The sequence below is a fragment of the Cololabis saira genome, chromosome 8 (assembly GCF_033807715.1).
Source record: "Cololabis saira isolate AMF1-May2022 chromosome 8, fColSai1.1, whole genome shotgun sequence".
NCBI classification, from domain to species: Eukaryota; Metazoa; Chordata; class Actinopteri; order Beloniformes; family Belonidae; genus Cololabis; species Cololabis saira.
In genome coordinates this window covers 1,876,771-2,006,288 of record NC_084594.1, presented here as the reverse complement: position 1 = coordinate 2,006,288, position 129,518 = coordinate 1,876,771, and the positions used below count along the sequence as shown (strand labels likewise).

The 129,518-nt window shown below is 42.2% G+C and overlaps 4 protein-coding genes, 1 long non-coding RNA gene and 1 pseudogene across 10 annotated transcripts; 3 read left to right on the top strand and 3 right to left on the bottom strand.

The window, feature by feature from the left end:
- Window positions 1-8,599: 8,599 nt before the first annotated feature.
- smpd4 (sphingomyelin phosphodiesterase 4) lies at window positions 8,600-41,131 on the bottom strand. 5 transcript variants are annotated; one of them, XM_061726580.1, is made up of 20 exons: window positions 41,043-41,131; window positions 38,529-38,615; window positions 38,455-38,494; window positions 37,427-37,513; window positions 36,570-36,706; window positions 35,287-35,362; window positions 33,309-33,417; window positions 32,404-32,456; window positions 32,182-32,333; window positions 30,230-30,362; window positions 28,858-28,929; window positions 21,199-21,288; window positions 18,878-19,032; window positions 17,592-17,682; window positions 17,365-17,456; window positions 14,668-15,043; window positions 13,223-13,453; window positions 10,324-10,452; window positions 10,103-10,231; window positions 8,600-9,057 (listed from the first exon to the last, which is right to left on the bottom strand). In XM_061726580.1, the coding sequence occupies exons 3-20, from the start codon at window positions 38,491-38,493 to the stop codon at window positions 8,737-8,739; spliced, it is 2,472 nt and encodes an 823-aa protein (XP_061582564.1). In that variant the 5' UTR covers window position 38,494; window positions 38,529-38,615; window positions 41,043-41,131; the 3' UTR covers window positions 8,600-8,736. The 5 variants fall into 5 exon arrangements, with proteins under 5 accessions (XP_061582564.1, XP_061582565.1, XP_061582563.1 ...); XM_061726581.1 differs by having other exon boundaries at window positions 28,864-28,929; window positions 38,455-38,615; XM_061726579.1 differs by having other exon boundaries at window positions 38,455-38,583; window positions 41,043-41,129.
- Window positions 41,132-54,158: 13,027 nt separating this feature from the next.
- LOC133448236 (NLR family CARD domain-containing protein 3-like) lies at window positions 54,159-65,838 on the top strand. Its single transcript, XM_061726578.1, has 9 exons — window positions 54,159-54,357; window positions 54,487-54,603; window positions 55,118-55,196; window positions 55,421-55,628; window positions 55,825-57,616; window positions 60,080-60,253; window positions 61,148-61,321; window positions 61,922-61,968; window positions 63,543-65,838. Exons 1-9 carry the CDS (start codon window positions 54,308-54,310, stop codon window positions 64,067-64,069), a joined length of 3,168 nt encoding a protein of 1,055 aa, XP_061582562.1. The 5' UTR covers window positions 54,159-54,307; the 3' UTR covers window positions 64,070-65,838.
- A 14,228-nt stretch (window positions 65,839-80,066) lies between these two features.
- On the top strand, window positions 80,067-85,573 carry LOC133448234 (E3 ubiquitin-protein ligase TRIM35-like). The gene has a single exon (XM_061726574.1). It carries the CDS (start codon window positions 80,101-80,103, stop codon window positions 81,487-81,489), a length of 1,389 nt encoding a protein of 462 aa, XP_061582558.1. The 5' UTR covers window positions 80,067-80,100; the 3' UTR covers window positions 81,490-85,573.
- A 1,989-nt stretch (window positions 85,574-87,562) lies between these two features.
- LOC133449209 (uncharacterized) lies at window positions 87,563-88,447 on the bottom strand. Its single transcript, XR_009783011.1, has 3 exons — window positions 88,374-88,447; window positions 88,216-88,291; window positions 87,563-87,874 (listed from the first exon to the last, which is right to left on the bottom strand). It is a non-coding gene; the product is annotated as an uncharacterized LOC133449209 (long non-coding RNA).
- A 3,058-nt stretch (window positions 88,448-91,505) lies between these two features.
- On the top strand, window positions 91,506-112,643 carry LOC133448235 (NACHT, LRR and PYD domains-containing protein 14-like). 2 transcript variants are annotated; one of them, XM_061726577.1, is made up of 13 exons: window positions 91,506-91,705; window positions 93,229-93,361; window positions 93,439-93,618; window positions 93,741-93,857; window positions 94,371-94,449; window positions 99,943-100,153; window positions 100,758-102,549; window positions 102,832-103,005; window positions 109,918-110,091; window positions 110,287-110,457; window positions 110,835-110,881; window positions 111,014-111,222; window positions 111,374-111,512. In XM_061726577.1, the coding sequence occupies exons 2-13, from the start codon at window positions 93,273-93,275 to the stop codon at window positions 111,386-111,388; spliced, it is 3,258 nt and encodes a 1,085-aa protein (XP_061582561.1). In that variant the 5' UTR covers window positions 91,506-91,705; window positions 93,229-93,272; the 3' UTR covers window positions 111,389-111,512. The 2 variants fall into 2 exon arrangements, with proteins under 2 accessions (XP_061582561.1, XP_061582559.1); XM_061726575.1 differs by having other exon boundaries at window positions 111,014-112,643.
- Window positions 112,644-127,282: 14,639 nt separating this feature from the next.
- LOC133449208 (E3 ubiquitin-protein ligase TRIM35-like) overlaps window positions 127,283-129,518 on the bottom strand; it is a 2,645-nt pseudogene continuing 409 nt past the window's right edge.

Below are 129,518 nucleotides of genomic sequence, written 5' to 3'. Positions count from 1 at the left end.
CTTTTTCAACTTGTGCACGCCGAACTGGTTGGCCACAACCCTGTACTCAGAACAACAGCCAGCTTGTAAAGGACAATCGCAACCCTCATCTGAAGCGGTACCGGTGCCCGAACGGTCACGTCCTCGGGTCTCAAAACTCGTGACATCAAGCCACATAACTTGTTGAAGGTCCTGCGGGTCATTCGCAAGTTCTCATTCCACTCCTCGTCGCTAAATTCCTTTAACACCACTTGCTCCCACCAATCTTTGCTCCTGACCCGCATCCAGCATGAACGTTGAGACCTTTGAAGCAGAGAGGCTCCAGCGTTCATCAACTACTTGGCGCTCTCTATGGCCCCTTGACGTATTATTCGCCGCCGGTGTCGTTTTTCTAGTGGAAACATAAATTACTGCATTTAAATGCATTTATTTGCCCTCTAGTGGACACATAAAATACTGCATTTAAATGCATTTATTTGCCCTCTAGTGGACACATAAATTACTGCATTAAAATGCATTTATTTGCCCTCTAGTGGACACATAAATTACTGCATTTAAATGCATTTATTTGCCCTCTAGTGGACACATACAAGGAGCTGTGTCATCAACAGAACTGGCCTGGGCCTCGGACGGGTGGGTCGGGTTACCCGGGCCTGGCGGGGCCCGCCGTGCAGCCTGGGGTGCCTTCTGGCGGTGCTGGACCCCCCCGGGGAGGGGGAAACGGTGCGTGATTGTATGTCTGTGTCGGTGAGAATGCGGTATGGAAGGGTCCTGCCATGGAGGATTTGAGCCTCCATTGGCAGGACATCAAAAACTTAATAATTTATCAATATTATATTATACAAAGATGGTTATTATTATTATTATTATTATTATTATTATTATTATTATTATTAGTATTATTATTATTATTGTGTATAGTATATTATATTATTATTAGTATAGGTATCGGATAGGTGAATGGATGAATGAATGGGATGCCTGGGTCTGGGGCCCTCCGTTGTCGGGCCTGCGCGGGTGTCGCCTTGTTGGGGGGTTCCCTCTCTCCGGGCCCGTCTCCGGTCCCCCCCGCTGCCTCTACGGCGGGGCGCCCCTCTGGTCTTGGAGGGCCACTTTCGTGGGGGACGGGTGCGCCTGCCCGCGTCGGCGGCCGGGGCGGCTCTGTCTCTCCGGGCAGGCTGGCCCCCTGCCGGGTGGGGGTCGTTGGCCTGAAGGGTGAGGGCCTCCTGGCCGCGTGTCCGGCCCGGACCGGGTGGACGGGGATTGCCTGGGTCGCGGTCCGCCGCCGCGGGATCCCTGGCTGCTTCTTTCCGCGCCGTGGGGGCCCCCCCCTCGGCCCCCCCCTTCGGCCGCCGCCGGGTGGGGGGGGGCCTCGCAGGCGGTGGGTTGCCTCCCTCCTACTTCTCCCCTCTGTGGGGTTTGCCGGTGGCCTGGGTTCCGGGCTCTTCCTTGTCGGCCTCTGGTCTCGCGGGTGGCGGGGTCGCTCCCCCCCCTCCCCCACTATAGATACACTTCAGGTGGAGCTTTGTTTGGTTTATTACACACACACACACACACACACACACACACACACACACACACACACACACACACACACACACACACACACACACACATATAGTCATTTAGTCACATGCACACACACACACACACACACACACACACACACACACACACACACACACATGATCATATACATACACACACACACACATAGACATACACACTGGCTTGTTCACCTGCATGCTGGCTCTCTAGTTTTTGGGTTTAGGTAGCGGTAGCGATAGCTTAGCTCAGACTGCGATCAGATCTCAAGATTTAGGTCGATTGCTGTTCGTGTTTTGGTTGGCTCCGTGCCGGTTTCGTGCTTTGTTTGTGGTTTTTTGTTGCAGATTTCCAGTGCTTGACGTGTGTCTCCGTGTGTTCCTGCTTCCTGGATTGGCAGTGGATGTCGTCACCCCCCACCCCCACCCCCCCAAAAAAAAAAAAAAAAAAAAAAAAAAAAAAAAAAAAAAACACTGGGTTTGTATGTGTATATTTATGTATGTGTACGCATATGTGTGCGTATATATATGTATATATTACATATAGTAATAATGCACATATATACACTTTTGGTTTCTACCGTCATGGTATCAATCAATAATATGTGTGCAGACAAGGTAAAAAAAAAAAAAAAAAAAAAAAAAAAAAAAACAGAACTGTCCAGACTTTGATGACAAGCTGGTGACGACTGTTAATTAGAATCAGGTGTGTTGATGACACAGGTACTTTTATCACGGTGTGCTGAAGCAGGGAAACATCTAAGACATGCAGGGCAGTGGGTCCCGAGGACCGGAGTTGAGAACCACTGCTCTAGTGGACACATAAATTACTACATTTAAAGGCATTTCTTTGCCCTCTAGTGGACATATAAGTTACTATATTTAAAGGCATTTATTTGCCCTCTAGTGGACCCATAAATTACCGTTTTTAAATGCATGTATTTGCCTTCTAGTGGACGTATAAATTACTGCATTTAAATGCATTTATTTGCCCTCTAGTGGACACATAAATTACTGCATTTAAATACATGTATTTGCCCTCTAGTGGACATATAAATTACTGCATTTAAATGCATGTATTTGCCATCTAGTGGACATATAAGTTACTGCATTAAAAGTTCTTATTAGCCCTCTAATGAACACAATAATTACTGCATTTAAATGCATTTATTTGCCCTCTAGTGGACAAATAAAATACCGTTTTTAAATGCATTTATTTGCCCCCTAGTGGACATATACATTACTGTATTAAAATGAATTATTTGCCCTCCAGTGGACACATAAATTACTGCATTTCAATGCATTTATATGCCCTCTAGTGGACACATAAATTACTGCATTTAAATACATTTATTTGCCCTCTAGTGGACATATAAGTTACTGCATTTAAATGCATGTATTTGCCATCTAGTGGACATATAAGTTACTGCATCAAAATTACTTATTGGCCCTCTAGTGGACATAATATTTACTGCATTTAAATGCATGTATTTGTCATCTAGTGGACATATAAGTTACTGCATTAAAGGTTCTTATTTGCCCTCTAATGGACACAATAATTACTGCATTTAAATGCATTTATTTGCCCTCTAGTGGACAAATAAAATACCGTTTTTAAATGCATTTATTTGCCCTCTAGTGGACATATAAATTACTGCATTAAAATTACTTATTTGCCCTCTAGTGGACATAATAGTTACTGCATTTAAATGCATTTATTTGCCCTCTAGTGGACATAAAAACTACTGCATTAAAATTACTTATTTGCCCTCTAGTGGACACATAAATTACTGCATTTAAATACATTTATTTGCCCTCTAGTGGACATATAAATTACTGCATTTAAATGCATGTATTTGCCCTCTAGTGGACATATAAGTTACTGCATTAAAAGTTCTTATTTGCCCTCTAATGGACACAATAATTACTGCATTTCAATGCATTTATTTGACCTCTAGTGGACACATAAATTACTGCATTTTAATGCATTCATTTGCCCTCTAATGGACACAATAATTACTGCATTTAAATGCATTTATTTGCCCTCTAGTGGACAAATAAAATACCGTTTTTAAATGCATTTATTTGCCCTCTAGTGGACACATAAAATACCGTTTTTAAATGCATTTATTTTGCCCATAGTGGACATATAAGTTATTGCATTAAAATGACTTATTTGCCCTCTTGTGGACATAATAGTTACTGCATTTAAATGCATTTATTTGCCCTCTAGTGGACATAAAAACTACTGCATTAAAATTACTTATTTGCCCCCTAGTGGACACATAAATTACTGCACTTAAATACATTTATTTGCCCTCTAGTGGACATATAGATTACTGCATTTTAATGCATGTATTTGCCCTCTAGTGGACATATAAGTTACTGCATTCAAAGTTCCTATTTGCCCTCTAATAGACACAATAATTACTGCATTTAAATGCATTTATTTGCCCTCTAGAGAACACGTAAAATACGGTTTTTAAATGCATTTATTTGCCCTCTAGTGGACATATACGTTACTGCATTAAAATTACTTATTTGCCGTCTAGTGGACACATAAATTACTGCATTTAAATGCATTTATTTGCCTTCTAGTGGACACATAAATTACTGCATTTAAATGCATTATTTGCCCTCTAGTGGACACATAAATTACTGCATTTAAATGCATTTATTTGCCCTCTAGTGGACACATAAGTTACTGCATTAAAATTACTTATTTGCATTCTAGTGGACATATAAATAAATGCATTAAAAAAACGTATTTGCCCTCTAATGGACATAATAGTTACTACATTTGAATGCATTTATTTGCCTTCTAGTGGATATAAAAATTACTGCATTTAAATACATTTATTTTCCCTCTAGTGGACACATCAGTTACTACATTTGAATGCATTTATTTGCCTTCTAGTGGACATATAAATTACTGCATTTTAATGCATTTATTTGCCTTCTAGTGGACACATCAGTAACTGCATTTAAATGCATTTATTTAGCGTCTAGTGGACATATAATTTACTTCATTTAAAGGCATTTATTTGCCCTCTAATGGACACAATAATTACTGCATTTAAATGCATTTATTTGCCCTCTAGTGGACACATAAAATGCCGTTTTTAAATGCATTTATTTGCCCTCAAGTAGACATATAATTTACTGTATTAAAATGACTTATTTGCCCTCTAGTGGACAAATAAATCACTGCATTAAAATTACTTATTTGCCGTCTAATGGACATAAAAATTACTGCATAAAAATTACTTATTCGCCCTCTAGTGGACACATAAATTACTGCATTTAAATACATTTATTTGCCCTCTAGTGGACATATAAATGACTGCATTTTATTGCATGTATTTGCCCTCTAGTGGACATAATAGTTACTGCATTTAAAATAATGTATTTGCCCTCTAGTGGAAATATAAGTTACTTCATTTAAATACATTTATTTGCCCTCTAGTGGACATAATAATTACTGAATTTAAATGCATTTATTTGCCCTCTAGTGGACATAATAATTACTGAATTTAAATGCATTTATTTGCCCTCTAGTGGACATAATAGTTACTGCATTTAAATGCATGCATTTGTCATCTAGTGGACATATAGGTTACTGCATTAAAAGTTCTTATTTGCCCTCTAGTGGACACATAAATTACTGCATTTAAATGCATTCATTTGCCCTCTAATAGACACAATAATTACTGCATTTAAATGCATTTATTGGCCCTCTAGTGGACACATAACATACCGTTCTTAAAAGCATATACTTGCCCTCTGGTGGACACATAAAATACCGTTTTTAAATGCATTTATTTGCCCTCTAGTAGACATATAAATTACTGCATTAAAAGTTCTTATTTGCCCTCTAATAGACACAATAATTACTGCATTTAAATGCATTTATTTGCCCTCTAGTGAACACATAAAATACCGTTTTTAAATACATTACTTGCCCTCTAGTAGACATATAAATTACTGTATTAAAATGACTTATTTGCCCTCTAGTGGACATAATAGTTACTACATTTGAATGCATTTATTTGCCCTCTAGTGGACACATAAATTACTGCATTTAAATACATTTATTTGCCCTCTAGTGGACATAATAATTACTGCATTTAAATAAATTTATTTGCCCTCTAGTGGACATATAAATTACTGCATTTAAATGCATTATTTGCCCTTTAGTGGACATAATAATTACTGCATTTAAATAAATTTATTTGCCCTCTAATGGACATAATGATTACTGCATTTAAATGCATTTATTTGCCCTCTAGTGGACACATAAAATACCGTTTTTAAATGCATATATTGATACAGTTCCTCTTTAGCTGTACACAAGACTTGTCAGATGTTATTCCTGCGGTTCCATTAACAATATATAATTATGCATCCAAAACAAACGCAATGTTCAAAACCAGGATACAAAACAAAACAAACAACTTTATACAAATGAATAACTTGTCAGCCGCCAAGCCATGACAGGGCTGCCACTCAAAGAAACACATTTCGATTTATACAAGTTTTGGATGAAATTATGAGACAAAGAAAATGCAAAAATTGTTTTCTTAAATTTAGTATGAGGTTGCTTTAATTATGTGGCAAATGATCATAAACACGAGAAAGATGAGTACTTCAATGAAAAATAGATATTGTATTCAACTTTGCTGCTGTTCATACAAAAATTAAATAAAAAACCAAGGACAGGCAGTGATCAGTCAGTATAGACATAAATCCATAAATAAATAAACCTCTGTCCATTATTTTTCATTTTTTAAGGACAGGCAATTGTGTTATATAAAAAATAAATGATAAAATAAAATAAAACGTCTGGTATTTTTTCGCCATCAAGTGGGTAAATGGGTTCTGGATGGCAGGACGTTTTCTGGGTTGAACTGGTGTATCATTTGTTGAAACTCGTCACCGTCAACCATGGAGAGCTGCTCATATCACAGATCAGCTGCAGTATTGATCAGTGAGGGCAGTCGCCTGTTGCAGGAACACGTTTCCTTCTTTTGCAGAAAAGGGTCCATGGTGGCTCTTCATCAGTCTGCATGCATTTAATTTAAAATACTTTTGTCAGGCACAGTCAGGCATAACGTTAAAGCTCTCTTTTAAAGCCAAAATACGCTTAATATCTTACCAAGGCGAGTCCGTTTCGTTCAACTGCCCGAGGTGCTTTTTCTCTTCAAATGCTCGTGCATTACAAACATGCTCCCATGATAAGCAAGGTCTCCTTTGCAAACCTTGCAAGTTTTCTTTTTATTTGCCGTATCCAGGCTAAAATGCTCCCGAACTTTTGAAGTTTTGTTACCCGCAGCTGCGCTAAGACGCAAAAAAAAAAAGAAAAAAAAAACTGCGCTGAGACGCTGTCGTGCAGCGCGGCTCTCGGCAGAGATTGTATGAGTTAAAGTGAAGTGAGATGCCTCACTCCATTGGGAAAAAAACGTCTGGTGACAATTGCCGACAATTTTGATTATCGCTTTTTGTCGACAACGTCGACGAATCGTTGCAGCCCTAATTATGATCGGAACACAAGCCATTTCACGGCCCAGTAGTAACGGCTCTACGGTCCGGTACCGGTCCGGGGACCGGGGGTTGGGAATCACGGCTCTAGTGGACATAATAAGTACTGCATAAACATTACTTATTTGCCCTCTAGTGGACACATAAGTTACTGCATTAAAATTACTTATTTGCATTCTAGTGGACACATAAATTACCGTTTTTAAATGAATTTATTTGCACTCTAGTGGACATATAAATTACTGCATTTAAATGCATTTATTTGCCCTCTAGTGGACATATAGGTTACTGCATTAAAAGTTCTTATTTGCCCTCTAATAGACACAATAATTACTGCATTCAAATACATTTATTTGCCCTCTAGTGGACACATAAAATACCGTTTTTAAATGCATTAATTTGCCCTCTAGTGGACACATACACTACTGCATTTAAATACATTTATTTGCCTTTTAGTGGACATATAAGTTACTGCATTTAAATACATGTATTTGCCCTCTAGTGGACATATAAATTACTGCATTTAAATACATTTATTTGCCTTCTAGTGGAAATAATAATTACTGCATTTAAATGCATGCATTTGCCCTCTAGTCGACATATAAGTTACTGCATTAAAATTACTTATTTGCCCTCTAGTGGACACAATAATTACGACATTTAAATTCATTTATTTGCCCTATAGTGGACACATAAAATACCGTTTTTAAATGCATGTATTTTCCCTCTAGTTGACATATAAATTACTGCATTAAAATTACTACAGCTCTTCCTCCAGCTCTTCCAGGGGAGTCCCAGACATTCCCAGGCCTTTAGAGAGACAGAGGTTCTCCAGCGTGTCCTGGTTCTTTCTCCGGGGTCTCCTCCCGGTCGGGAAATGGAACAACTCCCTAGAGAGGATCCATCCATCCATCCATCCATCCATCCATCCATCCATCCATCCATCCATCCGATACAGATGTCCAAGCCACCTCAGCTGACTCCTCTCAATGTGAAGGAGCATCGGCTCGACTCCTCCCTCCTCACCCTCTCATCTCTAAGGGAGTGTCCAGCCACCCTGCGGAAGAAACTCATCTCGGCTGCTTGTATCCGCGACCTTGCACGCACGCACGCACGCACGCACGCACGCACGCACGCACGCACGCACGCACGCACGCACGCACGCACGCACGCACTTCTGTCTTAAACTGGAGCTTGTTTATAACAAGCATAAGTTAGAATCGAAGAAAGAAACTGATCCAGTGTTTAGAAGCAAAAATACTTTATTCCCTCCGTCTGTAAACAGGTTCCTCCTGGAGGGAGAGTAGGTTAAAAAACTTTATTTACAAGACAAACGTTAGCAGACGGGGACGTTAGCGGTCCAGACGGACTGTGGCAGGGTGGAGGAGCAGCCACTCAGCTGATTGGGCACACCTGTGCCCAATCAGCCTCTCCACCCTGCCTGCCTTCATAAAGAGCGGCTACACGGACCAATCACAGCTCTCCCATCCAACCATGTTCAAGTCCTGGACCTGGAGGAATAAATAAACCCGGTCTGGGGTCCAGGTACCGGTTCTGGACCCCTGGTACCCCGGTCTCAGCGGGTCCAGGTCTGGTAGGTCCGGCGCCGGTCTCAGCGGGCCTTGAGCTGGGCCTCGTCCTGGTCCTGGTCCTGGTCCAGGTCCAGGTCCAGGTCTCAGCGGGCCCTGAGCGTGTCCCCCAGCAGCACCACCAGCCCCAGAACCAGCGCCCCCCCCAGCAGCAGCAGCAGGGAGCTGGACCCGGGCCCCCGGGCCAGAACCGCCCCCCCCAGGTAGACCAGCAGCAGAACCAGCAGGACCCGGTAACTGGCCAGCGGCCGCAGGCTGAGCCGCGGCCGGCGCCGCCACTCCTGGGTCTGCCGGGTCGCAGGGCTCCGGCCCGGCCCGGCCGGCCCCTCCTGGTCCAGCAGGTACCGGCGGGCCAGCCGGCCCAGCAGGTCCGGACGGGAACACAGGGCGGAGAAGTGGGGCCCGAACTGGGGAGGAGAGAGAGGTTAGTGGTTCTGATCAACCTTCATGGTTCTGCGGAATGATCTGCTGTGATGAGACTTTGGAATAGAAGGCGTGGTATAAACTTATTATACCACAGTTAACAAACATACAGATTGCAGGATTGGATGTGTGTGTGTGTATATATATATATATATATATATATATATATATATACATACATATATACACATATACATACACACTCACAGTGCCTTGCAACAGTATTTGTCCCCCTTGAACTTTGTGACCTTTTGCCACATTTTAGGCTTCAAAACATAAATATATAAAACTGCATTTTTTTGTGAAGAATCAACAACAAGTGGGACACAATCATGAAGTGGAACCAAATTTATTGGATATTTCAAACTTTTTTAACAAATAAAAAACTGAAAAATTGGGCGTGCACAATGATTCAGCCCCCTTAAGTTAATACTTTGTAGCGCCACCTTTTGTTGCGATGACAGCTGTAAGTCACTTGGGGTTTGTCTCTATAAGTTTTGCACATCGAGAGACTGAAATTTTTACCCATTCCTCCTTGCAAACCAGCTGGAGCTCAGTGAGGTTGGATGGAGAGCGGTTGTGAACAGCAGTTTTCAGTTCTTTCCACAAATTCTCCATTAGATTCAGGTCTGGACTTTGACTTGGCCATTCTAACACCTGGAGATTTCTTTGTGAACCATTCCATTGGAGATTTGGCTTTATGTTTTGGATCAGTCTTGTCTTAAGGGGCTGAATAACTTTGCACGCCCACTTTTTCAGTTTTTTATTTGTTAAAAAAGTTGGAAATATCCAATAAATTCCATTCCACTTCATGATTGTTGTTGATTCTTCACAAAAAAATGCAGTTTTATATCTTTATGTTTGAAGCCTGAAATGTGGCAAAAGGTCAAAGTTCAAGGGGCCAAATACTTTCGTAAGGCTATGTATGTATGTATACAAAGATGTTTGCTCAGCCCGGTTCTAATCAATGGTTCTGGTTGTGATCAATGGTTCTGGTTCTAATCAATAGTTCTGGTTCTGATCACCCACCCTGTGGTTGACGGCGGTGGAGGCCCGGTACAGCAGCCGGACCAGAACCGCACACTCGTAGCTCCTGATGGGCTGCAGCTCCGGGTCGCCCTGGTACTGGATGTGGAACCGGCGGAGCCCGTTTACGATCTGGAACACAGAGACGGGTCAGAACCGGGTCAGAACCGGGTCAGAGACGGGTCAGAAACCCCCCACCCCCCCCCAGCAGAACCGGGCCCTACCTGCCTCCGGCCCAGGTCCGTCAGAACCGGGCCGTCCTCCCCCTGGGTGCAGTCGGGCAGCAGGTCCTGGTCGTCGTCCTGAACCGGGCCCAGACACGACACCAGCTGGGCCAGCTGGCCCTGGTTGAGCTGCAACAGAACCACAACCGGGTCAGAGACTTCAGGACCACAACCACAACCGGGTCAGAGACTTCAGGACCAGAGTTCAGAAGTTATTAAAGTTTAGCCCATTGAGACGTAACATCTCATTTTCAAGGGAGTCCCAAGAAAACACATTACAATAAATCACATTACAGTCTAGACATAAAACACAAACAACCCCTACCACATAATCTAGTTACTAAATAGACTAATTGAATAACCGGAACAATGAAATGAAAATATAATAATATAACAGAGAAAAAATCAATTAATTTAAAAAAAATAGAAAAGGACAAAAAATACACAAATAAATTAAAAATATAGGCAATTTAAAAGGCAACTCAGCTAAATGTGTTTATAAATGGCAGTCCTTCATAGATTACTTTAACTCGTTGAAGACTCTACACACTGACTGACCCCCCCTTACCTTAATTTTCTTTTCATTTATTTTATTTATTTGTTTTTATTATTGTTATTTTTGTTGCCTTTTATGTTTTATTTATTATTTCCATTTAATGGGAATCAGTGATGGGCATTTGTATTTACCACTGTTTTTGTTTTCTGCCACATTTGCTCAGCCATTACTTTCCTCCATTGATCATTTGTTGCTCATCTTTTTATTTATGATTTAACTCTACAGAGACTCTGTTCCTTAGTTAGGTTTTGTGTGTTAAAAAAGGGGGACAATGTATAATGTATAATGTATATATTTGATTATATGTATCCATGGTATAATGTTGTTTTTTCTAAAGATAAAAAAAAAGAAAACTATCTAAGATGAGTCTGTTATCTTGAACACAACAGTTGGTTTTTACTTCACTCCTAAATTGCTGTAATAACCTGTCCTGCTTGTTTTTAGTCATTAAAGAGTCTGAAGATAACTTAAAAAAAAAAAAAAACAGGCAATTTGTTTTAAGATGGGAGTATAATAACAACTTAAAACAATGAAAAGAGGTTATAGAACACAAAAAGAGAGGAAGATTATTCGAATCTGATGGAGCTTTAAAATTTTGAAATTCTAGGAACAAAGAAAAAAGGTAAATTCCTATGTCTGAGTGAATATGGAGAGTTATATAGAATCATGAGTTCTTTTAAATATGGAGGACAGTGAAAATAAACACATTTAAAAAGGAACTGAAGCCAGTGAAATTGGCGTCTAGATTTGGGTTGAAACCAGTTCAATGAATCAAACATGAAACAATGATGTTCTGAAAGGACAACGTAACACAAATCTACATAATGAATTCAATAATACAGTCAGAGGTTTAAGATGGGAATCTGGAGTATTTTGATAAACAATATCTGCATAATCAACAAGTGCTAGAATGAGTTGAGAAATGAACCTTTTTCTGACAGGAAGTGAAACAGTTGATTGAACGGTAAAGTGAAGCTTTTTTAACAGTATAATCAATGTGAGGTTTAAAGGTTAAAGTTCCGGGTCAATCCAAAGTCCAAGATATTTGAATGTGCCAACTTTATCAACAAGAGATTCATTGGAAAAATAAATATGAAAATTAGATGAACGGAATCGGAGGTGACGTGAACTGAAAACCTGCTAAAGGACTTGTTTTGGTTCAATTTGTTTTTACTGAACCATCTGGAACCAGATTAAAATCAAGCGGTAAAGAGTTCTGGATGTGTGATATATCAAGGTTTGAGGTGTATATAAGAGTGTCGTCAACATATAAGTGGGTATGACAATTAGAACAGATACTCGGCAAATCATTAACAAAAATAGAAAAAAGAAGCGGACCCAATGTGGAGCCTTGAGGAACTCCTTTGTCAATAATTAAAAAGTCAGACGGATGACCCTGAACAACAACATTGATGATGATTATGGAGATAAACATTAACCCAGAGAAGAGCTTTTTCATAAAGACCAACAGCAAAAAGTTTGACTAGAAGTAAATAGTGATCAACCAGGTCTAGCGCTGCAGCTATCGAATATTTTAGTAATCCAGTATTCTACTGAAAATTACATTGATTATTCAAGTAATCAGATAAAACATATTTTTGTTGAGTTAAAGAGCAATTATAAATATACATAAAAGGTTAGATGTTAATTGACATTACTAAGACTAAATTATATAATACAGTAGGTTTAAAAACCCTGAACTTACACCAGTCGACCAAATTCACTGCCTTCACTCAGAAAACTAAGGATCTTACCAAGAAATGTTCTTATTTCTAACCTAAAAATGCCATTACACCTGATAACACACATCACTTAAAAGGTTAGGTGTTTTTCCCACGTGTTTCAATTGAACTTTCATTTGTGTCAAACACATTTTAAGTTCTAGTTAAGTTTTAAGTTAGAGTTTTGGCAGTGTTCAAAATAAAATTATGAGACCTGCTGTATTGGAGCACATTTTCTTTTAGTTAAAACTGTAGCGGGAACAGATGTTTAGAGGAACCTATGTATGTACCGGGTTAGAGGGGGAACATACAGGAGAACGGACCAGAAGAATATAGAGTGGATTGAAAATAAAAGTTAAGCACTGAGCTACATGTGTCTCTGCCTGAGCCTGATGTTACAAAAACCAAACATTTCCTCCTCTTTCTTCTTCCTTTACGTGCGGGTGAAACACCTGCTTTGAGCTGCAAAATGAAACGATTCCTCGAGGCAGAGAAAATTCCTCCATCATTTTTTGTAACGAATTACTCGAATTAATGGAGGAATGGTTTCAGCCCTAACCGGGTCAAAAGCTTAAGACGTCAATAAAAGGGTCAATAGAAATTGCCGGCGGCGGGTCCCCACCTTGAAGATCTGGCAGAGGTTCTCCAGGGCCCGGTCCAGGAACTCGTGGGTTTTCTTCAGAACCTCCCCCGTGTCCTCCGGCTCGGCGCCGGAGAAGCCGTTGCCGAGGTCCGGCGGGCCGAACCAGAACCGGGTCAGGAAGGAGCCGCCGGCCGCCGCCTCGCTGGACTGGTCTGAGATTCTCTTGGCCGTCTGCCGGGCCTGAGCGATGATCTGGACCAGACGCATCACCTGGGGAGGGGAGGAGGAATGTAAATATATTTAAATCTGTGATATTAAATATTAAAAATGAAGTTTGTCTTACATGAATACATCTAGTTTTTAACTTAATCTGCATTTGTTCTAAAAACAAGACATTGTGCATTTTTTCCTTAACAAGCAGTATTTATGTTCATTTACACACAAACAACAAGCAATGATCTTGTTGTATTTACTTTAACCTTTAACAATTTTAATCTATTGAACAGATTGACCAGCGTTTAGATGAAACATGTTTTATTTGTTTAAGTAGAAACCAAGTAAAAAATATCTTTCTTGATCTACTTTTAACTTTTTCGCAGGAGATTTTTATGTAGATCAAGAAAGACTAGTCTTTGTATAAACTACTTCATTTTTAGTATGTACAAAATTCATTTGCAAGTAAAGTCAACTTAATTTTGATAAATAAAGTAAACTGAACACAATTAAGTTGACTGTACTTGCAAAATAGTTTATACGAAGACTAGTCTTTCGTGATCTACATAATAATCTCATGCAAAAAGTTGACTTATTTTATTTTTAAGTGTGTGTATATGTATATACAGGACTGTCTCAGAAAATTAGAATATTGTGATAAAGTTCTTTATTTTCTGTAATGCAAAAATGTCATACATTCTGGATTCATTACAAATCAACTGAAATATTGCAAGCCTTTTATTATTTTAATATTGCTGATCATGGTTTACAGCTTAAGAAAACTCAAATATCCTATCTCAAAAAATTAGAATATTCTGGGAATCTTAATCTTAAACTGTAAGCCATAATTATTTAGCAATATTAAAATAATAAAAGGCTTGCAATATTTCAGTTGATTTGTAATGAATCCAGAATGTATGACATTTTTTTTTTTTTTTTTTTTTTTAATTGCATTACAGAAAATAAATAACTTTATCACAATATTCTAATTATCTGGGACAGCCATGTATGTATGTATGTATGTATGTATGTATGTATGTATATATATATATATATATATATATATATATACATATATACATATACATATACATATACACACACATATACACACATACACACATTTATGTGTGTGTATATATATTTGTATGTATATATATATATACATATATTTATATATGTGTATATATATATATACACACACACACACATCAGAGCAGAGACCCGGTTCCCTCCCCCCCAGAACCCGGTTCAGAACCCCCAGAACTCACGGCTCCCCTCAGCTCGCTGCCGAACATCTGTCTGTAGCTGCAGTCCGTCCCCTCCAGAACCAGCACGTGGCTCTTCACCCTGAAGGCCGTGTCCGTCACGGCGCGTTGCCGCGGCGACAGGTATCCGGTGCCGGCCGGGCCCGGCGTCAGGTAGGCCCGGTGGTGCTGGCGGTGGTGCAGCACGTGGTCCGGCTCCAGGAACAGCTGCTCCCCCCTCTGGACCAGCTCGGCCAGGCCCGGCTGGGCGAACACCTTGGCCACCCGGAACACCATCAGGGCGTTCTTGGCGTTGACCAGGTCCGTCCTCACGGCCCGGTTCAGGAAGCCCTGGAACAGCTTGGTGTAGACCAGCAGGTTCTCCTGGACGAAGGTCTCCCTGTGGACGGGAACGGGTCAGGGACGGGTCAGGGAACGGGTCAGGGACGGGTCAGGGAACGGGTCAGGGAACGGGTCAGGGTCAGGGAACGGGTCAGGGAACGGGTCAGGGAACGGGTCAGGGAATGGGTCAGGGAACGGGGGGCGGAACGTAAGGGATAATACCCGACGAGGTGGATGTTAGAGGGCTGCATTGGGATTGGGTACCGCGTAGGGTCGCCACCTTTCAGAAACAGAAATAATGGACGCTCCGATTTCAGCAGCGCAGGCGCCAAAACAAGGGGCATCCCCAAAACTTCTAAACTGCATAGACATGTATTTGTTTTATATGAAAAAACTAAATGCTTTGATTTAAAGTTTAAAGTAGCATTGAATTTGCATTAGTGATGCACCGATTGTTCGGTAACCGAAATTGTTCGGCCGAAAATGAAAAAAAAAACACTTTCGGTGTTCGGTGGAATAAGTGGGGAAAAAACCGAACAATTAATAACGGCGTTGTAATATAAATACACTGGCCGCTCCGTAACTGTTGCGCACCACATAAATAGTTGGCCAACCAAAAACTAACCATGTAACGCTCCCGTAATGGTTGCGCACCACATAAAAAGTTGGCCAACCAAAAACTAACCACATAAGAATTTTACCTAACATTCACCAGGAGGTGGAACCAAAACAACATAAATCAATCTATTACAGGTGCGTTTAGAAGAGGAAATCAAACAGCAAAGAGCGTGGAGTGAAGTGGTGCAAACATGTCAGCAGTGTGGAAGTATTTTAGAGTAGCAAAGAATAAAACAAGAATGGCTGTTTGGAATGAATGTTCTGCTCAAATATCTAGAGGGGAAACATCTGCAAAGTCTTTCAGCTACAAGTTTGATTTATCATTTGAAATGATAAAAAACCCTGAGCGCTTTAATGCATTTTTATTGTTTTAAGGCCTATGTTACAATGTTCAGTCAGTTAAGCCTAACGTAAGCTCAAAGATGGCCAAAAAATTTATTTTGCTAATTTATTTATTTTAAGTTATTGTTCTTTGCTGGTATAATGTCTGCTGGAATATTTAAGAAATACTGGGAAATTAAAAAATGTTCAGTTTTTTATGTTCAACAAATGTTTTCTACCTTGTAATTTTGTAAAAGATTTTTTTTTTGAAAAGCATGCCTAAATCAAATTTATTTGATTTATGCAATGGTGAAAAAATTGGCAAAATAAATGAAAAACTGCGAAGAACCATGTTCGGTATTGTTCGGTATTCGGCCAAGTGTTTATTATTATTTTCGGTTTCGGTTTCGGCCACAAATTTTCATCTCGGTGCATCACTAATTTGCATAACTGTACAGACAGCCAACCGTACTAGCAACTGAAATAGCCTCCTATGGTATGTATGTCCACATCAGCCCAGATGTAGAATATAGATTATCATAAATATATGGACGACACGGGGGCGTGAACTATCCGACGAGAAGCGGAGGACAGTTTGCTTCTGAGAAGTTCATATATTTCTGTTAATGTCCATCTGGAAGGGCATTATGCCACGGTCACTTACCGAAAAACAATCAGTTATTCATGCTTTAATGTGTTGGAATCATTAGTTTTATAACAAGCCACAGCTGAGTGGCTGAGCGGAGCGGAGATAAGATTATCCTTTATTCCTTCCTCAATGGGGAAACTCACTTGTTAGCAGCAGTAACTTAACACACACTTGCAGGGGAAGCGTAAAAAAAAAAGTTAAAAAGTAGAAAATATACGAGATATAAATATATACAGTACATTGCAATGGAAGTAGAGGTAGTGCGAGAGAGAAAAAAAAACAGTGCAAAAAAGCAGGTAAAATGTGTGTGAGGTAGACAGATATTGCACATATGCTACTTAATCTCTCGTCTGCAGCCGTTGGAACCTGGTAAGTTCCAAAGTTTTTTAACAAGCCATAACTCTGTTTCCTTGGTAACGGGAGATTTTCTAGTCCTAGCTCCGCTCAGCTAGTTTCTTTTCTCTCCTCTTCTGCATCTCAGTCATCAAAATTGTTAAATTCACCAAATAAATTAAAAGAAATGACAAAATCCCTCATGTGTCCGTCCTGCGGTAGCCGGCTCTTCTTCTCTGAATCTCTGTTGCCGTGGTTACCACCTGAATCTCCGTTGCCGTGGTTACCACCTGGCAGTTGATCCAGTAATGATATTAAAGTTATCAGGCGATTTGACCAAACTTGTTATCACTTATAACCTCCACCTGCCAATCAGAATCCAGTATTCACACAGACCGTGGTATGACGGTTGGTACCGGTTGTTACCGGGCGGTACCGGTCGGTACTGCGGGACTCACCAGCTCTCAGGACCGGTTCTAGCCGGGTCCGGCTGGGTCTTCTCAGCCGTGTATCTCCAGGGCTGGATGTAGCTGAGCCACGTCTCCAGAACCTGCAGGGGGAGCAGAGGTCAGCTCAGGTACCGGGTCGGTACCGGTGGTACCGGGTCAGTACCGGGTCAGCTCTGGTACCGGGTCAGTACCGGGTCGGTACTGGGGCAGTACTGGGTCGTTACCGGGTCACGTACCGCTCTGAAGGAAGCGTCCAGCGGCCAGTGACCGAAGCAGTGCTGCAGGAACAGGAAGAGTTTCTGCTGCACGAAGCGCTGGACCACCACCCTGAGGAGAGAGAGAGGACTAGTTAAACACTAGTTAGAGACTAGTTAACCACTAGTTAACCACCACCCTGAGGAGAGAGAGGACTAGTTAAACACTAGTTAGAGACTAGTTAACCTCTACTTAACCACCAACCTGAGGAGAGAGAGGACTAGTTAAGAGACCAGTTAACCTCTAGTTAGAGACTAGTTAACCTCTAGTTAGAGACCAGTTAACCACTAGTTAGAGACTAGTTAACCACTAGTTAGAGACTAGTTAACCACTAGTTAGCCTCTAGTTAAAGACTAGTTAACATCTAGTTAGAGACTAGTTAACCACTAGTTAGCCTCTAGTTAAAGACTAGTTAACCTCTAGTTAGAGACTAGTTGACCACTAGTTAGCCTCTAGTTAAAGACTAGTTAACCTCTAGTTAGAGACTAGTTAACCACTATTTAGCCTCTAGTTAAAAGACTAGTTAACCACTAGTTAGAGACTAGTTAACCTGTGGTAAGTGTTAGTTAACCACTAGTTAACATCTAGTTAGACTAGTTAAACTCTAGTTAGTGTTAGTTAACCACCAGTTGACCTCTAGTTAGAGACTAGTTGACATCTAGTTAGTGTTAGTTAACCACTAGTTAACCTTTAGTTACACTAGTTAACCTCTAGTTAGAGACTAGTTAACCTCTAGTTAGAGACTAGTTAACATCTAGTTAAAGATTAGTTAAGCTATTGTTAAAGATTAGTTAACCTCTAGTTAGAGACTAGTTAACCACTAGTTAGAGACTAGTTAACCTCTAGTTATTTAACCTCTAGTTAGCGTCGGTTAACCTCTAGTTAGCGTGGGTTAACCTCTAGTTAGTGTTTAGTAAACCTCTAGTTAGCGTCGGTTAACCTCTAGTTAGCGTCGGTTAACCTCTAGTTAGCGTCGGTTAACCTCTAGTTAGCGTCGGTTAACCTCTAGTTAGCGTCGGTTAACCTCTAGTTAGCGTTAGTAAACCTCTAGTTAGTGTTAGTAAACCTCTAGTTAGTGTTTAGTAAACCTCTAGTTAGTGTTTAGTAAACCTCTAGTTAGTGTTAGTAAACCTCTAGTTAGTTAACCTCTAGTTAATGTTAGTTAACCTCTAGTTAGTGTTAATAGTGTCTAGTTAGCGTTGATTGAGTCTATTTAGCGTTAACAGAGTCTAGTTAGCGTTAACAGTGTCTGGGTGGGGGTGCTGACCTCTTGAACTCCTCCAGCGGGCTAGCGTGGGGGTGCGAGTGCGCCGCCGGCGAGGACGCCAGCTGCTCCGGCTTCAGGCTGTTGGAGAAGGCGTGCAGATGCTTGACCAGCAGCCGGACCACCAGCACGTGCTCCTCCGACGGGCTGAACGGCTCCTGAAAGGGAAACCCGTCACACGCCGTTCCACACCAACCTCCACCCGCTCCAGAAAACCAGCCAATCACAGCGCAGCCCCGCCCCCAAAGCAGCCAAACATCTACCCGGGGAATCAGAGCACCGAGACGCCGGCACCGAGACGCCGGCACCGAGACGCCGGCCCCGCCCCCTGCTGGCCCCGCCCCCAAAGCAGCCAAACATCTACCAGGGAATCGGAGCACCGAGACGCCGGCCCCGCCCACTGCTGGCCCCGCCCCCAAAGCAGCCACACCCATCTACCCGGGAATCGGATCGGATGCAGAAGCAGTGGCCACGGTTACATGATGTTTTTTTAATTCAGAATTAATTATTCCGAATTAAATAATTCCAAATTAAACTATTTTCCTTCGAGTTTACATGGAAATAGTAATTCCCAATTGAGGTTTACATGGAAAACATGTTTGATGGTGTTTATCCAATTCCTCTTAATTCCGCTACAAGAGAGCGGCTACAGGCGAGCGGCTAACAGGCGAGCGGCTAACAGGCGAGCGGCTACAGCTGAGCTGCTACAGGCGAGCGGCTACAGGCGAGCGGCTACAGGCGAGCGGCTACAGGCGAGCGGCTACAGGCGAGCGGATACAGGCGAGCGGATACAGGCGAGCGGATACAGGCGAGCGGCTACAGGCGAGCGGCTACAGGCGAGCGGCTACAGGCGAGCGGCTACAGGCGAGCGGCTACAGGCGAGCGGCTACAGGCGAGCGGCTACAGGCGAGCCGCTACAGGTGAGCGGCTACAGGCGAGCGGCTACAGGCGAGCGGCTACAGGCGAGCGGATACAGCTGAGCGGCTACAGCTGAGCAGCTACAGGCGAGCGGCTACAGCTGAGCGGCTACAGCTGAGCGGCTACAGCTGAGCGGCTACAGCTGAGCGGCTACAGCTGAGCGGCTACAGCTGAGCGGCTACAGGCGAGTGGCTAGAAGCGAGCGGCTACAAGCGAGCGGCAGCATCGTCACACAGAAACACAGCAGCTTTCAATCACACCCGGGTACAAGCATGCATCAGAACACGCCTGTCGTCAAGGATACTTCTCTACAGACGTCGGTCATGTTTCTGTCACGTTATGGAGAAAATAAACCAGTCTCTCCGGTATTGACGAGGCTGGGGGTCCACGATCAATACTCTTGTGGTTTAGCTCCCCCTGGCCCCTTCCCCTCTCAGAGCTGCCGGACATGGCTAAAGGGATAAGCTGCGCGACCAACACTCAGACTCCAACGCTGGGGAGCTAAATCGCAAGCTGGATGCGATTCTTGAGCAGAATAGCAAGCTAGCTGCGGTTTTTGATCTCATTAGCAAGATGGAAAAACCTTGGAGAAGTTGGAAGCTCGGCTTGGCGGGAAATGACCGCCAAGCCGAGGCAGCTCCTGTCACAATCTACCTGGAGGAATAAAAACAAGACGCTCTGCCCCCACTAGCCCTCCCCTTCCAGAACATCTGTGGACCTGGATCAGAACTGTACCGTGCTGTCTGATAACATCAAGGACATTGGCTAAGGAGTAGCTCTGGGGCAAAGTTCGCTCACACACACACACACACTTGCTGATAACCACACCTCCCTCATCTCAACGCCTTCCCCGGCCCACCCTCTTATCAGCCCCCCAACGCGGCCTCCGGGTCTTATCAGCCCCCCAACACGGTCTCCGGGTCTTATCAGCCCCCCAACACGGTCTCCGGGTTCGAGCGCCACGAAGGCCGCGGCCCCCACTAGGGTGTACCGTGCCAGGACCCCTCCCCCCCATACCCACATGCAAGTCTTCGTGATGATGTTATGTTGCTTTTATGTGCTGAGGTGTTTTTTGCACCTTGAGACTGCGTATTTATACACAGTGTGAAGATCCCTTTTTTCCCTCCTCTATCCCAGTGTCATCCTCATTTGGAAAAGTTGGCCCTTATAACATGTATGTCGCCGACGGTGTTAACCAAAGCCAAATTCCCGCTTTGATGTATTCAAACATCGTCATTAAAGTCTGATTCTCATCATCTGAGGTGATGGAACCGTCATCTGCGTGAGAGAAGTATCCTTGACGACGAAGGTTTCCCTCCAGGGGGGCCCCAGAGAGGGGGGCCCCCCGGGGGCCGAGGGGGGGGCCCAATGGGAGGCGAGGGGGGGGAATGAAAAGGTAACAGTACTTGGTAGGTGCTGAGGGTCCCAGAGCCTGGTGGGGCGAGGGCTTGGACCGGCATGCTGGACATACTGAGGCGGTACTGCAGCAGCGCCAGCTGTTCACCCGTTAACCACCAGGGGGGGTGAGGAGGAGGACGGACAAGGAGGGGGGGGGACACATCAGAGAAGAAGCAGCAGCAGAAGAAGAAGAAGAGACAACGAAGGACGAGTGGCATTCAGGAGGGACGGGAGCAGAAGACAGGACAGGAGACACACGTAAGATATTCACCATAGAACAATGATTACACTCTGGCCCCGCCCCCAGGGGGAAAACTGGCCCTGCCCCCAGGGGGAGCCTGCTAGCTCCGCCCCCAGGGGGAAAACTGGCCCTGCCCCAGGGGGAGGAGCCTGTTAGCCCCGCCCCCATGGAGGAACTGGCCCCGCCCCCAGAGGGAGGAGCCAGCCCGGCTGCAGGGACGGGAATCATTTCCTGCTCTGAGGCCGAGCAAACATCTCAAATGCCGCTTTTCCACTAGCACCTACTCGGTTTGGTTCTTTTCCACTAGCACCTACTCAGCTCAGTTTGGTTCTTTTCCACTAGTACCTACTCGGCCCAGTTTGGTTCTTTTCCACTAGCACCTACTCGGTTTGGTTCTTTTCCACTAGAACCTACTCGGTTTGGTTCTTTTCCACTAGTACCTACTCGGCCCTAGTTTGGTTCTTTTCCACTAGTACCTACTAGGTTTAGTTCTTTTCCACTAGTACCTACTCGGCCCTAGTTTGGTTCTTTTCCACTAGTACCTACTAGGTTTAGTTCTTTTCCACTAGTACCTACTCGGCCCTAGTTTGGTTCTTTTCCACTAGAACCTACTCGGTTTGGTTCTTTTCCACTAGTACCTACTCGGCCCTAGTTTGGTTCTTTTCCACTAGCACCTACTCGGTTTGGTTCTTTTCCACTAGTACCTACTCGGTTTGGTTCTTTTCCACTAGCACCTACTCAGCTCAGTTTGGTTCTTTTCCACTAGCACCTACTCGGCCCTAGTTTGGTTCTTTTCCACTAGCACCTACTCAGCCCTAGTTTGGTTCTTTTCCACTAGCACCTACTCAGCTCAGTTTGGTTCTTTTCCACTAGCACCTACTCGGCCCTAGTTTGGTTCTTTTCCACTAGCACCTACTCTGACCTAGTTTGGTTCTTTTCCACTAGCACCTACTCTGACCTAGTTTGGTTCTTTTCCACTAGCACCTACTCAGCTCAGTTTGGTTCTTTTCCAATAGCACCTACTCGGCCCGGCTTGGTTCTTTTCCACTAGCACCTACTCGGCCCTAGTTTGGTTCTTTTCCACTAGCACCTACTCTGCCCAGTTTGGTTCTTTTCCACTAGTACCTACTAGGTTTAGTTCTTTTCCACTAGTACCTACTCTGACCTAGTTTGGTTCTTTTCCACTAGCACCTACTCGGCCCTAGTTTGGTTCTTTTCCACTAGTACCTACTCTGACCTAGTTTGGTTCTTTTCCACTAGCACCTACTCAGCCCTAGTTTGGTTCTTTTCCACTAGCACCTACTCAGCTCAGTTTGGTTCTTTTCCACTAGCACCTACTCAGCCCTAGTTTGGTTCTTTTCCACTAGCACCTACTCGGCCCGGCTTGGTTCTTTTCCACTAGCACCTACTCAGCCCTAGTTTGGTTCTTTTCCACTAGCACCTACTCTGACCTAGTTTGGTTCTTTTCCACTAGCACCTACTCCGTTTGGTTCTTTTCCACTAGCACCTACTCGGTTTGGTTCTTTTCCACTAGCACCTACTCGGCCCAGTTTGGTTCTTTTCCACTAGTACCTACTAGGTTTAGTTCTTTTCCACTAGTACCTACTCGGCCCTAGTTTGGTTCTTTTCCACTAGCACCTACTCGGTTTGGTTCTTTTCCACTAGTACCTACTTGGTTTGGTTCTTTTCCACTAGTACCTACTTGGTTTGGTTCTTTTCCACTAGCATCTACTCAGCTCAGTTTGGTTCTTTTCCACTAGCACCTACTCGGCCCGGCTTGGTTCTTTTCCACTAGCACCTACTCGGCCCTAGTTTGGTTCTTTTCCACTAGCACCTACTCGGCCCTAGTTTGGTTCTTTTCCACTAGCACCTACTCGGCCCAGTTTGGTTCTTTTCCACTAGTACCTACTCGGCCCAGTTTGGTTCTTTTCCACTAGCACCTACTCGGTTTGGTTCTTTTCCACTAGCACCTACTCAGCTCAGTTTGGTTCTTTTCCACTAGTACCTACTCGGCCCAGTTTGGTTCTTTTCCACTAGCACCTACTCGGTTTGGTTCTTTTCCACTAGAACCTACTCGGTTTGGTTCTTTTCCACTAGTACCTACTCGGCCCTAGTTTGGTTCTTTTCCACTAGTACCTACTAGGTTTAGTTCTTTTCCACTAGTACCTACTCGGCCCTAGTTTGGTTCTTTTCCACTAGTACCTACTAGGTTTAGTTCTTTTCCACTAGTACCTACTCGGCCCTAGTTTGGTTCTTTTCCACTAGAACCTACTCGGTTTGGTTCTTTTCCACTAGTACCTACTCGGCCCTAGTTTGGTTCTTTTCCACTAGCACCTACTCGGTTTGGTTCTTTTCCACTAGTACCTACTCGGTTTGGTTCTTTTCCACTAGCACCTACTCAGCTCAGTTTGGTTCTTTTCCACTAGCACCTACTCGGCCCTAGTTTGGTTCTTTTCCACTAGCACCTACTCAGCCCTAGTTTGGTTCTTTTCCACTAGCACCTACTCAGCTCAGTTTGGTTCTTTTCCACTAGCACCTACTCTGACCTAGTTTGGTTCTTTTCCACTAGCACCTACTCTGACCTAGTTTGGTTCTTTTCCACTAGCACCTACTCAGCTCAGTTTGGTTCTTTTCCAATAGCACCTACTCGGCCCGGCTTGGTTCTTTTCCACTAGCACCTACTCGGCCCTAGTTTGGTTCTTTTCCACTAGCACCTACTCTGCCCAGTTTGGTTCTTTTCCACTAGTACCTACTAGGTTTAGTTCTTTTCCACTAGTACCTACTCTGACCTAGTTTGGTTCTTTTCCACTAGCACCTACTCGGCCCTAGTTTGGTTCTTTTCCACTAGTACCTACTCTGACCTAGTTTGGTTCTTTTCCACTAGCACCTACTCAGCCCTAGTTTGGTTCTTTTCCACTAGCACCTACTCAGCCCTAGTTTGGTTCTTTTCCACTAGCACCTACTCAGCTCAGTTTGGTTCTTTTCCACTAGCACCTACTCAGCCCTAGTTTGGTTCTTTTCCACTAGCACCTACTCGGCCCGGCTTGGTTCTTTTCCACTAGCACCTACTCAGCCCTAGTTTGGTTCTTTTCCACTAACACCTACTCTGACCTAGTTTGGTTCTTTTCCACTAGCACCTACTCCGTTTGGTTCTTTTCCACTAGCACCAACTCGGTTTGGTTCTTTTCCACTAGCACCTACTCGGCCCAGTTTGGTTCTTTTCCACTAGTACCTACTAGGTTTAGTTCTTTTCCACTAGTACCTACTCGGCCCTAGTTTGGTTCTTTTCCACTAGCACCTACTCGGTTTGGTTCTTTTCCACTAGTACCTACTTGGTTTGGTTCTTTTCCACTAGTACCTACTTGGTTTGGTTCTTTTCCACTAGCATCTACTCAGCTCAGTTTGGTTCTTTTCCACTAGCACCTACTCGGCCCTAGTTTGGTTCTTTTCCACTAGCACCTACTCGGCCCAGTTTGGTTCTTTTCCACTAGTACCTACTCGGCCCAGTTTGGTTCTTTTCCACTAGCACCTACTCGGTTTGGTTCTTTTCCACTAGCACCTACTCAGCTCAGTTTGGTTCTTTTCCACTAGTACCTACTCAGTTTGGTTCTTTTCCACTAGTATCTACTCGGCCCGGCTCAGAGCGGCTGATTCCCGTCCCTGCGGGTCGACCCGGACTCGGGGACTCAGACTGGAGGATCTGTTTCTGGGTCGGGACCTGCAGAAACTGTCCAGTCTGAGTCTCCTCTCGACTCGGGGGACGAGTCCTTCAGCGGTTACGATGGAAGTTACTTTAAACAGGAAGGAACAAACACCACAACGTTTGTGAAGGAGGTTCATGCCGGAGGCCGAGAGCCGGTTCACTGTTTCCTGTGCAGTTCCACGCTGCAGCAATGCATCATGGGAAGAGATTTACTCACCAATCGCAACCAGAGCAACAAACCAATCCAGAGGAGAAACTCACTTCCTGTAGCAACACTAGCTCTGACCACACGGGGGAGCTGTGACTGAGCTGGTTTAGATCAGTGATCGTCTCTCTGATGCAGAATATTAATTAGATCAGGAAGCGGACACAACTGGACAACTTAAAAGTGATTTTACATTTGTAAAACGTTTTTTATTGTACTTAAGACTTAATGCATTTTAATAAACCTTTCTTCGGCTGCTACTGGTGAGTCTAATGGTCCTTCCCTGTGTATGTTGGAAACGCTAAATAATAGTTTTGATTGCAATCTATCTGTATGGATACACACGTATATATTAGGGGAGTCAAATTAGCACGTTAATTGTGATTAATTAATTACAGGCATATTTAGCGTGTTATATTTTTAATAGAATTTTTTAATCTCTAAACTTTACTTTTCTGTTTGCGAGTTGCCTTTATTATGAAATCTGAATCTGCGGTACATACACACACTAATTATACTGTAATACTAATTACACTAATTATATATATAATATACATACACGTATATAATTATATATACGTGTATGTATGTATGTATATATATATATATATATATATATATATATATATATATATATATATATATATATACATACATACATACACGTTACACAATCTCTGATGTCAAAAACAGAAAACTGAGTCTGTCATGTTATTTATATATGTATATAGATGTTCTGTTTATGTTTCACAAGCATCCAGACTCGTAATCTCTGGTTTTCCCCGCTCGGTTTCTCAGTTTACCAGGTTTATATCTGTATATTTGGCCACTTGCTATCGTCATTAACAAAACACGGATCCAGAAGTCGGACACCGTTTGTCACTAGTCAACTTGTTAAGGTAACGTTGATCTTTAGTTGGTGCATAGCTGGACTGTTTATCTCCGTCGTACTTCTGTTGCAGAAATGCACCTTGAGCTGGTGATGAATATATTTACCTGCTTCAACTAATGTAAACGAAGATCTAAAAGGAAATCTTCATTTTCCCTCCGTGTGGTCAGGAGTGGTACTGCAGCTTTTAAATGTAATAATTTTTCCTGTTCTCTGAATAAAGTAATTTTTAAAAGGATATATTCCTACTGTACGGTCGATCCGAGTCCCAGCAGACGACCATCGTTCAAGTTTCACGCAGAGGAAACAGTGAAATGAACCTCAGCCTCTCACCGCTCATGCAGGCCACATCGTGCACGTAGTGTTGACATGATTTTACAGGAAGATGAACACAAGCATCAAGTCTTTGCAGGGCGGGGGGTAAAAACTGGGGGGCTCTGACTTCTACTTCACAGTTAATCAAAACTCACGCCTGGGGCGTCAAAGCTAGTATCAATTCTCTCATTAAACATTGAGAGAGGAGCTTGAACTTTTGGGGGAACACGACCGATGCAACATGAGCCGACCGCTTTAACATTTCAATTGACATCAAATGTAACCATCATTTACTATTATTCTCTTGTCGTGTTTCTTTGTTTATGAAGCACTTCGGTTTTAAATGTGCTACATGGATTAAAGTTGACTTGTATTGCGTCATTCCCCACGTCTGAGCTAAAAAGGCTTGTACAGACAGCGGGGCAGTGCATTGTGGGTCGTAGAAGCCCGCGTTAACTGTCTAAGTTCAGCTCACGCAGGACTGAGATCGGCTGCAGTTCCTTTACCGGCTGCTAGAGGGCGCTGAAGCCTCAAGGTCGGGTGGAGCTGCTTCTCCAGGACAGTGGCCACGGTTACATGATGTTTTTTCATTCGGAAATAACTATTCCTAATTAAATACTTCTGACTTAAACTATTTTCCTTCGAGTTTACATGGAAATAGTAATTCTGAATTGAGGTTTCCATGGAAACACGTTTGATGGTCTTTCTCCAATTCCTCTCCAGGTCTGGGGGTTGGGAAGGTTCTGATTGGATAGGGGGGGGACCGGAAGTTAAACTACCGGAAGAAAAACTAACTTAGCCGCTACAACTTTGATGTTTCCTGTTTCCATCTGTTCTTTTAATGATTTCTATTTATTAAATAAATGGTCTCTGCTCTTGACCAGCGTTTACTGCTGCTGCATCTTGACACTTTGTTAGGAAAACAAGCCCAGCGCGGAATATAAGGTCATGGAGACAGACGGGCGAGGGAACGAGCAGAAAGAAAGACTGGGATTAATTTAAAGAGGAATGAGTGTAAACATGATCTGGAATTATTATATTCGGATTTAAAATGGGAATAAACACGACACTTACTTCGGAATTAAGTTGAATTTGGAAATAGGTGATTACTTGGTAATTTTTACCCATTTTAAATCGGACTTCATTTTAATTCCGGAGAGGACCCCCCTCTTCCCCATCCTCGTCAGAACTTGATGCTGGTGTTCGATCTGCTAAAAGAAACCATGCGTGGAGAACAAACACCCCGAGCTGCTGACGTGCAGCATGCAGAGATGTGAGGAGAAGCCCAAGCACCAATCAGGAGCAGGTTTACCCCCAACACCACCGGGGGGGCGGGGTTTCACCTGACGCTGCTAAAGCTCTGGCCGTCACACTGGACCAGGTCAAACCAGCCCATAACCTTCACCGGCTCAGGCAAACGCAGACAAACCAGCCCATAATAACCATAAACAGACTCAACAGCTGCTCTGTTGCCATGGTAACCGAGGGGGGGGGGGCATGTTGAGCCGCATTCCGTAATAACGGTGCATTTTTTAATAAACGTCCAAAATGTAATAACTTTTTCATTTCATTTTGTAATAAACTGCCCCATTTTGTAATACATTTTGCCACATTATGTAATAAGTTATTGCATTTTGAGAAGATTATTATAAAATGTACTTGCAACTTTTTTATTCTCTAGGAAATGTAATAACATGGGGCATTATGTAATAACTATTATTGTTGTTTGTTTAACAATGAATTTATACAATTGACTTTTGTTGTTTTTTATGCAATTTCCTTTAGAGCTATGTAGCCCAATAAATCTATGTATAAAACTGCAAATATAACTTTAGTTGCCTATTTGAAGTTTGGAATTATATAGGCCAATAACAAACAAATAAACTATGCTTTAGAATTTTTATTACATAATGCACCATGTTATTTCATTTTCTAGAGAATAAAAAAGTTGCAAGTGCATTTTGTAATAATCTTCTCAAAATGTAAAAACTTATTACATAATGCGGCAAAATTTATTACAAAATGCGTTGGGATAGTTTATTACAAAATCCAGCAGTTTATTACAAAATGAAATGACAAAGTTATTACATTTTGGACGTTTATTACAAAATGCACCGTTATTACAAATTGCGGCTCAACACGGCAGCACGCCAGGCTTCCTGGGAGATGGGGAGGAGGAGGAGGAGGAGGGGGGGGCAGCAGCTGCTCTGTTGCCCTGGTAACTGGGGAGGAGTAGGGGGCGGGGGGTTGTGCTCAGCCAGTCACAGCCAGCCGTGCAGAGAGAGAGGGGGGTTGGGGGGGTGAACGGCCTTACCTTTACCTGGGGAGACTGCAGCTTCTGGTACATGTCCAGGGAGTAGTGGTGGAGCCAGATCTCCACGAACATCTGGAGACACGAAACACGGAATCTATCAGACCTTTCTCAAATATATCCTGACACATGAACAATTATTAAAGGTTGTCATGGAAACGAAGCTGTGAGCCGACTGGCAATCAATCAACTCTTTGCTGATCCAGAAGAACCGGTTCCAAAGTAGCAGCAATTATTTGATGAGTTTAGAAGAAAGAACCGCTTACGTCAGCGGAGGGGGCGGAGTTATTAAGACCAACGGCAACAGCAAGACTGGGAGACGGAGACATTTTCAAATCAGAATGAATGTGGATGCAGCAAAGCATCATGGGAGGAGGAGGAGACGTGACTGACGTTTGCAGAGACGTAACTGAGACGTAACTGACGTTAGCAGAGACGTAACTGAGACGTAACTGACGTTAGCAGAGACGTAACTGAGACGTAACTGACGTTAGCAGAGACGTAACTGACGTTAGCAGAGACGTAACTGACGTTAGCAGAGACGTAACTGACGTTAGCAGAGACGTAACTGACGTTAGCAGAGACGTAACTGACGATAGCAGAGACGTAACTGACGTTAGCAGAGACGTAACTGACGTTAGCAGAGACGTAACTGACGTTAGCAGAGACGTAACTGACGTTAGCAGAGACGTAACTGACGTTAGCAGAGACGTAACAGAGACGTAACTGACGTTAGCAGAGACGTAACTGACGTTAGCAGAGACTAACTGACGTTAGCAGAGACGTAACTGACGTTAGCAGAGACGTAACTGACGTTAGCAGAGACGTAACTGACGTTAGCAGAGACGTAACTGACGTTAGCAGAGACGTAACTGACGTTAGCAGAGACGTAACTGACGTTAGCAGAGACGTAACTGACGTTAGCAGAGACGTAACTGACGTTAGCAGAGACGTAACTGACGTTTGCAGAGACGTAACTGACGTTAGCAGAGACGTAACTGACGTTTGCAGAGACGTAACTGACGTTAGCAGAGACGTAACTGACGTTAGCAGAGACGTAACTGACGTTAGCAGAGACGTAACTGACGTTAGCAGAGACGTAACTGACGTTAGCAGAGACGTAATGACCTGTCTCCCTTTAGCACTCGAGTTGTGGAAAAACAAACCGGTTCTCAGCTGGTTCCTAGTTGAACCAGTTGTGAACCAGAACCAGAACTGGAACCGGTCTGGTGTAAACGGGGTACCAGGGGCCTGAGGGAGGAGGGGGTAGTTTATATAAAGCTTTACATTCATTTCTAACATGATTGATTGACAGCCGGCTCCCAGCTTGGTCTCCGTGTGTGACATCATCAGGGCGTGGGCGGAGCCTCCTCACCTGCAGCAGCGTCTCCGACCTCCAGATCTCCTGGGCTGCCGGGTCTGCGTTGACGGACGGCTGGTGGAAGATGTGGTGCTTCAGCAGGCTGGGGGTGTGGAGGCCGTAGCCGGCGAACGACACGCCCGACGACCTGCAGGGTCAACGGGATTGGTTTAAAATAAACACGAGTTCAGTCTGGTTTAACTGGCTGTTTTTAGTAAAACACGTTTTACAAAAGATGTAAAACAAAGGGCCGGTATTTACTTCCTACGCCAAACAATCATTTTCTGAAGCATACAGTAGAATATAGATGGAATTCTTTAAGCAGGAGAAAATATATTTGAGATAGTGATGCACCGAAATGAAAATTTGTGGCCGAAACCGAAAATAATAATAAACACTTGGCCGAATACCGAACAATACCGAACATGGTTCTTCTCAGTTTTTCATTTATTTTGCCAATTTTTTCACCATTGCATAACTCAAATAAATTTGATTTAGGCATGTTTTTAAAAGAAAAATATATTTTACAAAATTACAAGGTAGAAAATATTTGTTGAACATAAAAAACTGAACATTTTTTAATTTCCCAGCATTTCTTAAATATTCCAGCAGACATTATACCAGCAAAGAACAATAACTTAAAATAAATAAATTAGCAAAATACATTTTGTGGCCATCTTTGAGCTTACGTTAGGCTTAACTGACTGAACATTGTAACATAGGCCTTAAAACAATAAAAATGCATTAAAGCGCTCAGGGTTTTTTATCATTTCAAATGATAATCAAACTTGTAGCTGAAAGACTTTGCAGATGTTTCCGCTCTAGATATTTGAGCAGAACATTCATTGCAAACAGCCATTCTTGTTTTATTCTTTGCCACTCTAAAATACTTCCACACTGCTGACATGTTTGCACCACTTCACTCCACGCTCTTCCACGTTTGATTTCTTCATCTAAACCTGGAATAGATTGATTTATGTTGTTTTGGTTCCACCTGCTGGTGAATGTTGGTAAAATTCTTATGTGGTTAGTTTTTTGTTGGCCAACACTTTATGTGGTGCGCAACCATTACGGGAGTGTTATGTGGTTAGTTTTTGGTTGGCCAACGATTTATGTGGTGCGCAACAGTTACGGAGCGGCCAGACCATATTATATTACAACGCCGTTATTAATTGTTCGGTTTTTTTCCCCACTTATTCCACCGAACACCGAAAGTGTTTTTTTGCCATTTTCGGCCGAACAATTTCGGTAACCGAACAATCGGTGCATCACTAATTTGAGAGGGGAAGATTTTTTTTTATTGTGCACTTCAAGAAAAAAGTTGAAATGTATTATTAATCTCGACATTTCGACTTTTTTGTGTATTTCTGATCTGATTTTCATGGCCTAGAGATGATGTTTTACTGTATATTGTACAGAAGAGTATCAGGGCCGTGCAGGAGAAAAAATATTTGAGTGGGGAAGATTGTTTTTTATTGTGCATTTCGGGAAAAAAGTAGAAATGTCAAGAAAAAAGTCGAAATGTCGAGATAAATGTTGAAATAAGAATAAAGTCAAAATTTCTCCTTTTTTCCTCAACATTTCAACTTTATTCACGACATTTCAACTTTTTTCTCGACGTTTTGACTTTTTTCTCGACATTTCGACTTTTGCATAATGAAAAAAAAATCTTCCTCCTCTAAAATATTTTTTTTATTTTTTCTCCTGCCTGGCCCTAATACTCTACCATAATATTGGAATGTTTCATGTATGTCTTTTCACTTTAAGATAATGATTTACATGTACAGTAAAGTTTAATGTAGGTTTGTCGTGTTATTTCTTTCTTTATGTCTTGTTTTTAACTGTATGTTTTAAATGTATTGTTTTTAATGTGGACCCCAGTAAGACTAGCTGTGGGGATCCTTACAAACAAACAAATGTTTAAGTAGATTTGGAGGTTAGAGTGTTGCCGAGGGCAGGGCGGTTACCGTGGCGACGGCGCGGTGACGGAGCCTCTGGCGTCGGAGCAGGGGGACGAGGGGACGTTGCCCTCGCCGGGCAGGAAGTACTTCAGGTACATGTCCACCAGGACGAAGTAGGCGGTGTCGGTGCAGCCGCCCTGCTGGCCCGGAGGAACGCTCTGGAACCAGAGGAGGAACACGTCAGCATCACGTTTCCATGACGACCGCGGGGCGGCGGGATCAACTCACCTTCGGTGCGATGAGACAGTTGGCAAAGTTGAAGGCGAAGAATTCAAAGGGATCTGGAGAAACGCTGAGGAACAACCGACTCATCAGGGACAAACATTTCTGCTGAAGCCGCCGACACACTTTCCATCAGCTGACTTCCTCCTCGCACCTTCGTGGAGGAGAACCTGCGGTCGGCCGGGAACATGACAGTCCCCGAAACATCTCACAGGTGGCCAGAGTTCAATACTGTATCGGCCCCAATATAAGACGGTGTTTTCTGCATCGAAATAAGACTGAAAAAGTGGGGGTCGTCTTCCATTTGGGGTCTAGACGTCACAATGCTAGATGGAGCCAGATATCTTTAAATGCTGAACTGAACCCCAGGACAAAGCTATAGAAGTATCAGGGCCAGGCAGGAGAAAAATAAAAATAATATTTTAGATAATATTTTTTTTCATTATGCACGTAGAGAAAAGCCGAAATGTTGAGAAAAAAGTCGAAATGTCGAGATTAATGTTGAAATACAATTTTGAGAAATATAGTTGAAATGTTGAGAAAAAAGTCAAAAATTCGTGAATAAAGTTGAAATGTTGAGAAAAAAAAGCAAAATTTCGACTTTATTCTTGAAATTGTATTTCAACATTAATCTCGACATCTCGACTTTTTTCTCGAAGTGCACAAAAAAAAAAATCTTCCCCTCTCAAATATCTTTTCTCCTGCAGGGTCCTAATACTCTTCGGTAAAAGCGAACCCATGTCACGAAGAAGAAAAATAAAAATAGCTGTAGCACGAAGAACAAAAATAAAAAAAAATAAAAAAGCGCTAAGAAAGAAAAGAGAAGAAAATAAGAGAAGTAGACACTAGACTTTAGGCTCCAGCGGCTCGTTAGCAGCAGGTTAATTCAAGCCTTTAGCAGTGCAGGATACTGAGGGCGATGCTCAGCGCCAGGTTCCCCGTCAGCGGGAACTGCAGCTTGTTGTGGAACAGCGGGCAGTCGGGCAGGACGCCCTCCTGGATGCAGGCCTTCACCGGACCCTGGAACAATAACAATAATAATAATAATAATAATAATAATAATAATAGTAATAAAATAAACAGACCCGGGTTCAAAACTCAAGCTGCAGCACACAACACACTGGTTCAACTCCTGAAATCCTAAACATCAACCTCTGAAATGGTTTAAATGTTAGTTTTCATAAAACCTGCAGTTCCTAAATCACAAACTCACATCTGGTTATTAAACTTAATGAAACCGTGATAATAAAATATATATATTTAAAAAGATCCTCTGACATTTATAGAAACAGATATATATATATATTTTACTCAAATGTGATCGAGACCTTTATCCCTCTAAACCCGTGGTCTCCAACCTTTTCTGAACCAGGACCGGTTTAATGTCTGACAATATTTTCACGGCCCAATCTAAAGGTGTAGCTGATAAAAACTAAATAAAATGACAAGATCGGCGGTAAAAACTGTGGTATTTTCTCTATAGTAATAATAATAATGAATAATAATAATAAAACCTAATTTTCGAAAAAATAAAATAATGGAAATTGTAAATTACCTTTAATATGAGTATTTCTATAAATTAGTTTTTATGTCTCATTAACGTTATTTAAAGCCAGGCATTTATTTAATTTGTTATATATTAAGGAGACCGATATTTAGTGCTTTTATTTTGAAGGCGTCTCGCCAAGACCTTGTAAACATCCGGCGTTTCGGACTTTAACGGTAAAAGTTTAACAGCAGTAGAAAGTGTGTCTGAAAGACTAAACGAGTGTCAGGAATGTTAAAGTGGAGCCTAACTGACACAAAAAGCACCTGCTGATAAGGATTTGTTTTCTTTGCAAATGTTATGCCGTATTTATGTCCATATTGAGTTTGGCTGTCTGGTTACTCATGTATTGTGGTTAACGTTAGGCCTGATTTATGGTTCCGCGGTAAATCGACGGCGTAGCCTACGGCGTAGGGTACGCAGCGACGCACACCCTACGCCGTAGGCTCTGCGGTGTAACGCAGAACCATAAATCAGCCTGTAGCTGTTATTACCGAGCGAGCGAGCAGCTGCGTCGGTCTGTATTTAAGTTATGATAATAACAACAACAACAACAATAATAATAATAGCCACCACAATAATAATAATTATAATCACACTAATAATAATCACAATAATAATAATAATACCCACAATAAAAAATAATCACAATAATATTGACCACCACAATAATAATCATAATAATAATTAAAAGTATTATCATAAATAATATATATTAAAAGTATTGTCATTATAAATAGTAATGAGGGTATATTTATTAAAAGCATTATCATTTTGAATAGTTATAATGATATAATTATAATAAAATAATAATAGTATATTTATTAAAAGTATAATTATCATCATGAATAGTTATAATACTACTACTACTAATAATAATAATAGTATATTTATTAAAAGTATTATCTTTATGAATAGTAACCATAATAATAATAAAAATAATAATTAGTAATCTCCTGAGACTTGCGTTACATGCTACAACAAAAACACAACAACCATTAATGACCTTCGTTTACTCTTTACACGTGTGATTCCTTGGATTTTAATAATAAATCTTGTGCCGTTTGCATTGTTGAAGTTACTGCAGGAAACCGTTAAAACAAACTTAACAAGATCAGCGTCCTTTCAAAATAAGAGCCCCCCAGCGTTTCTGTGGGCATTTACACCCTTCAGTTTTTAAAAATGCTTTCATTGTGAAATATTTGCAGGAAGCTGTAAGAATATAACGCTCAGTAACTTGCAAACTTGAACTTTGTCCCTAAAAGGACCCCAAAAAGGTTGAGAACCACTGGGTTAAATACAGTCAGCCGTTTCCACGGCGACAGGATGAGGAGAATACCCACCGGCAGGTAGTTGACGGGGATCTCGTACTTGTATTCCTCCGCCTGCAGCTTGTACACCAGCTTCATCATCGGGCCGCTGGACACGGGGGAGAAGGAGGATTTAGATCAGGGGTTGGCAACCCAAAATGTTTTAGAGCCATATTGGACCAAAAACACAAAAAAACTAATATGTCTGGAGCCGCAAAAAATAAGATTTTAAAAGTGTTCATGTTTTATTTATTTTAGCTGTTATAACCAATTATGCTGCAAGCAGCGATGAACGGGCCCTCGCACCCTGGTGCAGGTTCAGGATTGCAGTGGAAGTTTGTATGACTTGATGTAGATTCTTCAGACCTGGACATTTAGCGGATGAAATGTGAGATTAATCCAAGTTTATCATTGTGAAACTGCCAGAATCAGAATTAGAAAACTGCCTGTTTTATCCTCATGACACACGCAGGAGGTTAAAACTGCTGACTTCCTGGTTGGTCAAATCAACCATTGTCTTTAGACGCATCTGTTTCAAAACCCCCATCACATGCTCTGAACAGATAACAGGGCAGCTACTTCAGGGGGGTCGACTGACAGCCGTCTCATTGTCTTTAAAAGTTAGCTAAGGGTTATTTGAACCATCTGTTCAAACCTCCAAGAGAGAGGTACTTTTTTAGTTGACCCCTTGACCCTTTGTGTTTTAAGGATGTCTGTTTGTTTCTTCATACCAAGCCTCTTTAACTGAAAAGTCACATGTGTGTGACCATCTGTTTCCTGTTTCTGTCCATTGTCCATCCACTGTCTACCATTGGTTGTCTTAACATAGCCAACGCCTGTCAGTTTTTCAATAAATACCTCCTGCTAAGAAGGACCCAGCAAGCATTTCGTCGAGAGCCACAGAGAGAGAGCCGTGTTGCTCGACAGGGCTCCGACTTTGCTTCACTTCTGCGCAGAAGGCCTTAAAAATCATTTCTGACAGTTTCTGGTGTCTTTTTCTAAAGTTATTTATGTTGTGATGACTTTTCAACCTAACAGAAACACCCACGATTCTCTATGTCAAACCATTCAAAAGTTACGGCAGAAAGTAGGAACTATCAAATACTGACCAATCAGATGAAGGGGCGGCTAATCTGCACCAATTATGTTCAAGGACTCAAAACCGAGTCCGATGACACCACCCACGAGTCTTTATGTCAAACTATTCAAAAGTTATGGCAGAAAGTAGGAACTATCAGATATGGACCAATCAGATGAAGGGGGGGCGCGCCCGTACCCGGGAACCGGGCTCCGACCCGGGAACCGGGGTCTCGTACCTGGGGTTCAGGAACTCCACGGCCACGTGGAACTCGCTGCAGCGCGAGTTCAGCAGACGCAGGTTCCAGCCGGCGATGACGCCGTCCAGGCTGCCGAACACGCACTCCACCAACCACGGGAAGATCAGGTGCAGCTCCTGGAGAGAGAGAGAGATGATAAAGGATTTATCATTATGAATAGATATGATGATGATGATAATAATAATAATAATAATAATAATAATAATAAGTTTATTAAAAGTATTATCTTTATGAATAGTTATAATAAAATAATAATAGTATATTTATTAAAAGTATTATTTTTATTAATAGTTATAATAATAAAAGTATGTTTATTTAATTTTGAATTTAATGTTTATTATAATAATAATTAATCGATGGAATATTTCATAATATTCGATAGCTGCAGCCCTAGTCAGGAGTGATGGAGCCAGATCATACACACATCTGGAATTGTATAAAAATGAGGATATAGTGGCAAAAAGTTAACTCTAATTCTAAAAAAAAAATCCTGGGATATGAAATCCCAAATACTGAGTGATGAAAGAAGATTTGTACTTGTAAATATTAATCGCAGCCAGTAAGAAAGTGAAACCTCCCAAACAGGAGCAGTGGTTGGAAACTGTTGTTAGGGAACAAAAACCGGCGGAGACTCAAAAAAAAATGTAAAAAAAAAATGTAAAACTGGAAAAATGGAGTTTCAACATGAGACCAACTGAACAGAGACTGAATAATAACATCTCCAGACAGTTTGTAAGTTTATTAACATGTTTGTTGTATTGGTTTTGCCTACAGAAATGTGAAAACTCAATAAAAATGTAAGGAAAGCGGGGCGTTGGGGTGGGAGCGGGCCGGACCTTTGCAGGATACTCGTCTATGATCTTGGCCAGATCCTGGCAGCGCTGGAGCAGAGGTTTGGTGCTGGTGTCGGCCTTCAGGTTCGCCTGCAACAAAACAAGAAAACATTCATCCATCTTGACCAGGACTCCCTGGCAGAAGAGATATTGTATCTCAATGGGACTTTCCTGAATAAATAAAGGATAAATAAAATAAAAAATTCAGACTTCACAGCGACTTCAGACACGTCTAGGTCAAAAACCCAAACACTTGCAACGGTCACACCTGAACTACATTATATATTAAATAGTAAATACTAAATAAAGACTGTTTTTGATGTGTCAAATCTCTTTTTTCTTCAGGTTTTTAGCTCCATACTTTAGACCAGCGGTCTGGGACTCCAGTCCTGCATGTTTTAGATGTTTTAGATGTTTTCCTGCATCAACACCTGATTCTAATTAACTCTCGTCACCAGCTCATCCAGATCTGAACAGCTCTGTTGTCGACGCATTTAATGCCCCGTTTACACGGAGCAAAAACGCTGGTGTTTTCATGCGTTTTGGCCCTTCGTTTACACGAAAACGAAGCTCAGAGTCACCAAAATTGATAATTCCTGAAAACTCCTGGAGTTTTCACGTTTGCTTGTAAACGGAGAGAAACGGACATTTATTCTTCAGAACGTCACATTATGAGACAGAAACGTCACCAGCGTCATGAGTAACACCTGTGGTTACAATTAGTTTGTAACCGTCAATATTTTCTTGTATTTTACCTGTTTTATATTCTAACGTCACACTTAAAAGTAACTCCACTTCTCTGTCACTCCAAACCAAAGACTCTGGTTCATCTTGGAAGTAACTGGAAGTTACTCGTGTCATTTGTTGATGGTTTTTCCAGGATTCTGATTGATTAAGGGGGTCCTGAGGACCTGGACTGATCAACACTATCTAGTTCAACTCTGACTCAAGCAATGATTAAACTTTTAAACATTTGGACTGTTTTCAGTCCTAAACAGTAAAGTTTATGTTCATCGTCAGGCAGAACTCACCAGGAGGAAGCTGGGCTGCTGTAACGTTGGAGTGGCCATCCTGGAACGGACCTGGATCCGACCTGGATCAGGACCTGGATCAGTCCTGGAACGGACCTGGAACGGACCTGGATCCAACCTGGATCCCACCTGGATCAGATCAGGACCCGACCTGGATCAGTCTTGGAATGGACATGAGTTATAATTTCAAGCACTTTCAAGGATTTCCGTAGGAACCCTGCCACCTGGATCGGGTCAGACCTGGACCCAGAAACCGAACACCTGACTTTGACATCTTTACCTTAAGTTCTCTGCAACTTATTAGTCCATGTTCCAGACCAGATATCAGAACCACTCAAGTTGACAAAACCTGCTTATGATTATTGAACAGATCCATGTCTATAGATGATATTCTGGTATGAAAACCTTCCTGAGTGGCAGCTGGATCAGAGTTATCAGCTCATGAAGTTCAGAAAATTACATTTTAGATGCTGCTGCATATCCTGGTTTAGACTCATGTTCAGGAAATCTGTCAATGTTTCACTATATTATCTTTGGTATCATTTTAAAGGGGACCTTTTAAACATTCATTCAAGCTAAGATGTGAATTTTTCTGACCAACATAGAGGTCACTGCAGCTCTTTAAACTATAAACAACACACGTTTTTACACAAATATTTTATCCCTGTGTCATCTAGGAACAACAGAGACACAAAATACAAAAACTGGAAAACTCACAAGAGTCAAGGATTCAGGAAACATTATTAACATAACAATATTGTATGAATGAATGAATGAATGAATGAATGCATTTTTATTTCGAACATGTATATAAAAATGAAAGTAAAAATAAAAAAATAAACATTTACATCTTCATATTCACATATGTTCGAAAAAAAGGAGTAGGAAGAAGTTCACACTTTTTCCTAGTTCCTACCCCTTTATAACTTTGGATTTACATTATTGCTATTATTATATCTACACAATATCCATATAAATATAGTCTATATAAATACTACGTAAACATGCCTATTGCTACATAATTATCCAAATAAGTTTATAGAAAATATAAATATTACATACATATTATATCAATATATAGAAAATACAATTATATAAATATATACTATATAAACTACATAAATATCCCTATAAATATATATGTGCTACATACATAAAAATATATAACATGCATTACATAATTATAACTATCCCTCTCAATATATGCTACATAAATATCCACATAAATATCTAAACATATCTTAAGCAAGTATAATATACCATTTTATTTGTTTCTCACACTCCTCGTTAACCCATTTCCTCTTCCATAAACCTGTTTATAAATCATTTTTTGTATCTCTTTCTAAACAGATTTATGTTAGTACTTTGTTTCATTTCCTGCTCCAAACTGTTCCAGAGTCTCCACATTTCCATATTATTATTAATAATTATTATTATTCCATATGCACATGCTGCACATTGTTGTTCCTACTTTATGTTTTCTAAAATTTAGTTCTCCCCTTAGATTATTACAGCCCCTCTCTCTCTCTCTGAACATTCCTCTGATATTTTTTAGTAGTAGATTATTCCTTGATTTGAACATTATTTGCGCTCTTTTGTATTTAACCAGATCCATAAATGTCAGTGTGTGTGCTTCTCCCGTAATATTGTAAACAAAATTAACATAGTTATTAATGGGAATATGTCAAGATGTGATTATAGTTGGGCTATCACGTTCTGTGTAGTTAAGATAGTGTTAAGAAGGTTAACCAAGTACAGAATCATCACATGTCACTGAAACTCTGATCCAGCTGCTGCTCAGGAAATTATCGTAACAAAATATAACAACAAAATATCTACAGACATGGATATTTTCAAAAATCATATCAAGTTTTGCCACCTTGTACTGCACTGCAAAAACTCAAAATCTTAACAAGAATATTTGTCTCATTTCTAGTTAAAATGTCTCATTTTAGTAAAAAAAAAATCTCATTACACTTAAAACAAGACTCATCACTGGAAAAAAAAAAACTATTTTCAACGGTTTCAAGTAAATTTTCACTTAAAATAAGTGGAAAAATCTGCCAGTGGAACAAGATTTTTATTTTTTGCTTGTAATGAGAAGATAAATCTTAAGGATTTTTCTACTTATTTTAAGTGAAAATCTACTTGAAACAGGTGAAAATTGTCAAATAACAAGTTATTTTCCTGGTACTGACTCTTGTTTTAAGTTTAATGAGATTGTTTGACTAAAAATGAGACATTTTAACTAGAAATAAGACAAATATTCCTGGTAAGATTCTGAGTTTTTTCAGTGTGGCCAGTGAAATGTTGGACTATTTAAACAGTTCCGTTTTTAACCACTCACTAAAAACACCCTGAACAAACATGTTTGTACTTTGAGTCTTTTACAAAAGTGTGAAAGTTTGAGTTATTTCGGAGGAAGAAGAAGAAGAAACAGTAAAGTTAGCGGGACAGATAATGTGCTAAAGCAGGGAAACACTTCCACAATAAACGGACAAAAACGGCGAAGAAACTCTCACAAGTCCTTCAAAAACATCAGCAAAAAGACTAGATATATTCCCACGTCTGAAAGAGCTCATATTTACCTTTAATTGGTGACAGAAATTCAAGGTTTCGGATGTTTTTCTTTTGCAACAAACCGCGTTTTGCAGCAGCAAGGCTCCTCTTCTTCTTCTGTGGTTTTACAGCAGTTACTGGGAGGTTCAGCTCAATACCGCCCCCGCCTGGAGGAACGATGTAAACACTCCCTTAAAACCTATAATAATAATAATAATAATAATAATAATAATAATAATAATAATAATAATAATAATAATAATAATAATAATAATAATAATAATAATAATAATAATTCTTCTGTGGTTTTACAGCAGTTACTGGGCGGAACAGCTCAATACCGCCCCCGCCTGGAGGAACGATGTAAACACTCTCTTAAAACCTATAATAATAATAATAATAATAATAATAATAATAATAATAATAATAATAATAATAATAATAATAATAATAATAATTCTTCTGTGGTTTTACAGCAGTTACTGGGCGGAACAGCTCAATACCGCCCCTGCCTGGAGGAACGATGTAAACACTCCCTTAAAACCTATAATTTCAATTTCAATGTATTTATTTGGTAAGGGACAATGTACATCAATCAGCAAAAAAAAAAAATAGATGCACCCAGATTGCAGCCATAGGCTGGTTTACATCGGTAGTCCCCCTGCCAGATGTAATCAGCAAAAGTCATACAAACAACAATAATAACAATCACAAAAAAAAAAATATAGCACACATAACATAGCATATGCATTCACAATAGAGGTCAATGACGATAAAAACAGTGCTGGGGAAATGAATGGTTTGAGAACTAAAGTGCTGTAGTGCTGTTTTGTACCTGCTGTGGTACATGATAAATAATAATAAATAGGTAAATGTTAAAGTGCTGCCAGTACAAGATTATGGTACATGCAAAATAAAATAAGTGAGAGAAAAAAATAGAAACAAATAAAAATAAATAACTACTACTACTACTACTACTAATAATAATAATAATAATAATAATAATAATAATAATAATAATAATAATAATAATAATGATGATGATGATGATGATGATGATGATAATAATATTAATGATAATAATAATGATAATAATCACAATAATAATAATCACGATCACAATAATAATAACAACAACAACAACAATAATAATAATAATAATAATGATACTACTACTACTAATAATAATAATCACAATAATAACAAAATAATAATAATCACAATAATAATAATGATAATAATAATAATAATCATCATCATCACAATAATCATAATAATAATCACCACAATAATAATAATAATAATAATAATAATAATAATAATAATAATAATAATAATAATAATAATAATAATAATACACATGAGTGTTGAATCCAAACCAATGACAGTAAAGAACATCTGTGTCTCTCTCTTTTCTTCATTCTCTCTGTCTAAAACTTTAATAATGACAATAAAGAAGAATAGGTTTCTAATCTCACAAAACTCCAAACCTTTCATTATTTAAAAAATAAACAAAAAGCAATCTGAAGAACCATAATTTATTCTTCTACAGAAACCCTTTGAAACTTTGGAACTGATGTTGTCTGCCGTGGTTGGAGGTTTTTCCCTCCCGGGCCGCTGTGGACTTCCCTGTGAAGTGTGAGGTTTTATTTTGAATGACGACCATAAATTCACAACTAACAAAAGACCAATAACAGGAGGCCCAGTAGGATCTTTTAAATTACTCCATGTAATATACTGATATATGAAGGGGTGAGGAGATTCTATGTTTATCTTTTTGCATCACACACTCAGAAAGAGGAAGTGTCTTCTGCAGTTGACTAACAGGTAAGTTGAGTTTTGTCCTAAGACGCTTCCTCGTTCCACCTGCGTTAACAACACCGTAGGTATTTTAATACAAGACACACAGACTGATAAGACTTCTCCCGTGACGACTGTGTTCTGAATGATAAAACATACTATTCTGGGAACCTGTACCACCGAGACCTGATGTCAGGAATCACCCGTCCAGGTAAGGCTGTACGTTTTTCTTACCCTTAGCTGATTAAAACATGGTGATGAGCATTAACTTAGTTAACTAATCAGATGAACACAGCTAAGACAGCCAGAGTAGAACTAGAGAAAAGATATAACATTTAAATGAACAGTCAAGACATTGTTTTGGTCGGCGTGTACCACACCAGGGGTTCTTAACCTTTCTGACCTTGGGGCCCAATTTTTTCAGTACAGAGTGGCCCGGGGCCCATTAAATATTAACACTTTATAGCAGGGGTACTCAACTAAAACTTTAAGAGGTTTTAAATGTACTCAATCGAAGGTCCAGAACGTCATTATATATATATATATATATATATATATATATATATATATATATATATATATATATATATATATATATATATATATATATATATATATATATATATATATATATATATATATATTCAAGTAGCCTCATAGTTGTATCAACATCTGCATCTGACTGTTATATTAAAAAAAAGTACATATTTGCCAATTAACATGTGTAACTTGAATTACACATATTTTTTTCTCTTAAAAATAAAATACATTTTATTTTATTTTTCAAATGCTATCTTATTTTATTTCTCTACCAGCAGTTTGAATTTCCCCTTTTCTTTTTTAATTGTCTCAACACATTTTTATAATAAATGAATATAAACATTGGTGAGCCTGGAACGATATTTAGTTTTGATTCTGTTCATTGTGGAGAAAGCTGCTTCACAGCAATATGGGCAGGATGTTTTAAGATGGACAGTTTTTTTCTGTGACTATTAGTTCAGACTTGAGTGGATATATTTGATGAAAAACTTTGTGTTTTGTTTCAGTGGCGTTTCACTTTCGCACTTTGAACGCCACGGTCTCTGAACTTATGAGACACTGGTTTTGTCCCAGTGTGAAGACTGAACCAGGATGAATCGGTCCATTCCGGGTTGAACTTTTGTTTCCACCTGTTACGCTTTTCATCTCTGTATATACAGTCAAGCTAATTACCGTATTTTGACGACTATACGGGCGCCGTGTGGAAAGACGCACCCTCAGTTTTGTGTGTGTCATCATTTCTGTAAAACACACACACAGCGCGCCGTGTGGAAAGGCCCCGTCAACACACACGGAGCGCCGCCTGAACAGACACACACACACAAGCATACAAGTGTGCATATTTAAAAATAGAGCGGGAACAAAACTTAGTTTGATTGTACTTTATTTAAGATATTAAATTAATCAGTTGTCAGGACTCAGCGCGTCAGGTTTCATCCGAGCCTGATCAGCTGAGAGCCCGCAGCTCTCTGGCTGCGGAACAGCCGAGTCTTTCCGATGCTTTTGAGAAACCCCGAACAGTCCAGTCCAGCAGACACGACAGCCCACGCATCTACATGTACAATCCTTCACCAGTAACGACGGAGCCCACCGCCCGAGCGGCACCGACCTCCCCGGCCGCGGGGACGCGTCAGGATAAATGATCACGCCGCGCTCGCTCGCTCTGGGCGCAGACCCAAGTAATCGATCCCTGATCCTGGCGGATCTAAACCTACTCTGTGCAAAATGAAGGATTTACTCTGTAAATACACACCATTTCTCTTACTATTACACGTACAGCTAGCTGAGTGTCTTCTCCTCATTTGGTCGGGAGTTGCTATGCAGTCCCGCGGCCCACTGGTACAAAACTGAATTTTTTTTTGCGGCCCACTAGGTGGCGCTCGCGGCCCAAATGTGGGCCGCGGCCCTATGGTTAAGAATCACTGTACCACACTAAAGGTCATCTGGAGATAATAAAATGATCAGGCAGTGGGAGCTAGAAGTCGTCCATGAATTAAATGTAAATCTGACATCCCAGCCTGAGCAGGACTATTCCTACTACTATTGTCATTTAGCAGACGCTTTTATCCAAAGAAACTTACATGTGCATTCCTGAGGCGGACGCGTCAGTTCCTGAGGCGGACGAGCCCATATTGTTAGATAACAATATACTTATTCACTGTGCCTATGCACTAGCCAACACATCACTGGGCCAGACCCACATAGTCTGGACACACTTCTTAATCTTAAATCATTATCTATAGGTAATTATTACCAATTTTGTTTCTAGTGTTACCAACAGTCATGATTTATTCCACTTTAGCTCATTCTCTCGATAGAGTCCCCTTCCCTTACTGTCCTCTTTCTCGGGGATCATAGGATTCTTGCTGAGGTGAGGAGGTTCCCCCCACCCCCCTTCTCAGTACAGCTTCCATTCCGCTGACAGCTGTGGTCTGTTGTTGCAGCCTGGCTTGAAAGAATCTAAGAAGAGTGTTGTTGGCTTGTTGCAGCTGTGTCATGGTTTGCTGGGCTTGATCATAGGCAGCCTGTATTTGTCCCACCTTCCTTTGCAGCGTGATGGCTGTATGTCTGGCGTATGTCTGGCGCGGTCTATGACTATAAGCAATGCTTCTGATCTTCTGGACCTGCTTACGGGCCATATGGGTCAGACCCGACAGCAGGGACGAATAGACTCTGGTAGTCATAGCACACATTTCGATGCGAATATCGTTAAGGTGTATATACTGCTCAAAAGGGTGGATCAGGAATCTTGAGATCTGATCCATATCACTTGGGCTAACGGTGAGGTAGGGTGGTCTGGCAGGCGGAGGTCTAGGCATCGGCTGGATCGCTGCTGATGCTGGGCCGCCGTGGATTTCCGGCAGTTGTCCTCGATCCCCTGGGTTCTCTGGACTCTCTGGGCTGGACCGGGGTCTAGGGGAGGCTGCGGACCACTGGACCACAGGCGGGTCTTCCAGTAGTCCTGCTGGATTCCCCCTGGGTGATGTCGGTAGATGGCTCCACTCTGGTCCCGATGCCGGTGGTTTGAGGTGCCTCTCGTCCTGCTGTGGTTCACCAGGGTGCCTGTTTGGGACAAGTGTGCTCGTAGCTAGATGCAGTTGTGTTCCTAAGGGTGTGTGTGTGCTGTCCCGTCTGCTAGAACTGTGCCCCATCATCCTGGGACACTTTTATCACTTTTTTCTATTTATTCATGCTTATATATATGTATATATATATATATATATATATATATATATATATATATATATATATATATATATATATATATATATATATATATAAGCATGGTATAAGCATTTATCTACTGAAGTTAATCTTCCTTTGTATGTATCTTGTGGGGAGCAGGCGGTGACCATCATATCCCTACCTATCTCCCTACATCTTCTGTAACTAACTCTATGAATTCTTCTGGTTCTGGACTAAATTGCATCTGTATTACTGGGAATTGTCCTGTTATGCTCATAAAAATATGTGATATCAGGACACTATTCCAGCCATTTTTAAGTATTTTAGCCATCCCAATTTTCCCAGCCAGTCCCAAAAGCTTTTAATTTGTATATTCCAACTGGAATTTTTCACATGTTCATCTCTTAGCCGCTTCATTTCTTGCAGGACTCCAGTCAAACTACCATTGGAGCCTGTGTGCATTGGAATTAAGGTGCAGCATTCTTCCCCAATTATGTCACAGACTCCCTGGTCACCTGCCATACGTGTTTCTATCACAAACCTGTTTTGCAGGGTTATCAGGGTTCGGTCTTAGGGCCAACCCTATTCACCATTTACATAAATGAAATAGGATCAACCTCAAATGCTGCTGTTCATCTTTACGCGGATGACACAATTATGTACTGCTTTGCTTCTTCCATCTCCCGTGCCTTGGAGTCTCTACAGACTGCTTTTGACACCCTTCAGTCCCAGTTGTCTCAGCTTAGACTGGTGGTGAATGCAGGGAAGACCAAGGTCATGCTCTTCTCCAACAGCAAGCAGGCGTCAGCGGCACTTCCTGGCATTGTGTCTCGTCAGGGTACACCTATTGAGATTGTGTCAAACTACAAATATCTTGGCGTTGTTCTTGACGACACTCTCACCTTCCAACTTCACATCAATATGCTCTTGAAGAAACTGAAGTTGAAACTGAGCTTTTTCTTCAGAAACAAGTCCTGCTTTTCAGCTCTTGCTAGGAAACGGCTGGTTACTGCCACCTTCTTGCCTCTTTTGGACTATGGTGATGTCCTCTACATGAATGCATCTGCAAGCTGTCTCCAACTTCTGGATGCTGCGTACCATGGAGCGCTGCGCTTCATAACCGGTTGTAAACCACTTACACACCATTGTGTGCTTTACTGTCTGGTTAACTGGCCATCTCTTTCCATCCGCCGAACCCTCCACTGGTACACTCTCATTTACAAATCCATTCTTGGTCTGCTCCCACCCTACCTCTCTGTCTACTTTTCACGCAAGCAATCCAGATACGCTCTCCGTACGCAGGATATCATTACTTACTCCATCCCCTTGGTCCGCACAGAGAAAGGCAAAAGGGCGTTCTCTTTTGCAGCCCCGTCCACTTGGAACTCCTTGCAACAGAGTCTGAAGTTGACGAACCTGATTCCCCTTGCTAGTTTTAAGCTTTTGCTTAGAGACATGGAGAGTGCATCTTTATCTTGTACTTGCACTAGATGACCTCTGCCGCAGCTAAGCATTTAAAGCACATAAGCTAGTCTGTGTTCTACAAGTTTTATTTTTGTCTGGGGCTAGTGTGCTAACCTGATATCTCTATTTTCCAGCTATTTAACGGTTATAGTGTATTGTCATTTCCACTCTGCATCAGTTTCAAGTGTTATGTCCTGTCATATCTTGTCATGTCTCATTTTTATGTTTTATGCAACTGTGTGGATGTGAACAGGTCACACTTGAAAATGAGTCTTCGGACTCAAGTGTTTTATCTGTATAAATAAAGGATAAATAAATAAAAATAAAAAATCAGTGATGTTGCATGCAATTGTTCCTGCACTAGTGACATCCCTTTTATATTAAAATTCATGAATTTTTGTTGGTTATACCAGAGGAGATTAATCCAACGACTATTTTGATCTATGTATTGAGCATTTGTAATAGTTCCTATTAACAGATCCTAATACCCTCCTAGTCTTTATCCACGCGGATGCTATTGCGGTTTGGTCTTCAGCTACACCCGAGGGGATTTGATCACACGAGATATAGATTTCCTCAGATGCTTTCCAATTCCATTCCTACCTTTGATCGGAGTCTTGAGTATTCCATTTACTTCTGTGGTGTGGTTGATCTTGATCTAATTTTTGCATAATCAGAGATAATTGTCCCGTTAACATTATTGGAGCACATATACCCGTCCAATTTGCAGGCAAGTGTGATATCATAGTGCCATTATTCTCACAAGTCCAAAAAATATCTCCCGGTAACTTTGTTCCCTTTCCCAAATCCAGCAACTTATATTGGGCTATATGGAATGAGCTTTGTTCGTAAATCACTTGTCCCCCATTTGGTACTACTTGTTTACATTGAATTCGAGCTTTTGGGCTGGTCTCACATAGCTTGATGGTTGCGGTGGCATTTCCCCAGGGGAGTTTCGGGTGCCATGCTACTCTGCTGCATCTCACCAATCCCTCCGGGTCCGTGTACTTTGCGGCCATCCATTTTTTGTTTTGAAATGACAAAATAAAAATAAAGAAATAATCCAAAATAATCCGTTTCCCATCTTTTGTTTTGAAAATAAAAAACGGAAAACGGATCGTTATCCATTCTGGTCAGTGTATCTTTTGGTCATTGGATTTTTCCATCATGAGTGGGAATCAAAAAACAAAAAACGATTGGTTTATTTGATTTTCCTTTTAAAACAAAAAACAAATATTGAATTACACTGCATTTTTTCTTTTTTTGTGTTAATATGATTTAACAAAGATTCAAAATACGCTTTTATTTTCGTTTTCTATTTCATATAAGAAAAATGAAATCACTAGTCAACAGGAACGAAAAAACGGACCAAAAACAACCGTTTATTCATATTCGTGCACCGGAAGCTGGCATTTACAACCGAGTGAACTTAGTTCTGGATATTTGACAGGCATTCCTGTGACAATTCTCTCCAGGGGAAGTTGTTCTGTACCACCCCGTCCCACTCGAGCCAGCCACTCTAGGCTACTATCCCCCCCCCCTGTGTTTTCTGCCGTGCATTCACACTATACGCGAGGCATGTATTTTACTCGTATTTACTGACATTACGCCCCCAGATGTAGCTACAGTTGTCATAGCAACAGTAAACACCAGGTCAAAGCAGCAACGGGACTGTGGTCATTTGTTGTGGGGATAATGGGCTGACTTCAGTTCTAGAGCTTGTTAAAAGATAGAAAAATTTTCTTTACCACAGGCTGCTGCATGTTAGCATCTCAATATCATGTGAAAGTTCACTCTTCTGATGGATTTGAACTACATGCATTTGCAGCTACAACAATGTCAAGACGGTCATTCATGATTTCCACTGCAGCCTCCATGTTTCTACCGGGAGAAGGGTCGTGAAAAGCATGGAAAAATAATAATAAAAAAAAAAACTAGAATAGGCTACAATATGCCGACAGTCCATTATGCCGAAGGTCGTGCTATAATTGTTACAACGTTTGGGTAGGCTGTGACCTTCATCAGGTTAACTGTCAGACAGTTCATGTAGGTGGAAAAACACGTCACTCATTGTGTCATTCAATCTTCATTCATAAATTCTGGCTCAGGTCTGACACTGAGTGGCCTAAATAGTAAACGGTCATGCAGCGCGCATCAATTACCACTTGAAACAAGAAACACACACAGGAAAAACGCTGAGATAAATATCTATCCATACAAAATAAAGAACAACAGCAACAACAATAATAATACATCTATTAGACCAAAAGGTAAAATAAAATTAACTTAGGCTTTTTTACCCACAAAATGACAAGATGGTGATAAAATGAAAATAATAAACTCTATTGTCATAGAACTTTTCTAAGTTTGCAAGGCACTTCAAAAACAGATTAAAAAAAAAGCACAGATAAAAACAACACAGACAACGAAATATACAGGCCCTAATAGCTTATAAGATAATATAATAGGCTATATTAGGCTATGAATAATTTTATAAATGCACAACGACGTCTGAGTTAAGGAAGTCTGAGAGAGAGAGAGAGAGAGAGAGAGAGAGAGAGAGAGAGAGAGAGAGAGAGAGAGAGAGAGAGAGAGAGAGAGAGTTAGCAGAGCCTACAGACGTTTAAAAGTCAAAACAAAAGTATTTACTCACAAGAAGTGATTGTAATCAATGACATAATTTAAAGTAGATTTTTACTAAATATGATAATACATCTAGGCCTATGCGTGGTCTAATGATCAGCTCTCAACGTAAGACTATATTAAATTCTCTGTGGATTAATTCTCCACCTGCATCAATTGGATCCTCGTCAAAAGGACATGTCATGTTCGTAGCCTAATAGTAGAGAAAAGAAAAGTTGTAACACTGATTTTTTTTTCTAATCAATGAAAGACGGCATAACTGCCTCAACTGCGCTCTTTGTTGGTAAAGAACAGCTCATTCGCGCGCTTGCTTTGTAAATGCCAGCTTCCGGTGCACGAATATGAATAAACGGTTGTTTTTGGTTCGTTTTTTCGTTCCTGTTGACTAGTGATTTCATTTTTCTTATATGAAATAGAAAACGAAAATAAAAGCGTATTTTGAATCTTTGTTAAATCATATTAACACAAAAAAAGAAAAAATGCAGTGTAATTCAATATTTGTTTTTTGTTTTAAAAGGAAAATCAAATAAACCAATCGTTTTTTGTTTTTTGATTCCCACTCATGATGGAAAAATCCAATGACCAAAAGATACACTGACCCATTATCCATTATCCGTTTTCCGATTTCATTGATGTGTTTGAAAATCGAAATTGGGAATTAAAACAGCAAGTGGAAAACTCTTTTCTCTATTTCCTTTTTCCTATTTCCTATTCGTTTCGGGCGGGGGCGGGGGGGATGTTAGAGTTCAGTTTATGTTATTGATTGGACGCAGCTTATTTTTTGGACGCTGCAGCTGAACGGACTGTCACAACATCACTGCAGTGAAACATGAGTTTGATCTGTAATCTGTCTTCACTCCGTCATGAAACTGCAGTGATGTTGTGACAGTCCGTTCAGCTGCAGCATAAAAAAAAAAGCTGCGTCCAATCAATAACATAAACTGAACTCTAACATACTTGGGTGAAAGAAGAGAATAAAGAGTTCCTGCACTAAACCCTGTGTCCTCTGTCCTGTCGGTCGACCCCCGTAGCACTAGCCTTACTACATCACCGTCCTCTCCCCACGGCAGTCCATGCTTTGAGGATATCCCAGCCAATGTTTCTCCATTGACTCGGTTCTGGTTATGATTTCTTCTGCCAACACATGATCATATGTCTGCTTTGACATACATTACATGTTTGATTTCCCCATTATCATTATCTATTATCCCCTCATGAGTGGCTAGTGTGATCATTGCCAAAGCACATGTATCTAGTGTGTATTGTGAGGTAGCTGTGTTAGGATTAGTATTAGCCAATATTATAACTTCCCCCATTGTTAATCCACACAGGGTTAACATCATCATGCAGCTAATCTGAATCAGAGGAAAACCAGTCCCAGTGTGGGCGGATATACGAACGCTTGCGGGCCAAACGAGCCCGGCATTTCCTCTTTTGGTGAAAGAGGTGATGGGTGTGCATGTGGTAGGCCATCTGCTGAGCCCGCCACAGTGCCATCGTGTTGCAAACGGTGTTCCTCAGCTGCTGGTAAGCTCTAGTCAGGCGGCATCTGACCTGCAGGACCACCTGCATCAGCAAGAGGGTCACTAAACCTAACAGACGTATCGGCAGCATCAGAACGCTCCGACTCACTAGACTGCAGTCTCTGCTTACGGCGAGCCGACAGCCGGGTGGACCTCCTCTGTCCATGCGGGGACAGTGAGTCTGTATTTGAAGAGGTAGAAGAATGACTGGAACCGGTGGCTGGAGGGAGGCTTTGTGCCGCCCTGTCAGCATGCTCAGACTCCGACGGGCCTGGAAGGTGTCCAAGTGGGTCAGGAGGCCTATGGCGGGTGCAGTAGTTCTTATGGAACCAGAAGGGCTTACCTTCAACCTTCAAGGCAGTGGGAGTAGAGAGCACGACCTTAAAGGGTCCCTCTCTACGTGGTCGTTCCACTGACGCCTAAACACCCTTATGAACACCTGGTCACCGACTTGGACATCTCGAACGTCAACCGGAATGTGCGTCTCATCTTTGCCATGGGCTTATTTCACATGTTGGAACACAAGTCTGTGGATTTGAGTTAAAGCACGCCAATAATCACCCAACTCACATTCTAGTTGTGCAATGGCTGGCCCCTCCAGGGGTCCTCGGGTCTGTGGGAGAGACACGGGACGACCTGTGAGCATCTCATGATGAGTGAGATGGGTTAGTCAGTTAGTTTGGGAACGCATGGCCATTAAAGCCAGGGGTAGTGCATCAACCCACGTCAATCTGCCATTGGAATAAGGCTGACTAATTATGCAGGTGCACTATGTGTCTAACAAAGACAATTTTTATCATTTTTTATGTGCCTTACTCGCACCCTAACGGTTTTTTCTACTTATACACTTTAATTTTACTTACTTACACATTAATGACAACACAGGTATATTTAAAACACTCTTTAAAGATAACAAACCTTTATATTTACTGTAAGCCTTTTACTTTACGGTCTTTTCCCTGCCTAGGACCCCTCCTCGATAGGCAAGGTGGTTGACGTCTCCTCAGGCTGTACTTTTACTCGAATATCAACTTTTCTCGTAGTCATTAATACATCAATACATTAACCCACAAAAATATATGATTACCCCACAAAGCTTCAGCCCTACCTACTCTTTTACCCTTTTTTACTTACTTACTGTGTCATTTCCACCCCAGCTAGTTCTGGCTGTCTGGTTAAATTTTCTTTCAGATACCATACCATTACATAACGTATAGCTCCAAGACCTGTAAGTGACATAATAATCCATAGGAAAATCAACAGGTTAAATATGCACTTTTCGATCTTGTCCATCCCACATTCATCATACCTTCAAACACACATTCAAACTTGGACCTGATCACCAGCTGTTATTGCTCATATACATATTTAAAGTTCTTTTTAAATACTAGGTTCTTTAGGATAGTTTTATCAGTACTTTCTGACCACTGGAGCTAGGTGGAGGCCCGATCATCCAAAAAATGTGGAAAAAGAAAAAGGAATTGGTATCTCACCTGTTCTTGGTGGATATTTTGGGCCCTTGGGGTTCCTGGCCTCCAACCAGCGCCCGTGGCTATCCGGCCTCGTCACTTCCTCCTGGCTGGCTCGCCAATTTTTGTGACTCGTCTGGATGTCCAATGAACTATACTTCTTTAAATAAGTATAACACTTATATCAATGAATTGAAGAGTAGTCACGAAGAATCAATGATGAGACAGATTCAGCTGGTTCACGCTTTAAGGTCAAAGGCCGTACATGAATACCCCAATCACATGCTTTAAGGTCAATCACAGTTTAGGGTTATTCAGGTTTCAGGTGTTTCTCTCCCGGCTTCAGTGTTTGGACTTGAAAACATTCTACCTCGAATAGCGTTCAATCAAATGATTATTAGTCCATCTACCTACGTCTAATACTATTCAATCAAATGATTATTAGTCCATCTACCACTACAGTAGCCAACGTCTGACGTGACAATCTCATGTTATGTTAATGATCACTTGGAACCCTTTCCAACATTTGAAGGATACGAAAGAAACGAAAATTAAAATAGAGCCAAGTAACCTCTACTGCTCAGTAGAAGCAAAACAAGCAAAATAGGAACAAACCAGAGCAGGATCAGCTGATCTCTGTGCAACACCATTGATGTGTGTTATCTCTGCAGATGAAGGTGTGTGTGTGAGCTGATGTGGACGTGAATTCAGCAGAATGGACCAGTGTGAGGACGGAGAGGAGGGAGTCCCTCCCTCTAAAAGCTCTCTGTGTGGGGAACATGAGAGTCAGAGCAAAGTTCAGAGGTAAGATGAGCATGAGCATCTCTAACTGTCCGTAACTCTTCTGCATGTCAGAGCTCAAGACTCACCAATCATTATTACAGGAATCAACCTGGACCTGGACCTGGATCTGGACCTGGACCTGGACCTGGACCCGGACCCGGATCCGGACCTGGACCTGGACCTGGACCTGAACCCGGACCTGGACATGAATCCGGACCTGGACCTGGACCTGGACCTGGACCTGGACCTGGACCTGGACCTGAACCTGAACCTGAACCCGGACCTGGATCTGGACCTGTACCTGGACCTGGACCTGAACCTGGACCCGGACCTGGACCTGAAGCCGGACCTGGACCCAGCTGTGTGTCCTTGAGGAGCGACCATTCAATGGACTGGTTAATTAAATTTAAAAGCGACCAACATTCTGCTGTAAAGAGGTCAGTGTATCTAAATGCTGGCAATGATTTATGTTTAATACTTTTTGAATAGACTAAATATTTTTATCTGTATAACTTCATTTTCATATGAATAGAATTTGTATATTTTGAACTTTTGTCTTCTATAAGGGTCCATGAGAAAGGAGACTCTCTTGAACAGGAACCCAGCTGTTTGTCCTTGAAGAGCGACATGTCACATGAAAGATATATTAACTTTAAAGGAGACCAACATTCTTCTTCAGAGAGGTGAGATGTATTGAAATGCATTAAATGTATTTAAATCAGTCCTCGTGTTAGGAAATGTCCCCATGTTTCTTCCTGAGTAGATCGTGTAGTCCTGGACCCCTGTGGTCCTCCATCACCTGATGTTGATCTGAGCTTCCACCTCATAGATCTTTATCTCCTGTCAGGAGCTTTTTCCTCTGGTTGACACATCTGGAGGTCTTACCTTCCAGAGGACTGATCCTGATGATGATCCAGAGTTCCTCAGCTGCTTCATGTCTCCATCAGTTGTCCGTCTTCTTGCTCTCATAACTTTTCTTGGAGCAGAACTGGATCTTGTGAATATGTGAATGAGCAGAGCTCTCACTGAGGTCACGTGTAAGTTCTCGGTGGGATCAGCAGGACTAGTAAACCTTCACCACCAACAGTCCTCTGATGGACTGTCCTCATCCACACAGGACTTCATGGACCTTCAGCTGGTGTTTGTCTCTGTGAGGACAGACATGATGTGAGCTAATTCTTCCTGGTTCCTCCACAGAGTGGACCAGCAGATCTCAGAGTCCCCCAGTGGTCCATCTGTCCAGCAGCATCAGACACAGCTGGACTCCATCGTTCAGGTCTGAACATGAACAACAAATGCGTCTCCACCTGTTCTGTTGATGTTTGTCTCCATGCTGGTCTCTGGAGACCAGTGGACTGTCAGTCTGTCCAACATGGGTCTGATGTTTGTCTCCATGCTGGTCTCTGGAGACCAGTGGAATGTCAGTCTGTCCATCATGGGTCTGATGTTTGTCTCCGTGGTTTTATTATGATTGTGTCCTTCATGTGGTCTTCGTTCCAGCTGCTGGAGGACAACATTGTCCTGTTTGTGAAGAACGAGCTGAAGAAGATCCAGAGGGGTCTGAGTCCAGAATACCCAGAATCCCTAGAGCATCTGTTGCAGGGTGAGGATGAAGAGCAGAGGAGCAGCAGAGAGGCGTTTGTGAAGATCACAGTGAACTTCCTGAGGAGAATGAAGCAGGAGGAGCTGGCTGAGCGTCTGCAGAGCAGTAAGAGGATCTCTATGAACATTTAAGCTCCTGGATAAATGACCCAGAATGCCTCAGGAGATGAACAACATTCACAGATCAGCCACAACATTCGCCCCCACATGGTCATAGTGTCAGTTCACATCCTGATTCTTTAGGACAATGAAGTTGAACTTTATAAAACACTAATTGGTTTCTTTTTTCCAATTTTATTAAGGTTCTTTTGCTGCAGTTTGTAAAAAGCGGCTGAAGTCTAAGCTGAAGAAGAAGTCCAAGTGTGTGTTTGAGGGGATTGTTAAAGCAGGAAACCCAACCCTTCTGGAGCAGATCTACACAGAGCTCTACATCACAGAGGGAGGGACTGGAGAGGTCAACGATGAACATGAAGTCAGACAGATTGAAGCAGCTTCCACGAAACCACACAGAGCGGAAACAACCATCAGACAGGAAGACATCTTTAAAGCCCCACCTGGAAGAGATGAACAAATCAGAACGGTGATGACGAAGGGAGTGGCCGGCATCGGGAAAACAGTCCTAACACAGAAGTTCAGTCTGGACTGGGCTGAAGGCAGAACCAACCAGGACATCCAGTTCCTGCTTCTATTCACCTTCAGAGAGCTGAATGTGCTGAAAGACAGAAAGTTCAGCTTGGTGGAACTTGTTAATCACTTCTTCACTGAAACCAGAGAAATGTGCATCTTCGAAGAGTTCCAGGTCGTGTTCATCTTTGACGGTCTGGATGAGAGTCGACTTCCTCTGGACTTCCACAACAATGAGGTCCTGACTGATGTTACAGAGTCCACCTCAGTGCACGTGCTGCTGACAAACCTCATCAGGGGGAACCTGCTTCCTTCTGCTCGTCTCTGGATCACCACACGACCCGCAGCAGCCAATCAGATCCCTCCTGAGTGTGTCTCCATGGTGACGGAGGTCAGAGGGTTCACTGACCCACAGAAGGAGGAATACTTCAGGAAGAGGTTCAGAAGAGAGAAGTCCACCAAAATCATCTCCCACATCAAGACATCACGGAGCCTCCACATCATGTGCCACATCCCAGTCTTCTGCTGGATCACTGCTACGGTCCTGGAGAACGTCCTGGAGAAAGTCCTGGAAACCAGAGAGGGAGGGGGGCTGCCCAAGACCCTGACTGAGATGTACATCCACTTCTTGGTGGTCCAGGCCAAACTGAAGAAGGTCAAGTATGACGGAGGAGCTGGGACGGATCCACACTGGAGTCCAGAGAGCAGGAAAATGATCAAATCTCTGGGAAAACTGGCTTTTGAGCAGCTGCAGAAAGGAAACCTGATCTTCTATGAACCAGACCTGAGAGAGTGTGGCATCGATGTCAGAGAGGCTTCAGTGTACTCAGGAGTGTTCACCCAGATCTTTAGAGAGGAGAGCAGCCTGTACCAGGACCAGGTCTTCTGCTTCATCCATCTGAGTGTCCAGGAGTTTCTGGCTGCTCTTCATGTTCATCAGACCTTCATCAAGTCTGGAGTCAACCTGCTGGAGGAACAAAGAAACACCTCCAGGTGGTTTAAAAAAAGAGCAGAGACTGACCTCTATCAGAGTGCTGTGGACAAGGCTTTACAGAGTCCAAACGGACACCTGGACTTGTTCCTCCGCTTCCTCCTGGGTCTTTCACTGGAGACCAATCAGAAACTCCTACGAGGTCTGCTGAAACCAAAACAAAGAAGATCACAGAACAATCAGGAAACAGTTGAATACATCAAGAAGAAGATCAGTGGGGATCTGTCTGCAGAGAAAAGCATCAACCTGTTCCACTGTCTGAATGAACTGAATGATGGTTCTCTGGTGGAGGAGGTACAACGATCCCTGAGGTCAGGACGTCTCTCCAGAGATAAACTGTCTCCTGCTCAGTGGTCGGCTCTGGCCTTCATCTTACTGTCATCAGAAGATCTAGAGGTGTTTGACCTGAAGAAGTTCTCAGCTTCAGAGGAGGTTCTACGGAGGCTGCTGCCGGTGGTCAAAGCCTCCAAGAAAGTTGTGTAAGGACGAACACGGACACATCTGTTTCAGTTACAATCACATGTTGTGTTCTTGGAGGAAACCAGTTAAATTCACTGTTCAACTAAGTTCAGGTTCATGTGGGACCAGTTCTCATCAATGATTCATCTCAGGAACTTTACATGCAGAGAAGAGAAACGCAGCGATCACTATGATCAATACTTATTGATTATTAGTTGAAATAATCAGTATTCATTGATATTATATAATTTACTTCTTTATTAAATGACATAATCAACTTTTAAATAACATGGTTTCTCTTTAATCTCCTCTGCAGGTTGAGTGGTTGTAACCTCTCAGAGGATATCTGTCCATTTCTGTCCTCAGTTCTCAGCTCTCAGTCGTCTAGTCTGACAGAACTGGACCTGAGTAACAACGACCTGCAGGATTCTGGACTGAAGAAGCTGTGTCCTGGACTGGAGAGTCCACACTGTCACCTGGAGTCTCTCAGGTCAGAATCCACCAAGTGTTCAACTGTTGACTGTACAAATCAAATGCATAGCTCAATTTAAAAAGAATAAAAAATATTTTCCATTTTTTACTAAAACAACAACTTTCTGGACAGTGTGAGATAGAACAAATAATCATGTGCTGTTCACATTTTAACACCCCCCACACCCCTTCAGCAAAACTACACACACAATCACAAAAGAAATAGAGGAAAAGGAAACAGTGTCAACACGATAAACAAATTAATAGATCAATTCTAAACAGTCCATTTTATTCTCCAGAGTAAACAAAAATAACTTGAGCTTCTTCTTAAAGCATATCATATTATCTAAAGTCCAAAGGTCTGGTAATTTACTCCACACCATCATCGCTCTGTGATTCATTGCATCTGTTTTAACTTACTTCTCCATGGAGGCAACAGAAAATGACAGAAAAAAATGATAATCTTCTTTAGAGTGTTTCTGGTGTTTTGTCTGGTGTAGGGATGCTGAAACTCTCTATAGCCTTAAGTCAAGTTGAAAACCTATCTTATGGTTTCTTTTTTTCAGACAAAGTTCTGACTTCTTACCTTCCGTCTGACAGTTTCGGCGGTTCTCCCGCCTTCCTCAATCTGAGGAGAAGAAGAAGTCGGAACTTTGTCTGAAAAAAAGAAACCATAGGATATCAATCTGAAGACACAATGAACACAAGACAACAAGTTGAAAACCCTTTATTGACTTATGTCTGTCCGTCTTTAATTACTGCATTTAAGTTCTTAAAATTTTCAAGTCATTTTTTAAAATGTTTTTATTTTAAGCCCTTTGAGTTGTCTTGTACATGAAATGTTATACACAAACTTTCCTAAATGACCTCATGATTTCTCTTTAATCTCCTCTGCAGGTTGAGTGACTGTAACCTCTCAGGAAACATCTGTCCACTTCTGTCCTCAGTTCTCAGCTCTCAGTCCTCCAGTCTGACAGAACTGGACCTGAGTAACAACCACCTGCAGGATTCAGGACTGGAGCAGCTGTGTCCTGGACTGGAGAGTCCACGCTGTCACCTGGAGTCTCTCAGGTCAGAATCCACCAAGTGTTCAACTGGTGACCATTAGAATTGTTTGCTTGGTTGTTTTATTAGATCCCCGTTAACTGCTGACCTTTCACAGCAGTTTCTCTGGGGTCTCATCAGAATCATCAGCTTAATTACAACATTATCATTAATTAAAATACATGAACAAAATGCTCACAACTCAGAGACAACAGACACTAGGATACCTGCTCAAAGTACAAAAATAACATTATAATCAGCACAATGGCATTTACATTTTCTCATCACACTCTCAAACAAAATATTAAGAAAACTCAAATGCAAAGCTCAATTTAAAAATAAATAAAAAAAATTCAATGTTTTGCCAAAACAACAACTTTCTGGACAGTGTGAGATAGAACAAATAATCATGTGCTGTTCACATTTTAACACCCCCCACACCCCTTCAGCAAAACTAAACACACAATCACAAAATAAATAGAAGAAAAGGAAACAGTGTCAACATGATAAACAAATTAATAGATCAATTCGTAACAGTCCATTTTATTCTCCAGAGTAAACAAAAATAACTTGAGCTTCTTCTTAAAGCATATCATATTATCTAAAGTCCAAAGGTCTGGTAATTTACTCCACACCATCATCGCTCTGTGATTCATTGCATCTGTTTTAACTTACTTCTCCATGGAGGCAACAGAAAATGACAGAAAAAAATGATAATCTTCTTTAGAGTGTTTCTGGTGTTTTGTCTGGTGTAGGGATGCTGAAACTCTCTATAGCCTTAAGTCAAGTAGAAAACCTTTTTATTGACTTATGTCTGTCTGTTTTTAATTACTGCATTTAAGTTCTTAAATTTTCAAGTCATTTTTTAAAATGTTTTTATTTAAGCCCTTTGAGTTGTCTTGTACGTGAAATGTTATACACAAACGTTCCTAAATAACCTCATGATCTCTCTTTAACTTCCTCTGCAGGTTGAATGACTGTAACCTCTCAGAGGACATCTGTCCACTTCTGTCCTCAGTTCTCAGCTCTCAGTCCTCCAGTCTGACAGAACTGGACCTGAGTAACAACAACCTGCAGGATTCAGGACTGAAGAAGCTGTGTCCTGGACTGGAGAGTCCACACTGTCACCTGGAGTCTCTCAGGTCAGAATCCACCAAGTGTTCAACTGTTGACCGTTACAACTCCATCCATCCATCCATTGCCCGCCGCTTATCCGTTCCCGGGTCGCAGGGGCAGCAGTCTCAACAGGGATGCCCCAGACTTCTGTCATAACCTGGCCCATAGGCCATGACAAAAATGGAACACAACACAGCACAAATAAATATATGCTATTTATTTTAAAGAAAAATACGGCAACGCAAAATAAATCAACTTGTGAGGTGTGGAGGTCAGCATCAGTAGTGTCAGTGTGTGTGAATGTGGAAAATGTGTGGTGCGTGTTGTTAAGCAAAATAGAATCAAAACCAAGCAAATAAATGGGGCTGGCAGGGAAGAGCGAGCCACACTGAAGGCAGGGAGGTTTTATAGACTGGAACACTGGGCCCAGGTGCTCCAAATCAGCCCAATCAGCTCATCTCACATCAGACTCCTCAAAGACAAATAGAGAGAAAGTTAGACATACCCACAATTAGACAGGGTCATCACACTTCCTTCACCCCAGACACTTCCTCCAGCTCTTCCGAGGGGAGTCCGAGGCGTTCCTAGGGGTAAACTCCAACACATGGCGGCTGAGCTGAGGGGCTATAAACAAGCCCAAACCAGCCCGCTGCCTCTCACCCTGGGCAACTCCAGAGTAGTGGAGGGTCCAGCCCCTTTCAAGGAGTTGGGTTTCAGAGCCCAAGCTATGTGTGGAGGTGAGCCCGACTATCTCTAGCCATTACAACTGTGGTTGATATTGAAAGATTGTTGATGTGTTTCTGCTGATCCTCTGACTTTTCCTTCAGCGCCATCATCAGGTGAACACGAGGACAGAGTCAGCTTTAGTCTCAGAGCTGTTCTCTCAGAGTCTGCATGTGTGTTGTGTTGTGTGTCTGCAGGCTGTCAGGCTGTCTGATCTCAGAGGGAGGCTGTGCTTCTCTGGTCTCAGCTCTGAGCTCCAACCCCACCCACCTTAGAGAGCTGGACCTGAGCTACAATCATCCAGGAGAGTCAGCAGGGAAGCTTTTGTCTGCTGGACTGAAGGATACCCGCTGGAGACTGGACACTCTCAGGTAGGAAGACAGAAGGACATCAGTGTGCTGGACTCTTCATGGTGTTGTTGTGGACATCATCTTTGTGGCTCTTTGGATTATGTTGAGGCATTTTTTATTAATTGCACCGAGTAAAATACAGATACCTACACCCGATATGTGGATGCTAGTCCTCTTAGAGGAAGGTATTTACAAAAGAGATGTGACCCTTTCATATGCATTTACATGTTTTATATCCCCCTGTTCTCATCATGTTCCTTACAGCTGTTGGCCTTTTGTTACAAACCATATAATGTCTGAATGTTTTCCATGACACTTTGAGCAGAGATCTTTGAGCAGACGGAGCTGCTGCAGCTCATCTGGTGCTGCAGCAGAGCTGATAGAAGCAGTTCACAACTCTGAGCCGTTCTTCACCCAGTAAACATCCCATAACCACAACAGTGGGGTTTTCAGGCCCATCACAGCACAATAACAGCTGCACCTTCACTCGACTTCAGAGATTCTGCATTCAAGTGCATCTGTCCAAGTGTTGGACTGTTCCTTCATCAGTGTGTGAGAGCCATGTAATGTCCATGTTTGCTGAAAGAGACTGAGCTGGTCTGACGCTCCTCCTCCTTTCAGGGTGGAGCCTGCTGGACAACGATGGTTGACACCAGGTCTGAGGAAGTGTAAGTGTGTTTTTATTTCATTCACACGTTCAACAATCTTCTCATTGTCACTCATTCATGAGTCCATCAATGATCAATGACAGATCAATAATGGCCGGGTTTCCCAGATCCGACCTCTCTTAAGGACTTAAGAGAGGTTCAAAGAAGGTTTCACTTAAGAGAGAACCCTAAGATACGGGTGTTTCCCAGATGACTTCTTAACACCGTTCTTTAGTTTCGCTCTTTCAGAAGCTCTTTGGAGCAGCTGTCCGGTTCTGAAACCAAATCAATCGATGCCAGGCAAATCGATCACCGATCACTATCAGCGCATTTTCACACGCAGCACTGCTACCTAACGCACTAATTCACTGCTGCCTGTGCGTTATAATGAAAAATTAAGATGATAAATATAATTCAATGACCCTTTTTCATCCAAACGGTGTGTTACTCCGTTATTTCTGGCTACAGTGAGGCTTTTTTCCCCACACGCAGAGACCGGGAGGAAACGTAGTGGGCGTGTGTGTGCGTTCAAAAACATGACGGTCATGAGCCAAGAGAAGGCGAGTTTCGCAAATCGCAACGTGGAATTACAGCAATCCCTGGTTTTTCGCAGGGGTTATGTTCCAAAAAGAACCCGTGATAAGTGAAATTATTTTTACAATTATAGAGGGCTTCTAATTGCAGAGATCAGAACCGCCTCGCACGTATTTCTCCTCTTCTGAATGATGCTGCATCCCAACTCGCGCTGTAGCGTCTTTTTATCCTAAACCCTGCGGTGCAGGTGGGTTTTTTCAAGAGAAGAAAATAGTTATGGGTCGTTGTCTTCGCTCTTTTTTCTTCTGGGCAAAAAGATTCTTTAATATAAACCGACACCATTGATTATATTTGAGACTGTAATGAACGATTCATCAAAGGATCCCGTTCTTCAGCTGCTGCTTCCCTGTCATCACATAGGTGCGCTCGGGTTCGGGCTCGGGCAGGAGGATCGGTGTCACGGCTGTCTGGACAGCCCGGTCCGACAGCACGTCCAGGAAACTGAAGTGCTGACGCACGAATGCGTTCATAAAAACAGTTCTGCTTCGCGCACGGCGACGCGGTTGATTTGCAGCGAGAACATGCTGTATAGCAGCCAAATTATCAAATAAATGATATTCATGATGATCGTTTTATTTGTGCGTAATGCATAAAGCATATACAGGAACACACTTGTTATTCCTTATTTTTCTTTTTTTTCCCCCTTTGCTGTCACCAATAAATGCTAAACAATATAAATCTAAAGTATAAAATAGATAAAAATTTGTGCGGGGTGCATTGTTTTAATATCTCATTGCTTGGTGTAATATTGATTTGCCTGACGCGGCTGGATCTGTGAGTCTTTGTTCACTAAGATGGTTGTAAAGACTGGGTCAGCAGGATCTTTCATTTCCTTCTTAATGAAAGAGATTCTTAAGCTAAGAGCGACTCTGGGAAACGCGATTTTCTTTCACAGGCTCCTTAAGAAGGTTTGAAAGAAGTCTTTCGCTGTTAAGAACTACTTAACCGATCTGGGAAACCCGGCCAATAACTGCTGCTGGGTTGTTTGTTCTCTCCATCAGATTCCTGTCAACTCACCATTGACACAAACACAGTCAATAACAAGATCAAACTGTATAACAACAACAGGAAGATGACACGTGTGAAGGAGGATCAGTCATATCATGATCATCCAGACAGGTTTGATTACTGTCCTCAGCTGCTGTGTAGAGAAGTTCTGACGGGTCGCTGTTACTGGGAGGTCCAGAGGAGAGGAGGAGTTTCTGTATCAGTGAGTTACAGAAGAATCAGAAGGAAAGGCGGCACTAATGACTGTAGGTTTGGAGGGAACGATCATTCCTGGAGTCTGTTCTGTTCTGATGATGGTTGGTACTCTGTCTGGCACAATAACAGAGAAACATCTTGCTCCTCCTCTTCCTCAGTCTCTGACAGAGTAGCAGTGTACGTGGACGTTCCTGCTGGAACTCTGTCCTTCTACAGCGTCTCCTCTGACAGACTGATCCTCCTCCACACCTTCAACACCACATTCACTGAACCTCTCTCTCCTGGGTTCGGGTTCTGGCCTGGTTCTTCCGTGTCTCTGTGTTGAGTTCAGTCTCCAGAGTCTCCTCCTGTCAGAGAAACTGTCTCTGTTGGACAGATAGTTGAGTCTGTACATGTCTGTCTCTGTTTCCATCAGAACACCTGAATCACACGTTGGTGAAACTGTTCTGAATGATTCCTTGGAAACTTCTTCCTCTTCCGGTATTTTAAAGGTGGAAGCTGCCGTTATTCCAGGATCCACATGTTGTTCATCCGTCTGTTCCCAGGCAGAGCTTCACAGTGAACACCAGCACGTTTCTCTGCAGCTCAGTTCAGCTGAGATCATTCAGCTGCTGTTAGTTTGCTGCACATGTGACCAACTGTGATGTCAGAGAGGAATCACTGATCTGCAATCAGCCGAGATGAAGTTACAACCTGCTGACAGATCTGAGCACAAGATTGTTGTGCAGCCAGGGTTCATCCTGGTCTTTGTTCACACTACATTCTGTCCCAACCAGGACGTCACTACTGGACTGTCAGGTCTCTGTCATGGCAAATTTGTATGCAAGTTTATTGTATGAATGAAATGATCCATCCTTCATCTAAAACTGCTTCTTCATGTTCAGGGAGTCGGCCTTTTTGATTTTATACTGTACTATAATGATTTTTAAGTATATTTGTCGGTAGAAGGAGAAATCAACAACAATTTATGTCCTTACATGGTTCTTAGAATGTAGAAGAACTGGACAAACCCTCCATGATGTCACTCGTAGGTTTTCTGAAGAGGGGTTCTATAGGCTCGTCTTCCTCCTACTGCGCCGTTCCATGTTGTAAACGGGAGGAACAAACTGGTCTGGAAGCTGCAACACCAACTAAATCAGGATCACTGACCTTTGTGAACAGATAGCTACTTCAAGGTTCCTGAACAACTAGAAAGGCTACTTGCAGGATTTAACTTTTTGAATAAAGTTCTCCTTTGATTTGATATACACTCATTAAAAGCACTGCCTCAACATTTCCTCACAATAATTATCAAATTGATTTATCATGCTAGGAAACATATTTCAGCATGAAACATTTTTTATTTGTTAATCAATTTAATTTGTTCAAATTGTCAATGATCACTTCTGTAACATTTTAGTAGCAAATCATGAACATCATCAAATCAAGTCCCATTTATATGAAACTCAACCACCATAACACTTTTAGCAAGTCATGAAGTCCCACATCTGTAGAAATGATCAGGTATAAAAAGAATCAGAACTTCAAAATCCCCACATTTGTACTAATAATCAAATATGTAGCACTGATGTGAAGGTTTGCATGACAGATTGGTTGATTTAAGAACATCCAGCCACCAGGGGGGGCTGCTGCACTCGATCCCGCTGAGTGCTGCTTATCGTGGTAGAAGAAGAGAGACAATGATGAGAAGCTGGATGATGTGGATGAAGCTGTTATATTACTTTGTGTCATGAATCTGATGTTTTTGGTTCTGTGTGCGTCCAGAGAAACATAAGTTATATTGTTGTTTATTGGAAGCACTTCTTTGTTGTTATATTTTATAAGTCTGCCGCTGAATATTTCCAGCAGTGTTATTTACTTCACTAATCGTTCAAATTGAATTTATATTATGTTATCTGAATGTCACTGACTGTTTTCTTTGTTGCTAGTTAAATGTGAAAGTATCTCATGTATATGATGTTCATGCTAATAACATTATTATTTGGATTGTGTGCTATGGTTAAACATGTGTTTATTGCTGTTTATCGATTTCTATTATTCTTTGGTTTATTCCAGAACCACACACACACACACCACACATGTAAGTTCACTCTCTAGACTGGATTAAAGCACTGTAAAGGAAATTGACAGCTTCCTGCCTCTTTATTTAAGTCTTGACATGCACTTCACGATTAGAATACAGAGAAAGCCAGTGTACAACTGTTAATCATTAAGCCTCCATAAATTATGGTCCTTGGAGACGGATAAGGTAATTACGAAGTGATAATGGCTTATGTTCCCCCAAGTGAAGATGTACGTCCACACCTGAATGATAGAGGCAACTGAATGGAGGTATAGAGAGGGATTTGCTGAGATGACAGCCCTCACCCGGCGTTGGGGCCACCATCACCAGGCCGCCCAGTGTAGGTCGAGAGTCCTATGCAAGACATGCAAAAGAAAACATCTCAAGGCCTTGCATGAGGTGAATCTCCAGCCTGGCAGGAATGAGCTCCAGCGGATGCTGTTGATGAGTTTCACAACTTTTTCACAATACAACAATATTAATAATAACTAGAAAATTTCCTCGCAGAAATTTCGAGAGTGCCACGGGGGACTGCTGCCCATTTGTGTACATTGCTGCACTAATAAAGGTGAAGGACACAAAACTAAGTCCGATGACACCACCCACGACTCTCTATGTCAAACCATTCAAAAGTTATAGCATTTACTGCGGTGTATTTACTGTGTGTGTGTGTGTGTGTGTGTGTGTGTTCGCACTTGCTTACCTATTCACCAGTGGACCTCAGCGTTGTTACACACTCATGAACATTGGACCTCAAAGCCAACAGGGGACATTTTTCAGGTCCTCTGATGGTCATGCTTTAAATCATGCCAAAATCATGTCTAAAACCCTCTGGTAAATCTTTTAATATTTTTGCCAAGAGGGGACCTGAAGGTGTGTGAGTGTTAAACTCTAAACTCAGCACTGCTCCTGCTGGCTGGAGCAGGGATTGTAACGATTAATTCACACACGTCGTTTTTAACACTCCCCCATAGTGTGAATGGCTGACAGCAGCAGGCAGCCTTTCAGACTGTAGAGGGGATATTTAACAGGCTACTTCGTGAAGAAACCAGTGTCTTGAAACATGATTTATTGGTTTTGTGACAAAATATTAAAGGCTCTGCTTTATTGGATGTCTTAAAGCAGCACAATGTAACTTTCAGCTTTTGTTGAGTTTGGCGGGTCCTTTGGACAAAAGCGGTAGTGCTTTACCAGAAAGAACACTACGTTTCCCATGAGCACCTGCGCATACTGCTGGAAAACTCCTGTCCCCGTTGCGTGCATTTGTTTTGATAATAAAATAAGACGGGACTGACTTTCAAAACTACTTTTCTGTTTTAAGCGGTCGTTTGCAGGATGGATAGCGAAGAGGTAATGTATCTATTTTTGTCTAACCAATATACATGACGATGTTGAAAATCACTAAGTTCAATTTGGTTTTATTAGTGAAGTCACCCCCGCCCCCTTGTGCTGTTTCAGTGAGATAATGCACCCCAAACTACAAATGTTTTTTAGAGGGACTTCGTCATAAATCAGTAGTCCAACATACTTACTGACAAAATAAAAAAATACTTTATAACCTATGAATAACTGAATGCCCATTCCTTATATTTTGCAGATCAGCCCTGCACAATTTTACAGTTCTCAGGAAAAGGCGGTGGGTTGCCTCCCTCCTGATTCTCCCCTCTGTGGGGTTGCCGGTGGCCTGGGTTCCGGGCTCTTCCGTGTCGGCCTCTGGTCTCGCGGGTGGCGGGGTTGCTCCCCCCCCCTCCCCCACTATAGATACACTTCAGGTGGAGCTTTGTTTGGTTTATTACACACACACACACACACACACACACACACACACACACACACACACACACACACACACACACACACACACACACACACACACAGCCACTTAGTCACATGCATATACACAAACATACACAGCCACACAAACATATACATACACACACACACACACACACACACACACACACACACACACACACACACACACACACACACACACACACACACACACACGCATTATCATATACATACACACACACACACACATAGACATACACACTGGCTTGTTCACCTGCATGCTGGCTCTCTAGTTTTTGGGGTTAGGTAGCGGTAGCGGTAGCTTAGCTCAGACTGCGATCAGATCTCAAGATTTAGGTCGATTGCTGTTGTTGTTTTGGTTGGCTCCGTGCCGGTTTCGTGTTTTGTTTGTGGTTTTTTGTTGCAGATTTCCAGTGCTTGACGTGTGTTTCCGTGTGTTCCTGCTTCCTGGATTGGCAGTGGATGTCGTCACCCCCCTCCCCCCTCCCCCCCACAAAAAAAAGAAAAAAACAAAAAAATCACTGGGTTTGTATGTGTATATTTATGTATGCGTATATATATGTATATATATATTAATTATAGTAATAATGCACTTATATATGCTTTTGGTTTCTACCGTCATGGTATCAATCATTAATATGTGTGCAGACAAGGATAAAAAAAAAAAAAAAAAAAAAAAAAAAAATCATCAGGAAACAACCAAACTGTAAAACAAATCTGTTATTAAATCAGGTTGCTATACTGCTAATCATCTTCAAAGGAAGTTAAGTAATATCTTGTGCCCTCTTCTGAACAGAAATAGTTCATTAGTTCTTGATCCTGTTCACACTAAATACTGTGAATCAGACGATATTAGGTCAGCAATACTTGCTGAGAACTTAATGCATACCATGTTAAATTGCTGTTCCTTGGCAATACCTTAATGTTAGTATCAATATTAGTCTATTTCCTGAATTGTTTGTTTTGTTTTTGTTTTTGCTTAACTTACATATATCATGATAGGTTGTCATTGTGTCTTCACAATACACCCCACATTTCAAAAAGCTGCAATGACAACATTGCTGGTGTCACTTTACTAAAAAGAATAACAACACTATAGATTAGACTGTATTTAGTGTATTCTCTTAAGAATTATCCATTTTGCTTATTTCTTTTTTAAATTAATCCATGCTGGAGTGTGATTGTCTAAGAGCGAACGTGTGTCATTATGTACCAGTGAACAGTGGACTCAGGTCGTTTTATACAGTTCAAGTGGGGACCTTTTTTCTATAATGTAAGTCAACAAACTACTACAATTAATCAAGCACATCCAGTGTTTGTGAGAACTGGTCAGATTATTTTGGGACTGAACAATTTTAGTTTTTTTTTAAGGTCTAGTCAAAGTGTGATGTCACATCAGTCCTTAGTGATTTATTAAAACTGAAAAGAAAGAATCGTACTGCGGTGGAGGGTGAGGGTGGAGGGTGAGGGTGGAGGGTAAGTTGATAGTTCAGGGGTGCTGGTGGGGGTGAGGGTGAGGGTGGAGGGTGAGGGTGGTGTGAATTGTATTTAAATTTAGTTAATTCTGTGTCATTGTAGGAAGAGGAGTGCTTGCTACCGAACCGATTGAGCAAGGTTTTTTTGTGTTGGAGTACAGGGGGAAATTCATATCAGCAGAAGAATGCAGATCAAGGAACTACTCGGAGACACAGAGTACATTTCTGTATGAGTTTGATTGGCAAAAACGCCAGTGGTGGCAAGTAGGCCTATATGATATGTATTTTTAGTAGCAATTATGGAATTCTTGTTTAGACCTGAAACATGCTTAAATATTTGATGAACAAATGATGAAAATACTACACCTAATGTACTTTAAATCTCAAGTGGCTCTTCTAACAAAGCTATTAAGATATATATGAAGATATATTTTATAATGTTTATATTTATTTGATGTATTGTTTTTTGTTTATTTTGTTTTTAGTATTGATGCATCAAAGGAAGACAGCTCCCTTGGAAGATTAGTCAACGACAACCACAAATCTCCGAACTGCGTCATGAAAAAAGTTATAGTGAACAACAGGCCCCATTTGTGTCTGTTTGCTGTGAGGAACATAGTAGGGACTGAACTTGATTACAACTATGGTGATTCAAAATGGCCATGGCGTCAAAAGGTGATGATGATCACGCATTGGTTACACTACATGATTGTTAAAGATGTTAGTTTCACTTCACACAACTTGAGATGAAATGAGAATCTTTGAGTCATAGTAAGACCAGTGTTCAAAGTATATTTTTCTAAAAAAAATAAAAAATACAAGGTTGAAACCAGCATTTAGAACGGGGTGTGTTGGTGAAAAAGAAATCTGCTTTACAAACTTAAAAATATTCCATCCCTTTATGTCATTATTATTATATAAAATGCATCCTTAGGTCAGGTGTCTTTGACGACATGAAGAGTAATTAACCATAGTAGTAGAGTAGTAACATACTGTTTCAAATGCAGATTTTATGTGAGCTAACTTTTGTGACTGCAAGTATTTGCAGACTCATGATTCCTGTCAGAGCTGACTGTCTTCTTCTTTTATGTCTAAACACAAGGGGACATCCAAGCAGGCGCAAGCAGCAGAAGAAGAGATGGCTGTGCCTCCTGTTGATCTGTCCTCCAAGGTTTATGATGAAGATGATGGGCCAAAGGTAATGGAAATAATGAATGTGATTGAGTTCTTTATAAAGTGCATTGATAACTTGACATACCAGTTTCTATTTGATCTCCATTTAGCTAATTGGTTTCACACACACAAGGTTCAGGTCATGTCTTAATGGGGCCCTGTTAGATATTCTTCCTACAAAAGGGTTTTCCAACTTTTCTCTTCCACACACACACCAAGTTTCAGTTCATGTCCTTACATGGGCCCTCCGTATGGACCCCTTTATAAGTGATTGTTAACCTACAGGACAACACTTGTCTGCATCCAAACTAGAGTGTTTACAATTACAATAATTAACTTTCTGAGCTTCTGCATGATGAAGAAAATATTTTGAAGTGAGATCCCTTTTTAGGCCTCTGTTGGGATGTTAAGATAGGGAGACTTCTAAGACTGACCCTCGTGGGGTCCTGGATTATAATACTGTTGTGAACTGTAAGTATTTCCAGAGTCATGATTCCTGTCAGAGCTGACTGTCTTCTTCTTTTATGTCTATACACCAGGTGACATCCAAGCAGGCGCAAGCAGCAGAAGGAGAGATGGGTGTGCCTCCTGTTGATCTGTCCTCCAAGGTTTATGATGAAGATGATGATGATGATGATGGTGCTGAAGATGATGGGCCAAAGGTAATGGAAAGAATGAATGTGATTGAGTTCTTTATAAAGTGCATTGATAACTTGACATACCCGTTTCTATTTGATCTCCATTTAGGTAACTGGTTTCACACACACAAGGTTCAGGTCATGTCTTAATGGGGCCCTGTTAGATATTCTTCCTACAAAAGGGTTTTCCAACTTTTCTCTTCCACACACACACCAAGTTTCAGTTCATGTCCTTACATGGGCCCTCCGTATGGACCCCCTTATAAGTGATTGTTAACCTACAGGAGAACACTTGTCTGCATCCAAACTAGAGTGTTTACAATAACAATAATTAACTTTCTTAGCTGCTGCATGATGAAGAAAATATTTTGAAGTGAGATCCCTTTTTAGGCCTCTGTTGGGATGTTAAGATAGGGAGACTTCTAAGACTGACCCTCGTGGGGCCCACAGCTTGGATCCCCCATTCTGTGTTTTTTTTCTGTAAATGGATGACACCTTTCACTTCCAAAGTAACAAGTAACCTTTGGATTACCAGTTAAGTAAATAAAAGGTTTTCCTGTACTTATTTTACACACTTTCTTAACTGCTGCATGTTGAAGAATTGTTTTCAAAAAAAGAACTGTTTAGCCTCTTTTCTGATGTTAGAAGTTTATGAGACACCTCATGAAAATAGTTGTACTTGGCCAAAGGTTTTATGCATTTCTTTAGTGCTGCACAATATATTGCAAATGTATCTTCATTGCAATATCAACATTATACAATATCCATATCACAAACGACTGCTTAAACCGTAATATGTTGTAATATCTGTGTGATGCATTTACCCTCTGCATGACAATGTATTTGGCCAATCAGATGGGGCCATACTGCCCCATAGTCCTGCTCCCAATGTTCATATGTACAGTTGTGCTCATACGTTTACATACCCTGGCATTTTCCACTTCTTAATTACAATTTGAACACTGCTGATTGACGTTCTCAATTTTTTCTACATCCCTTTCCTTTTTTATACAGTTCAATTAACTTTTCCCATAGATCCTTTGACAGTTCTTTTGCTTTCCCCATGACTCAGAATCCAGAAACATCAGTGCAGCACTGGATGAAACATGCAATGGTCTGTAAGGAATCCAGAAACTCACTGACTTTTTGTACACACACACTGATTACAAGCAAACAGACCACAGGTGAGGATGGTTACCTTTAGTAGCCATTCAAACCCGTTTGTGTCAACTTGTGTGCTCATTATCAGGCCAAAATCTCCATAGTATGTAAACTTTTGATCAGGGTCATTTGGGTAGTTTCTGTTGTCATTATGATTTAAAACGAGTAAACACAGTTTGACATTAAATGGCTTCACCCAACAACCAAACATGAGTGAAAAAAAAGTTTTTTTCTTTTCTAATTACCTGAGCCTCATTACAAATAACTGCTTATCACAAACACTGATGCAAACAGTCTAGCACTGATAGTGAAATATGTACAGTCCACCGCACCACAGTATCTATATGAGATGGTACGCTCAACCTCTCTGATTATTTTGTCTTAAATGATGTTTAGGAATTTGCTATCAGATGATCATCCCTGGTGGATTATTTTGACACTGATGGAACCGATGAGGATTGTTTAAATGATCAGCCATTGGCTCCATGCTGAGATGGTGGTGTTCCAAAGTTGAGAAGGACGAAAAGCATTTGGGTATGCCCCTGACACTTAAAATATCAGTAATTTATTGATCAGTCATTTACCCCTATAATCTGCTCTGCTGTTGCGGCTCTGCTATTGCGGCTCTGCTGTTGCTTGCTTGCTGATTGGGTAACATACTGTGTCACGCATCGCGTCACTTCCTGGTGTTGCGGTCTGTTGCTGCTGCACGGCGTGGAGGCTCAGATCTCTCCCGACTTTTTTTGTCTAAAACTTAGATTGTTTTCTGGTAAAATAGCACTATATCTGGTACATTACTGTACTACTACTTTATTTCAACACTCGCTCATTTTCTCTTACGTAACTTTCACTGTCACCAAACACCGATACATTTTCTGTCCGTTAGCCTCTGTTAGCATCTTAGTGTGGCCTCTCCGTCTTCCACCGTTTCACCTCCTTGCTGCTCAGTGTGTGAAATGTTTAGCTATTCCTCTGCCTCCTTTAGTGAAGATGGTAAGTCCTTAAAATGTAGTTTATTTGCAGGGTTGGAGGCGAGGCTCAGTCAGTTAGAGGTAGCCGATAGCCTCCTCAGCTAACCAGGCTAAGCTAGCGGCGGACCAGCCTGTAGCAGCTGAGGGTAGCCGCTCCCCTGCAGCTCCCAAGCAGCCGGCCAGTCAGGGCCAGTGGGTGACGGTTCGGAGGAAGCGTAGTCCTAAAGGGCGCACGGAACACCACCACCCCCTTCACGTGTCTAACAGATTTTCCCCACTCAGCGACACAACCTTTGAGAAACCGACCCTGGTGATTGGCGACTCCATAGTCAGGCATGTGAAGCCGACTCCAGGGACCATAGTTAGGTGTATCCCGGGGGCCAGAGCGGGCGACATAGAAGCAAATTTGAAGCTACTGGCAAAGGGTAATCATAAATATGGTAAAGTTATCATCAATGTCGGAGCTAATGACTCCCGTCTTCGCTAGTCGGAAGTCACTAAAATGAATATTGTCTCGGTGTGTAACTATTCCAAAACCATGTCGGACTCCGTAGGTTTCTCTGGTCCCCAATCTGACCAGCAATGACATCGCTGGTTGTATCGGTGGTGTTCAGAAAACGACGTGGCCTTTATTGACAATTGGGAAACATTCTGGGGAAAGCCCGGTCTGATTAGAAGAGACGGCATTCATCCCACCCGGGTTGGTGCTGCTCTTGTCTCTAGTAATTTGGCCTGTTTTATTAGACCCTCTCCCTAACAACGCAGGGTCCAGGCCAGGATGCAGAGCTGTAGTTTAACAAACTTCTCTGCTGCTTCTCGAGGACCAACGCCTGCCAACAAAACTGTAGGATTGCATTATGTCATTGGCGACTCTAAAACTGTAGGATTACATGATGTAATTGGCAACTCTAACCAGGTGCCTAGCAAAATAGAAGTGGTTGCAGTTCCCCGCCCTCCAAAAGTTCACCAGGTGCGGCGTTATAGAGGCGTTAACCAAAATAATCTTGTAAAAATTAAAACCAATGCACATTTGGTACCAATAAGAGACCGAAAAATTAGATGCGGACTACTAAATATACAATCGTTAAGCTCCAAGTCTCTGTTAGTAAATTATATAATTACAGAGAGTAGGAGTGATATTTTCTGCTTAAAAGAAACATGGTTACAGGAGGAAGAGTATGTTAGTTTGAATGAATCGACTCTGCCCGGCTATTTTAATCATCACATTCCTAGAAATATGGGCCGAGGCGGAGGAGTCGCAGCAATTTATAACTCCAGTCTCCAAACAAAAATTTAACCTAAGTCCAATTATAATACATTTGAAAGCCTCATGCTTAGTCTGAAATTTCCGAGCTGGAAATCAGAGAAGCCAGTTGTGTTAGTGATAGTGTATCGGCCCCCTGCTAGTGCTTATCTAGAGTTTCTGTCTGAATTTTCAGATTTCCTATTCTGGATTATTGATCAGTACAGATAAATTCATCATAGTGGGTGATTTTAATATTCATATGGATGTTGAAAGCGATAATCTTAAATTGGCTTTCAATTCTCTTCTAGAATCAATGGGTATCTCACAAAAAGTGGACGGGCCGACGCATTGTTTTGATCATACTCTCGATCTCGTTCTCACCTACAGTGTTGAAACTGATGATCTGTTGGTGTCACCTGTAAACTCCCTTTTACCCGACCATTATTTAATAACGTTTGAATTTAATATTATCGATGTTGAAGTGCAAAGCAGGAGGTATTATTTTAGCAGATGTTTGTCTGATGAAGCTATTGCTAAATTTAAGGAGGCCATTGCTCATCTTGCGACAGTGGAAAATAGTGAAGCCTCTACTGAAGCAATAGAGGCCAGTGAACTGGGTTCTACCTCTGATGCTGATGTTGATTTTCTTGTTAGTAACACTGCTGATCTGTTGCACTCAGCTTTAGATGAAGTTGCTCCTTTGAAAAGGAGGGTTTCTAGCCACAGGAGCTTAACTCCCTGGTATAATTCAGATATTCGCATGTTGAAACAAAACGTGCGTAAAATGGAAAGGAAGTGGCACTCTTGTAAGTCTGTAGACTCCTATCGTGGAAAGATATTCTAAGCCAGAACAGCTTATTATTCAACGTTGATAGAGGATAACAAAAGTAACCCACATTTTCTGTTCAGCACTGTAGCCAGGCTGACAAAGAGTCACAACTCTGTTGAGCCGTGCATTCCTGCAGCTCTCAGTAGTGAAGACTTTATGAGCTTCTTTAACAGTAAAATCAGGCTCTGACTTGACTCTAGACTGTTTTGATCCTATAGACCTCCCTGAGCTGACCTCACTCGTTATTAAAGCTAAGTCTACCACATGTATGTCAGACCCCATCCCGACTCGACTATTCAAAAATGTTTTTTCTCTCATTGGTGCGACAATACTGGACCAAATCAACCTATCCCTAAGCTTAGGATATGAACCACAGGCTTTCAAAGTGGCAGTAATTAAACCTTTACTTAAAAAACCTTCTCTTGACCCAGACACCTTAGCTAACTACAGGCCAATTTCCAACCTTCCATTTGTGTCTAAAATTCTGGAAAAGGCAGTTTCAAGCCAGCTATGTGACTATTTGTATAGAAATGATCTGTTTGAAGTCTTTCAGTCAGGGTTCAGAATGCATGCCGGATGAAACAGAACCGTTAGTTAAACTTCAGGCATGTCTTAGGTACATCAAGGACTGGATGTCCAGAAATGTCTTGCTTCTAAATTGAGATAAAACAGAGGTTATCATTCTTGGTCCAGAGCATCTTAGGAAGAGACTAGATGGTGTTGCGATGGCTTCCAGTGCAACTGTGAGAAACCTTGGTGTCATTTTCGATCAGGATTTGTCGTTTAAACCATATGTTAATCAGGTTTGTAAAATAGCGTTTTTCCATCTCCGTAATATTGCAAAAATTGGGAAAATCCTCTCGCAGAGTGATGCAGAAAAACTAGTTCATATGTTTGTATCTTCTAGACTAGATTACTCTAATGGGTTATTAGCAGGATGTCCAAGTAATTTGCTGAATAGGCTCCAGCTGATCCAGAGTACTGACAGGAATCAGCAGGAGAGACCACGTCTCTCCAGTGTTAGCGTCGCTCCATTGGTTACCTGTAAAACTCAGAATCCAATTTAAAATGTTATTACTTGCATATAAAGCCCAAAACGGCTCAGCTCCGCAGTATTTACAAGACCTGATAGTGCCTTATGTTCCTGGCAGAGCTCTCCGCTCTCAGAGTGCAGGTTTACTCGTAGTTCCTAAAGTATCTAAATGTAGATTTGGAGGGCGGTTGTTCTGCTATCAGGCACCATTACTATGGAACCAACTTCCAATATGGGTTTAGAAGGCTGACACCAACTCCACCTTTAAAACTAAACTTAAAAACTTTCTGTTTAGTAAAGCCTATAGTTAGTGTTTAGTAAACCTCTAGCTGGTGTTGGTAAATCTCTAGGTAGTGTAAACTCTAGTGTGTTAGAGCCAGTAGTCATAGTTGCAGCTATAGACGAATCCGGCGACCGGTTTGTGTGCGCCGCCATCTTGCGGCGGCGCCATTGCTGCGGTGGCAGGTGTCAATCTGCCACCGCAGCGCTGTTATTGTAACCTGACGCTCTACAGCATCATTATAGCTGGATTGATGATGTTAGACAGTGACCTTCCATAAATAATGAAGGTATCTTAAATTAATGCTGATGTTAATTTATAAATAATGATTTGTTTGAGCGATAAGCAGGAAAGAATAGAGGAATAGGGAGATAAGGGAGTGTATGATTAAACACTGTAATATAGCTCTCTCCACCTCCTCTCCTTACGAGGCATGTCTGCACAATTAAATATTACCTGTGTATGTTTTGTTTAATTTTAGGTATCCAAGAATATTTTATTGATCGCCTGGCGTCCGATGACGAAAAAAAACGCAATTACAGGTCTCTAATTGAAGGGCAGAACTATCTCAGCTCCGGATGATACAGAATACATACATACATAACCCCAATCTGCAGATAAAACTAGTTTGTTGAGGAAAAAATATTAACTCTATTTGTAGCTGCAGAAGAAAAAAATAATCTCACGAGGAAAACAAAAATATTGCTCATGTCTCGGAGCCTCTTCAGCATAAAAAAAAAGAAAAGAGAAGTAAGAGTAATAAAAAAGATATACTGTATGTTGTACTATTATACTAATTTATTCAAACACATGGCGAGTCAAACATCTACCAAAGCAGCTGTCAAACACTAAACAAGGTAGTAAGACGTGGGTTGTGCAGAACTGCGGCAGTAAATCCTCATCGGAGCTCCACTAGTAGTGATTTCATATGGATCAAACCGTTAATAATCATTATTTTCTCCATATACCGCTCCCTGGCTTCCTTGTTTAAGGTATCCAGGTAAATTCCAGTTCCTTTCCAGCAGTTTAACATCTTTTTTTTGCGTTCCGTCTGTTCACTTGGTGAAACAGAAAAGTGGTTTTGACAGTCCGTCCCGTCTTCATTCACTATCAAAACAAATGCACGTGACGGGACAGGAGTTTTCCGATGATACAAATACATTAAGAGAGCCTGGCAGGGAGCGGAGTAATAGATCCATACGTATATATGTCTATGGGCTGGAGCGGAGGAGCGGAGCCGCCACCGCAGTAATGGCGGCCCGCTCGACTTCCGGGTTTCGCCGGATTCGTCTATAGAACAAGACTATAATAGTTAGTCTCAAATATAGCTTGGTGGTAGATATGCTGCTATAGGCCTATGCTGCAGGGGGACAGCAGAAAAAAAAAATACAGCACCATAAAGCATAAACTATAAAAACACCATAAAACTCAGATAGACTAACCAACCACACGTTTCAACTAGCAGATAGCCGATGCTACAATAAAAACCCCAGCCAGATCTGGCATCATTAAATTAAATAAAGAAGTTCTTGCCTATTTGACGCAAACGGTGGACCCAGCACGTACCAAAAATAAATCCTTCAAAAAAAGGGTATGCACAGTGCTTACAGGATTCCGTCTGGCTGCGCCGCTGCATTATATACAGTTTAATGCACTGGTAAGATGCGCAAGACTTTGATCATTTTTTATTTTTTTTTTTACTTTTTTGTAGGTGTGCCGTCACCTTAATGTTTTTAGCTGCATTTTCATCCGTGTTTCTGTTGCGCCGCCACCTGTTAGGCTGTGTTTTCATCTGTTTCTGGGTGTGCCATCACCTTTAATGTTTAGTTGTGTTTTCATCTGTGTTTCTGATCCGCTGACACCTTAATGTTTATGTTTGCATCTGTGTGGAGGTGCGCATAATAATGTCACCATATCTGTAGTGTGCCGTGCGCACGTTATCCAATTTGTCACTGCAAAGTTTTGTTTGAGGAAAAAAGATCTTTGAAATACTTATTGAACACTGAATAGCCAACCAACATATCCTCTCCCTAATGGATAGTGTAATATTCAGGCCGAGTGAGAGCCTGAAATTAGCCGTATAGAGCAGTGGATGGACTGTTTCTGTGCAAAATTGAATCGTGGCGGCGCCACTGTCCTAATGATTTATAAAGCATAGGACAGCGGTGGATGCTAATAATCTCCAAAATTATTGATATTGGAATACGTTTTATCACACAATAGCTTAAAGTGAACAGCTGCTGCCAAAAACATGAGCTCTTGACAGCAAACGCTCTCCTCCTCTGTTTGCATTGAGACGCAGTTGCTGCACAGACACCAGGGATTTTGTCCCACTCTCGCCTCATCCCGTCTTTTTTGGTCTTCATTTGGCTCGTTTTGAGATATGTTTTCAGTGTTGTCCTCCTCCTTGACCTTGTGCTCGGGTTCAAATTGAAATGGCTGAACAGATGACATGTTTATCCTCTGGATTATCTCGTTGAACAGTCAAAACAGTGTACAGGGGCCAGCAGGTGCCACCGTCTGACGTCACTACCCAGAATGCATTGCGGTGTATACAACAATGGCGACCTACGAGTTAAATTATATTTTCAAATTTTATAAAAACGAAGACATCAAAGAGGTTTTTTATATCACATTGTTATAATTGATACCAACATTTATCTTTTAAGACCTACATGTCTTAATGGCCAGGGTTCCCTTTAACAACCAATCAGATCATTATACGACAGTTAACAACCAATCAGATCATTATACGACAGTTAACAACCGATCAGATCATTATACCACAGTTGACAACCAATCAGATTGCAGAATTTCACCTTTCCGTTTTCCAATGGTATTTTTATGTCTCAGAGAGAGCAGGGAGTGAGGGATCATGGGTAGTAATGTGGCTCTTTGCAGTAACACAGTAACCGATTGTGGTTGAGTCTCTGACTGGTTGGGCACCCCTGGTGTAGAGGTTGGTGGGGTTGTCCATGAGGACGAACCTCTGCAAACACAACATGAATGTGTTAAGCTTGAGCTCCTACGCAGAAGCAACCAGACCTGCAGAACCGACCACAAGGGTCCGAATCTGGACCTGCAGAACCGACCACAAGGGTCCGGATCTGGACCTGCAGAACCAACCACAACGGTCCGGATCTGGACCTGAAGAATCGACCACAAGGGTCCGGATCTGGACCTGAAAAACGGACCACAAGGGTCCGGATCGGGACCTGCACTTCCTCTGACTAGAGGGATAGAGTTATAGGCGAAGGAACGGTAAGGTCTCGATCTAGTTCCTAGTGGTCAGTGAGGTTTTCTGTTTCAGAAATTGAGCTCTGGTTTTAATCACGCGACCAACGGTTGAGTGGATAAATGTTCTGCAACCTTTGAACACAGAAGCTGTAAAGATAAAATAATCAGTGATGTGAAAAAGCTGGTTCACGCTGGAGTAGTGTTGTAAAGTGAGATAAGGCACACACACACACACACACACACACACACACACACACACACACACACACACACACACACACACACACACACACACACACACACACACACACTGGAGTTTGCACTCCAACTCAACCAGGAAACCAGTCGGTCCTCATTACTGACTGACGACGCCCTCAGACATCAGAAGTCAAAGTAACTGACAGTCTGAACCGTCAGCGTCGCCAGCGGAGAGAACATGGCCTCCAGCTCGGAGGACGACCTCTCGTGTCCCGTTTGTCAGGACATTTTCAAAGACCCGGTCGTCCTGTCGTGCAGCCACAGCTTCTGCCGGGCCTGCATCCAGTCGTGGTGGGAGGAGAAGGAAACACGACCGTGTCCGTGCTGCCAGAGGAGGTCATCGAGGACCGACCCTCCTCGCAACCTGGCGTTGAAGAACCTGTGCGAGGCCTTTCTGCGGGACGGGGAGCGGCGAGCGGCAGCAGGGTCCGAGCACATGTGCAGCCTGCATGGTGAGAAGCTCAAGATCTTCTGTCTGGACCACCAGGAGTTGGTCTGCTTGGTCTGCCGGGACTCTGAGACTCACAGCAACCACAGCTTCAGACCCATCGACGAGGCGGCCCAGGATCTCCGCCGGCGGCTGCAGAGAGGCCTGAAACCCCTCCGGAGGAAGCTGACGCTCTTCCAGCAGGTGACGGGGGACAGCATCTCCACGGCAGAACACATCCAAGTCCAGGCTGAGAAGACTGAGAAGGAGATCCGGCAGCAGTTTCTGAAGCTTCACCAGTTCCTGGAAGAGGAAAAGAAGGCGAGGGTGAAGGCGCTGAAGGAGGAGAAGGAGCAGAAGAGTCGGCTGGTGAAGGAGAAGGTGGAGGCTCTGACTCGGGACATGGACGCTCTTTCAGACACGATCAGAGCGACGGAGACGGAGCTGAGAGCCGGAGACGTCTTGCTGCTGCTCAGCCACAAGGTGGCGACCCGGAGGGTCAGGCAGGGCCCAGTTCTGCCAGACCCGGAGCCGATTTCAGGGGCTTTGATAGATGTGGCCAAACATCTGGGAAACCTGACCTTCAACATCTGGAAGGAGATGAAGGACAGGGTGAACTACAGTCCTATGATCCTGGATCCAAACACCGCCGACCCAGATCTCGTTGTGTCTGATGACCTGATGAGTGTCACATTCGTGGGGTCGCGAGATCTGCCGAGCAACCCGGAGAGGACCCGATTCCCCGGCACCGTCCGGGGCTCCGAGGTGGTGAAGTCAGGGATTCACAGGTGGGGCGTGGATGTTGGAGACAACGCTGACTGGGAGCTGGGAATGCTGGAAGCCGATGGTGGCGACACAGCGGAGCCGCGGCGGTGGAGGATTTCACTCAAGGACGGTAGATACAAGGCGTTGGCTGGATCGGGCTCGGAGAAAGACCTGCAGGTCGGGGAGCACGGGGGGATCGTGGTTAATCTGAACTTCGATGAGGGGAAGCTGTTGTTCATAGATCTTGACACGAACACAGTCTTCCACACCTTCACGCACACGTTCACGGGCGAGATGTTTCCTTACGTGTACACCCGGAGCTCATTGCCACTGAGGATCCTGACACTCAAGGCTTCCGTGACGACACCGAGTTAGGCAGGTTAGGAGGTGGGACCCTGAACCCTGAACCCTGAACCCTGAGACGAGTCAACATCCCCTGTAAGGTCGTATCTTCGTCCGCCTCGTTTGCATTTCACATTCTTGTCGGACTTGTGGACTCTGACTGGGACTCGTTCAGCTCCAGCATGTCTCAGCGTTTCAGTTCCAGATTCAAATGTTGGCTGATCTGTGAACGTGAATCCAGGAAAGATGCTTCTGGATGATGATCTAAGAGTAACTCATGATGATTGATAAAGATGATTGATCATGTGACTGGTGACAGGACCGTTGTCTCAGACAATCCTGTAAATATTGACGACTGATGTCTGATAAACAATCACAGCTACTCTATGTAGAAATACCACGTCTGACCTCATGGGGCAGCGATCACGAGATGAAATCGTGTAACAAGAGAGGTCGAACCAGACGAGAGCTTGAAAAGCCCGTTCCCTTGTTTTCTCCTTTCCTTGTTTCCTCGTTTCTTTGTTTCCTCGTTCCCTTGTTTCCTCGTTTCCTTGTTTCCTCCTTTCTTTGTTTCCTCGTTTGTTGTTGAAGTGAGAGAAAGAACAGATCTTTGAGGACGGTTGGGACGCGCCCACCTTGTGTCAATCCCAGACCTGTTTTAGCTTAGCTGACCCGGCTGGTTGCCATGGAAACACCGTAACTATCAGAGCTACCCTGGGACAAAGGTTGGGTTGCAGTCGGGTCCGCCTCCCGGCGGCTGATTGGCTTGGTGTCCTGAGATGATCGGCTGATTGATCCCCACTCACCAGTAGATCTAGATCTCCCCCACCTGGTCAGATGTGGTACTGCTACAAGAAGAGTCTTAAATGCTGCCGGTAAAACTTGGTGGTTGAGGGAAATAAAATAAAAATATTGAATATTTTTATTTTTTAAACATAAAAGATGTATGCTCTTTTTAAAACTGCCGTAATAATATAATTTACCTTTAATATAATTTACCTTTTTTGTGAGGTGAAATTCACTTTGGACAGCACGGAGTTCAATTCAATTCAATTTTATTTATATAGCGTCTAATACAACAGATGTTGTCTGTAGACGCTTTCCAGAGATCCAGAACATGAACATAAACCCCCGAGCAATCATTACATAAACAATGGCAGGTAAAAACTCCCCTAGTGGGAGAAAAGCCTTAAGCCAAACAGTGGCAAGAAAAACTCCCCTTTAGGAGAAAGAAACCTGGACCAGGACCTGGATCATAAGGGGGGAAGAAACCTGGACCAGGACCAGGCTCATAAGGGGGGACCCTCCTGCCCTCCTGAAATAAAATAAATGGAAACCTATTTATCAGGAGTATGTTGATTATCTTCAACTGTCCAGATAACAACAATAAGAACTGATAACTGACTTCACATGTGTTAAGAGCTCAATTGTAACTAAGACAATTTCTTTAAATGAGACCTATTTTGGCATTTAATGTATATTTTAAACAGGCCTTGAATGTCTTAAAAAGCTCTGGGCAGAAGAGCAGCGGCTGTTTACACTATTAAAGCATCAGGACTGTCCTAACTGGCCGCGAGTTTAGCAGTTTCAGTGTGGACAGAAAGAGTTTAACGGTTCCAGTGTGGAAAGAGAGAGTTTAACGGTTTCAGTTTGGACAGAAAGAGTTTAACGGTTTCAGTGTGGACAGAAAGAGTTTAACGGTTCCAGTGTGGAAAGAGAGAGTTTAACGGTTTCAGTTTGGACAGAAAGAGTTTAACGGTTTCAGTGTGGACAGAGAGCGTCCGATGTCACGCAGCTCGACGTGATAGTCGGACGCTCGCATTCAGTTATGACACGGTGTAAACGGATCTTAAGCCTGAATTACGGTTCTGCGTTAAATCGACGCGTACCCTACGCCGTAGGCTCTGCGTTGGTGAAACGCGGAACCATAAATCAGCCTTTAGTTCCCTGAAGAGGGAACGGGTCACCTCGTCTTCACACTCATTCACACAGGAAGATTTAATTGAATTCTAAACAGGTACACCACAGTTATTTACTCCGATTCATCATCATTTAATTTCTTATGTTACAAGACAAATGAATCATGTTAACTGTAAATAAATCACAACACTGAATGTTCACAAATGGCAACTTTATTGTTAAAAAAAATAAAATAACATTTGTACACATTATATACTCCACTTATATCGGGGTTCATAAATTTGCTCCGATCTTGGCCGTTCAAGGTGACATGGGTTGGCTTCCTGGTTCCATAAGACGTAAATGTGAGATGATTAGATTGTGGAATCGTTTACTTAATATGCCGGAAGACAGGATCAATAAGAAAGTTTTTATTTGGAGTAAATTAAATGGTTCGCCATGGGCTAAAGAAATATTTGCATTATTTGAAGAGGTTGGATTCAATGTATAGGAATAACTTAACCTGTTCAATAACTTCAATTAGTGATACGTTTTTTGCTTTATTTGAGACAAAATGGTTAAATGAGATTTTGTTTAAACCCAAATTACGAACATACATCCAAATCAAGCACAATTATGGCCCTGAACCTTATGTTAAAGCAAACCTAACACGAAATCAAAGGTCTTTAATGGCTCAGCTGAGAACAGGGATCCTTCCCTGGAATCTTGAAGTCGGTAGATTTAAAAACATTCCCGAAGATGAGAGGTTGTGTGAATTATGCGAACTTAATGAAGTGGAAAGTGAATAACATTTTTTGTTATATTGCCCTCTGTATGATGAACTGAGAACTCCATTATTTACCGAAATGTTTGTTAAAAAAACGGAAATGTTCTGGTGCTCTGACGATGATAGAACGGACGGGTTGTTTAACTTCAATGTTTTTAAGTTGGCTCATTTTGTTTCTGAAGCCTGGAGAAAGCACCAGGATTGTTTATATGTTTAATTGGTACAGGGTCTGTTGTCTGGCTTTCATTTGCTTTATGTTCCTTTCTCTTTTTTTTGGTGTCTTGTAAGCCCACTCGGGCATGACACGTAAATAAAAAGTTCAAATCAAATCAAATCAAATATACACAATACACTGTTTATATACACCAAGTTGTATATAAATAACATTTATGCACTATTGCTGGCTCAAGGAAGGACCGTGCGTCTTCTCAAGGTGTCGTTGAACAGCTTCAGGTGCTTGGAAGATCTGAAACCATAGACAGAAGAAAAATGTATTACTAATAGAGCTCCGGTGTTACCTAACACTCCGTTAGGGAACACTGGAGGCATCGGAGCTGCTCACCGGAGCTTCTGTGAGTGACTCCGTTAGGTAACACTGGAGCCACTGGAGCTCCGGTGTTACCCGTAGACAAATATAAATAACATAAAAAATCAACGTCACTTACCGCTGACTCGTGTGCAGTTGCCGGGTCCGTACTGTTGGTACTGATCCTTTTATGAGGGTAAGTGTCGATGCAAAACCTAATATTTACTGTCCCTCGTTGTTCAAACAGCCACATGATTCACTTATACGCTTCGGAACAATGGCAGAAGCTCCGGCCGGCGGAGTTAGTTGTGGACGTGGTTTCAGCAGCGGAGGAGACCTATGGAAATTGCTCCCGCCGTTGCATAAAGACGGGAGCGTTCTCTGAGTTCTCTGAGTTGGCAGGCTGAGGGAAGACCACTTTATATATGTTAAAGCAAGTGGATATAATAATGACTGCATTAAAATGACTTATTTGCCCTCTAGTGGACTTATAAATTACCGTTTTTTAAGGAGGAGAAGCTCATTTTCGCCTTACATCATATAGACGAATCCGGCGACCGGTTTGTGTGCGCCGCCATCTTGCGGCGGCGCCATCGCTGCGGTGGCAGGTGTCAATCTGCCACCGCAGCGCTGTTATTGTAACCTGACGCTCTACAGCATCATTATAGCTGGATTGATGATGTTAGACAGTGGCCTTCCATAAATAATGAAGGTATCTTAAATTAATGCTGATGTTAATTTATAAATAATGATTTGTTTGAGCGATAAGCAGGAAAGAATAGAGGAATAGGGAGATAAGGGAGTGTATGATTAAACACTGTAATATAGCTCTCTCCACCTCCTCTCCTTACGAGGCACGTCTGCACAATTAAATATTACCTGTTTATGTTTTGTTTTATTTTAGGTATCCAAGCATATTTTATTGATCGCCTGGCGTCCGATGACGAAAAAAACCGCAATTACAGGTCTCTAATTGAAGGGCAGAACTATCTCAGCTCCGGATGATACATAATACATACATACATAACCCCAATCTGCAGATAAAACTAGTTTGTTGAGGAAAAAATATCAACTCTATTTGTAGCTGCAGAAGAAAAAAATAATCTCACGAGGAAAAGAAAAATATTGCTCACGCCATCGGAGCCTCTTCAGCATAAAAAAAAAGAAAAGAGAAGTAAGAGTAATAAAAAAGATGTAGGCTACTGTATGTTGTTATATTATACTAATTTATTGAAACACATGGCGAGTCAAACATTTACCAAAGCAGCTGCCAAACACTAAACAAGGTAGTAAGACGTGGCTTGTGCAGAACTGCGGCAGTAAATCCTCATCGGAGCTCCATTCTTTAGGGATTTCATATGGATCCAAACCGTTAATAATCATTATTTTCTCCATATACCGCTCCCTGGCTTCCTTGTTTAAGGTATCCAGGTAAATTCCAGTTCCTTTCCAGCAGTTTAACATCTTTTTTTGCGTTCCGTCTGTTCACTTGGTGAAACAGAAAAGTAGTTTTGAAAGTCCCTCCCGTCTTCATTCACTATCAAAACAAATGCATGTGACGGGACAGGAGTGTTCCGATGATACAAATACATTAAGAGAGCCTGGCAGGGAGCGGAGTAATAGATCCATACGTATATATGTCTATGGGCTGGAGCGGAGGAGCGGAGCCGCCACCGCAGTAATGGCGGCCGCTCGACTTCCGGGTTTCGCCGGATTCGTCTATAGACAAGTTTACCGGCCGTTTCCGCTCTACTTCCTAAACTCCTCCCCTCTAAGCAGTTCACTTCCGTTTTGGGGTTTTTCCATTGAAAACAGTGGCAACATTGCTCTGACAAAGAGGGACAAAATGGATATTTCTAAGAAAAAAAGTGGTTCGGGAACGACATGTCTCGGCAGTTGGATGTAAGAACTCGAGGGAGCACCTGAAGGAATGGTTGGATAGATAGAGCTGCAACCACAAACCAGCTACAAAGAGACACGTCCATGCGCTCTGTTGTTTACTTTTTTTCTGAAGCCACGGACCGGGCTGGAGGCTTTACATCTAAAAAACCACCGCGCAACATTTTTGTTTGTTCACACCACTTTGTTGACAAAAAAACAACAAAGGATAATCCATTCCCTGAGTTGTGGTTGGTTTATAATCACTCTCCCCGGCCAGAAAGGAGTAACTCAGCCAGCGGATCCGCTGCCTCCCCCGGAGAAACAAACACGGATCTGAGGGTAAGTTCAGCAACTTTAGCTGTGAAGCTGACAGTACTGTAAATTATGAAGAAGTTGTCATACACTAACATTGCTACTGGTATTTTTATAAGGCAGTTGATGGTTTTGAGATGGGACGTGTGTGTATGTGTGTGCGTGCCTGCGTGTGAAAAAATCTGCCAGTGGAACAAGATTTTTTTGCTTGTAATGAGAAGATAAATCTTGTCCCACTGGCAGATTTTTCTACTTATTTCAAATGAAAATGTACTTGAAACAGGTGAAGATTGTCAAATAAGTTATTTTTTTGGTAAATACTCTTGTTTTAAGTGTAATGAGATTTTCTGCATTAATTTTGCTCCATGTTTTTCTCTTCCCCTTTTTTTAGATGGTCCTGAAACCTATCACCTGAGGCCGAGCCTGCTACACAAGTGATGTTGTTCATTAAATAAAGATAAACAACAAATACTGTGTGCATTGTATTTTTTAATATTATATATGAATAGTTTTTATAGTGATGTAATTGTGTGGGATGCTTTTGTATTTTACTATGGAGGTACGGGAACTGTTAATTGAATTTGTGCACAAAAATCAAATGTGTGCATATTCTACAGTTGTGCATAAATAAATAGAAATGTAATTCATGTAGTTCAGTGCAATAATGAAATTAAATTAAGTTTCATCAAACTTTATTTTCACAGTACAAACATCTGTTGGTTCCTAAATAAGGCTGCTCATTTTGGTTTTAAAATGCTGACATATTTACTGCAGAACTGTAACCTTCCCTCAACAAAATCATCAATTTTTGGGAGTAGGCTATGTGTGAAAAGTTGGGTGATGGCGGGAGGCAGAGCTGCAGGAGAATATTCCCAGGGCTGGTCCTCCACTCTTCATGAGTCCTACAGAGTTTCACCTCCTGTGCCGGTTCTGGAGTGGTAGAAGATGCTGTTGGTGACGGCTGGTAAAGATCCTTCCTGTTGTGTGTGTATTGTGATAAAGTTCTTTATTTTCTGTAATTCAATTAAAAAAAAAAAAAAAAATGTCAACATTCTGGATTCATTACAAATCAACTGAAATATTGCAAGCCTTTTATTATTTTAATATTGCTTATTATGGCTTACAGTTTAAGATTAAGATTCCCAGAATATTCTAATTTTTTGAGATAGGATATTTGAGTTTTCTTAAGCTGTAAGCCATGATCAGCAATATTAAAATAATAAAAGACTTGCAATATTTCAGTTGATTTGTAATGAATCCAGAATGTATGACATTTTTGTTTTTACAATTGCATTAGAGAAAATCACAATATTCTAATTTTCTGAGACAGTCCTGTACTTCATCTTCTTCTGACCAGCATTTCTTTCAGACCCAGCTCTTGTCAGTCAGTGCAGGCAAGCCCGGTTTTCCCGTCTCACAGCATTTTCTACCTAGAGAAAAAAAAAGCCAAGTAAACTATGATGTAGTTTGGATACCAAAAATGAAGACATATATGTCAAATAATCTTGTTACCTTCCATAAGATCGCAGCTGAATGGGAACGATCTCCAGGTCCAGCAACACGAACATGACGCAGGTCTGACTTCTCCATGGAGAAGTCAGCTGCAGCTTCAGTTACAGCACCCGAGCTTTAAGCCCCGCATTGTTCAAACACTGGCCAGGCTCGACATTTGCTTTCAAATAAACAAAACGATCATGTTTGTATGACATGACAAAACCGACTTTGTCTCTGTGCAGATATTGATAAACCTCAGAAACTTTCAGTTTGTCCGTTGCGGATTTCAGGAAGTAGGAGCAGATCAGCTGTCAGTTCTGCAGCTGTCATCACGTTATCATCCCGGTTCTGCACTGAATTCTGGTGGTGAGAGTAACGCCATCTCCAGTCAGAGTAGTAGAACCGTGTTCCCATGACAAAGACATAGTTGTCGACATTAAAAGCTCACGAGCAGCGAGTCTTTGCTTTAGGTTTTGTGTCCACGCCGGTGTGTTTACACCGGTAAACGATGCGCAAATCACTCCCACCGGAAATGACCCGCATCTATGCAGACGAATGGCAGCGCCCGTGTTTTGGCGCGTAAACTTGTCTATATTGTGTCAGTTTATTTGTATGTGAATTCAGGGCTTGTTGACCTGCATTTTGTAATAACGGTGCATTTTGTAATAAACATCCAAAATGTAATAACTTTTTTATTTCATTTTGTTATGAAGCCGCGTTTTGTAATAAACTGCCCCATTTTGTAATAAATTTTGCCACATTATGTAATAAGTTATGCATTTTGAGAAGATTATTATAAAATGCACCTCATGTGATCACTATCACATCTCGGTTGAGGATGCTGAATTCATGATATTCATTCAGCAACTGCGTCGGAAGGTAGCCAGCGGGCTGGAATTTCCATCTATCATGGAAATATTAGACATTTGTGCATCTTGTTTTGTGTGCCTTGTTTTGAAAACAATTAAAACAACAAAGGTATAGCCTTTTTTTATACTCAGCCTAATTGTGTTGTTCATTAGCTGTATTGACCATAAAAAAAAGCTAAATTTTTATGTTAAATGTAGATGCGAATTTTCATGCACGGGAGCTGAATTTCATTTTATTATACACGGCTGATTTAATATAAATGAAGGAATATGTTTACAACTCTTTCCCTTGCTCCCTGCTGGTCCGTGTTTGCTCACTCCGTGTTTTTCCAAGTCAGGTTTTTATAGTTTTTTGATTCTTGTTTTAAGCTCTGGTTCTTGTATCCTGTTCAGCAGCACTTTTTGTTTGTTTGAGTAAATGAATCAGTATTTTTGGGAAACTCCTGCGTCTTGGTCTCTCCTGCATTTGGGTCCTCATATTTCCTGACAAATAGTGGGAAATAGCCTATTGGCCTATACAGCCAGGTTTTCATGCTCTATTGGTCTAGCATGTTGTGTTTAACTGCCGTAATGCATTTGTAATGCAGATTACAAAGTAAAATTGACACTCAATTTAATCTGTCTGTTTGTCATGTTTTCTGCTTAAAAGTTTTTATAAGTCCGCTTTTTCTGGGACAATAGCTATTGGCTATTGGCAATAGTTATTGGTGGTGCTAGCTCGACACACCACCCCGCAGAAACCACATTTTAAAAATGACTGTTTTTATTGATTATTAATACGATGATATTAATGTTGATACAGCTGTTATTGATTATTAATAGATGCTAATGTCAACTAAATACTAGATCAGCAGGGTTAAGCTAAGCTAACTGGGTAACGACAAACTGCCCTTAAAGTGGTGAAATTAGTTCAACATGTGATCTTTTTTTAATAATATGTTTCTTCGTTAAAACGAGGACAAATATCGACCATCCTCGGACAATCACATGTGAGGTCAAACTCGGTTAAATGGTTGTTTTATTGTCCTTCAGCCGGTGTTTACGTAGCTGCGCTCCAGCCAAACCCAAACAGTGACCTATTTTAGAAATTTCAACAAACTCCGACTTAAAATATTATCTCGAAGTCAAAGAAACAAAACAAGCAAATTAAAAAAAACCTGAATCGAGGAAATCAGAGTTTCGGGGGACAAATCCAGACTTTTGAGTTGGTTGAATGAAGTCTGAGTGCAACGACGCACCAGACATCACCAATCCACCGCCAACACCGAGATAGAAAAACAGAGACTTTTGAGTTCATTTTTGAAACATAAAGTTAATTTGAGCACATTTTCTGAAGACAATTAGGCTGATAAATGCAGTGAAGTAAATATAGTTTTCTATCTACTTAATCTATCTATCTATCTATCTATCTATCTATCTATCTATCTATCTATCTATCTATCTATCTATCTATCTATCTATCTATCTATCTATCTATCTATCTATCTATCTATCTATCTATCTATCTATCTATCCATCCATCCATCCATCCATCCATCCATCCATCCATCCATCCATCCATCCATCCATCCATCCATCCATCCATCCATCCATCCATCCATCCATCCATCCATCCATCCATCAATCTCTCTAATCAAGCGCCGACACCGAGAGAAAAAAAGAGTTCATTTTTGGTACATAAAGTTAATTTGAGCACATTTTCTACAGAAAATTATGCTGATAAATGCAGTGAAGGAGATATAGTTTTTAGCAAAACCTCCACACAACCTAGATATTTGAATTGAGGCTAATGAGGAAAGACTTGCAGTTCACCTGCTGACCACTAGGGGCTGAATCCAAACCAAAGACAGAAAAGAACATCTGTGTCTCTCTCTTTTCTTCATTCTCTCTTTCTAAAACTTTAATAATGAAAATAAAGAATAAAACAAATAGAATAGGTTTCTAATCTCACGAAACTCCAAACTTTTAATTCTTTAAAAAATAAAGAAAAAGCAATCTCAAGGACCATCATTTATTCTTCTACAGAAACCCTTTGAAACTTTGGAACTGATGTCTGCCGTGGTTGGAGGTTTTTCCCTCCCGGGCCGCTGTGGACTTCCCTGTGAAGTGTGAGGTTTTATTTTGAATGACGACCATAAATTCACAACTAACAAAAGACCAATAACAGTAGGCCCAGTAGGATCTTTTAAATTACTTCATGTAATATACTGATATATGAAGGGGTGAGGAGATTCTATGTTTATCTTTCTGCATCACACACTCAGAAAGAGGAAGTGTCTTTTACAGTTGACTAACAGGTAAGTCGAGTTTTGTCCTAACACGCTTCCTTGTTCCACCTGCATTAACAACACCGTAGGTATTTTAACACAAGACACACAGACTGATAAGACTTCTCCCGGGAACACTGTGTTCTGAATGTTAAAACATACTTTTCTGGGAACCTGTACCACCGAGACCAGATGTCAGGAATCACCCGTCCAGGTAAGGCTCTACGTTTTTCTTACCCTTAGCTGATTAAAACATGGTGATGAGCATTAACTTAGTTAACTAATCAGATGAACACAGCTAAGACAGCCAGAGTAGAACTTTGTTGGCTCTTACTTCTAATCAAGAGAAAAGATATCACATTTAAATGAACAGTCAAGACATTGTTTTGGTCGGCGTGTACCACACTAAAGGTCATCTGGAGATAATAAAATGATGAGGCAGTGGGAGCTAGAAGTCGTCCATGAATTAAATGTAAATCTGACATCCCAGCCTGAACAGGACTATTCCTACTACTACTACAGTCATTTAGCAGACGCTTTTAGCCAAAGCAACTTACATCTGCATTCCTGAAGCGGACGCGCCCGTTCCTGAGGCGGACGCGCCCATATTGTTAGATAACAATATACTTATTAACTGTGCCTATGAACTAGCAAACATATCACTGGGCCAGACCCACATAGTCTGGTCACACTTCTTAATCTTTAATCATTATCTATAGGTAATTATTACCAATTTTGTTTCTAGTGTTACCAACAGTCATGATTTATTCCACTTTAGCTCATTCTCCCTATCCCCTTCCCTTACTGCCCTCTTACTCAGGGATCATAGGATTCTTGCTGAGGTGAGGAGGTTTCCCTCCACCCCCCTTCTCAGTACGGCTTCCATTCCGCTGACAGCTGTGGTCTGTTGTTGCAGCCTGGCTTGACAGAATCTAAGAAGAGTGTTGTTGGCTTGTTACAGCTGTGTCATGGTTTGCTGGGCTTGATCATGAGCAGCCTGTATCTGTCCCACCTTCCTTTGCAGTGTGATGGCTGTATGTCTGGCGTGGTCTAGTTGCTGAGTCAGTCTCTCATTCTCTTCTCTAATTTCTTTCAGATGTAGCCTGTACTTATGACTATAAGCAAGGCTTCTGATCTTCTGGACCTGCTTACGGGCCATAGGGGTCAGACCCAACAGCAGGGACGAATAAACTCTAGTAGTCATAGCACATATTTTGATGCAAAGATCGTTAAGGTGTATATCCTGCTCAAAAGGGTGGATCAGGAATCTTGAGATCTGATCCACATCACTTGGGCTGATGGTGAGGTAGGGTGGTCTGGCAGGCGGAGGTCTAGGCATCGGCTGGATCGCTGCTGATGCTGGGCCGCCGTGGATTTCCAGTAGTTGTCCTCGATCCTCTGGGTTCTCTGGACTCTCTGTGCTGGACCGGGGTCTAGGGGAGGCTGCGGACCACTGGACCGCAGGCGGGTCTTCCAGTAGTCCTGCTGGATTCCCCCTGGGTGATTTCGGGAGATGGCCATCTACCACTACAGTAGCCAACGTCTGACGTGACAATGTCTTGTTATGTTATTGATCACTTGGAACCCTTTCCAACATTTGAAGGATACGAAAGAAACGGAAATTAAAATAGAGCCAAGTAACCTCTACTGCTCAGTAGAAGCAAAAAAAATAGGAACAAACCAGAGCAGGATCAGCTGATCTGTGTCCAACACCATTGATGTGTGTTTCCTCTGCAGATGAAGGTGTGTGTGTGAGCTGATGTGGACGTGAATTCAGCAGAATGGACCAGTGTGAGGACGGAGAGGAGGGAGTCCCTCCCTCTAAAACCTCTCTGTGTGGGGAACATGAGAGTCGGAGCAAAGCTCAGAGGTGAGATGAGCATCTCTAACTGTCCCTGACTCTTCTGCATGTCAGAGCTCAAGACTCACCAAACATCATTATTACAGGAATCAACCTGGACCTGGACCTGGACCTGGACCTGGACCTGGACCTGGACCTGGACCTGGACCTGAACCCGGACCTGGACCTGGACCTGGACCCAGCTGTGTGTATTCAAAGAGCGACCATTCAAGGGGCTGGTTAATTGAATTTAAAAGAGATGAAAAGAAACGTTCTGCTCTAAAGAGGTGAGTGTATCTAAAAGCTGGCAATGATTTATATTTAATACTTTTTGAATAGACTAAATATTTGTATCTGTATAACTTATGTTTGTATCTGTATAACATTTTGAACTTTTGTCTTCTATCAGGGTTCATCAGAAAGGAAACTCTCTTGAACATGAACCCAGCTGTTTGTCCTTGAAGAGTGACAACTCAAATGATAGATTATTTAACTTTAAAGGAGATCTACATTCTTCTTCAGAGAGGTGAGATGTATTTAAATGCCTTAAATGTATTTAAATCAGTCCTCATGTTAGGAAATGTCCACATGTTTCTCCCTGAGTAGATCATGTAGTCCTGGACCCCTGTGGTCCTCCATCACCTGATGGTGATCTGAGCTTCCTCCTCATAGATCTTCATCTCCTGCCAGGAGCTTTTTCCTCTGGTTGACACATCTGGAAGTCTTACCTTCCAGAGGACTGATCCTGATGATGATCCAGAGTTCCTCAGCTGCTTCATGTCTCTCTCAGTTGTTCGTCTTCTTGCTGTCATAACTTTTCTTGGAGCAGAACTGGATCTTGTGAATATGTGACTGAGCAGAGCTCTCACTGAGTTCATGGGTACGTTCTTGGTTGATCAGTAGGACTAGTAAACCTTCACCACCACCAGTCCTCTGATGGACTATCCTCATCCAAACAGGACTTCATGGACCTTCAGCTGCTGTTTGTCTCTGTGAGGAAAGACATGATGTGAGCTAATTCTTCCTGGTTCCTCCACAGAGTGGACCAGCAGATCTCAGAGTCTCACAGTGGTCCGTCTATCCAGCAGCATCAGACACAGCTGGACTCCATCTTTCAGGTCTGTACATGAACAACAACTGCTTCTCCACCTGTTCTGTTGATGTTTGTCTCCATGCTGGTCTCTGGAGACCAGTGGACTGTCAGTCTGTCCAACATGGACCTGGTGTTTGTATCCATGCTGATCTCTGGAGACCAGTGGACTGTCAGTCTGTCCAACATGGATCTGATGTTTGTCTTGTTAGGTCTAAATCAACATTACATAAATTCATAACGAGGAAAGACACAGAGACTGACTTGGAATGGTTTTAACGCACTTTTGCAGAAGGGGGAGAGCAGAGGAGTGCAGGGCAACGAGGCCCTCATTGAGAACTCCTGAGCTTCCCCAAAGTACCCTCTTCCTGCATTATGCTTTTATTAAGAAACTTGACAGGAAATTACCATATAAAGACAGAACAGTGACAGTAGACAATGGGTGGAAGTGATAACGTGTGATTGATTCCTGACACACAGTAGACAGATGTCACCCGAACAGTCCAAACCCTGAGTAGATCAGGAAGTGGCTGCTGTGACTTCTGTTGACAGAGCATGTGACAGTTTCGTAAGGACAAAACAAGTTTAAAGGTTGATTAACCTCACAATTCCCTCCTGTTGTCCTTTTGAAACTTCAACTAAGATCCGTCCATTATGCTTAGAATAGCAGCCTCAAACATTTAAGAAATTGCAAGGGGAGATTATAACACTTAACGAGTAGTTATATGTCAAGGAAGAGGCGAAAACCCAGGTTATATCGGGCAAAATTCCTCTACGACCCTCCTTGTGAGCGGTTACTCATTCTGAAAAGGCCAAGACACGTTCAAGCTTAAAGCATTTCACAGTAAACAAAATGAAACAGTCTACACTCCAGTGTCATCATAAACATCCTTGTTGTTAGAGTTGTTGGCAGTAGACTTCAGAAGAGGTCAGCCAGGACCAAAAAGTGGTGCCTGCTGAGTGGCTGTCTTCTGACACGACTTTGGCCAACTGACGTAATCCGGCTATAGCTTTAGTACCTTTGGTTTACCTTCAGCACCAGTTTCATCAGGGATGGACGTACAGCCTAAATTACAACAACAATGTAAGTAAAGAGTTTTGAGGAACAATTCCTAACATGTCAGCATTACTCATTAGTGGAAACCGTTCTTCCATCTCTCGGACTCCTCTCCAGTCTGTTGTAGCCAGTCAGTTTGGGCTAGTCATCTTCTTCAGGCCCGTGGCTGTCAAGTAGGCGTCAGGTGAGTTCTTCAGCGGACAAGGGTTTTGATACCATCCGACTTCCGGACTACTCAAGGTCTGGAAAGTTCTACTAGCCCGCACTGTGACTGGTGAACCCACGTAGATCGTTCAGCCACCCTTACTGCTGTCGGGGTCGCAGTCTGGACCACGACGGGCCGTCCCAGCGTGGTGATGACCTTTCACCACTTGAATCAGGATCTGGCCACCTGGTTTCAGCAGCTCCTGCTTAGGAGAGAGAGGAGAAAGCGGCAGCTTACAAGAACTTTGAACATCTTTTCAGCAAACAGTTCACTCATCCACATCGAGAGTGGGTCTCTCTTCGGTTTAGCCTTAGCTGAGCTGAGCCTTAGCTTTAACAGTGCCATTAGTTCGTTCCACTAGGCCTGCACTTTGTATTGTCCACTTCTGGACAACTCAATGAAATCCATATGGATAACTTCAAATGGATAGGTCCCTTGGGGACACTGACCTCTCTTAGGTCTGATATTGCCTTGCGTGTTATGTCTGTAATAAGTTAGACAGCTCCTACAAAAATTTTTAAAGTAGGTATTTGAATACTTAATACTTTGTGTACTATACCCTGCCTCCCTCCTGTTTGAGACATGGGACTTCCCATGGCTCAATTTAGCCACCAGGGGGAACAGGTATTCTCGAAGGTACTGGTTTGTTAACTCAACTAGAATTTGAGTTGGATGTCAACAGAGGTGGGGGTCTCGTCACCGCTGCCAGTCCTGACTTCTCCCCAGATAAGTGGATCTCCCACATCTTGACCTTTGCATCCTGGCAAGTCGGCAGTCTGACTTAAAGTTATTCTATGCAACTTCCTAGAGCTAGCAAGATTTGAAAGTAGCGCTTCCTCTAATCCCCGCCCCCCCCCCCCGCCCCCACCCACGAGCGCTCTGTCCAAAGCCACGCCCCCACAAACACGAACGCGCATACGATTATTAAACATTTTGGACAGCACATTTACAGCAAAACTACCCCATGTCTCATTCACCTGTAAGCGAGGCCGGTTTTAGGGGGGGCAGGGGGGGGCTGTGCCCACCCAAACGTGCATCGTGCCCACCAGCGTCTCCATCCTGGAGAGCGCCGGAGCACGGCACAGCAGCGCTGCGGTGCGCTGCAGGCTCTAAAGCCACGGCTACGGCGTAGCCTACGGCGTACCCTACGGCGTACCCTACGGCGTACCCTACGGCGTAGCTGTGGCTACGTGTGTGTGTGCTCCCGCCGCGTCCCCGGCTGGCGCAGCGCTCCACCAGCCGCTGCGGTGCCGTGCACCGGCGCTCTCCGCTCTCGCCGTGATGGAGACGCCTACATCACCACAGACCCCATACAGCTTCCGAGCTGTATGGGGTCCCGGCAGCTCGGGACCCCATACAGCTTCGTGTCCCGGCGGGCTGCTGCTGCTGCAGGAGCTGCTGCAGCAGCAGCCCGGACCGACGCTCTGCTCCCGCTCTCACACATCGGGACCGAGCCGCTCTGGAAATAACTGCTGGGCTCCGTGGCCCCTCCGAGGGAGGGGGGTTACACTGGGACACTGTGAGCCCAGGAGGACCCGTGGGAAGTGGACACGGGCGGCTGGAAGCGAGTGCGCGCATGGGACACGGCGGGGGGGCGTGGTTTAAAATGAAGGCATCTGATTGGTTCTTTCCCTTCCTGGACCTGGACCAATCCGTATCATTCGGGCCGAATGGGCGGGGCTTAGAGGTGCCTCTTTCAAAATTCTTGCTAGCTCTAGGAAGTTGCATAGAATAACTTTAATTGTTCTCTACGGGTCGGTTATCTCTATGTCCTTCAGATCCCCCCTGGCGTCACCTTAGATTAACTAAGTGGCAAAACCTGTTAAATTCTGTCTTTTACCTTAGTCAAGGCCTACAGAACTTCCTATTTCAACCCCAGTGGGTTATGGTTTTATGAAAGTAACAACACACAAGTTAACAACATGACGGTCCAGTGACCAAACGGTTAAGCACATAACGGTCCTGGCCGTTCATGCTCGGATGCCTCACAGACAAAACTGTCTGTGCAGCAACTCTCCTGCAACGTAAAACACTAGTCCTCAGTGAACTTATGTATATAACCAATAACTTAGTGTTACAAACCCTACTCCACACTGATCACATCTGGTGTGGACTCAGAGTTCCCTTGTCTAAAATAATTGCACAGCGGGTTTGTTTCTTCTCCACACACTCCTTTCTGTGTAAAATGTCACTGACATGCATTTAACAGTAGGCTCATGAACACGCCCCTCCACTGTATATAAAACACAGCGGCGCCCATTTTATGGGACGAAACCCAACCTGAAGAAGCTGTCAATCTTCAGTACGTGACTTCACGACAGAAACAATAAAGAAAAATGATTGATATGTTTCCATAACACATACACATCTCATATTTGCAATGGCAAGAATTACATTTCCATACGATCCGGGTCAAATACAGTATTACAAAAGTGATCTGCAACCATTCGACCGGTGCATTAACCCCAATTTTACAATTCTACATCACCACGCCTCCATTCAGGGCTTAGAATGATAGAAAAGCTTCATTACTCCATTTCTGTGCCTCCTCAAGAGGGGAGCTTTTCACTTGAAACACTAGTCTCTGACGGTCTTGTGTTGCCCAGCAGACAAAAAGTCTCCCTCGTCAGACACATACCACACCTTCTAAAGAAGCCAGTTATTTGTATCATTTTAAAAAAAAACTTCCCCATAGAAAATTTCAACACTCACGGACATCTAGTCCCCAAATGAGAGGATCACCTCACTCTGGATCCACCAAGCCTCACCCATGCAGCTAGACAGGCAACAAGGAGAACTCTTACACACACACACTGCAGCTGTTTACACACACCCTGCTGTAGCCATTTACACTCACACACTACACCAGGACCTTTGGCCCTGCTGCAGCTTTTTGCAGCAGCCCCCTTTTCTCCACTTTCCAATCTTCCATCAAATCAAATCTCTTATGCTTTTGCTGGAAACTTGTCCCATTTTGAACGTTTAATCAGTTTTGCTTTTAGCCTTAAATTTAAAATTTAAGTTTATTTTAATCTTTTAAGTTCCCGTATATTATTTCGCACAATATTTTGTCACAATCTTTTTTATTTCCTAGTTTTAGGGATGTCTCCCGTCGACTAAGTGTCTTTGGAATTATTTTAAGCTCGCAATAAGTCTCAGTCTAACCACGCGTCTGCTATTTTAGCCAGTTATTTTTTACTTTAAGTTTCTTTCAGCCCATAAGTTTCCATTTTTGACAGTTTGGTTTTAGCGCTGATCAATTTAGTGAACAATTGAAACTTTGCTTCACAATTTTGGAAACCCCAACATTGTCAATGACAGTTCCAGTCATGAACATTAAACAAGAACATTAGACAAGACAGACATAGACGAAAAACCCATTCCAATAAAAACCTCCTCTTGTTGGGTTCCAGACCCGTTGGCGTTGGTGAAGTCCCTGACTTTTTCACAATGGGTCCCAGACCCGTGGACCAACGCTTACACATTTGATACTTTTAGTGGGTCCCAGACCGCAGGCTAACCCCAGGCTAGCATCTATTAAAGTAACACATTTAATACCCCAGGTATTTATCGAGAGGAGCATTTCTTACCCAGTCTCTGTGCCCTTCCTGGCTTGGGGAACCCGTCACCGGGCCTCGGATCGGCGCAGGACCATGGCCTCATTGCTGGAATCGGAACGGCTGCTTGATACTACGTCGTGCCGACGCCACAGATGTTGGGATCCCGGGTTTCGGCACCAGAAAATGTTAGGTCTAAATCAACATTACATAAATTCATAACGAGGAAAGACACAGAGACTGACTTGGAATGGTTTTAACGCACTTCTGCGGAAGGGGGAGAGCAGAGGAGTGCAGGGCAACGAGGCCCTCATTGAGAACTCCTGAGCTTCCCCAAAGTACCCTCCTCCTGCATTATGCTTTTATTAAGAAACTTGAAAGGAAATGACCATATAAGGACAGAACAGTGACAGTAGACAATGGGTGGAAGTGATAACGTGTGAATGATTCCTGACACACAGTAGACAGATGTCACCCGAACAGTCCAAACCCTGAGTAGATCAGGAAGTGGCTGCCTTGACTTCTGTTGACAGAGCATGTGACAGTTTCGTAAGGACAAAACAAGTTTAAAGGTTGATTAACCTCACAGTCTCCATGCTGGTCTCTGGACACCAGTGGTCTGTCAGTCTGTCCAACATGGACCTGATGTTTGTCTCCGTGGTTTTAGTCTGATTGTGTCCTTCATGTGGTCTTCTGTTCCAGCTGCTGGAGGACAACATTGTCCTGTTTGTGAAGAACGAGCTGAAGAAGATCCAGAAGGGTTTGAGTCCAGATTACCCAGAATCCCAAGAGCATGTGATGCAGGGTGAGGATGAAGAGCAGAGGAGGAGGTGCAGTGACGCATTTTTGAAGATCACAGTAAACTTCCTGAGGAGAATGAAGCAGGAGGAGCTGGCTAAGCGTCTCCAGAGAAGTAAGATGATTTCTATGAACATTTAAGCTGCTGGATAAATGACCCAGAATGCCTCAGGAGATGAACAACATTCACAGATCACCCACAACATTCGCCCCCACATGGTACAATCCCCCTAGAGTAGCACGCACCCTGTATAGGACAGCATGAATATGTTTAACTGACCAACACCACAAGATAACTGGAAGATTGTAGTCCTGGTGTTCCTCTTCCAGGAATCCTGCTGAACTCCAGATTGTCTTGATGGTTCTACAGATTATTGGATCAGATCATCTTCTGGTATTTTCAAATCCTAAACCTGGAAAATCCACTTCACAGACACCATAACAATAACAAGAACACAACAAGCCACAAACCCACAACCTATCAGGGCTGTACTGCTAACATCCTGGTACTAGAAACTCCAGGACCCCCAGATGTTTTTGTCACTTCCACGTCCTGAATGTTCAGAGGTGTTTTGGTGGTAAAAGTGATTCTTCTCAATACTGTACATCTCATCGTAACGTTAGAGTCGATCGGTGTTGGTTCACATCCTGATTCTTTAGGAGAATGAAGTTGAACTTTATAAAACACTAATTGGTTTCTTTTTTCCACTTTTATTAAGGTTCTTTTGCTGCAGTTTGTAAAAAGCGGTTGAAGTCTAAGCTGAAGAAGAAGTCCCAGTGTGTGTTTGAGGGGATTATTAAAGCAGGAAACCCAACCCTTCTGAAGCAGATCTACACAGAGCTCTACATCACAGAGGGAGGGACTGGAGTGGTCAACGATGAACATGAAGTCAGACAGATTGAAGCAGCTTCCAGGAAACCAGACAGAGCAGAAAACACCATCAGACAGGAAGACATCTTTAAACTCCCACCTGGAAGAGATGAACCAATCAGAACAGTGATGACGAAGGGAGTGGCCGGCATCGGGAAAACAGTCCTAACACAGAAGTTCACTCTGGACTGGGCTGAAGGCAGGACCAACCAGGACATCCAGTTCCTGCTTCCATTCACCTTCAGAGAGCTGAATGTGCTGAAAGAGAGAAAGTTCAGCTTGGTGCAACTTGTTCATCACTTCTTCACTGAAACCAGAGAAATGTGCAGCTTTGAAGAATTCCAGGTCGTGTTCATCTTTGACGGTCTGGATGAGAGTCGACTTCCTCTGGACTTCCACAACAATGAGGTCCTGACTGATGTTACAGAGTCCACCTCAGTGGATGTGCTGCTGACAAACCTCATCAGGGGGAACCTGCTTCCTTCTGCTCGTCTCTGGATCACCACACGACCCGCAGCAGCCAATCAGATCCCTCCTGAGTGTGTTTCCATGGTGACGGAGGTCAGAGGGTTCACTGACCCACAGAAGGAGGAATATTTCAGGAAGAGGTTCAGAGAAGAGAAGTCCACCAAAATCCTCTCCCACATCAAGACATCACAGAGTCTCCACATCATGTGCCACATCCCAGTCTTCTGCTGGATCACTGCTACGGTCCTGGAGAATGTCCTGGAGAACGTCCTGGAGACCAGAGAGGGAGGGGAGCTGCCCAAGACCCTGACTGAGATGTACATCCACTTCCTGGTGGTCCAGGCCAAACTGAAGAAGGTCAAGTATGATGGAGGAGCTGAGACGGATCCACACTGGAGTCCAGAGAGCAGGAAGATGATCAAATCTCTGGGAAAACTGGCTTTTGAGCAGCTGCAGAAAGGAAACCTGATATTCTATGAACCAGACCTGAGAGAGTGTGGCATCGATGTCAGAGAGGCTTCAGTGTACTCAGGAGTGTTCACCCAGATCTTTAGAGAGGAGAGCAGCCTGTACCAGGACCAGGTCTTCTGCTTCATCCATCTGAGTGTCCAGGAGTTTCTGGCTGCTCTTCATGTCCATCAAACCTTCATCAAGTCTGGAGTCAACCTGCTGGAGGAACAAAGAAACACCTCCAAGTGGTTTAAAAAAAGGGCAGAGACTGACCTCTATCAGACAGCTATGGACAAGGCCTTACAGAGTCCAAACGGACACCTGGACTTGTTCGTCCGCTTCCTCCTGGGTCTCAAACTGGAGACCAATCAGAACCTCCTGCAAGGTCTGCTGGAACCAAAACAAAGAAGATCACAGAACAATCAGGAAACAGTTGAATTCATCAAGAAGAAGATCAGCAAGGACCTGTCTGCAGAGAGAAGCATCAACCTGTTCCACTGTCTGAATGAACTGAACGATCGGTCTCTGGTGGAGGAGGTCCAAGAGTCCCTGAGGTCTGGACGTCTCTTCACAGATGAACTGTCTCCTGCTCAGTGGTCGGTTCTGGGCTTCATCCTACTGTCATCAGAAGATCTGGAGGTGTTTGACCTGAAGAAGTTCTCAGCTTCAGAGGAGGTTCTACGGAGGCTGCTGCCGGTGGTCCAAGCCTCCAAGAAAGTTGTGTAAGGACGAACACGGACACATCTGTTTCAATTACAATCACATGTTGTGTTCTTGGAGGAAACCAGTTAAACACACTGTTCCACTAAGACCAGTTCTGATCAATGATTAATCTCAGGAAACTTTACATGCAGAGAAGGGAAATGCAGCGATCACTATGATCAATACTTATTGATTATTAGTTGAAATAATCAGTATTCATTGGTATTATATAGTTTACCTCTTTGTTAAATGACATCATCAACTTTTAAATAACATCATGGTTTCTCTTTAATCTCCTGCAGGTTGAGTGACTGTCACCTCTCAGGGAACATCTGTCCACTTCTGTCCTCAGTTCTCAGCTCTCAGTCCTCCAGTCTGACAGAACTGGACCTGAGTAGCAACCACCTGCAGGATTCTGGACTGGAGCAGCTGTGTCCTGGACTGGAGAGTCCACACTGTCCCCTGGAGTCTCTCAGGTCAGAATCCACCAAGTGTTCAACTGTTAACCATTAGAATTGTTTGCTTGGTTGTTTTATTAGATCCCCATTAACTGCTGACCTTTCACAGCAGTTTCTCTGGGGTCTCATCAGAATCATCAGCTTAATTACAACATTATCATTAATTAAAATACATGAACAAAATGCTCACAACTCAGAAACAACAGACACTAGGACACCTGCTCAAAGTACAAAAAATAACATTACAATAAGCACAATGGCATTTACCTTTTCTCATCACACTCTCAAACAAAATATTAAGAAAACTCAAATGTATAGCTCAATTTAAAAAGAATAATAAATATTTTCAATTTATTAAAATATTTATTACTGTGGTGGAGGGGTTTGTGTGCCCGAGTGATCCTAGGAGCTATGTTGTCAGGGGCATTACGCCCCTGGTAGGGTCTCCCATGGCAAACAGGTCCTGGGTGACGGGCCAGACTAAGAGCGGTTCACAAAGCTTGTCATGAAGAGTAAACATCGGAGGACTGTTACGTCGCCCGGATCGGCGTCACCGGGGCCCCGCCCTGGAGCCAGGCCTGGGGTTGGGGCTCGTAGGCGAGCGCCTGGTGGCCGGGTCTTTGCCCGTGGGACCCGGCCGGGCTCAGCCTGAAATGGCGACGTGGGCCCGCCTTCCCGTAGGCCCACCACCCGCAGGAAGGACCATGGCAGGCCGGTGCATTGTGGGCTGGGTAGCAGTCGTGGTGGGGCCTCGACGACCCAATCCCTGGACCAAAACCCTCACAGTGGGGACATGGAATGTCACCTCGCTTGGGGGGAAGGAGCCGGAGCTTGTGCGTGAGGTTGAGAGATACCGGCTAGAGATAGTCGGGCTCACCTCCACACATGGCTTGGGCTCTGGAACCCAGCTCCTTGAAAAGGGCTTGACCCTCCACTACTCTGGAGTTGCCCAGGGTGAGAGGCGGCGGGCGGGTGTGGGCTTGGTTATAGCCCCCCAGCTCAGCCGCCATGTGTTGGAGTTCACCCCGGTGAACGAAAGGGTCGCTTCCCTGCGCCTTCGGGTCGGGGAAAGGTCTCTCACTGTTGTTTGTGCCTACGGGCCGAACAGCAGTGCGGAGTACCGGGCCTTCTTGGAGTCCCTGGGAGGGGTACTTGATACTGCTCCAACTGGGGACTCCATTGTTCTACTGGGGGACTTCAACGCTCACGTGGGCAATGACAGTGATACCTGGAGAGGCTTGATTGTTTATTGTTTATTGTTTATTAAGATCCCCATTAGCTGTCACCCATGGTAACAGCTAGTCTTCCTGGGGTCTACACATAAAATACATATAAATGTAACATATATAAAATTTGTACATTACTACGTGAATAAAACTGAATGAGCTTGGACTATACTAAGCACTCCAAAATCCCGACCCACCCATCCACCTCCCACCACACAACCCCATCCTACTCCGTACATGCACAAAACAATGAAAATAATGTACATGCACAAAACATTGAAAATAAAATCAAAATAAGACAATGTCAGGTGTTACAAGAACACTGTTCTAAAAATCATCACTAGGTACAATTAGAGATAACACACAATCAAAGCTTGGTTTAGACTATTAGAACATGTTTAGAAGTCAAGACAGATTGAAATTAAACATGGTATCCATGAGATCAAAACAAAACGAGAATTCTACATGTTATGAAATCAAAAACCCTAGTAAAAACCTAACTGACTGCTAATTGTTTACTTTAATGGTATTCAGCCAACATACTTTTTTTAAGATGTTTTTTAAAAACCATTACAGAAGTACTGTGTCTTAAGCAATCCGGCAACTTATTCCATAAAGAAATAGAACGATACAGAACAGTTTTTTGCATAGAGCATGATCTTGCAGCTGGTAGTACAAAAATACCCATGGTTACCTGCCTTGTGTAATGATCATGAACTTCATCAGCGTGGCACATCTTAGAATATAAACATCGGGGCTTAGATGTAATACACATTTTACGAAAGAAAATGAGCTGATTGGATGACAGCCTGTCTTCTACTTTCAACCAGTTGAGCTTGTTGTGCATTTTATTAACATTGGTTCTGAACGGACAGCCAAGGACCATACGTGCAGATCTGTTTTGCACAAGCTGAAGTTTATGAATATCTTTTTTAGCAGCGCATGACCAGACCATAGAGCAATAGTCCAGGTGAGATAGTACCAAAGAGTTAGTAATCTGCCTCATAGAATGAACATTCAAAAAGTGGGAACAGCGCTTGATCACAGACACGGCTCTGCCCATTTTAACCACTAAGTTATCAATATGTGTGGTCCAAGCCAGTTTTTGATCTAGTGTTAGGCCCAAAAGTTTTACGTTGTTGACTTGTTCTAGTGCAATACCTCTCAATGAGAGAGATAATTGTAACTTTTTGCTCAAAGAGTGACTAGAACCAAAGACTATGCATTTAGTTTTAAGTACATTTAAAACTAACTTGTTTTTATCTACCCATTCAGACACCAAATCAAGATTACACTGCAAAGCACTGTTAAGTTCAGCAATATTCTCATTGGCTGTGTATAGAGTGGAGTCATCAGCATATATGGTCATGGCTGCCCTGTCCAGAACCAAAGGCATGTCATTGATAAAAACAGAAAATAAGAGAGGACCTAGGCAGCTCCCTTGTGGCAACCCACATTGTAAATTTAGAGCAGTAGAAAAACTACCATTAAAATAGACACTCTGCTTTCTTTGAGACAAATAACTTTTCAGCCAGCTAACCGCATTTGATTGGGAGGAACGGCCTCCCCGATCTGAACCCGAGTGGTGTTTTGTTATTGGACTTCTGTGCTAGTCACAGTTTATCCATAACGAACACCATGTTCAAGCATAAGGGTGTCCATCAGTGCACGTGGCACCAGGACACCCTAGGCCGGAGGTCAATGATCGACTTTGTTGTCATTTCATCTGGCCTTCGGCCGCATGTCTTGGACACTCGGGTGAAGAGAGGGGCTGAGCTGTCAACTGATCACCACCTGGTGGTGAGTTGGATGCGCTGGCGGAGGAGGAGGTTGGACAGACCGGGCAGACCCAAACGGATTGTGAGGGTCTGTTGGGAACGTCTGGCCGAGCCCTCTGTCAGGGACATCTTCAACTCCCACCTCCTCCCTGAGAGCTTCTCTCAGATCCCGGGGGAGGCGGGGGACATAGAGTCTGAGTGGACCATGTTCTCTGCCTCCATTGTCGACGCGGCGGCTCGGAGTTGTGGTCGCAAGGTCTCCGGTGCCTGTCTTGGCGGCAATCCTAGAACCCGGTGGTGGACACCGGAAGTACAGGATGCCGTCAGACTGAAGAAGGAGTCCTACCGGGCTATGTTGGCCTGTGGGACTCCTGACGCAGTAGATGGGTACCGGCAGGCCAAGCGAGCCGCAGCTCGGGCGGTCCTGGAGGCAAAAACTCGGGTCTGGGAGGAGTTCGGGGAGGCCATGGGGGAAGACTTTCGGTCGGCCTCGAAGAAATTCTGGAGGACCGTTCGGCGCCTCAGAAGGGGGAAGCAGTACTCTGCCGGCACCATTTATGGTGCTGGTGGGGAGCTGTTGACCTCGACTGGGGACATCGTCGGACGGTGGAAGGAATACTTCGAGGATCTCCTCAACCCGACTGACATGCCTTTCACTGAGGAAGCAGAGAGTGGGGACTCTGGGGCGTGCTCATCCATCACCCAAGCCGAGGTCACTGAGGTGGTTCTTAAGCTCCTCAGTGGCACCGGGGGTGGATGAGATTCGCCCCGAGTACCTCAAGTCTCTGGATGTCGTAGGGCTGTCTTGGTTGACACGCCTCTGCGACATCGCATGGAGGAAGGGGACAGTACCGCTGGAGTGGCAAACCGGGGTGGTGGTCCCTCTGTTTAAAAAGGGGGACCGGAGAGTGTGTTCCAACTACAGGGGGATCACACTTCTCAGCCTCCCCGGGAAAGTCTACGCCAGGGTACTGGAGAGGAGATTACGGCCGATAGTTGAACCTCGGATTCAGGAGGAACAATGCGGTTTTCGTCCCAGTCGTGGAACACTTGGCCAGCTCTATACCCTCCGCAGGGTGCTCGAGGGTTCATGGGAATTTGCCCAACCAGTCTACATGTGTTTTGTGGATCTGGAGAAGACATTTGACCGTGTCCCTCGTGCCATTCTGTGGGGGGTGCTGAGTGAGTATGGAGTCCGGGGCCCTCTATTAAGGGCTGTCCGGTCTCTGTATGATTGGAGCAGGAGTCTGGTTCGCATTGCCGGCAGTAAGTCAGACTTGTTCCCGGTGCATGTTGGACTCCGGCAGGGCTGCCCTTTGTCACCGGTCCTGTTCATAATTTTTATGGACAGGATTTCTAGGCGCAGCCAGGGGCCGGAGGGGATCCGGTTTGGGAACCTCAGGATTTCATCTCTGCTTTTTGCAAATGATGTTGTCCTGTTGGCTTCATTGGACCGGGACCTTCAGCATGTGCTGGGGCGGTTTGCGGCCGAGTGCGACGCGGCAGGGATGAGAATCAGCACCTCCAAAACCAAGGCCATGGTTCTCCATCGGAAAAGGGTGGCGTGCCTTCTCCGGGTGGGTGGAGAAGTCCTGCCTCAGGTGGAGGAGTTCAAGTATCTCGGGATCTTGTTCACGAGTGAGGGAACGATGGAGCGGGAGATTGACAGACGGATCGGTGCAGCGTCCGCAGTTATGCGGTCGATGTACTGAACCGTCGTGGTGAAGAGGGAGCTGAGTCGAAAGGCGAAGCTCTCGATTTACCGGTCAATCTACGCACGTACCCTCACCTATGGTCACGAACTTTGGGTAGTGACCGAAAGGACAAAATCGCGGATACAAGCGGCCGAGATGAGTTTCCTCCGCAGGGTGGCTGGACGATCCCTTAGAGATAGGGTGAGGAGTTCGGTCACCCGGGAGGAGCTCGGAGTCGAGCCGCTGCTCCTTCACATTGAGAGGAGTCAGCTGAGGTGGCTTGGGCATCTGTACCGGATGCCTCCTGGACGGCTCCCTAGGGAGGTGTTCCAGGCATGTCCCACCGGGAGGAGACCCTGGGGAAGACCCAGGACACGCTGGAGAGACTATGTCTCTCGGCTGGCCTGGGAACGCCTCGGACTCCCCTCGGAGGAGGTGGAGGAAGTGTCTGGGGTGAAGGAAGTCTGGGCATCCCTGCTGAGGCTGCTGACCCCGCGACCCGGGAACGGATAAAGCGGCGGACGATGGATGGATGGATGGATGGACAACTTTCTGGACAGTGTGAGATAGAACAAATAATCATGTGCTGTTCACATTTTAACACCCCCCACACCCTTTCAGCAAAACTACACAAACAAACACAAAAGAAATAGAGGAAAATGAAACAGTGTCAACACGATAAACAAATTAATAGATCAATTCCTAACAGTCCATTTTATTCTCCAGAGTAAACAAAAATAACTTGAGCTTCTTCTTAAAGCATATCATATTATCTAAAGTCCAAAGGTCTGGTAATTCACTCCACACCACCATCGCTCTGTGATTCATTGCCTCTGTTTTAAGTTACTTCACCATGGAGGCAACAGAAAATGTCCGAAAAAAATGATAAACTTCTTGGTGTTTTGTCTGGTGTAGGGATGCTGAAACTCTCTATAGCCTTATGTCAAGTTGAAAACCTTTTTTATTGACTTATGTCTGTCTGTCTTTAAAGGTATAGTCAGTAATGTTGGAGAGCTAGCAAGATTTGAAAGTGGCACCTACTCTAAGCCCCACCCCCTCCTCCCCCTCCCGTCAGCGCTCCATCCAAAGCCACGCCCCCACAAACTTTGGGGAACGCGCATTTGCAGGAGTCCAGTTTTCCAGGACATTTTGGACACCACATTTTCAACAAAACTACCCCATGTCTCATTCACCTGTAAGCGAGGCCGGTTTTAGGGGGGGGGGGGGGGGGGGCAGGGGTGGGCTGTGCCCACCCAAATGTGCGTCCTGCCCACCCAATCAAAGTTATGGGGATCCTTTATTTTTTTATCATTTTGTTTTTTTATAAATATAAAAAAATATCACAGAATATCTGTACCGTTTCTGATTGGGTGGGCACTGCGCATCATTTTTAGACACAACAATGAACGCATACCGCAAAAGTTGTGTCTCGGCGGAGGGACCCGACGTCCCAGCAAAATGAGCACAACAGAGAAGTTCAGAACAGCAGACAGAGCACACACTGAAGGCTGATTTATGGTTCCGCGTTACACCAATGCAGAATGGTGCGCGTCACCATGTACCCTACGCCGTAGGCTACGGCGTACACTACGGCGTACCCTAAGGCGTTGCCGTGGCTCCAGAGCCTGCATGGCACCGCCACCCGCACCGGCGCTTGCCGCCCTCGCCGGGATGGAGACGCCTCCATCCCCACAGACCACCATACTAGGGAGGTGGTATTTTTGGCTGCGTTTTCTCGTTTTCTGCGCCATTCTTCAGCAAACGTGACTCGAGTGTGTGAAGTTTTCCGGCAAGATTTTCGACGTGACGAGTGCGCGCATGGGACAGACAGGGGCGTGGGCGGGACTTAAGATGAAGGCATCTGATTAGTTCTTTCCCCCCTGCCAATCCTCTGGTCCTCTGACCAATCCGTGCCATTCGGTGTGCAAAAAACAGATTGGTCAGAGTTTTTACAGGATTAAAGCTGTCAGAGAGGTCGGATTGTTTTCTTTCCTTTTTCTGAACACATTATTCACTGGCTACTCTCAGGATGGAATTTCAACCAGTGTAACAATAAATGTTTTTGAATACAATTACAGACTATACCTTTAATTACTGCATTTAAGTTCTTAAATGTTCAAGTCATTTTTTTTAATGTTTTTATCTTAAGCCCTTTGAGTTGTCTTGTACATGAAATGTAATACACAAACTTTCCTAAATAACCTCATGATCTCTCTTTAATCTCCTCTGCAGGTTGAGTGACTGTAACCTCTCAGAGGACATCTGTCCACTTCTGTCCTCAGTTCTCAGCTCTCAGTCCTCCAGTCTGACAGAACTGGACCTGAGTAACAACGACCTGCAGGATTCAGGACTGAAGAAGCTGTGTCCTGGACTGGAGAGTCCACACTGTCACCTGGAGTCTCTCAGGTCAGAATCCACCAAGTGTTCAACTGTTGACCGTTACAACTGTGGTTGATATTGAAAGATTGTTGATGCGCTTCGGCTGATCCTCTGACTTTTCCTTCAGCGCCATCATCAGGTGAACACGAGCACAGAGTCAGTTTTAGTCTCAGAGCAGTTCTCTCAGAGTCTCTGCATGTGTGTTGTGTTGTGTGTCTGCAGGCTTTCAGGCTGTCTGATCTCAAGGAAAGGCTGTGCTTCTCTGGTCTCAGCTCTGAGGTCCAAACCTTCCCACCTGAGAGAGCTGGACCTGAGCTACAACCATCCAGGAAAGTCAGCAGGGAAGCTTCTGTCTGGACTGGAGGATCCCCGCTGGAGGCTGGACACTCTCAGGTAGGAAGACAGAAGGACATCAGTTTGCTGGACTCTTCATGGTGTTGTTGTGGACATCATCTTTGTGTTTCTCTGGCTTTGAGCAGAGATCTTTGAGCAGATGGAGCTGCTGCAGCTCATCTCGTGCTGCAGCAGAGCTGATAGATTCACAACTCTGAGCCGTTCTTGACCCAGTAAACATCCCACAACCACAGCAGTGTGGTTTTCAGGCCCATCACAGCACAATAACAGCTGCACCTTCATTCAACTTCAGAGATTCTGCATTCAAGTGCATCTGTCCAAGTGTTGGACTGTTCCTTCATCAGTGTGTGAGAGCCATCTAATGTCCATGTTTGCTGAGAGAGACTGAGATCGTCTGACCCCCCTCCTCCTTTCAGGGTGGAGCCTTCTGGACAACGATTTCTGACACCAGGTCTGAGGAAGTGTAAGTGTATTTTTATTTCATTCACACGTTCAAGAATCTTCTTACTGACACATCACTCATTCATGAGTCCATCAATGATCAATGACAGATCAATATAATAACTGCAGCTGGGTTGTTTGTTCTCTCCATCAGATTCCTGTCAACTCACCGTCGACACAAACACAGTCCACAAACGCATCAAACTGTCTGACAACAACAGGAAGATGATGTGTGTGGAGGAGGATCAGTCATATCCTGGTCATTCAGACAGGTTTAATTACTATCCTCAGCTGCTGTGTAGAGAAGTTCTGACGGGTCGCTGTTACTGGGAGGTCCAGTGGAGCGGAGGAGTTTCTGTATCAGTGAGTTACAGAAGAATCAGCAGGAAAGAAATGAATAGTAACAGTAGGTTTGGAGGGAACAAACATTCCTGGAGTCTGAACTGTTCTGATGATGGTCTGTACTCTGTCTATCACAATAACAGTGTAACATCTCCCTCCTCCTCTTCCTCAGTCTTTGACAGACTAGCAGTGTATGTGGACGTTCCTGCTGGAACTCTGTCCTTCTACAGCGTCTCCTCTGACAGACTGATCCACCTCCACACCTTCAACACCACATTCACTGAACCTCTCTCTCCTGGGTTCAGGTTCAGGTCCGATCCTGGTTCTTCAGTGTCTCTGTGTTGAGTTCAGTCTCAAGAGTCTCCTCCTGTCAGAGAAACTGTCTCTGTTGGACAGATACTTGAGTCTGTAAATGTCTTTCTCTGTTTCCATCAGAACACCTGAATCACATGTTGGTGAAACTGTTCTGAATGACACACACACACACACACACACACACACACACACACACACACACACACACACACACACACATGATCATATACATACACACACACACACAAACACACACACACACACACACACACACACATAGACATACACACTGGCTTGTTCACCTGCATGCTGGCTCTCTAGTTTTTGGGGTTAGGTAGCGGCAGAGACGTTCTATAAACCGAGACAGCCCACTAAGGTTCGAGTTCCTGTACCTGTGTCACGTGACTGCCACGCCCCTTTAGGAGACCGGAAGTAGGTCCTGAGTCTATTGAGTCCTATGGGAAAAGTGAACGTGAGCACAGATTATTACCAATTCCTTCGCCCCATAGTAACCTAAGTAAATATGGGACCCATTTTCCAAAAGCCACAAACCTCCTTAACATTCTGACACCAAAATGGCAATTTTCAGACCGACAGATTAGGAGAAAATGAACTTTGTTTGAGACCTGTCTCTGTCTGAGCAACACACTCTCGCGAGATTTGGCTCTCATCGTTTTCCCATCGATAAAATTAAGTTTAAAACTAAAATAAAACTTGCTTCTTTGCTAAATAATACTGTTATTTTTATTATTTAAGTACTTTTGGAAGAAAGTTGTACTGTATCTAGTGTTGTATGTTCCAAAACGATGTGGGGAGACGGGCGGCCACGCCCACTTAGGAGACTGGCAGTGTATACCATTCCATACCATTGGCAGTAACGGCAATGTGCTATCTTGTGTATAGAGGATCTTTGGTAGCGGTAGCGGTAGCTTAGCTCAGACTGCGATCAGATCTCAAGATTTAGGTCGATTGCTGTTGTTGTTTTGGTTGGCTCCGTGCCGGTTTCGTGTTCTGTTTGTGGTTTTTTGTTGCAGATTTCCAGTGTGTGTGTTTCCGTGTGTTCCTGCTTCCTGGATTGGCAGTGGATGTTGTCACCCCCCCCCCCCCCAAAAAAAAGAAAAAAAAAATCACTGGGTTTGTATGTGTATATTTATGTATGTGTACGCATATGTATGCGTATATATATGTATATATATTAAATATAGTAATAATGCACATATATATGCTTTTGGTTTCTACCGTCATGGTATCAATCATTAATATGTGTGCAGACAAGAGAAAAAAAAAAAGGTTTCTGTCATGGCAAAGTTTTTTTTTGTATGCAAGTTTATTGTATGAATAAAATCATCGATCCATTATCTAGAACTGCTTCTTCATGTTTAGGGTCCCGGGGGTCGGCCTTGTTGATTTTACACTGTACTATAATGATTTTTAAGTATATTTGTCGGTAGAAGGAGAAATCAACAACAATTTATGTCCTTATATGGTTCTTAGATTGTAGAAGAAGAACTGGACAAACCCTCCATGATGTAACTCGTAGGTTTTCTGAAGAGGGGTTTTAAAGCCTTGTCTTCCTTGTTATGCGCCGCTCCATGTTGTAAACGGGAGGAACAAACTGGTCTGGAAGCTGCAACTAAATCGGGATCACTGACCTTTGTGATCCGATAGCTACTTCAAGGATCCTGAACAAGAAAGGCTACTTGCTGGATTGAACTTTTTGATTAATGTTCTCCTTTGATGACAATATTTGATATACACTCATTAAAAGCGCTGCCTCAACATTTCCTCACAATAATTATCAAATTGATTTATCATGCTAGGAAACATATTTCAGCATGAAATATTTTTTATTTGTTAATTTAATTTGTTCCCATTTTCAAATGATCACTTCTGTAACATTTTAGTAGCAAATCATGAACATCATCAAATCAAATCCCATTTATATGAAATTCAACCACCATAACACTTTTAGCAAGTCATGAAGACCCACATCTGTAGAAATGATCAGGTATAAAAAGAATCAGAACTTACTAATAATCAAATATGTAGCACTGGGCTGAAGGTTTGCATGACAGAGTGGTTGATTTAAGAACATCCAGCCACCAGGGGGGGCTGCTGCAATCGATCCCGCTGAGTGCTGCTTATCGTGGTAGAAGAAGAGAGACAATCATGAGAAGCTGGATGATGTGGATGAAGCTGTTATATTACTGTGTGTCATGAATCTGATGTTTTTGGTTCTGTGTGCGTCCAGAGAAACATAAGTTATATTGTTGTTTATTGGAAGCACTTCTTTGTTGTTATATTTTATAAGTTTGCTGGTGAGTATTTCCAGCAGTGTTATTTACTTCACTAATCATTCAAATTCAATTTATATTATGTTATCTGAATGTCACTGACTGTTTTCTTTGTTGCCAGTTCAATGTGATAGTATCTCATGTGTATGATGTTCATGCTAATAACATTATTATTAGGGTTGTCCCGATCACGTTTTTTTGCTCCCGATCCGATCCCGATCATTTGAGTTTGAGTATCTGCCGATCCCGATATTTCCCGATCCGATCACTTTTTTTGCTCTCGATACAATTCCGATCATTTCCGATAATTCTTCCCGATCAGATACATTTTGGCAATGCATTAAGAAAAAAAAAGGGGACTAAAACTCAATTAAATTGTCCCAAGTTTCTTTTTATTTATTTCTCTCCAACATGGACATCTTTTCACTGTACCCATCAAAACAATAAAGCTTATCAGCACTGGTGCCCACAAAATATATAAAACAAATCAAGTGCAGAATAGTGCAATAACAAAAATAAATTATCTTCAAAAGAGGTAGTTTACCTATGTACTAGGTATAAAAGTTGAATGACATTCAGTCAAAAACTCAATCAATCACATAAAAGAATAAAATAAATTTTGGCTTAGCCTTAGTGCAGCAGCTTAATGCAACATGAACATATACATTTTCACAGTTCAAACAGAACATGTAAACATGGGATATACTTTTTCAAGGGAAGGTTTCTACCTCCTACTTCTCTTCGTCTCCACTCTCATCTCCACTCCCACTCTCACTCTCACCGTTATATTCAGGCAAATTTAAGTGGAGATTTTTCTTTAGGAAGATTAGCATCTCTACATTCTCAGCTGAGAGCCGGTTCCTTTTTTCATCAAGGACATTGGAAACCGCACTAAAGAGTCTCTCACTGTCCACAGAGGTGCAGGGGGCACAGAGAAACTTGGCTGCAACATTAGCCAGTGGGGGGAACCTTTTAGCATTTTCTTTCCAGTATTGTAGAGGATTGCATTTCCTTTTGATGGTTTGCTCTAAGAGATAGGTCTGTACCTGGACTTAAGCTGACGTACTCACAGACTGGACCTCTAGTGGATTCTCCTCCAAGATCTCGTCCAAGATGCTGCCCAGGCTGCTGCTTCCTTCTTTGCGTTTCTTCTTGCCCGTAGGCTCTGCTACTGCTGCCTCTGGTTCTTCACTAGCAGTGGCTGCTCTCTCCTCCATCTTCGCTACCTCCTGGATGAGCTTATCCTTGGCAGTCCTCAGGTTGTCAGACTGGCTGAAGTATCTAAAAATAGATAAATGTAAAAATTACCACAACTAGTCAACTAATGAGCTGAGCACAACGGTTAGTCAGATACATTTCCTTACAACTATAACACAAATATAACCATTAAGACCACAACAGACCTACATTTAACTTAATAGATGAATAGAAATTGCCTTGAATAATGAATTATTGCATTCAATAGTACAGTGGTTTACTGTACTTGCCTGTCTTTGTATCTTGGATCCACCAGAGTGGCGATGCTGTACAGTGGCTCCTCCTCTATAGCAGCAAAGCGGGTCTCCACTGCGGCTAGGAGCGTGCTCTTCATTGTTTTGACCCCTTGGTCAGTGGTCTTCTCCTGAGACAGCAGACGTCGGAGGGCTGTTTGAATGAATTAAATGAATTGATGGTTTAACCTCTTGAACCCCAGCATGAATATTGTGAGAAAACTGCTGAAAATTGCAGATAGGCAAGCTCACAACGTGATGCGTCACGTTGCGAGTTTGTAGATCAGCTATTTTCAGCAGAAGCTTTCCTGACAATAGCAGAAAACAGAAAATACACTAGTATTGAGCCCCGAGGGACTCCGGGTACCCATATCAACTTCAAGTGGTTAAGTAAAATAATTTTATTAAAATGTATTATTTATTATTATTATTTATTAAAACAAATAAAATAACCTGTTATTGCCGGGATGACATCAGCTGCAGATGCAGTGGCCTTGCTCACATCCTTTGTGAGTTCTTCAAATGGAACCAGCACCTCAGCTGTCTTCTCCATCAGGGTCCACTGACTGGCTGTCAGTGTGGCTGGGAGGCTATAGGAACCTGCATAAAGCAACAGTGCCCGCTTTTGCTCCAGGATGCTCTGCAACATATAGAGGCTGCTGTTCCATCTCACTTGCACATCCTGCTGTAGACGCTTGACGTCCATCTTCAGATCACGCTGGATATCTTCCAGACGGGAGTAGGCCAACGGGGAATGTTTGAAATGGCCAATAATCTTCCTCGCGGTGGCCAGAGTGTCAATGACGCTGCGCTGAGACAGTAGACCCTCGTGCACTGCAAGCTGGAGTGTGTGTGCGAGACAGCCCACACTCTTTACCTCCATATCATCCATGGCTTTCTTCATATTACGCGCGTTGTCTCGCACAATCACATGGACCCTTGACTTATCTATCCCCCAACTGTTAAGCATCCCCTCGATCGCCTCTCCAATACGTTCTGCCGTGTGAGACCCTCTGAAATCCTGAGTGTGCAACGTCACACGTTGTAAATTAAAACTGGGGTCGATCCACTGTGCCGTGAAGCTAAGGAGTGACATTGGACACACAGAAGAACTCCATATGTCTGTGGTAAATCCTAAGGCAGGTACATCTTTTACCTTGTCTTGCATGTGGTCGCGTAGCCTTTTCTGAGCGGCAGGCAGAGCCGTTTTGGTAAAATGGTGACGAGAAGGCAACACATAACGTGGCTCCAAGATCTCCATGAGCCGGCGAAACCCCACGTTCGCAACCACAGAGAGCGGCTGATCATCCAACGCCATGAATTCAGCTATCGCGGCTGTTATGGTTCTGGACCTTTCACTGTCCGCGGCCAGCGGTTCCTTCTTTTTAAAAGTCGCTTTAAGAGTCGGTTGTCTCAGTGCAGCCGCTGCCCCTGATGCTGCAACATACTGACTGTGTTCGTCTTTATGTTTGCTCTTCAGGTGGCGAATAAGGTTTGTTGTATTAAATGAAGCCCTGTTTTGTCCTCCACGCGGAATTTCCCCCCTGCAATAATTGCATTTGGCTGTTGGGCTGCCTTCGCTCTCTACTTTAAAATGTTTCCATACTCCAGACATCGTCAATATAAACCCAGCCACCGCTTCTTTATTTTTCTTTTCCGCCCCCCCAGAACAAAGGGAACTATGTCACCGCGGTACGGCAACTCAGGCAGGACAAAACACTCCCCCTCCTTCAATAACAGAACCACATTTGGAGCCAACACTAAACAGTTTGCTACATATTTAATAAATAAATATTTCCCGATATTTTTTTTGCCGATTCCGATATTTTGAAAATGACGTGATCGGGCCCGATCGATCGGGAGGCCGATTGATCGGGACTTCTCTAGTAATAATTAAAATTTTTAAATCCACTCTAAAACGGACTGGGAGCCAGTGAAGGGGACTTTAAAATTGGTGTGATATGTTCCCACCTGTTGTACCGGATAATGAGTCTGGCTGCTGCATTTTGAATTAACTGTAGTTTATTTATATATTATGTCCACTAGAGGGCAAATAAATGCATTTAAATGCAGTAATTTATGTGTCCACTAGAGGGCAAATGAATGCACTTAAATGCAGTAACTATTATGTCCACTAGAGGGCAAATAAATGCATTTAAATGCAGTAATTTATGTGTCCACTTGAGGGCAAATGAATGCATTTTAATGCAGTACTTATTATGTCCACTAGAGGGCAAATAAATGCATTTAAATGCAGTAACTATTATGTCCACTAGAGGGAAAATAAATGCATTTAAATGCAGTCATTTATCTGTCCACTAGAAGGCAAATAAATGCATTAAAATGAAGTAACTTATATGTCCACTAGAGGGCAAATAAAAGGATTTTAATGCAGTACTTATTATGTCCACTAGAGGGCAAATAAATGCATTTAAATGCAGTAACTATTATGTCTACTAGAGGGCAAATAATTGCATTTAAATGCAGTAACTATTATGTCCACTAAAAGGCAAATAAATGCATTAAATGCAGTAACTATTATGTCCACTAGAGGGCAAATAAATGACTTTAAATGAAGTAACTTATATATCCACTAGAGGGCAAATAAATGCATTTAAGTGAAGTAACTTATATGTCCACTAGAGGGAAATAAATGCATTTAAATGCAGTACTTTATGTGTCCACTAGAAGGCAAATAAATGCATTAAAATGCAGTAATTTATATGTCCACTAGAGGGCAAATATATGCATTTAAATGCAGGAATTTATATGTACAGTAGAGGGCAAATAAATGTATTTAAATGCAGTAATGTATGTGTCCACTAGAGGGCAAATAAGTAATTTTAATGCAGTAATCTTTATTTCCACTAGAGGGCAAATAAATGCATTTAAATGCAGTTCTTTATGTGTCCACTAAAAGGGAAATTAATGCATTAAAATGCAGTAACTATTATGTCCACTAGAGGGAAAATAAATGCATTTAAATGCAGTCATTTATGTGTCCACTAGAAGGCAAATAAATGCATTAAAATGAAGTAACTTATATGTCCACTAGAGGGCAAATAAAAGGATTTTAATGCAGTACTTATTATGTCCACTAGAGGGCAAATAAATGCATTTAAATGCAGTAACTATTATGTCTACTAGAGGGCAAATAATTGCATTTAAATGCAGTAACTATTATGTCCACTAAAAGGCAAATAAATGCATTAAATGCAGTAACTATTATGTCCACTAGAGGGCAAATAAATGACTTTAAATGAAGTAACTTATATATCCACTAGAGGGCAAATAAATGCATTTAAGTGAAGTAACGTATATGTCCACTAGAGGGAAATAAATGCATTTAAATGCAGTACTTTATGTGTCCACTAGAAGGCAAATAAATGCATTAAAATGCAGTAATTTATATGTCCACTAGAGGGCAAATATATGCATTTAAATGCAGGAATGTATATGTACAGTAGAGGGCAAATAAATGTATTTAAATGCAGTAATTTATGTGTCCACTAGAGGGCAAATAAGTAATTTTAATGCAGTAATCTTTATTTCCACTAGAGGGCAAATAAATGCATTTAAATGCAGTTCTTTATGTGTCCATTAGAAGGCAAATTAATGCATTAAAATTCAGTAATTTATATGTCCACTAGAGGGCAAATAAATGCATTAAAATGCAGTAATTTATATGTCCACTAGAGGGCAAATACATGCATTTAAATGCAGTAACTATTATGTACACTAGAGGGCAAATAAGTAATTTTAATGCAGTAACTTATGTGTCCACTAGAGGGCAAATAAATGCATTTAAATCAGTAATTTATGTGTCCACTAAAAGGCAAATAAATGCATTAAATGCAGTAACTATTATGTCCACTAGAGGGCAAATAAATGACTTTAAATGAAGTAACTTATATATCCACTAGAGGGCAAATAAATGCATTTAAGTGAAGTAACGTATATGTCCACTAGAGGGAAATAAATGCATTTAAATGCAGTACTTTATGTGTCCACTAGAAGGCAAATAAATGCATTAAAATGCAGTAATTTATATGTCCACTAGAGGGCAAATATATGCATTTAAATGCAGGAATTTATATGTACAGTAGAGGGCAAATAAATGTATTTAAATGCAGTAATTTATGTGTCCACTAGAGGGCAAATAAGTAATTTTAATGCAGTAATCTTTATTTCCACTAGAGGGCAAATAAATGCATTTAAATGCAGTTCTTTATGTGTCCACTAGAAGGCAAATTAATGCATTAAAATGCAGTAATTTATATGTCCACTAGAGGGCAAATACATGCATTTAAATGCAGTAACTATTATGTACACTAGAGGGCAAATAAGTAATTTTAATGCAGTAACTTATGTGTCCACTAGAGGGCAAACAAATGCATTTAAATCACTAATTTATGTGTCCACTAGACGGCAAATAAATAATTTTAATGCATTAACTTTTATGTCCCCTAGAGGGCAAATAAGTAATTTTAATGCAGTACGTATTATGTCCACTAGAGGGCAAAAAATGCATTTAAATGCAATAACTATTATGTCCACTAGAGGGCAAATAAATGCATTTAAATGCAGTAACTATTAAATCCACTAGAGGGCAAATGAATGCATTTAAAAGCAGTAATCTATGTGTTCACTAGATGGAAAATAAGTCATTTTAATACAGTAACTTATATGTCCACTAGAGGGCAAATAAATTCATTTAAAAACGGTATTTTATGTGTCCACTAGAGGGCAAATGAATGCATTTAAATGCAGTAACTATTATGTCCACTAGAGGGCAAATAAATGCATTTAAATGCAGTAATTTATGTGTCCACTAGAAGGCAAATAAATGCATTAAAATGCAGTAACGTATATGTCCACTAGAGCGCAAATAAATGCATTTAAATGCAGTAACTATTATGTCCACTAAAAGGCAAATGAATGCATTAAATGCAGTAACCATTATGTCCACTAAAAGGCAAATAAATGCATTAAAATGCAGTAATTTATGTGTCCACTAGTCGGCAGATGAGTCATTTTAATGCAGTAATTTAAGTGTCCACTAGAGGGAAAATAAGTCATGCTAATACAGTAATTTATGTCTACTAGAAGGCAAATAAATGCATTTAAAAACGGTATTTTATGTGTCCACCAGAGGGCAAATAAATGCATTTAAATGAAGTAACTTATATGTCCACTAGAGGGCAAATATATTCATTTAAATGCAGTAATGTATATGTCCGCTAGAGGGCAAATAAATGCATTTAAATGCAGTAATTATTATGTCTATTAGAGGGCAAATAAATGTATTTAAATGCAGTAATTTATGTGTCCACTAGAAGGCAAATGAATGCCTTTAAATGAAGTAACTTATATGTCCACTAGAGGGCAAATAAATGCATTTAAATGCAGTAATGTATATGTCCACTAGACGGCAAATAAATGCATCTAAATGCAGTAACTATTATGTCCACTAGATGGCAAATAAATGCATTTAAATGCAGTAATTTATGTGTCTACTAGAGGGCAAATAAATGCATTAAAAAACTGTATTGTACGTGTTCACTACAGGGCAAATAAATGCATTTAAATGCAGTAATTATTGTGTCTATTAGAGGGAAAATAAGAACATTTAATGCAGTAGCTTATATGTCCACTAGAGGGCAAATACGTGCATTTAAATGCAGTAACGTATATGTCCACTAGAGGGCAAATAAATGTATTTAAATGCAGTAATTTATGTGTCCACTAGAGGGCAAATAAATGCATTAAAATGCAGTAATTTATATGTCCACTAGAGGGCAAATAAATGTATTTAAATGCAGTAACTATTATGTCCACTAGAGGGCAAATAAGTATTTTTAATGCAGTAACTTATATGTCCACTAGGGGGCAAATAAATGCATTTAAAAACGGTATTTTATGTGTCCACTAGAGGGCAATTAAATGCATTTAAAAACGGTATTTTATTTGTCCACTAGAGGGCAAATAAATGCATTTAAACGCAGTAATTATTGTGTCCATTTGAGGGCAAATAAGTAATTTTAATGCAGTAACTTATATGTCCACTAGGGGGCATTAAATGCATTTAAAAACGGTATTTTATGTGTCCACTAGAGGGCAATTAAATGCATTTAAAAACCGTATTTTATGTGTCCACTAGAGGGCAAATAAGTTATTTTAATGCAGTAACTATTATGTCCACTAGAGGGCAAATAAGTAATTTTAATGCAGTAACTTATATGTCCACTAGGGGGCAAATAAATGTATTTAAATGCAGTAATTATTGTGTCCACTAGAGGGCAAGTAAGTAATTTTAATGAAGTATTTTTTATGTCCACTAGAGGGCAAATAAATGCATTTAAATGCAGTACTTATTATGTCCACTAGAGGGCAAATAAATGCATTTAAATTCAGTACCTATTATGTCCATTAGAGGGCAAATAAATGCATTTAAATTCAGTAATTTATGTGTCCACTAGAAGGCAAATAAATGCATTAAAATGCAGTAATTTATGTGTCCACTAGACGGCAGATAAGTAATTTTAATGCAGTAATTTATGTGTCCACTAGAGGGCAAATAAGTCATGTTAATACAGTAATTTATGTCTACTAGAGGGAAAATAAATGCATTTAAAAAAGGCATTTCATGTGTCCACTAGAGGGCAAATAAATGCATTTAAATGAAGTAACTTATATGTCCACTAGAGGGCAAATAAATTCATTTAAGTGCAGTAATTTATATGTCCACTAGAGGGCAAATAAATGCATTTAAATGCAGTAATTATTATGTCCATTAGGGGGCAAATAAATGTATTTAAATGCAGTAATTTATGTGTCCACTAGAAGGCAAATAAATGCCTTTAAATGAAGTAACTTATATGTCCACTAGAGGGCAAATGAATTCATTTAAATGCAGTAATTTATATGTCCACTAGACCGCAAATAAATGCATTTAAATGCAGTAACTATTATGTCCACTAGAGGGCAAATAAATGCATTTAAATGCACTAATTTATGTGTCTACTAGAGGGCAAATAAATGCATTTAAAAACGGTATTTTATGTGTCCACTATAGGGCAATTAAATGCATTTAAAAACTGTATTTTATTTGTCCACTAGAGGGCAAATAAGAACTTTTAATGCAGTAACTTATATGTCCACTAGATGACAAATACATGCATTTAAATGCAGTAACTATTATGTCCACTAGAGGGCAAATAAATGCATTTAAATGCAGTAACTATTATGTCAACTAAAGGGCAAATAAGTTATTTTAATGCAGTAACTATTATGTCCACTAGAGGGCAAATAAGTAATTTTAATGCAGTAACTTATATGTCCACTAGATGACAAATACATGCATTTAAATGCAGTAACTATTATGTCCACTAGAGGGCAAATAAGTAATTTTTATACAGTAATTTATATGTTCACTAGGGGGCAAATAAATGCATTTAAATGCAGTATTTATTGTGTCCATTAGAGGGCAAATAAGAACTTTTAATGCAGTAACTTATGTGTCCACTAGAGGGCAAATACATGCATTTAAATGCAGTAACTATTATGTCCACTAGAGGGTTAATAAATGCATTTAAATGCAGTAACTATTATGTCAACTAAAGGGCAAATAAGTTATTTTAATGCAGTAACTATTATGTCAACTAAAGGGCAAATAAGTTATTTTAATGCAGTAACTATTATGTCCACTAGAGGGCAAATAAGTAATTTTAATGCAGTAACTTATATGTCCACTAGAGGGCAAATAAGAAATTTTAATGCAGTACTTATTATGTCCACTAGAGGACAAATACATGCATTTAAATGCAGTAACTATTATGTCCACTAGAGGGCAAATAAATGCATTTAAATGCAGTAACTATTATGTCAACTAAAGGGCAAATAAGTTATTTTAATGCAGTAACTATTATGTCAACTAAAGGGCAAATAAGTTATTTTAATGCAGTAACTATTATGTCCACTAGAGGGCAAATAAGTAATTTTAATGCAGTAACTTATATGTCCACTAGAGGGCAAATAAATGCATTTAAATGCACTAATTTATGTGTCTACTAGAGGGCAAATAAATGCATTTAAAAACGGTATTTTATGTGTCCACTATAGGGCAATTAAATGCATTTAAAAACTGTATTTTATTTGTCCACTAGAGGGCAAATAAGAACTTTTAATGCAGTAACTTATATGTCCACTAGATGACAAATACATGCATTTAAATGCAGTAACTATTATGTCCACTAGAGGGCAAATAAATGCATTTAAATGCAGTAACTATTATGTCAACTAAAGGGCAAATAAGTTATTTTAATGCAGTAACTTATATGTCCATTAGAGGGCAAATAAGTAATTTTAATGCAGTACTTATTATGTCCACTAGAGGGCAAATAAATGCATTTAAAACTGCATTTTATGTGTCCACTAGAGGGCAAATAAATGCATTTAAATGCAGTAACTTATATGTCCACTAGATGACAAATACATGCATTTAAATGCAGTAACTATTATGTCCACTAGAGGGCAAATAAGTAATTTTTATACAGTAATTTATATGTCCACTAGGGGGCAAATAAATGCATTTAAATGCAGTATTTATTGTGTCCATTAGAGGGCAAATAAGAACTTGTAATGCAGTAACTTATGTGTCCACTAGAGGGCAAATACATGCATTTAAATGCAGTAATGGATGTGTCCACTAGTGGGCAAATAAGTTATTTTAATGCAGTAACTTATATGTCCACTAGAGGGCAAATAAGAAATTTTAATGCAGTACTTATTATGTCCACTAGAGGACAAATACATGCATTTAAATGCAGTAACTATTATGTCCACTAGAGGGCAAATAAATGCATTTAAATGCAGTAACTATTATGTCAACTAAAGGGCAAATAAGTTATTTTAATGCAGTAACTATTATGTCCACTAGAGGGCAAATAAGTAATTTTAATGCAGTAACTTATATGTCCACTAGATGACAAATACATGCATTTAAATGCAGTAACTATTATGTCCACTAGAGGGCAAATAAGTCATTTTTATACAGTAATTTATATGTCCACTAGGGGGCAAATAAATGCATTTAAATGCAGTATTTATTGTGTCCATTAGAGGGCAAATAAGAACTTTTAATGCAGTAACTTATGTGTCCACTAGAGGGCAAATACATGCATTTAAATGCAGTAATGGATGTGTCCACTAGTGGGCAAATAAGTTCTTTTAATGCAGTAACTTATATGTCCACTAGAGGGCAAATAAGAAATTTTAATGCAGTACTTATTATGTCCACTAGAGGGCAAATAAATGCATTTAAATTCAGTAACTATTATGTCCACTGCAAATCGTAAAAAGGTTTACAAATGATGGAGGTACCAAAAAAGCTGAACTAAAACAAAATATCTTAACATGTACCAATTTTAGGTTTACAAAATGTCTAGAGGTTGCGGTATGTGGATGGCCCTGGGAGGGCATGATGCTACCCCGGGTACGCTTCCGGTTGCGGGTCGGAGGTCATTGGCCGTGAGGGGGTGGATGGCGTTTGTGGATGGCACATGGGGTTTGATGGTCCTGGGAAGGCATGATGATACCCTGGGTGGGCATCTGGTTGTGGGGTGGAGTTCATGGGATGTGGGATGTGGGTGCCGGAGGCCTCAGGCTCCTGATTGACCCTAGAAGTGCGGTGAACATGTTGTTTGTGCCCTCCATAAATGTGGTCAGCCCCCGCTCCTGTTGCTCATCACTCTCTCGAAGCTGATCTCGCCAAAAATCCCTCATCTCACCCATCTGCTCGCATAGCAGAGCGACATCGCCTCTATGCCCCGATGAGGTCTCTGGGCACTTGTCTCTGAAGACAGAATTTGTGTAAAAATTATTACATGTCCTAACGTGGGTATATGTTTAAACATAAAGAAGTGGTTGCAGCCAGCATATTGCAGAACTTACCTGGTAACTCAGAGTTCCTCTGCAGCAGAGAACTTCTCCTTGAGGTCTCCGCAGATCTTTCAACCGGACAAGCCTCATCGAAGCCACGCTGTGTTGTGCTGCCTGTTGAATCAACATGGCTGCCCATCTCTGTTGCTTCTATCATCGCTGCTGTTGACTCCCTCCATTTCTGTTGCTGCTTCTGCAAAGGGTTACAAAAATGAAAATGGATTTATATCTTGTTCATTTTATGTCAGACATATGGATTTCTGTTGTCTCGTTGTCAGAATAATCACATTATTGGTTCCATATTGTGTTCTTTGCAAATATAAATCGTGCCTACTTTCATTAAACTGTGTTTTAGGTACTTTGTTTTATAAACAGTCACACCGGGTTCATTTTGACCCAGGAAAACAGCTGTGATTGGTTTTAAATCAGTATTCTGATTAAACCTGATCAGTGTGTTATAATATAAACGCATTTTCATTAAACTCAGACAATAACCCCCCCAAAAAGTACGGTAAATCATTATTCATATTCGTTCAGAGCATGCAAGCCCATATCGTGTGTGCCCTAACCACTTGCCTTTCGGGGGTAAGCAAAACATTCTTTGAACAAAGGAAACAAGTTTTAGCAACTAAGTTAGCAACTCACCTTGGCCAAATCCTCGAAACCGATATCCACCCCGTGTTGTCCAGCTTGGCACAAAGGTCGACTCCCTAGCAGTTCATCCTAAATCTCCAAGTATGGACAACTGTCCGGATCATGTCCATTTCTAGAGTTGTTTTGTTTGGCGCCAATGTTACGCCTTCCGTATATTCTTCCACTTTATTTTTATCTGCTCCGGTGTCCTGATGAAGCCCAACTTGGTGTATATAAACAGTGTATGGTGTATATAAGTGGTGCATATAATGTGTACGAATGTACGAATCCGAAATAAAGTTGCCATTGGTGAACATTCAGTGTTGTGATTTCTTTACAGTTAACATGATTCATTTGTCTTGTTACATAAGAAATGAAATGATGAGGAATCAGAGTAAATAACTGTGGTGTACCTGTTTAGAATTCAATTAAAGCTTCCTGTGTGAATTAGTTTGAAGACGAGGTGACCCGTTCCCTCTTCAGGGAACTAAAGGCTGATTTATGGTTCCGCGTTACACCAACGCAGAGTCTACGGGGTAGGGTACGCGTCGATTTAACGCAGAACCGTAATTCAGGCTTTAAGATCCCAGGGAGTCATTTACACCGTGTCATAACTGCATGCGAGCGTCCGACTATAGCGTCGAGCTGCGTGACATGGGACGCTCTCTGTCCACACTGAAACCGTTAAACTTGCGGCCAGTTAGGACAATCCAATAGAAAATAAAGTAATGGAATTGATTTTGTCACTGACGCTCGCTCGCATGGGACACGCTTTAATTGTGTACGCAGCCGGCTGCTGTTCTAACCCAGAGCAAGGCTTTGTTCCCTCCCCTGCTACACGTCATTCAGGCAGCCAATCAGCGCAGAGCCTCATTATCATAGCCCCACCCCCTCAGAATCCCTCATAGAGAAGGAGGTTAGAAGTGGTAAAAATAGAGACATGACCCAGAGGCTGAATTTATGATTTATGTAGAAAAAACAAGCTTTTGATTGTTTTTAAGACATTCAAGGCCTGTTTAAAATATACATTAAATGACATAATAGGTCTCCTTTAAAGAAATTGTCTTAGTTACAATTGAGCTATTAACACATGTGAAGTCAGTTATCAGTTGTTATTGTTGTTATCTGGATAGTTAGAGATAATCACCATACTCCTGATCAAGATGTTTCCATTTATTTTATTTAATCCACAACCTTTATAAATCACTGCAAAAACAATTAGCTCCAAATACCAAATATATATGTATGTTTATATATATATATATATATATATATATATATATATATATATATATATATATATATATATATATATATATATATATATATATATATATATATATATTTATATATATATATATATATATATATATATATATATATATATATATATATATATATATATGCCGTCCAAAGTCAGTGAATTTCACCTCACAAAAAAGGTCAATTATATTAAAGGTAAATTATATTATTATGGCAGTTTTAAAAGAGCATACATGTTTTATGTTTAAAAAATAAAAAGATTCAATATTTTTATTTTATTTCCCTCACCCACCAAGTTTTTACCGGCACCATTTAAGACTCTTCTTGTAGCAGTACCACATCTGACCAGGTGGGGGAGATCTAGATCTACTGGTGAGTGGGGATCAATCAGCCGATCAGCTGATCATCTCAGGACACTTCCAGCCAATCAGCCGCCGGGAGGCAGACCCGACTGCAACCCAACCTTTGTCCCAGGGTAGCTCTGATAGTTACGGTGTTTCCATGGCAACCAGCCGGGTCAGCTAAGCTAAAACAGGTCTGGGATTGACACAAGGTGGGCGTGTCCCAACCGTCCTCTAAGACCTGTTCTTTCTCTCACTTCAACAACAAACGAGGAAACAAAGAAAGGAGGGAACAAGGAAACGAGGAAACAAGGGAACGAGGAAACAAAGAAACGAGGAAACAAGGAAAGGAGAAAACAAGGGAACAGGCTTTTCAAGCTCTCGTCTGGTCCGACCTCTCTTGTAACACGACTTCATCTCGTGATCGCTGCCCCCATGAGGTCAGACGTGGTATTTCTACATAGAATGGCTGTGATTGTTTATCAGACATCAGTCATCAGTATTTACAAGATTGTCTGAGACAACGGTCCCGTCACCAGTCACATGATCAATCATCATTATCAATCATCATGAGTTACTCTTAGATCATCATCCAGAAGCATCTTTCCTGGATTCACGTTCACAGATCAGCCAACATTTTAATCTGGAACTGAAACGCTGAGACACGCTGGAGCTGAACGAGTCCCAGTCAGAGTCAACAAGTCCACAAGTCCGACAAGAATGTGAAATGCAAACGAGGCGGACGAAGATACGACCTTACAGGGGATGTTGACTCGTCTCGGGGTTCAGGGTCTGATCCCAGCTCCTAAGCTGTCAAACGGTGTCGTCACGGAAGCCTGGGCTGGCACGATCCTCAGTGGTTCTGAGCTCCGGGTGAACATGTAAGGAAACATCTCGCCCGTGAACGTGTGCGTGATGGTGTGGAAGACTGTGTATGTGTCACCATCTATGAACGACAGCTTCCCCTTGTTGAAGTCCAGATAAACCATGATCTGTCCCGGGGTTCCCTCCACCTGCAGGTCTTGCTCCGAGCCCGATCCAGCCAACGCCTTGTATCTACCGTCCTTGAGTGAAATCCTCCACCGCCGCGGCTCCGCTGTGTTGCCACCATTGTCTTCCAGCATTCCCATCTCCCAGTCAGCGTTGTCTCCAACATCCACGGCCCACCAGAGATTCCCTGACTTCACCCCCTCGGAGCCCAGGACGGTGCCGGGGAACCTGGTCCTCTCCGGGTTGCTCGGCAGATCTCCCGACCCCCCGAATGTGACACTCACCAGGTCGTCCGACACGACGAGCTCTGGGTCGGCGGTGTTTGGATCCAGGATCATGGGACTGTAGTTCACCATGTCCTTCATCTTATTCCAGATGTTGAAGGTCAGGTTGCCCAGATGTTTGGCCACATCTATCAAAGCCCCTGGAACCGGCTCCGGGTCCTGCAGAACCGGGCCCTGCTTGACTCTCCGGGTCGCCACCTTGTGGCTGAGCAGCAGCGAGACGTCTCCGGCTCTCAGCTCCGTCTCCGTCGCTCTGATCGTGTCTGAAAGAGCGTCCATGTCCCGAGTCAGAGCCTCCACCTTCTCCTTCACCAGCCGACTCTTCTGCTCCTCCTCCTCCCTCAGCGCCTTCATCCTCACCTCCTCTTCCTCTTCCAGGAACTGGTGAAGCTTCTGAAACTGCTGCCGGATCTCCTTCCCAGTGTCCCGGGCCTGGACCCGGAGGTATTCTGCCGTGGAGATGCTGTCCCCCGTCACCTGCTGGAAGAGCGTTAGCTTCTCCCGGAGGGGTGTCAGGTCTCTCTGCAGATCCTGGCGGAGATCCTGGGCCGCCTCATTGATGGGTCTGAACCGGTGGTTGCTGTGAGTCTGGGAGTCCCGGCAGACCACGCAGACCAGCTCCTGATGGTCCAGACAGAAGATCTTGAGCTTCTCACCGTGCAGGCTGCACATGTGCTCGGGCCCTGCTGCCGCCCGCTGCTCCTCGTCCCTCAGAAAGGCCTCGCACAGGATCTTCAGCGCCAGGTTGCGAGGAGGCTCGGTCCTCGA

What these genes read in the sequence shown, in the direction of transcription:
- smpd4 (XM_061726580.1), bottom strand. Translation starts at nt 38,493, where the DNA reads ATGGCCACTCCAACGTTACAGCAGCCCAGCTTCCTCCTG. An exon ending in ACTGTCTCATCGCACCGAAG is followed by an intron (nt 32,334 to 32,403) that starts GTGAGTTGATCC and finishes CTCTGGTTCCAG; the next exon opens with AGCGTTCCTCCGGGCCAGCA. An exon ending in GGACCCTCAGCACCTACCAA is followed by an intron (nt 19,033 to 21,198) that starts GTACTGTTACCT and finishes TTTCCCTTTCAG; the next exon opens with GAGCCGTTCAGCCCGTCGGA.
- LOC133448236 (XM_061726578.1), top strand. Translation starts at nt 54,308, where the DNA reads ATGGACTGGTTAATTAAATTTAAAAGCGACCAACATTCTGCTGTAAAG. An exon ending in CAACATTCTTCTTCAGAGAG is followed by an intron (nt 54,604 to 55,117) that starts GTGAGATGTATT and finishes GTTCCTCCACAG; the next exon opens with AGTGGACCAGCAGATCTCAG. An exon ending in GGCTGAGCGTCTGCAGAGCA is followed by an intron (nt 55,629 to 55,824) that starts GTAAGAGGATCT and finishes AATTTTATTAAG; the next exon opens with GTTCTTTTGCTGCAGTTTGT.
- LOC133448234 (XM_061726574.1), top strand. Translation starts at nt 80,101, where the DNA reads ATGGCCTCCAGCTCGGAGGACGACCTCTCGTGTCCCGTTTGTCAGGAC.
- LOC133448235 (XM_061726575.1), top strand. Translation starts at nt 93,273, where the DNA reads ATGGACCAGTGTGAGGACGGAGAGGAGGGAGTCCCTCCCTCTAAAACC. An exon ending in CAAGCCTCCAAGAAAGTTGT is followed by an intron (nt 102,550 to 102,831) that starts GTAAGGACGAAC and finishes AATCTCCTGCAG; the next exon opens with GTTGAGTGACTGTCACCTCT. An exon ending in TGTCACCTGGAGTCTCTCAG is followed by an intron (nt 110,092 to 110,286) that starts GTCAGAATCCAC and finishes GTGTGTCTGCAG; the next exon opens with GCTTTCAGGCTGTCTGATCT.